Source organism: Diorhabda carinulata, chromosome 3 (assembly GCF_026250575.1).
Source record: "Diorhabda carinulata isolate Delta chromosome 3, icDioCari1.1, whole genome shotgun sequence".
Classification (NCBI taxonomy): domain Eukaryota; kingdom Metazoa; phylum Arthropoda; class Insecta; order Coleoptera; family Chrysomelidae; genus Diorhabda; species Diorhabda carinulata.
Window position 1 is genome coordinate 21,251,337 of NC_079462.1, and position 121,896 is coordinate 21,373,232.

Here is a 121,896-nt window from a genome sequence, read left to right on the forward strand (position 1 = left end):
CTATGCATATGAAGCCGAAACTAAATAACAATCGACTGTATGAGTCTTTAATACGAGCCAAATCAAACAACAGTCTTCGCACACAAAGCACTTCGAAGCAAATGATCGCTTGTTTTTTCAAAATAACTGGACATTCTACCACAGTTCCTTTAGAGCAGCGTTGAATCGTTACTTCTGAATTGTACAGCAGTATTTTTTTTGCCAGAAGTGTGAAAAAGTCAGGAAAACTAATCACAGACGACGAATTATTCTCCAACACGACAATGTGACTACCCACATATTAGTTCAAATAAAAATATTTTTGATCAGTCAAACATCGAATTGATGGATCATTCACCGCACAATCCTTGTTTGGTACCCAATGATTTTTTCTTATTCCCGTAGATCAAAAATAAATTACGAGGTTAACGTTTTTCTACACCTTAAGAAGCGATTTATTAATTCAAATCACATGTTTTGGAGGTACCTCCATCAGAATGGAAAAAATGCGTCGCCAATGATTGGATAAGTGTATTGATCTTAATAAAAAATATTTTCAAAAACAATAAAACCATATCTTTTTATAGATATTCGGTTTTATTTGTCTCAAAATTAAGTAGCAGCCCTTGTATTAAAACACTAACAGGCTGAGGAGTTGAAGTAGAATATCATCGAATTATGGTAGTCAAGATCGTTCACAACAGTTTGCGTCTCTCATTTGTAAAACCATAACCTACAGAGGATAACATTAAATCAATCAGTTTAGTTATTGCAAATAAACTTAATAACTAATAACCTCAGCAGACAAACAACAACAATTTTAAACGGATACATTAGGTAACGACGCAGTTTTTGATTAGTGTTAGCCTATAAACATGACATCCACCAGGAGAATTCCCTGAGTCAAAGAACTGAGGTAAAACTATAAAAAAAACATGTTGGATATTAATCGAACAGATTATTAAGGCCGATTCATAAACTTGACTTTCCATTTGCTATTACAAAATAAAAAACATTGAAATGCACAAGATCATTCCCGTTGTCATTTGCCGATCGATCTGCCGTTGGTGACTTTCAACATAATCAAATTTTCACTTTTTCCGTCGGCCGTTCGTAGCAACTTTCGTAGCAATTAAAAAGAGCCAATCACATCCGTTTGCGTTTGTCACGTGATTTTGACGTATGACATCAGAGCGTGATGATTATTTTTCTTTCTGTTTGTTTGCTTATGGTGGTCTTTGCTTGTTTTCTCTTCGTTATTTTTCCATAATATGGTCCATAAATACTGGATTACAAAGAAAAACAGATAATATCACGAAAACAAAAAGCAGTACACATGTCAAAAAAATAACAAAATTTTTAGGTTAACAATTAGTTTATGAATAGGATGTAGAATTTGCTACGAACGGCAAATGTCACCCACGAACGGTAACGGCAAAAAGAAAGTCAAGTTTATGAATCTACCTTGAGTCTTTTCTCATTTAACGAAAATATTAATGCCTAGAACTCTTTAAATTCTAAGCTTCTTTCTTTGGGAAGTAATGACACAAAGTATAAAATTACTAGAATTCGAAAGTCATGTAATGAAATTATCCTTTAAGTGCTGGCAAAATTTCTTAAGCGCTCGAACTAGGTGGTGGATTACTAGGAAAACTAAGATCAAAAATTTAATATATATATAAAAGTATTTAGGTATTGTTTGTTACGTAAAGTTTTTTTTATTTTATTATTTATTGATGACAGGAATGATTCGGCTCTTTTACTGATGTACTTAAAATATTTTTTCCTCTTTTCCTACAGTGGTAGTTTACTTTGAGAATTATTAAGACATTGATATAGAGTATTATTTTGTAGCTGTTACCTTAAGAATTAAGAAGTTCCCAAAGATTGTGTTGTCATAACTTTCCTATTAAAACGATAAATATGATTTTGGTGAACTTTTTTGAGTGCAATGGAGTAGACAAATCTATACTAACAATTCTCTGTTCCCAGCCACAAAAAATTTATTCTCTCTCTTATTTTCTACCAATAATTCCAAAATCCAAAAAGATAAAGGCGTTTTCAATCATTGAGGAACTGTGAATGAAAAAAGAAGATTTGGATTTGGTACTTATTTTAACTAAAAAAATTCCAGAAAATTAAATACGATTTGTTCTCACAAAATTGATTTTATAAATAGAGTTCTGAGCTTTGCGAAAAGTATCAATGATTAATTAGGATAATAATGGATTAATTAATCAAGGAAGAAACAAGCACGAAGAATCATCGGCTTCCTTACTAAATAAAATCTAATTAACACTTTTTACTTTCTTGTAAAATCGTATGTCGTATATGAAATAGCCATTTCACATTGTGTTAATAAAAACTAAAAACATCCTAATCTTAAGCTATGTTTGCCAGCTCTAGGATTCCGTTTATCTACAGACTTTTCATGAATTATTGAATGTATTTCCATGGGGACAAGATACAATTTCGATGCTCCTCCTTGGGGACATTCCCCCAATAACATAAATTGATGATGTCAAACTTATTCTATATTTATTAGATTTTTCTATGCGTTGGTCACAGATTTCATATATATAATTTCCTTTTGCTAAATAAGAGAGATGTTCTTAGATAATTGTTTTTGTACAGATAATTGGAGAAAAATTTTTAAGGAAATATGTATATATCTTTATCAATAGAATTTCACAATTTCTAGCCTTTTTTATACGGTTTTTCTGAAGATGGTCTTTATTTTACGTATTTTAATGAAAACTGAATTTTTTATAAACAATATTTTTGACGTTATGTTTCTCTACTGCTTTTCCCCAACTCCTTTTGTTCAAGGCTGCATTGCGCCAGTTCACTACCCCTTACTTCTGTAATTATTAACGCCCTCTTCTTCTTATCCTTATGCCTTCTCCATTTGTTAAGTTTTTTCCACCCACCTGTTTTCTTCTATTCATGCCACAACCAAAGCAGTCGTTTTACCCTTACCATATAGCCAATATCTCCCTGTTCATATAACCTTTTGATCTTTGCATTCGTTCTTCTTCTCCATTCATCTTGTTCCACTCGTATCCCTCCATTTTTCTTAGCCTATTTTTCTCCTTCTTATTCATGACCCAGCATTCACTATCATATAACACCGTAGGTTGTATAACTATCCTGTCTTTGGATCCTAATAGGTTTCTTGTTGAATTATTTAATTTCGTCCCCTTTACTTATTACCTTCACTCCCAGACATTCGAACTTTTGTACTCTATTAAACTGGAGCTCTGTTGTTCTGTTGTGATTTTTGATTGTCCCTTAAAAATGACAACAGAGCAAAACAAGGAGCTTCGGTTCGATAATAATTTCCGGCAAAAATCAAAAAATAACCTGACATTGACTGACTAACTTATATAATGATACCAAACAATAGGTCATCCACCACATTAATATCCAAATAATAGTATATTATATTATAAGGATTAAAATAGGCACTTTTAGTCCGTATGATATATACTATTTTTTCTCCAACCAAGTCAAAATTAAAATAAAGTTAATTTTATTCAAAAATCGTTAATAATTTGGTAATAAATTTAAACACCTATTAATTATCACAGCGATAGCAAGTCGGTAGTCATGGATATCTGGTATTGTTGGTAATTATCGATTGTCAAGTAGACGTACTAATTATATAATTTTTGTAGTAGTTTAGTAGTACTTTTAGTCCTAGGATTAAAAGTAGCGTTTTTAATCCTAGGATTAAAAGTGTTTCTAAGCAACGAGCAAATTTTTGTACGGTAAGGGAATTGATGGCTTTTGCACCTGAAAATAGTACAAAAATGTCAACATTTTTTGATGATTGGAGAAAAAATCTATTTTATTACTCACGCAATCCAAATAAATAGGTTACCATAAGTAAAAATTATTTTTTTCTTGTATTTGACTTGGCAATTTTCTTATTATTTAGATGACTTCTTAATTCCTTTTCTAAATAAGATATCTGCCATATGTGAACGCTATCAAAATTAGTAGAACGAATCTTATATATAATATAACTTCTTCTAAATTTTAGTTCAGTGTATATATTTATAATGTATTGTATAATATAATATTATTAAAAAAATAAGTCTTTGTACACATGGTAAGGAAATGCGCTTTGCATTTTTATGTTTAGAATTTGTTTGTTAGTAATTGATTTTATTTGTAAAATAAATGTGATTTAATTTTACTTTTCAAGCTGAAGTAGTTTCTGAATTAATATAAATATAAAAATAGTTTCAGAATCCCATTGGCTACTGGTAGACAGCTTTTTTTATAGTAGTAGACTAATGATAGTAGACAATGAGATTTGAAGTTACTCACAAAATATACATTAAACAGTTTCTGCTACATATAACCTTAACAAGTGCTCAATGCGCCTATGCTCATATCCAAATATTGTTCGGTTCTGGTGTCTTTTTAAATGAGATTTTTCTCTAAAACCAGCAATCCTCTGTTATCCTTCTTCTTCTTCTTCTTCTTGTAGTAGGACGAGGTCCTGTCAGGTCTGTCATCTGCCCTCTTGTGACGCCGATGTCCAGCTATCGTACCAGCGTTTTGGGGGCCTACCGATTGGGCGTCTTGTGTCTGGTTTCTGTGTTTTGGCCCATTTGGCAATCCGTTCTGGAGCCATTCGTTCTACATGGTCTTTCCATTGTCGGCGTCTTGCTCTTACCCATCTAACGACATCTTGTACTCCCAGTTCTCTTAAGGTATCTGTGTTGGGTATTCTATCGTGGAGTGTGGTACCCTTTATTGTTCGTAATATCTTCATCTCTGCTGTTCTCATTTTTCTCTTTGTTTGTGTTGTGTCTGCCCTTGTTTCTGCGGCATAGGTTAGTATGGGTCTGATACAGGTCTTGTAGATTCGCGTCTTACTTTCTATGCTCATATATTTATTTCTCCATATAATGTCCCGTAAATATCCCGATATTCTAGTTGCTTTCTTGATCTGCTTATCTACCTCGTCCGTTATGTTTCTGCTGCTCGTTGTTTCTACGCCCAAGTAGTTGAAATTCATTACTTGCTCTATAATGCGCTCATTTACTACCAACTTGCATCTTATTGGGTCTTTGGATATTACCATGCTTTGTGTTTTCTCGCATGAGATTTGCATGTTAAGTCTCTGTGCCGTCAGGTTAAATTTATGAAGGAGGCGTTGTAGATCGTCTTCATTTTCAGCTATAAGTATAGCGTCATCTGCGTAGCAAAGGATTCTCAGGCGACGGTTATTCATTTCGAATCCTGCATTAACTTCGTTTACGCTCTCAATTATTTGGTCCATTATTACGTTGAAAAGGCATGGGCTGAGGCTATCTCCCTGTCTCTGTTATCCGTGCCTATTAAATGAAAATCTCTCTGGCAATTCCAAGTTACCATTGAATCGATGAGCTTAGTACTAAGAGAGCTGCTTGACGTTATTATTTTGAATTTGATCGGTGCATTCCCTCTTATTGTTTTCCCCCTCACTTAGAATCGTCGAAAATTCTTTTTCGATGCTTAATTTCTCAATTATTTAATCACTGGGAACATTAGCAGATGAGATTCACTTGGTTAGACAAAAATGGATTTTTGATACTTGATTAAGCATATTATGAAAAACCGATGACTTCAACAAAATTTTACAACATTTCTCAACAATCGATAGCATTGCTGCAGGGAACGTTCTAAAGACGCAAATTTTCACGAGGATCTAATTTCAACATCTATCACACTCCCCTGATCGTATACCACCTGATGTCTACCAATGAAGTATGTTGAGGAAGAAAGACTTCAGCGGTACAGATCTTTCCATAACTGTTAATGATTTATGGAAAAAGATCATGTCTTTTTTTGCGAATATGCAGCTACCTGTAGTCTCGAATATCTCGTGACCGTTTTGAACAACCAACAGCATAATGGCGCATATTTTGAACATATATTCTATTGATATAATGTGAACCATAAAGTACAAGTAATAAGTAATATACTCCATTATTTTTATTATTAATTATTATGCTGCATAATAATTTGAACGTACTTACCCTTATCATTGCATACCTTTTGTTATCTAGTGTTAACAATTTGGAAAAATTAATAATTCTTGAACGTAGTTCTTATATTATTAAACATATTTTATGGTTTCTTCAAGTGATATCGTTATATCTCATTGTGTTATATCGACAATCCGTCTCTGCATTATCACTGAGGAATCAAATGCATCGTGAATCGTGAATTGAATTATGCTCAAATATAGCGACGAACATATCCACTTTTATGGTAGGCTTAAGCTAATTTAATAGGTCGAGTATACGACTATCCCTATAAATGCTTCTTTGAATAAAAAGATACTGTTAACCAACGGCAACCACGCCATATTGAAAATAATGAATTAATAGAATTTATCCTTAGTGGAAGTTCGATATACATTTCACTTTATTTTTTTATTCCTTTTCCATTTAATGAAAAAGATTTAGATATATAAATGTCAGTACATATATTTTTGAAATATCTATGAAATGTTATGGGAATATGTCTGTATAATTAGTTATTCTTTAGTACAGATTATTCCTTTACGAATGCTGCTACTAGAGACATACAAAAGAACAAATATTTATGATTAGATATGGCTTTACTATTTTTCAAAATATTCTCCATTAAGATCAATATACTTCAGCATGCGTTTGAACCAATCGTTGAAGCATTTTTTCCATTCCGATTCCAAAAAATGTGTTTGAAGTCATCAACTACTTCTCCAGCTGTAGAAAAACGTTGACGAAATTTATTTTTGATATGTGGGAATAAGAAAGAATCATTGGGTGCCAACCAAGGACTGTATGGCAGATGAACCATCAACTTGATAATTTTACTGTTTGAAAAAGTTTTTATTTGAGCTGATTTGTGAGAGCTTGCATTATCGTGCTGAAGAATAATTGGTACTCTGGAATTGGTTTCCTGATTTTTTCGAGCACTTCTGATAAACAAATGTACCATTTAGGATTGAACGTTCTGTGTTGTCCTAATGGAACGGTGGCGACATGTATAGTTATTCCAAAAAAAAAAAACAGAAGAAAAACCACTAGTACGCGCATTTGGCTCGTCTTGAAAGACCCATACAGTCGATTGTTGTTCAGTATGCATATTATATGCATGTTTCGTCACCTATCATGATTTTATAGATGTCTTTTGAAGTACCGCGATTGAATTTTTTCAAAATTTCTTCGCATCAATCGACACGAACTTTATTTTGAGCGATTTTTTAATTATGCGGTATCCAATGTAAACAAATATTTTTGACAAACATCGATATTTTCTGGCACAACAGCCTAATTTGGTAACCTTTCACGAAATTCATCCTGTAGCGAAATGCAAACACGATTGAATTCGGTAAACAAGCAAAGCATGGTGGTTCGAGATGGTACTTCATCACCAAATCCACGTCTAAATTCATAGAAAATCAACGCAAGAAAATCTCCTCGATTTATTTCATTTTTTTACCAAGATGAATGTTTCAAGTATCTGTAAACAACTTATAATAGCACTCGTATGATATCACGTTCTTAGGTTAGTACGTTCGCCATTAAAATATTCACATTAATGTTGCTATATCTCAAAACTTAAGTAGCAGCTCTCGTCAACTTCACATGAGCAATTTTAAATGTTACACGTAGACGACAATTAAGCGTTTTGTGAAAATTATAAATCATCGGAATATGACTAGAGATTAGAGAGAAACATTACCAATATATTTTGAAGTATAGTCAATGTAGGATAATTTTCACTATCGTGTACTTATTTTCATTGTGACGCTACAGACGATTCTATGAAAATGAGTTTGTTTATTTTCTTTTAGAATTTTTATAAACAACGCCCTAAAGAAGAATGTCTTAAGCTGGTCAGTGAGGCAATTATCATTTTAAAACGATGTTGTTGCGTTATCTGCGCACAGCCTTTGCCGTTATTTTAATGATGTTATAAATAAAATTCAGTCACTAGTCGCTTAATGGTAAAAGGCATTCCTTTCATAGTGGAAATAATAAAATTTAAGTACGTACTTTCTTACGGAATCAATTTACTTCCACGAATCAATTTTTTTCATTGTCACAACGAAATAGATATAGCTAATATATTACAACAAAATATAAAAATATAAATCAACTATTAAGTAAATTTCTATATACTGAGTTTCTCAAGAGTCTTGTTAGTGAAATATGGAATTTTACACCATGAACTTATTAACATCGAATGTTGTCTGAAGGTATCATTTTTGTCAGTCAAAAGAACCTGCCTCAGTTAGACCAAAAATTCCATATCTATAAAACTCAATAATTAAATTTGAGAACGTTGAGAACATTTCTCGAGAATACCATATAGTTTTTGGATGGCTAGAACTGAATACGATACATAAAAAGCTATGATTGAATTATAAATACAATGTAGGGAAAGTAGACATGTGAGGATAACAAGTAGTCATCCACAGTGCTCGTAGTGAAGGGAAAATCCTAATGCTATCTCTACAAGCTGAACAATCCTCCAAGAACTGAAGATGAATAATTTTTATATAAGACTGCAATTAAAAGATGTTTTGTTTTTAGATGAGAACACACTTAATCTTCATGCTAATAGTAAAAATTGGCGCTATTAGTCTAATAAGAATCCTCACTGGATGAGAGAATATCATTCGCAATATCGCGAAAAAGCCAATGTTTGACCAGGAATTGCTGGAAATCATATCATAGGTCCCTATTTCATTGATAGTAACTTGAATGGAGTCTATAATCTAGAACTTCCCCAAAATAATGAGCACCGTCCCAGGAGCAGATCGATAGAATGGCCAGCATGATCTCCTGATCTGGCGCCATATATGGACATATGTTAAAATATTGTATACAAAAGTAACTTACTCAGCTAAAATGATCGACTAGCGGCGTGGTTGTGACGGATATTTTATCGCATAGTGTCTGATGCTACAATTTTGCTACAGCGTCAAGGGCCAAAAACCAATCAGACAAAAACGCCTAGTGTATTCCCGTTCTAGACACAGTTGTAAAAAGAAATTTACATTTCATCATAACTAGCATCACTGAAAAAAGTATCCATATCGTGATCACTGTTACTTCTACTACTTTTTTACTGATATTTACTAATATATATATATATATATATATATATATATATATATATATATATATATATATATATATATATATATTATTTACACGATATTTTGCACCATTGGATATGAAACCTGTGTCTTCGTTCTACGAATACTTGGTACACTTTGATCACTTTTTATATAACAATTTTCTCGCCATATATGTCTAGAATATCTACAAAAACCAGCTTGTTTTGTGGTTGAATGAAAAAAATGTGACCAATAAAATCACTATTAAGAGAGTTTATGGCCGGATCCAGACTCTATAGAAAGGAATGCGAATGCGAGAGTGTGGATGGTGCGCTCTATGTATGTCGCTGCACTACGTGTCGGTTTTTCGAGCTCGAGCTAAAGGACATGAGGATGAAAAATGTATAGCGAGACTGTGGCTAGCTAACATTTCTGCCGGCTCCGTTCACCAAGGCTTATATCACGAGTCCCTAAATATACCTAGCGCTAGTCTGGATCAGTCACAGTCAATAAATGTAAACTGCTGGAATATTAATAAGAATTTCCAAGTATTTTTTCAAATTGAAATGTTTGGTTAACCATAAAAGTTTTTATGTGAACAGCACAATTCAATTCTATAATAACAAATCATTGGCAAGAAATATTCCGAAATAATCAGTAGGTCTGCATTTTTAAGTATGGAACGAAGTTTTTAGATTTCGTGTGTCAGCCATCGTTATTGAAATCTCAAACTTTCACTGAAACGTCTAAGATAAATATTTTAAGCTTGACCCGGCTGTTATCAATCAAACTGTAATTTCTCGTTTGATAGCATCGTTTTCATTTTCTCACCTGTAAGAAATTTCAACTTTCAGTGAAATTTAAAGCATCCATAAACTATATATTAATTGGCATTTTAATCTTATTTATCATTTAAAAACCTTTTGTCGATCCACCAACTTATCAAATAAATTAACAGAGAAACCGATAACACAAAGTGCTGACTCCAAATTTCTTTTTCATAAACTTTTCCTTATTACGTTTTGTCATGATTGAATTTGTACTTATAAGGAGTTATATTCCATAAACAATTTCCACGCAGAAAGATAAAAAATATGGAAATTGGGTTAATAGACAATATAAAATACAGGAAATTGAATGAGTCAGAGATATCACGAAATACATTTTATGAAAGCTAGTAATCAAAACACATTCTGAGGCTGGTGAATTCATTGTTTATTGAGGGCACTAAATTTTTCAATTATCGAACGTGATTCTAAAACGACGTGTTCGTAATATATCATCTGAGGCAACAAGAAATAAAGATTAAAGAATAAATTAAATTTATTTTGTGATTATGTTTCCTGTTAATCTAATAGGCTGTAAAATCGTGTTAATATATGGACAACTGTAAAATTACAAGTTTATTTGTATTGTTTACAAAAAACATAAGCTCGGCTATTAAAAAAATGAAACTTTCTTTAACCGATGTTTTCGCCACTTCATAAGAAAATATAAGAATATGTTCCTCATTATCATCTTCATTTGCTAAACAAACTTTTCTTATACAAATATATAGAATGAGTTATGAATTGAACGCCTCAATTATCTCAAAAACGGCTTGTACGATTTTTATAAATTTCTGTTTACAAGGGTCTTGTGATACCATTGGTATTATGGCGGTACTTACATTTTTGTTAGACCCTTCCTTTAAACATGAATGAAATCAGAGTTCCACTACAAATGCCAATTAATTGGGAATATATTTAGATTGATAACTTAAGTGGCAAAACGAATTTCATTTACAAAAACATCTTGGCTTATGTTCTTATACCAATCGAACAATCATACTGTTACCACTGACATAGACCGTGATGGCAGACCTGTTCGATTGTGCTAATATATGCTAAAGATTGACGTGCGCGCGGGTTACACGGCGGTTAAACCTCTCAATGTATTATTCTTATAACATGTTTACATTATGCTGTGGAAATTTTTATAGAGATTTTTTTATTTTGTCTTTTTATTTGTTCACGACAAATTTCGAGGAAATTTAACTTTCTGCAAAGTGAGATAGTGTATATGAAGTCTCTAGCAGCCGAAGAGTGAACACAAAATGAAAAGTATATTAACGGTATATTTTTATAAATTGGAGTGTAAAGAGTGAATAGTTTAATGATAACTGCTACACAATAATTTTGTTAATAGTTAAATGTATTTAATTTTAATCTATTAATAAATTACGTTAGTAAGATCCACAGTGTGTATAAATTTACCCACCATTCCAAAACTGTTTAAATAAATAAGAAGAGGAATACAAGAAAATTTGTACTGGAACTGCCTAATTTTATTGCCATTATAAATATATCAAAAGCTTATTGACCAATCGAAGTATGAAACAAAGCTTTATATGTTAACAGATCGTATTGAAAGTTGCTCACCCACTCCTTTCACATGTCTTTGATTTATCAGAATATTTCCTTTTCATTATTATCTGTTATTAATCACATCTACAAAATGTGAAATAGATATACTAAAGTGAAAATTTGAAATGAAATCTGAATTAATTTTTTTCTGGCGACTTACTGCCTAGCAATGCACTTATCCTACCGTTAATTCTAAGACTTATTGTATTTTTAAAAGGGTTCTTTTGGAAGGATTTCCATCATCTGCTTTGTCGTGGCGTTTTTTTTAGTAGTAATAGTGTCAAAACATTTCAGTTTAAGTACGTTCGTGCGATGATGCTTTTAGCAGACAGAAAATTCGAGAATCCAAACGAACTTTTGGCACATCATCTTGGTAAAGAAGAATCGATGGTTTTAGTCTCCACACATTGTCTTGCAAACATTCCAGAACCCTCTTGTTGGAATTGGAAAAAAGTTGTTTACGAATTCGCAGTATATCACAATCGACAAAAATAACCATGACTTTGATAAACGAGCTTTTCTATGAGATAAGATTAGTAATTGGTCGTCTATTGAGATCTCTGAATTTTTGTCCCCAGTAACAATTTTTATAATGAAATCTGGATATTTCAACTCCATGCAAATTGGTAAACGATTTTCTTTTTGTTCCGTAGTAAAAAGGTCTCAGTTAGAACGCCTTGTACGCACCCGTCGGGATTTCAAAATCTAACCTATCGAATAGTTAATCTCCTGTTGGTCCACATGTTCAGCATTTTGTTTTGCTTTTGAGGTCAAAGGACATCCCGACTGTTTCTTGTACTTCGCTCTTAATCATAATTTTAGTTACTTTACAGATTTTAATATTTCTTCAGTTTCGTTGGCATTATTTTTTTAACTTAAAACAGAATATTATTGTGTTGTTCAAAATTAGTTTTCGAGAAAGACATCTCGAACATGATCTCTCTAAAGTGGATTCAAACTTGTTTCTTGTCTCAACAGAAAAGGGCTTTAGACATATTAGTTAAAAATGATAGGTATGAGGAATCGTTTTTAGTAAAATTCATTGACCCTACTTTTTGATCATACATCGTAATTGTATATTTTGATAGGTATTTGAAACAGTTCACTAATAATTAATTTGGGACCAATTAATTGAACAAGCGAACCAAGATATTTTGGTAGGAATTCGTAGAGGTCCTTATAGAATTTGGGAAGTGTTTTCACTTAGAATGAAGTTTAATTAAATTTTGAATACATTATGGAAATACGTTTACAATTAGCTTTAATAAAAGGTTAGTGCAGAAATTCAAGACTTCTGCCTTCTGTGTAGTTCTTCGTGAAATGACAGATCTGTCATGTTATTTCATTTATTAATTCATGATTGTCAGTAGTAACTTCTGTTGCACAATCACTGCCAAGACTAAGAAAAAATTAATGTTTTGAATCCCTATTTCATTTTAAGTCAATGTAGGTCGTAAAATTTTCTTTATAGGTTTTCTTCTCTACCACATTTAGGTAATGGTTAGTTAACTTAGGCTGATTACTTCTAAACTACGAATCAACAGCTGAGAGCCACATCAGTTTAGCCTCAGATTTTTGAATTTATGAATATACAGTTATTGTTTTCACAATATAACTGCTTTGTATTTATTTTTCTTTTAGATTCACTTTCATAAAAAATAAACACTGCTGGAACTTTTTCCTTGATTTCATGAATTTAAATTGATTTTGTATATCCTTGGTCTCGAGATATTTTCAACAATTTGAATCAACCAGCTGAATTGAACAGATTACAATATATAAAGAATAATCATTTGAAACTCTTCGATAAACCTGTTTGAAATGATACTTTGTAAATCTCTGGCAAACTTTAACTTAATTTTTTGGAGTGATTATCATAGTGGAAGACGAATTATATATATCTTCTAACTGATCCGGCAAATGTTGTGCCATATAAATTATATCTAGGAAATATTTTTCTAGTTCAAAAATAACTAACTCACTATAAGTGTGGAGGGATATATTTATAATCGAAAGCGTTGTGGAGAATGGAGGTATGCTTTATTTTGGTTAATAAAGCATTGCTTATTAAAGCAATAAATATATTTCAAATTAAAATCATTGATAGCTATCTACAGATCAAAAATAATTATCTATATTTTTACTATCAATTATGCGAGATCATGCCACATATAATTGTCCAATAAACACTTTGGATTGAGCGTAATACACATCAGGCTCAAACCGGAATGCTAGTCGAAGTAATAAATCTAATGTAGATGCTCAAAGAACGTTTTGGCGCTGTTGGTCAATTCCCCTACGTCTGTTGACTATGAATCTGTACGTTGTTGGATTTATTCGCCTGATCTTCGTGCTCTTATATCTTGCTTGACTCTAGATTTGATTGTTCGACTACTCACTCAAATTGGTCCCTTTGCGTCTTTCTGGCATTGCTGACTGTACATATAACCTATAAATAAATCAAGTTAAAATATTTATCTTTCAACGTAATCTCCTTTTAGCTTTATACAGAATCGTCGACCTCCTCAAAATAGCCGTTAAACTCCGACATCATCTTTTTTTTGTTAGAAAATCTTTGACCATTGAGCCATTTTACAAGTCTGGGAAGAGAGAATCTTAAATTAATTAACACTTTGTTCCTAGTCAAATCAAGTTGAAATATATATTGATGAAAAACTTAATATTGTTTTCGGTTGCTTCTTATTTGACTTACGTTTTTACAATTTGTATACAAAACTTTGTAAAATCTGAAAAGCAAACATAACTAAATAAAGATACAAAAGAAATAAAATTTCAATATACAGAAGAAAACCGTAATAAGTAACAAAATTATAGGTAATAGTATTAGCTAAAATTAAAGCAGTATGCAGCATGCCCGGAATTAAATATTATTATCAGAAGTCGTCTACAGAGTAGAAGGCACTTTCCAGTAAATATGTCCTCAAATTATTGCGGAATACGAGAAAATATGCTATCGATTTGATTTCAATTGGCAAGTGATTGTACATTTTTTTGCGTTCAAAAATATTGAGCCCTTAACTAATTCTGAATGTGGAGTAGGTAGGTAAAGGTCATACTCCGCGTTCCGGAGTGTATAGCCGTGCACCGACCTTTCTGAAGTTGATTAGAGGAGCGTGCTTACGAATTAGACAAACGGATTCAAAGATGAATAAGGAAGGAAGAGTCAGAATTTTCAATATTTTAAAAAAGTCCCTGCAGTGATCCCTGATATTTAGTCCGAATGAATATCTAACAACTCTTTTTTTGTAGTTTCAAGATTCGCTGAAAACATGAGACAGCTCAAAATACGTGTTTTTTTACATGAGAGTGAAAATTGTCGTTTCAGTTATTAATAAATTGTGAATAAATAATTATTGCACTGGAAATTGATGATAAATTTATGATAAGGGTAATATTAATATGAGAGCTGCACAGAAAAATCAAAATGATACGTATAATAGTCACTGCTACTATCGATACACAAATAAAACAACTCAACATATTCTTCTCTTAATTGGATACATTTATTACAGTGAACCAGCAACGTCTCTAGACCTTTCAAAAAAAAATGTTTCTCTCTGCTCTGCAAACCAGTTTATTACCTCGTCATTGGAAGAAAATTTACGACTTTTTAAACTTTTTTTCAGTTGAAGAAAGAGATGATAGTCGGACGGAGCCAAATCGTGAATAAGGGGAGTGTTCTAGTAATTCAAACCCTAATCACGAATTTTTTGCATGGCAACTTGAAATTTGTATGCAGAGGCGTTGTCCTGCAAAAACAAAACATCTTTGATAGCTTTCCGCGTCTTTTTTCCCGTAGTGTGGTCAGTAATGTCAAAAAGTAATCTCCAGTTATTTTTCTACCCTTATCCAAAAAATCAATCATGATTACTCCACGGCAATCCCAAAAAACGGAACCAAGAACTTTTCCAGCAGATTTTTGGGCACGAAACTTCTTAGGTCTTGGAGAACCAGAGTGTCACCATTCCATCGATTGTTGCTTTGTTTCTGGATCGTAGAAATGTATCCAAGTCTACTTCATAGTAACAATTCAGTTTAAGAAGTCTACATCGTTTTCAAATCGAGTACAGATCGAACACGATGCTTCTACCCTTGCAAGATTTTGGTAAACATTCAAACATTTGGGGATACATTTTACAGCAATTTTTCTCATATTCAAATTGACGTGAACTAAATGATGAACGCGTTTGTATGAAATATAAACTGGCCTTCTCGATCGGTCATCATCTTCAAAGAAAAATTCACCTCTTTTGAAGCTTGCAGTCCAATTTTTCACGGTCGCATACGAAGAACATTGATCACCAAGGGTAGTAAGGATATTTTTTCTTTTAATTTATTGCGTAACTCTGGTTTACTTTTATGACGTCAAACTTTACACTGACACTTCTAATAAGTTATTGTTCGTTGCTATGGTAACACAATATTTTGTTTATGCATGGAACTGGTCTAGGCTAACTAGATATCACTACATCCTCGTAGGAGACCAGCTTCGTTCTAATCCCTACTCCGTGATGTTTGCTGAATAGAGATGGGAACGCTAGTAGCCTGGCGGGGATCGATTAATAGTTGATCAATTATCAACCGACGAGGGTGAAATATCAAATTAAATTTAGAATAAAACATAATTAAAGGATAAAAATGATCGTACTCCAATTATTATATTCGATTGTCAGCTTGCAACCCTATTGCGGATCTGTGGATAAAATAAAAAAGTGAAAATCACGAAGGAAAAATAGGGGTTTATTGTAGAAGGGTGCAAAATTGAGAGTATTATGAATTTTTTCACGATAAAATAAAATAAAAAAAATATTGCCAAAAAAAGTTTATAATTAACAAACAAAAAAAGGATTGATCGTAGAAAGGTGAAAATCTAGGGTTGCATGTTATTTTTAATGCAAATAATAGAAAAATTAAGAAAAAAAATATGTCCAGAAATTATAAAAAAAAGTTAGGGGTGGACAATCCTTACCGATTAGGAGTATGAAAAATAGATAGTAGCCAATTCCCAGATATAACCCTGCTAATAATTAATTACTCAGTTTTCTGGATTCTACAAAGCTGTACGAGAAATAAATAGTTTAAATATTTCCGAACTAGTTTCCTAGATAACATATTTGTAATATAGCAAGTTCGAACAGAAGATAATGTATGAGGGTGTATGTATGTTTGTTGTTAAGAATATGAAAAAGATGTCAGTTTGAAATGTATTTATCAAGTTTCAAAATATACTACTCATCAAAAGCTCAGTTTACACTAATTTGAGCGTATATACTCGTACAAACGTTATACTAATAAATTACATGAAAGACATCAATCTCGATGTTTATATTCATTGTTATTGTGTTTAATTTTATGAACTTTTCAAATTGATCCAAACTTTGAAGAGCAATGTTATTAACCATAAGCTATTCTCGAGAGTTCCAATTATATAAATTATCATCTTCTCATAATATACACAATAAAAATTGTTAACTCCTAACTACTTGAAACTTCCTGTAAATTATTTTACAGGATGAAATTTCTCCTACTAAATTAAGATGTTCTGAAAACGTTCACTGATAAAGAATGCCTACAAATGACTCCGAATCTACCAAAGGAGGTCATGTGTAACTTAGACAACACAATGATACCAAGACCACCTACATTACCACCTGGACCTTTAGCACCAACATTAGGTATAAAATCTACTAGGAATAAGGATGAAAGTCAAGGAAGTGTTAGAAGTAAAACAAGTCAAACTTCCGAAGGTAAGAAATTATTACATCTGGACCAAAATCCTATATATTTTTTTTATTAAATTAAAAACATTATTTCAACTGTTGAAGCAAACCTCACGGCTCCGTTTCCGTTATATATTTCCCAAATATTCCAAATTTGTTCATCTAAAACTATAACCATGTATGCTATTTTCCATTGCACCATTCTGTAATCATGTCATCAATCTCTAAGAATATGTGGTGCAGCTCTTTATTTAATTTCATCTTTTCATCACCATATGTATTTCGTTGCCGCATTATCACATATATTTTTTACAGTTATATTCTTTCAAGTCAAGTTAAAACTTTGCAATTATCCAAACACACATCCAATGATGAAGTTAGTTGGGTCTATATGAAAAGTATTCTGGTATATTTTTATAAGAATGTCTTCTCATTTAAAATATTCCTAATCAATAATATGTCACCAAAAGGTAGTCGTATAATAATGAATTTAAACATTATGTGGCAGGTTTTAGATTAATGGACTTAAATAGTCAAAATAATGAGGAAACAGGAAGTGTTTACTCCATCTACAAGCAAAAAATAGATTCAATGTTCGAATCAGATTCCAGTAGTACGAAAAACAGTGTGCAAGCTAAAATAGAAAAAATGTTTCATGATGTAGCTAAAGACAACGGTATTCAAATAGATGAAATCGGAGTGCATACTTTCTCTGTAGACTATTTAGGATCAGTGCCACTTAACGACAAAGTTACTAGTTTGTCTGGACTACAAATACCGTTAAGAGATTTATATTTTAGCTACAAGAGAATTGTCAAATCAAAAACCGGGCTAACTGGCAGATTAGAGATATCCAGTAATGGTTTAAAGGTGCAGTATCAAGGAGAAAAAGGTAAGTCATATCTTACTTCCTTGAGAAATGTATAAATTTCATTTCAATATATTTCAGGTGACTTAGAACAACATAATTCTTTTCCAACAATAGCAGTTTGGAGTGCTGTGAAGTTCGTGATACAAGAAGATCGATCTCAACCGATATACGCTTTTCTACCTCTAATCACCGACCCCGATAATATGGACAAACGATCGTTGTTTCGAAAACTTACCGAAGCTGAGAAAAAGTATATTACAACAGAAGCACATTCGCCTTTATTCGCTGTTGTTATGAGAAAAATTGGAGTACAAAAACAATTGGAATGTCACGGGTGAGTAACTTCTCCTCATAAACAACGCAAAAACGCTCGTTGTATAGGTGAAAGCTGATATATGAGTCGTTTATTATTTCTTACAATATGGCTTTGTCTCAAACTTGTAGGTATATGTATCGATCTGTCATTATCTATTACTGTGAATTGAAATTTTATCCGTAAGAATGAGCTGTACATGATTATCATGAAATTCAACATGGAAGTAGTAAATACCTCAAGTTTTGAAAGTCTTATCGTGCTTTGAACCCTTTAATCCCACCTCTTCTCGGCGGGGGATTGATAAACGCAAACTACCTTCAGAAATCTATTAATGACTTGCCGTGCAAGAAATGAACGTTTTTGAACATTTTTTTAATAATAACTAAAAAACTATGCATATTAAGAGAAAAATTACTAAGTACCAAGTTGAAGTATACAAGTTAGTGAAGAGTTTGATTTTTTTATTTCCATAGCTGCAATATTTACCGATTTATGCCTCGTTAAGAAAATTCAAATCACAGTTGAGAGTTTGAAATATATGAAGGTTGAATAATGAGAAAACGGCGTATTTTTTTAAACGAAATGTAGAAGCATTTTAAAAAATCTTCGAATAAGCTACGATAGAAATCTTTAATAATAAATTACAATTAAAATAAAATTATTATCTTCACTTTTATGACGAAAAATTAAACTTAATCGGATTTATTAACTTGTGTAAAAATGTTTTCAAGAAGTTTAACTGGTTTTGGATTTATAATTTTAAAAATACATACCTTTTAATTTTTTTAGAATCCCTTCCTTATTTAGAAATTGAAAACTATAGAATTGAAGCAAGAACATTAAAATAAACAAATATGAAGAAATGAACATGTTGAACCGCGCTGGAAATGTAAAATTTTTTGAAATTGCGGCTTCCACTCTAAAGATATAATCAAGAGGGGGATGATAAGACTCATTCATTGATAAAAAATTATCCGATTTCATGGTCTCCATCTGCCTACCATTAGCAGTGTTCTCGACGATAAGCATATTTTTTCAAATTTTTACATTAATCCATTTTTTACTTTTCCCAGCTTCCATTTCTCGATATTTCTCCAATAATCAGGCAGATTGATGCCTTGGAATGAAGCAAAAGAGGTGATTCGTTGCGTGGAGTAGGTAGATTGATACCCCGGAATCGCTTCTTATTAATGAACGAATACCCACCCAAACTCCCTTTCCTTAATAATGGCTTCAAAGTGGAAGTCGAAATGAAACTTTGAGTTTCCAGTCCATTTCTGCATTTTTCATACATTCAAACAAAAATATGGTAAAAAAGTTTTGAAGTTCGCCACTGCCCTTCTATGCGCACACTTGCTTTTTCTAAACAGATAACTTTTGAATATGTGTCAAGTTCTAGAGGAAACTTCAAATTTTCAAAATCAAACGTGTGGACACGTGATGCTATTTTTTAGATAGAGTCTCCTCAAAAATGAGTGAAATGGATATATAAGAATATTTAAGGTATTCTATTCAATATTTGTTCTATTCTTTTACGAAATATTAAGCCCATAAATGTTTATTTCTTCGTTGTTATAAGGATATCACCCCTAAAGGATAGCATGTACACATTGTGCATATATAATTTTTGATCAAGATAGTAAGAGATACGCTTAATTCTGAATCTTCATACAAATCGATTGTGTCTGAAAGAAATGCGAGGTTAATACTCTATGTAGATATAAGGTTGGTGACTGGACTAGTAGTGCACGAGCTTGATCTATGTTATTTCATCTTGGGAAAAACAAATATTAAAATATTATTCATAAAGATATACAAGGATGGTCCCAGAAGAACCTGGCTTAACAAAGTAAATACGAAAATTTGGGAAAAATATAACTATTTTTCTCCTTTTAGCTCCATACACTTTTCCCAGCGATGTTCAATAAGTTCGATATCCTTCTTATAATAAGAATCGTCGAAGTCTGGGAAGAGGGAATAATCCGAGGGGGCTAAATCTGGCGAATAGAGTGCATGAGGTACTAATCTAAACTTTAACTCATTAATTTTTGTCGTTGCAATAATGGATGTGTGAGCTGGTGCATTGTCTTGTTAAAAAAACACTTTCTTCCTAATCAAATACGGCCATTTTTGCTTGATTTCTTCACTCGAGTTAGCATAATACTGGCCATTGATGATTTTTCCTTTCTCAAGACAGTCAGTGAAAATTATCCCATGCGCATCTCAAAACACCGTCGCCATGATCTTGCCTGCAGAAGGAACTGTATGTGCCGTCTTTGGAGCCAGTTTTCCCTTTTCAATCCATTGTTTTTATTGTCCTTTTGTTTCTGGTGTGCATTTATGGACCCACGTTTCATCCATGCTTACGAAACGGCTCAATAATTCGACTTTTATTTCAGTGAATCATTGCCAAACACTCGATAGAAACATCTCCTGGATGGTGTTTTTGTTCCATTGTGAGCAAACGCAGCACCCATTTTGCGCCCAGCTTTCTCATGTCCAAATTTTCAGTTAATATACGATGGACTGCACTTTTTTAAATGCCTACTATGTATGCTAGCTCGTTTACTTTCAAATCGTCATCTCTTTTGGTTGATCACTGCTAGACTGGTCTTCGCAGGTAGTACGGTCTTGGTTAAACTCTGCTATCCAATATTTTACTGTTGATAACGAAGGACCAGTCTCACCCAAAGTAGAATCAAGCTCAGCTTTTGTATTGGTTGAGGTTATTTCAAATAAAAGTATTGTATCACATAACGATAACTAATTTTTTCCATATTTATAAATTCACTGAAAACGTTCACTATTGATGGCTGCCAAACAAATAATAAACAACGTGGCGTCTTCAAACTTGAAACATATGCTCTATAGATGGTGTAATTTCTAATACAATCAATCAATTCCCGCCATCTCCATGTCAGCCAAGTAACTTTTGGGACCACCTCATCATAGCTAACATTCTGTCGATACCAAATACAGAGCGAACATAAAATCAATAGATTAAAATATATTTCTGTATATGCAAATTTTTCTTTTATCTAATTTGACAACAAATAAATTTCATTCCTAATCTGATTTAAAATCTTCTCATAATAATATCAAATTATTCACAAATAGAACCGTTCATAAATTTATGGATATTCCGGTTTTATAAATCAAAATAATGGTTCTACTGTAATGTAGGATACAAATTAATATAAATGAATAAAACTTTTCATCTGTCTAGACTCGAAATTTCATTTTTTTGTAACATATAACAAGACTAACAAGACATAAAAATTTATGCTATTAATTTCTAAAGAAAAAAAGGAGAAACTTTCCACTATTTTCAAAGTTCCACCTCGTAAGTCTACAAGTTTGACGAAAACTTTTTTATTAAGTTTGTTTGAAGTATGTTTCAGTGCCAAATGTACAAAAAAACATCTGCAGAAACTTCAACACCGCCGTTTTTCCATTCGTAAAAAACACATATTTCTAAATTGTAAATCATGACTAATTAATTTCATTGTTTCCTTTTGGAAGTGATATTGTGTGAGCCCAGAAAAGCTACAATGAAAAATTATGATAAGAACATGAATTTTAGTGGTCATGATTTACGAGCAGGTAGTTCGATTAATTTAGATATTTACAGGGTGCAAAAATGCTCTAAATTATTTCAGAAAAAATTCTAGATCAGATAATGAGAAATAAAAACAAAGTGAAAGGAAACTAATTTTCTCATTTGTAATAAAACGTTATATTATCTTTTATAAACTTCATCCTACAACTATTTGTTGTTATTTCCACAATTTCTCTGTGAAATATAATATATTTGGTGTGATACATTTTTTATCGCTTTCTATTTAGACCAGGATTGATAGTTTAGAAAAAATAGTAGTTGAAACCCATTGGGAAAGGAAAGGGGTATAAAAAAATATATAAAAAATTTATAATTAGCACACGTACTTTAGGGTTTTTCTAAGTGTGGTTTCCCAGGTATTGGGCGTGAATTTAAAAAAATAGGAAAAGTTATTCGTCAGATCCATGATTCTCTAATACTTCTGCTACCTCTTCTTCTTCTACTTGCTCTTTTTCTTCATCCTGGGTACAAATTGCACAAAAGTGATATATCGCATGTCTGCTCATTGATATCAAACAAGTCCTTAACAGTTGGTGATTCAACATTAGAGTACGACCGCCATTGACAATTTGTACATGCTAAGAAACAAAACAGTTCAAGGTTGGAGTAAAGTCCGAACTATTGTAAAATTCATTTAACACAAAGAATCAACATTTGCGATATTCACCTTAAACGGTGATAAAATTTAGGTCCTATACAGTCACATAGTTCGAAAACAATCTTGGAGCAAACAAGATGTACCAACACAAACCACATCGAAAGCTGAAAAACAACAAAAAAGCTAAAAAGCTCATGCTATCAATTTGGTGGAAATACAAAGGTATTGTGTTTTTTGAGCTTCTTCCAAGGAACCAAACGATCAATTCTGATGTTTACTGTCAATAATTAATGAAACTGGATGAAGTAATCCAAGAGAAACAGGAAAGGTTCAGTGTTCCATCATGATAATGCAGGGCCTCATCCATCTTTGGCAACTCGTAGGTAACTATTGGAGCTTGTTTCTGAAGTGATGCCACATCCCTCATACAACCCTAATCTGGCACCATCTGATTACCATTTATTTAGAAGTTTGCAGAAATCTTTGAATGGTGAAACTTTCACAATTGACGATGACCTTCAAACGCACCTGGATCAGTATTTTGCTGAAAAGGACCAGGAACTTTATTAGCGTGGAATCATGAAGCTGAAAAAAGATGACAAAAGGTCATATAGCAAAATGGAAAATATATAATTGATTAAAAACTATTCTTTGTCAATAAAAGTGTAATTTTATGCTACAAAACCGAAATTACTATGTCGTCCACCACTATATTTACTTCTTCATTATCTTCTACTGGGGAGTTTTCTGTATCTTTTACTCTATTGATCTTCCAGTTCCCATTGAATATTGATACATAGTAATATCATGCAGGTTTACAAATTCATTTCTGAGAAATTCTGGATAATAATTATTATTCTTATTATAACAATTATTCTCCACTTCTCAGTTAGGTGTCGCTGAGATTAATTGAATTTTTTGTCTGCTTCAAATGTTGCTAGCTCAGTTATTTTTATCCTTCAATAATTTTCCTCTTCGTGGTTATACTTTTGATGTACCGGTTTGGGTGCAAATGTTAAATTCGACCAGATCTGAAACTGACCATTTTAAATGACTATGTGAGATGTATAATGAAGGTATTAATTGCTTTAATAATGTATGGAGAATTAAATTAATCCATTAGTATTCTGTTTCTGTTTTGATACTACTTTTTTAATATGTTTGATGAAACTACAGTTGTACATTATTACAGCTATTATCATTATATTTGAAAGACAAAAATCAGCAAATTTGATCGCAAAACCACGGAATTCTTAGTTTCAAGTATTCTGATAATAAAAATGCACCAATTGCTAGATTCTGAGAAATAGTTTGTGTTGATAATTAATTCTTCTTTCGATTTAAGATTTGTCTGTCAAACTTCAGAAGATGCCATAGTGATAGCAGCTACATTGTATAAATCTTTAGTATCTCACATGAAAGCAAAAGAAAAACGGCCTAGAAATAGGAATGGTGTTACTACTTGTATGTCCATAACGTCAAGTGTAAACAGAGATAAATCAGGAAATTCAATTCCTGTTAGACCACCTCGAAAGAAACGGAGCAATGCTTCTTCCGTAACAAGCGAAAATGATATTAGTGTGAGTATACCGAACATTCTTTTCTATAGACCTCCTCCAATATTTTCTGATGATTCTACGTAGCGCACTTCATGAAATTTATTTTATAAATAGTCAAGTTGAATTATCATATATTTTAGATACCTGATACCAAGCCTCTACTGAATTCTCATAGACTTCCCAAAAAAAGTACGAAGACAAAAAGAGCACCGACAGTTCCTGAACCTAAAAAAGAAGATTTAAATGCTATTGTACCCTATGAAGAGCCAATCAAACCAGAAACTAATAGAAAAAGTCATGAAACAAAATCCAATAGTAGAAGTCAATCAGTAAGTGACTCTGGTAAAGAAGAGTTTCATGAAATTAAACCAAAAACATTTACGGGTTCGTTAATACTCCATTTATTATACGAAGATACAAAATTGTTAACAGTTGACTTATATACTTTCCAGATAAACTTAATACTTACATGAGTAGAGAGCAGAAACAGCTACATGCAGAAATAAAACAAGTGATGAATGATGGAGGAAAGAATTGTTTGAAGAAGGTGATGAGAAAAAATGAAGATGCCATAAGAAAAGCAGAGAATTCTGGTGATATCTTAACAAAAGTGACCATTCCTAGATCTGGTAGCTTTTTAAACACTGGAGGTTTGACGAAATACAAGAATAAAGGTTCAAGGTAAAAAAATATTTTAGACTATATGTTTATTGAAAAAAATCATTTTAATATCATATCACATAAATATTTCGTCGATATATACAAATAAAAGGAAGTATCAACTTTCTTCCAAAGAGAGCTGTAAAGTTATACAATCATTTGTTTAGTTCGAAAGATACAGAGGCTCTAGTGGAAGAAACGAATTTGTGGTCGGATAGAAATTACTTTTTTTCAAGTTTCCGTTCAATTAAATACTTGATTTAATCTATAATTAACAATTATTAACTATAACATCCTAAAGAATGGTTAATTGATCCGCATTATAATTATAGAAGTAAAACTAACTCTATCTCTACATCGCTCCCTTCAAATTTTTCATTGTTCGAAACGGTTTTTCCATGTCAGTTTGTTCAGGACGCGCGCCGCTTCTTTTTCACTGCTTCAACAGACTCAAATTTTGTTACTTTTATTGGAAATTTGATTCGTCACACGTTATTACTTTTTCTAATAAGTTTTAATCATTGTTGTTCAAATATGAGCATCTTCAACATCTTCTCGGCCGTCTTGAAAACGCTTAAACCTCTCAAAAGCACGGGGCTGCTACAAACATTCATTGTCATATACTTGTTTCAATAAATTATGACTTTCATTTGCAGTTTCCTGTGGTATTTAACAACAATCCGTTGCTCTATTTTCACGGCAAAACAATAAAACAATTCTTACACAAACGAAGGCGACGGCAACACTGGTTTGTTTACAGACACGGTAAACATTGTATTCTACAGAGTAGGTTTCAAGTTAAATAGCTAACCTTTGCCACATGAGTACTTTTCTCTTTAGTAGCACTACTCTTGTTAAATTTCATTACTTAACATCCATAGTTCGTATTTTTGCAATGATTAAAGTAGATCAGAGCCAACTCTTATCGGGCTGCTTTTACCTTAAAAAGTAATTTCCTTTATTAAATTTAATCAAGACCGCCACTTGATGACATATGTCACTTATTTCAAACTACATGTATTCCTTATTCTAATTGTAGTTTTTTCTTGCTTTCAATCCCTATCCTTTAAGCTACCCCAATTAAGTTGCACTAGCTACATATAGAAAATATAGTTGATTGCCATTGTATTTGTACCAATTCCCTTGTAGTACAGAATTTTCAACGAAATTCGCGGTCCGATAGATTATTGAGATGGAATCTAATTAGAAAGACAGTTCATTAGAACTTTTCTTGTTAATGCAGTAATTAACTACATATTATCGATAATACAAACTAACTCGTATTTAATGAACCGTGACAGTTGGGAAGCGTGAATGCTTAAATCGACTTAAACGGTGAAAAAACAATTTAAAAGATACTCCAGTCAAATTAGGATTCAGAATTGAAAAAATTGAGTAAAATTATTGCATTCACCTTCATATTGACGTTTTAAAAGTGGAGGGTGAATTTTTTGTCCTGTTTATCACTACGTGCAATCAGTACCTATATTGGATACATTGGATTCACATATATTTTCATTAGTACTATCAGCAAAATGGTTGTTGGTTATTAAGTATGATTATGTTTGGGACTAATGCCCAGTGAAATTATTATTCCTTGGACAATTTGTGTGGGTCTTTTGAAACTAATATACTTAGTTTATATGAATGTACGTTCAAAAACATAACGGTAAGTCCAATGTTTATATAATCACAAGAGTAGTGATGAACAAATTTCGAATTCTTTCTAGTTATTTTAAGACTACTTCCTTTTTGCAATTCTTGATCACAAGGTTTTGTCGAAAAATTGAAGATTCAGCTTATTCTTTGGGTGCTATTCAATATTTTGCTTTCTGTATGAGCTTCATATTTATAATAATAATCTCAGGATAACCTGCATTGACTCAGAGTGAAGGCACTGTAGTAAAAAAGTACCGTAAAAAAATAGAACTCTTAAATGAAAGATATTTTTCATGAAGAAAAACATCCAACAGAAATATTGGATATTATATTCAAAAGTTTTTTCATTACCTGTTGTCGAAATTTTGTTATGGCAAAATTTTTTATGTCCACCATTTGTCGTGAGCGAAAGAAGTTTCAGTAAATTATCAAGTATTCATATGAAACAGGAAAGGCTTACAGAACTCGTTATCATTTCTATCGAATCCGAAATATATGAAAAAATTGACTTCACCGAAATTATTGACGTGAGCGTAGTATGTTTGAAGGAGTTAAAAATATTGGTGAAATAATATTGATTCGTTTGTGTGGCTTTATCTCCCATCCCATCCAAACAATTTAATAGTTCGGGAAAAGTGTGGATTGATCGGAAGAAAAGAAATACATCTTTCAATTTCAATACTATTCTAACCCACTTGAGTATTTCAGATTCTCTTTAAACTACCCGGTCTAGTATATTTGGGGTAAATATGTAAAAACGCTTTCCTTTCAGACGAAATTTGTTTCAGAAGTAATGACCAAGGTAATGGAGGATCTCCATTGGGTTTTAAAGAAATATTTAACGAGCTTTCCCTTCAAGAAGGTCTCCACTCCTTAGACGACATTCTAAGCGTCATAATCGACCCTGAAGGAATGTCCTTTAATGATCTCAAACCTATTTACAAAGAATTTCTTCTGAAGCTTTCCGTAACACTCACCAAAGATGAACTATATCAAAGAGCAAAATCCATAATGAGAAGACAGAAAAAAAAGTTGTTAAGAAAAGCTCCTCAACAAAAAGATAGAGTTAGCATCGGTGGGAAGTTTAGGAGATTAAAACATATATTCCAAAAGAATTTTAAATTAACTCTTAAAAAGAAGATAAAACAGGTAGATAAAAATAATATTAAGAATATTAATTATTTATAACTTCATTAAAATATTATTCATAGAATCACATAGTCCAGAAGAGCTTGGTTGATATTCCATCACAAATGGACTCAAAACTACCAGAAAGCTCCATATCTACATCTTCCTATGACACAAGGCAATTCCAACCCAAAGAAGAGAATATTCCGAACAGAAAACAACATCAAAAGAAAAAAATTCGGAGGGACCGAGCGAGCACCAGCGAAGAAAGCGATTTCTTTTCATTGAGAAAGAGCAGAAGCAGATCTCAGGGATTTAGCTTACTGCACAATCAAAACAGGAACTCTTCTTCTGGGTACGTGTCTTGCTCCGAATGCTCTTATGATTCTGATACTTGTACCTGTGTATCAGCCGATAAGTGTTATTGCAGCTTAGGGCAGAAGGATACTTCAAGAAGGTCGAGGTAAGATAAGTACAATGCATCTGCACTTTTATATATTTTTTCACTCGGTATATTGTAGGTTTAACTTGATCACCATCATTATCACTATAAACATCATAATTATATGATTTGATGGAGATTTTTACAAAATTATCTTAATATTTCCAGATGCAGTAGTTCGATATGTCGCAAACAAGAAACCTGTAGATGTGGCAGAAAAAATTCAGTAGTTTACTGCGAATGTGATACTGATTCTTGTACGGAAAGTAACAAGTGTTATTGTCCGAATATATGTTATAATCCGGCTACTATAGACCCTATTTGTGAGAGGGGCTTCACTCAAGACTCAGACCATCATCGACATAATAAACTTTGTAAGAAGAAGTCAAATACAAAGAGTACGAAAAGCTTGGAATATTTTTTGAATCCTCCTGAAAAGTACTATGAGAAATTGAAAAGTCGGAATACTCAGTCTTTGGTGTCCTTAGAAGAAAATGGTATCGGAGAAAGAGATTACGATCAATGCAATGGAGGATTGCATAATTATTTGCAGGGTAAAGCTGTACATAGAAATGGAACTGCGCCATGCAGACCAACTGCTGCAAAAAATCACGGTTCTGCCAAAAGTCATCGCTCTAGTAAGTTATATGACTAATAATAAAATTCATTATACTATAGAGATTTCGTGTTTTCACCAGATAATAACGATATAATGTTGAGTATAGTGAAATCTGTTCGTTTGAAAACTCTAATGAGAAAAAACTCAGTAAGCTGATAGGGATGTGCTTTTGATCTTCATGACAAAGGTAACATCAAATTACCACCCATTAAGCAAGCTATCAAGTTACAGTATATTTTTAAACAGAACGTAATCGAAGGGAGCCAGATCATGAGAATACAGCGGACAACTTGGACAGCGAAATATCCAGATGACATAATTTTACTGGCCATAATCTCTTCTTCTAGGTTAACAAAGGAGATTACATCTTCAAAATCTCTAATGAATCTTTTGCTTGATTGGAAGCATGTTCTTCGGATTATGTCCATTGTATTTTTATTTTTGGATTATAATAGTGTACTCGTTTTTCGGAAAACAACCACTTTTATTTCCATACAAAATATTGCATACCCGTTCGGTTGAGATATTTATTCCATCACTTACTTTTATTTGACGATTCCGAAAATTCAGAATCATCTGTATTAATATGGCCAATTCTAAGACAGAACCTCACAAATTATTCATTTGGATGGAGCACTTTCAAGTTAAAATTTACATATCTTTTCCTCGGTACATTCAATTGTCTTTCCATAAAAATAATGAGGTTCAATCCACACCTTAAATTATTTTCTCTCTATATTTACCCATCTTTACAACACAGTTTCCTTTACATGACTATTAAGATTAATCTTTATGTAAGATACACGTGAAATTTGGCAGATGAAAAAGTTTAACTGATCAATATAATATTTAGTATCCTATCAGTTTTATTCAATTGTAAAATCTATTCCATAGAAAGTCATCAAACTACAAAAAAAGAAACAATTTTATAACTTTCCATCCATTAATTGGACATATTGTTACGAATCGAATAGTTTTCAAAATGTGATAGCTTTGTCAATAAAAACGGCTTTGTAGAAGTGTTGCCCCCCTAAGAGTTTTGCTCCATTATGTTGTATAAAAATATATGCTATAAAACGAAATTGCTTACGGAAGAGCCTTGGAAGTTTTCCCACCCACCGATAGCATAAAAACAGAGCTGACCTCGCTCAAAACTGCTGCTTGATTATCTTTTTATCCTCACAATATCACATCTTTTATTAAAATTTCTCTATTTTATCGAAAGATACATGAAGATTTTCACTAAATTGTGTTCGACATGTATCTATACTATGAGTTACAAACGTTTAAATTTTTTATCAAATGTCTAGATTTTTGAAAGCTTGAATTTTGATTGATCGTGTCTCCATATTCAATTACTTAGAATAGTAATAACGAAATTAATAAGCTATATTAACGATACAACAAAAATTCTAATCATTCCTAATACACTGATAAAAGTATAATTTGAAGTAAGGTTGATATTTTCTTATACATACACTGAACTCATTTTAATGATCCACTTCGCTTCAATTGGTATGAAACTATCACTATCGTTACCCAGTCCCAAAATAAATAAAGTCTGTATCCACTAGGAAACCTAATTCACTCATGTGGTTTTCTGGTCTTTATACATGATGTATACTTCTTTTCGTGCTAAGGGGGTAACTTCATCTATTGCAATATGTAGTATGAATGTTGCTACTTACGTTTTAAGATAGACAAAAAAACAAATACTCTCTAGTAAGACCAATACTCTTTTGCAATCATTGGGTGCCAAGTAAGGACTGTACGGTGGATGACTCATCAATTAGATGTTTTGATTGTTCAAAAACGTTTTTGTTTGAAATGATGTGTGAGAGCTCGCATTGTCGTGGTGGAGAATGATTCTTGTACGATTGATTTTTCTTAACTTTTAGAACACTTTTGACAAACAAATGCTAGTATATCATTCTGAATTGAAAGTTCTACGTTGCTCTAATGGAACGGTGGTGACATGTCCAGCTATTCCGAATAAATTGACATTTACTTCGAAGTGCTTCGAGCGCGAACAAATTTTGTTAGTTTTAGATCGTCTTGAAAGACCCATACAGTCGATTGTTGCTTAAAGACGTCTTTTGAAGCACCGTGATTAATTTTTTTCAGCATTCATTTGCACCAATCGACACGAACTTTTTGTTATACGATTGTCAAATTCTGCGGTATCCAACGGGAACAAATCTTTTTGACAGCAAATGTTCATGCCATGTTGATTGCATGCGAGTGGAAGTAATTCCCAAGTATGCCTCAACCTCACAGTGTATCACATGACGATCTTGCAAGATCAGCTTACGCACAGCAAAGGAAGTTTTCTTGTACAACAGCAGATTCTGGACAACCTTTCAGAAATTCATCTTATAAAGAAGTGCGACCACGATCGAATTCGGGAAACCAGTTTCATCACCAAAATTAATAGCGAGTTGATCGCCACATTGCTGTTAGTTTAATCCACGGTGGTTGAATGTCATAGAAAATCATACGAAAATGTAGAACTTTATGTTGGCAATGGCAATGTCAGATTTGATATATTCACATCAGTGGCGCCATATCTCAAAACTGTCGTAAGCTCCACATGAGCAATTTTATATATTATACGTAGAGCGCCATAATGATATGGTGGCAGTCGTACTCTGTCTACTCTGACTGTCTACACTGTCTGACTCCATCGAAATGTACTAATTGTAATTTATTAGTTACCATTAACTCTGCTTTAATTATAGTATCCAATACTCTTTTTCGACTATACGAATTGGGATACGTTCGATTCGGAGACTATGATAAGAAAGGTTAAATCGATATTCAAGATGTTGCCGGACAGGATGGACAAACAACAAATTTTATCGTTAAATCTTAAAAACCTATCGATAGATCTTCAAGAACAACTTTCCGACTGCTCGTGTCATTTTGTCAACTTCTTTAATAGTACTCCGAAAATTTTTTCCATATAAATTTTGTAAATAATAGATTTATCGAATTCTGTCATTTTACGAGCTAAGTTTGTCGTCAAATGATTAATTCCCGTTTTTCTGTTATGTCAAGCTGCTGTTATTATTACTATCTTTGGTATCTTTGAGTTTATGCAATTATTTTTTATTGAAATGAACAATAATTATTCTATATTTTATAGCTAATATTAATATCATCAAATTTAGTAAATTTTAGTTCCTTTTAAATGTTTAATTGTCTCCTCAACATCATCACAATATTCTTTTTGACCTACTTTCATAAACTTTGGAAGTACAACGACTTTGTGATACCACCTATGAAATGATGTTTCTCAAATTTCCATAGATTTCCATTTCAATGTTATCTAACACTGTGGACATTATTTCTTTGAATTATATACTTGTGCGATTTATTCTGAGATACATTCAATAATAGGCAGTCCTGTACTTGCTAATAACTACTGAAAAAACATGTTACAAATAGTATAAGATTTGGAGTTATTCGTTTACGCTATTCATTCTTTATTATATAATCTAATTATCAATACGTTAACTTAACTATCTTCAATTCATCTTATATTAATCAATTCCTGTTAATTAATTAACACTTCATTAGTTCTCGTTTCCGGAAATATAATAAGATATTACTCGTTCGTTTTATTCTCCACTTAGTTCGATTCTGTATGACCTGGATTCGCAATGAGCAGCGACTCTTTGTCTAAAACTTTCTTCCCTTTTCCTAGATTCTCATCCTGAGTTAAATCGGGATGCAACGTCCTTGAAACCAAGTTCGGGTCGGCTTTTGCTGACTTACCTAATATCCGGTTAGATGGAAAGTCCAATTAAAAAGAATATCAAAGATATCATTAAAAGGTTTTGAATGTTTGAGAACGTGCATATTATCTCTAGAAACTAAAAATTCTGTGCTGTTTATGCAAGATTGAAATTTATATTCTACTATATCTGTAGTTTAATCATGAATACGGTAAAGTAATTTTATAAATATTTCTGTGATTCTTTTCTATTTTCAAGAGATTGTAAATTGAAATAAATGACGTGGTCGTAGGCAATTTGAATGATGCCAATTGAAAATAACTGATGCTTCTTTTATGATTATTCTAGAATAAGTCGAAGTTTTACTTCAGCATTGGACAATTTTTATTAAAAGATAGATAAACTGTGAACGTGGTTCGAACGTTTAGAAAATGTTGCAATAAAATGAAATGTGTCAATAAGTGACAAAAGAAATTAAGAATAGAAAATCTCCTTTGATGATATGCATTTCTTTCAGTTAGCCTGAGTCTGTCCCCTCACCGACAGCATGTTCAAAGAAAAGTTTCACGACAATTTGTTCAAACGAACGTACGCCCAACTGCCCCATTTATTCAATAAAATTTCTTGAGCTCATAGGTTGATATTGCTTGATTTTCTTAGTTTCCCAAATTTTTTCCCCGAATTTTCCCCATTTGATGGAACCAAATTTTTCATTTGTATTTGTTTTACAAAATTTTCTCCAACGTAGATACTTTGGCTTTCAATAAATTTGTTTCTCTAAGTTATAAGCTATTTTTGTAAATATTCTAAAATATTTTGCTGCCTAAGTTCTTTATGAACAATTACGTCGATTTTCTGAGCAAAATTTCTGTTCTAAAAATCACATTCCGCACCAAAGATAACATGTTATTCAAAAAATTGAGATTAATCAAATAATTTTATTGATAAATTTCAATGTTTCAATTTTATGATATACAATTCGTAACCACCGTAATACTCAAATCGGTAAAATTGGAGAAAAATGCGAAACTTTTCTTTACATTTTTAACACCAAAATTGGAAATATTATTGTTTTGTTTAGATTGGTTTGAGTATGTTTTCTAATTTAATTACATCAAAGGCATCTTCAAATTTATAAAGTGGTTTCCTTTAAAATGAATCACTATCAATAAAGAATCAAAATTTAACTAAATTATCAATAATTTCAAGAGTTTTAAAACATTTTGTTGAAATAGAACTCATTCAAGAAGGCCATAAGCCCACATAAGAAGGCATAACATCGAATAGATAAGGTATGTTTTGTAGGATAAAAGTAAATTATAAACATTTTACAAAAAAAAATCTTTTTATTAACACTATATGTGGTTAGAAAAGAAGAACAACTTCTTAAATTGAAGTCCGGACATCTCTTTTATCAAAATGAAAATCCCAACAGCCCTGACGGTGGTATAGGATTCTTAATAAACAAACATATAAAAATATAACACTTTCCATAAGTAAAAGGTATGAAATTAAAATTATTCAATTATATGCTCCTACGACAGCCCACACAGATGAGGAAGTTGACATCTTCTATGGTGACATAGAAATAGCACTTAAAGAGAATCGATGCTACTATACTTTTATTATGGGGGACTTTAACGCCAAAATTGGAAAACAAACAGATATGTCGGAGGTGGCAATTGGAAGCTTTGGAATAGATGGTCGAAATGAGAGAGGACAGACATTGATAGATTTCCTGCACAATCAAAAGTTATATGTAATGAACAGCTTCTTTCAAAAGAAATTGCATAGACGATGGACTTGGGTAAACCCAAATGGAAGAACAAAAAATGAAATAGACTTTTTTATCACGAGGCGGAAAAGATTTGTCACAGATGTTACAGTTCTAAATAAATTCAGTATAGGGAGTGATCATAGAGCTGTAAGAGCAACTGTAAGAATAAACGCCAGAAATGAACGACAAAAAATGATAAGAAAGAAAAAACAAATAAAGTGGGAGACCCCAGAAGATATTGATGCGTATAATACTTTCTTAACTGAATCCCTGAACACGAACCAGTCACTAGACATAAACATATTAAATGAAGAAATCACTGGAACAATATTAAAAGCACAACAAAAATACTGTAAAAGAGATGGAGATAAAGAAGAAAAAATAAGCAAAAATACAAAAGATCTAATTAGACAAAGAAGACTTCTAGTAGAACAACAAAAGGAAGATACAAGCGAAATAAGAACACTAAATAAGACTATTTCAAAAGAAATACGGAAAGATTTAAGGAAATATAACACAGAAAAAACCAGACAAGTAATCGAAGAAAATAAAAGTATGAAGGTGCTTAGAAGGAGACTAGCTGATGGGAAAAAGGAAATCGTCAAACTCAAGGATAACAACAAAAAAGAAACAAACAATAGGAGAGAATTGGTAAAAATTGTAGAAGAATTCTACAAGGAACTATATAGGAGCAGAAGAGAAGAATTAAATATCACAGAAAATAAAATGAAAGTCGTAAACCAAGGTTCAGAACTTGTACCCGAAATAACAATTGAAGAGTCAAAAAATGCCCTAACGGAAATGAAAAACAAGAAAGCGGCAGGAGAAGACCAAATTGTGATAGAAGCTGTCAAAGTTGGGGGTGAGAAACTTTTAAAAGAAATAATCTCCCTCTTCAATCTATGTCTACAAAAGGGGGAAATCCCGGAAAAGTGGAGAAATGCGACGATAATTCTCATCCACAAAAAAGGGGATATAACGAACCTTGAAAACTATAGACCTATAAGCTTGCTTTCTCACCTTTATAAATGGTTCACTAAGATCGTAACGAAACGCTGGGAACGAAAGTTAGACTTTTATCAGCCCAGAGAACAGGCGGGGTTCAGAATAGGGTATGGAACAAACGACCATTTGCAAATGATTAAGATACTGATAGAAAAATCCATAGAATATAATAGGCCCCTCGTAATGATATTTGTCGATTTTAGAAAGGCGTTTGACACAGTTGAACTTCCAGCAATTTTATCAGCCCTGCAACAATGTAGGATAGACTACAGTTACGCAAAGCTCATTAAACACATATATGAAAACGCAACTCTAAATGTAAATCTCCACTAACCAACAAATAAGATACATGTAGGACGCGGGATTAGACAAGGAGACACTATCTCTCCTAAGATCTTCACATGTGTGTTGGAATACTCTTTCAAAAAATTAAACTGGGAAGGGAAAGGTATAAATATCGACGGTGAGTATCTAAACCACCTGCGTTTCGCAGACGATATCGTCATAATCACCGACAATATGCAAGTATGCAAGACGCTCGGCAGATGGCCATGGATTTGAAAAGAACCACAATGAATGTTGGCCTAGAAATAAATTTAGACAAAACCAAATTTATGACAAATCTGGTAACAAATGATAACATAATTATCGATGGAGGTGAGATAGCGCAAATATATGACTATAAATATCTAGGCCATGAAGTAAGGATAGGAAGAGATAACCAAACGTGTGAGATAACGCGTCGAATACAGTTAGGATGGATAGCTTTTGGCAAGTTGAGTAATACCTTGAAATCAGACTTACCAATAAGCCCAAAGAGAAAAGTATATGAGCAGTGTGTTATAACGGTGATGTCCTATGGGGCAGAGACCCTTACTCTCACGAGACAAACTGCAGGAAAGATGAGAGTGGCGCAACGGGCAATGGAAAGGGCAATGTTGGGAATTACGAGAAGGGATAGAATTACAAATGAGAACATAAGAAGAAGAACAAACGTTAAGGACATTATTGAAATTATAGCCCAAAAGAAATGGAAATAGGCAGGCCATGTAGCCCGAATGACGGATAATAGATGGACGAAAAGAATATTGGAGTGGAGGCCAAGAATGGATAAGAGAAGTAGAGGCAGGCCGCCAACAAGATGGAGTGACGATGTGAAGAAAATTGTAGGAAATTGGATACATACAGCTCAAGATAGAGATAGATGGTTTAAACTAGAGGAGGCCTATATCCAGCAGTGGATGGAAGATGGCTGATAGATGATGATATGTGGTTAGATGGGGCGACACATTGCAAGAATCGTATAGCAATATTATCAAGAGGGTTGGAGTTACTACCATGTTTTGACTTGTCAGAAGTCTCGGCTTTAAGCAAATAAAACATGTTTGGAATATCGTAAAGAGACGCCTACAATAAATACCTGGCTCACCAAATAAAGTAGATCCCCTGTTTTATCGAATGATCATTAATTCTTAGTATGGGATATCGCCTTCAAGCAAATATAAATGTTAGATGAAGGAAGATATACTATTTTTAAATTTTTTCAAAATTCTATAATTTTCTATTATTTTGTCACTTTCTACCATTAAGTTTTTATTATTTCACTTCCGTATATGCTTAAAATTTGACTGTAAGTTGAAGCATTTCCGATGGTTGGGTTGAGGTGAAATTGAAGCCATAAAAAGCATTCACTTAAGATACTGAAAGCCATCCCAGCCGAGGTAAACAATAAGTGTATCCAAAATTAGATTTAGCGTCGACATGCTTAAAAGGAGGTTTTTATTAAAATACGTAGAATTGTTTGTTTTAGGTCAAATTTGATCACATTTTAAAAAAATGAAATCACCAATGCTAATTGAATGAAATTGCAAAGTGTCCATACATGAATAACCATACCGTTTACTTAATTCTCGAAGTGATTTATCGTTTTATTTCAGATGGCCGAACAGTCCAGTCAACAGCGATTTCTTCCGGTGTTTGTACAGAAGCCCTTTCAGTTAAAAAATCCGCAGAGATAGCAGCTCTCTTCTCGGACATAAAACTGAGCCAAACAACGGATATAGCCCATTTAAATTCTGAAAATATCGACTCTGCATCAATAGTATCATCAAAAAATTCTTGCAACAAAATGTATTCTCATTCAAAATACTCGAAACCAAAATCTCAAATTGGCACCAGCTCGAAATCGCACTATACTCACTTACTTAAGAATCAAAGTAATTTGTATGCTTTAAAAACTACTTCGAGTGCTTCCAGAGGAATGTCTTCTGTCCGAAGTGGATCACATTCCAGTAAAAATGGCAAGCTGAATATGTATAGTGCTAAAAACGGTTTGTATACAATCCAGAGTCAATCTGATGAATCAAGAAGGTCGAGTTCTTGTGAGGGTAAAAAATTGGAAAATAGAGCATATCTTGATTTGAGAAATGAAGTAGAAAGAAATATGAGAAACGTTAGTAGTAATATCGAAAACTCTTTAGGATATTTACCTTAGGATAGAAAATATTCATTCAATTCTAAAGCCTAAGTGCTAGCTGAGCATGTTTTGTAGTTAACAATATTGATTATTTATAATGTGCAATATTTATTTCATTGATAGTTTCAATGTATTTTTTCTCCTTCCTATATTGTAAACAACGCATTTTGACACTATTTTAAATCACGTAAGTAACAATTACCGGTAGCTATTGCCTTCAAGGACAAGTTGTATGGCAACTTACCTCTACTATGCCATATGTATCTTATTCACTCCAAAAACAACCCATATTTGATGAGTTTCTACTACAAACATAGAAAATATCTTAGTTTTCTATATCATCACCAACGTCAATCTAATAAAGATTCACTATTAGGATACGAGGAAATATCTATGAAAAAGGTGGACTTCTGCATGGAATATTCACACCATAAACACAGCTTTTTCGTATATATAAACAGCACAGTTTCTGGAATTGCATAAACAGTTTTGGTTTAGGACCATTTCTTGAAATATTGATACGTTGCTTCAAAACCTGATTTTTCTATATGCTGCAAAAGACAAGTAATTTTGGCTGATTCTTCTGTATCCATTTGGCTGTTATAAAAATTAATAATAATTTCAATTTCTCCCAATTTTTGATAATAATCTGTAGGATTGACATTGTAGATAAAATAAAGCTTATGATGCTATAGAAATCTGTGAAAGCTCTCCTTAATTGCGTGAGGAAAGTATCGAAATAAATTAATGAAAATTTAAGAATAAATCCTGGGGAAAGGGAAAAACTCTTATACTTGTATGCTACACGGGATGTGAATATATTTACCAGTAATCTACTGCTCGTCTATTAAATGTTTCTTACATCCCTTGTAGTATAAATTCATGTATTGTGGTGGAAAAACTTGTAAAACAGACGAAAACAAAGAACTGAAACGAATTAAAATTGCACATAGTCTTGTACCGATTTTATTTGTATGATATGACTTTTTTCTTCAATTTAAACTGATCATTTGATAAATTGATTAGTATTGACCAGAAGAAAAGATTTTTTTATTGTAAGTGAGGGTAGAGGAGAAAAAATAGAGTTCACCTAAATTTCAATTATAGCTTATTCATAGAAAATTTTTTTGTCAGCATCATAAAAAGACAAAGTTTTCGATTTGATGCTAATTTGCAAAGTGACTTTTTCATTTGTCTAGGTTACCACGGCACCATGCGCAAAATATTATGGGAAATAAATATTTTCACGTATGTAAACTATATGAAATGGTTGAGTTTCAATCTTAAACAAGCAAAAATCCTAGAAATCATTAATTTTTGTATCTCCAACAATAATTAACGCTTTCCAATACTTCACATTTTACACAACCTAATTGTATTTTTTACTTACAATGCTACAACCCTGTACACGAACCAATATTCCTTAGATCATTCAAAGTTAGCTCGATACATTGTAGTTTTGGAGGTTGTAATACCATCCAGTTTCGATTTGAGATATAATTCCGTAGAGGTGCTAGAATTAGATCTTGATTTTCCACAATCTTCTACCTATCCTTCGACTACAGTTGAATATTTCCATGTCACTTCAAAACGTAAATATCGCCCTCCGCATTAGCAAGAAATGAAGGACTCCAGAAATAAAGAGAATGTCTTACTTCTAAGTATTCCTTTCACGTTTTTAATCGGTCATTATCTTCAGAAAATCATTCATTGATTTGGACCTTTTATGTAAAAGAATCATTTCTACTTCATCCGCAATGAGACGTTTATTATTCAAACAAATATAAAATTCAAATCATAGTTGAATGATTATGAAAATCTAATGTGAAATTATTGAAATTCAAAATTGAATAACAAGAACTAGCGAGGCGAATAAATAAACATTGAGAATATAGTACAGAGAGAACCTGGTTGAATAAAATAGGTAATAGTTTTCAACATAAATCCATTATTTATGAACTTCTTCAATTTTTGTTGAGTAGATTATTTCTGTTTTTTTAAACTTGTGAAAAGTATTTATCATTAATATAATATGAAAAGTTTGTTGCATAACAATCAACAGACATATTCTCCTTAATTCGAACTCCGTAAAGTTTGTTTCGATTTTCATGAGAATCGACATGAAACTTCAATTGAAATTCATACCTACAAGTTCTGGATGCATTTTTCTTCAGTCTTGTAATAATGAAAATTGCTTATTAATTCTTGTAATATAGATAATTTTATTCCAATATAAACAAAATGCAAAACAAAAAATAATACGCCTATGTTAGCTCATCATGTTTCCAACTCTATATTAATAAATACAAGACAAATAAAGTATATTGTGTGTTTTTTAAAAAAATGACTATGAAGTCTTATTTTTCTCATTTTTTTATTAATAGAAAAGAGAAAACGTACGTTAAAATATATGACATACAAGAGCTATGTGATTTTCTGAAATATTGAATTAAATTTTTATTGTATTAAAGGGAAACTTTGAAATTGATAAAGATATAGAATTTACTAGGTCACTTTAAATATGTTCCAGTGGCCTTGGTAGACGTTGAAAGGAGATTTTCGAATTATGAAAATATTTTGTCAAATATAATGTAAAATTTCCGGATAGATAAACACTTTGTTGTAAATTAGGATAGAAAATTTTTTCGAGTGTTAATAAATCGTATTGTTTCGATTAAAAAGTATATAAGTTTTCATTAATGAATATACAAAATTTCTTCAACGTTTTGCTCATTTTCAACATATTTCATCAAAAAGTTTCGTTTATAAATCTGCTCTAGAAAAAAAAACAGAAAAACTATAATCATTTATTATAAAGTGTTGGTAGTAAGGTGTTTAAGATGAAACATCCATAAATTTCAATCATTATAAATTAAATAAGGAAATAATCTCTACTCAATGTAATTTCGTTCAATTGACTAATGAACACATAAATATTTACATATCCATACAGATAACCTTCTGGGTGTCACAACCATTACATTATGCAGGATTCATCTGTACGACACAAACTTTCAGGCCATCTTAGTCATCCTATATTTTAGTTTGCATTGCATGAGTGGATACAACATAATACACAAATAAAAAGGTTTTTTTGCGCTTAAACACACGACGTCTCAGCCAGACGTCACTTTTTGGACTTATTAGTAGTTTAATTAGTAGTATAATTAAAAATCAAAAGCCTACTTAGATGTTTGGTCGCCATTTTAAGGCACCAACCTAGAAAGAAATAATTTTGACCGTATAATTTTACACGATGGGAATTCGTGTAATATAAAACGCTCATATCCTATACGTTAACGGCAAAAGAGGAAAGAAAAAGGTAGATATTCTTCGTCCGATTCCATAGTACCTCTATTGCGAATTTTTTGGTAAATTTAATAGGACTATCTTCTTCTTCTTCCTTCTTCGTACGGTTGGACTTAGTCCTGTGTTTGCATGCAATGGTTGCCTAGCTGTAGCTGGGATGATGAAGACAAGCTTCCATACCATCTTTTAAGTGGTCGTCCTGGTGGTCGGGATGTATTCGGTTTTTCTTCCTTTGCAATCTTTGCCAACCGGTCATATGACATTCTTTCCACGCCGTCTCTTCATTTCCTTCGCCGATTTCTTGTCCATCTCACTACATCCTAGATGTCACATATATCCCTTATTTCATCATTTCTCTTGTGGTCAAATAATGTGAGTTCTGCTATTGATCTCAGCGTTCGCATTTCAGTAGTTCATAAAACCCGCTTAGTTATGGTGATCTCTGCTCTGGACTCTATCTCGTATGTCATTACTGGTCTATCACAGGTCTTGTATATTCTGATTTTGCTCCTGGTAGTCATATATTTATTCCGCTAAATTACATTTCTCAGGTAACGCCTTTGTTGTTTGAGCTTTCACTTCATTCTTTAAATTTCTATTACTTGTTATGTTCGTTCGTAGAGAACGAATTATGTTCTACATTTTGATCATATTTCGCGAATTTACATCTTCTTGGTTCTCTGGACACTGTAAAACATTTAGTTTTCTTCAGGGATATTAGCATGTTAAAAGCTTTCACTATTTGTTCAAATCTATACAGTAGCCTTTGTAAATTATCTTCGTCTTCTGCGATGATCACTGCGTCATCAGCATAACATACTATTTTTATTTCTTTGTTTCCCATTCGGTATACTCTACCAGCTTGCTTTCTCCTTGTCTGATACCGGTCGTCACAGATATTCTACTGCTCAGATTATTTTCCATTCTGACATATGTGTAATTTTATTATGTTGAGGTGAATCTTCCTTCTCTTCAGTAGAGTTGTAGAACAACTAAATTAATCTGTAATGTTTGCTGTCGTACTATGGCCAATAGTTAATGAACAAAGTTTACCCATTCAGACCAACAACTTTGTGTACATCGTCGCAAATAGACCGAGAAAGTCTTCTATGTACCGCCAAGCTGTAAAGCTGCTATGATGATGCAAAATGGTCTCTCTGTTCAAGCCCTTAAATAATACTTCCACATATAAAAATGTACTAGTAATAACTATGAGCTGCATAGAGTAATAGTTATAAGTATTTTTGAAAAGATCTCACTTACATATCTACAATTACCTGTACCGTTTTAAAAAAATTGGTAGACGGCTATGTTACTTTGTTTCAGTTCTTAATATGGATGCTTTTTATTTATTTCTAAGCTTTTTAGTTGGTGATATTTTGTAACAAACGTGCAATAATTTTTTACCTGCTACATTGTGCAATATGTTATTGTCTACACTATTATAATGTGCAATATTTTATTTTTTAAGAAGCAAATATTAATAAATTTTTTGGTTTTTTGTTTTATTAGGTATATATTTTATTGTAGTTTCGAAATAATAGAAGTTTGAAAATTAGAGAAGGTTTTTATTTATTTTATCATCAGATTCATTTAAGTGGAAATAAAAGTTTTGGTAAGCGAAATTAGGTCAAATTTGATACTTTGTATTCTAGAAAATAGATGAAATGGAGAATTAAGATTTTCGTATTGGTTGATTACTGTCCATCAACTCTAGCCTATCGACAATATGTGAGTGTGAGAAGTACGTGCCTATTAAATATCACTGGAAATAGTTGAACTTTAATCAATAAACATAGGAAAAAAGAGAAACTGAGCCGGTTAAATTGTACCGATCGGAACGGTGTTCAACGTATAAAAAAGTACAAAGGGTAAAACAAACTTTTTCCTTAAACTATTTCTACCTAAAAACTTGGACAAGAATTTAAAATTCCCCACGGGAACGTGCAAAGCATTATCACGAACTCGTGGACGACATAGTTTGTGAAGTCGGTCCCGTTCGATTATGTAAATAGAATTTAAAATTTGGTAGGCTCGCTGAATACCAATTGCCAAGAAATAAGGCAAATATTTGACTTGTTTTCATAACTTATTTAACAGTACAGCCTTTTTAAAAAATCAGTTTCTTGGAAAACTTTTTAGTTTGCTCACATTCTAGAATTAAATTATTGAGAAATTTTGCTTGTATGAATTAGTGAATAGTGGATACTTTATTGAATAGCGAGTAGTTTAGTGCTCAGTGTATTTAAAAAAGTGTTAATGAATTAAGTAATGAGAAATGCCGTGAGTACATAATCTCACCGTTAAAAACAGTTTAAATAAAGAAGAAAAACAGTATATTTTAATGTGATTTGTGAAGAAATACTATTTTTTTGGCTTCTCAGTACAAAAAGATCATATACATACTAATTCATATTTCACTGCAGAATAATGTTTAGCTGAAAACTCTGAAAACATCTAGCCGTAATAAGGCAGATCGAGTAAAATCGAACATCAAGGTTATGTTATGGTTTTCTTCGATTATGCGTTGGAAATTCTGAATTTTACAAAGAAAAAATACATGAAAATAAAACAATGCTGCCTTCTTCAGTACGACAAGTCGATGTGCCACAATTCGTTTTTGATAAGTAAATGTTTGGCCCCTGAACGACTTTTTGTCTTTCTTAATTCGCTTTACTTAACAGATTTAGCACCACGTCTTCTGGCTCTTTTGGAAATAATAAATGAACTTAAATAGAAATGCTTTGACACCAATCCTAATAATAAGGAGACTATAACAGAGCAGATCGTAACTAATCTGAAAAATACCTTTTAGAAATGATGCTTCTCATGTAATCAGTGTTGCATTAACTGAAATTTCACTATTTCAGTTTGTTATAAATAAAATACTTCACTATGTTTTTCTTTGTTAATTGTTTCTACTGAGGCATAATCCACAATTTCATATTTTTGCATAAGAGAATGAACGTACCGCTTGTAACCGTTCGATGTTTGTTCAAAATGGATCATTTAAATTCAAATTTTCAATATTGTTTCTTCCATTTACGGCAACCTTCCAGCTATCCAGCTATTGGTACTCCATCCTTTTAGAACCACATGTCAGGTGTCACTGGACCCAGCATCATGATAATTATTGAGGTGCAGAAGAGATGCTTGACGTTTGTTATTGGATACATGTCTTAACAAGAACGGAACAGAATGACAACTGACCTACGCCGAACAGGGACAAAAGGCTTTCCAGCTCTTACATCGAAGCCACAAAGTGGTATTATGATTCGATACTTGAAATTTGCTTTCATAATGTCCCAAATTTCATATAAATATAAGTAAATAATACGAGCTCAAAATATCATTTCATGTATCCGTTCTTAATATTTTGAAAATGTATAGTAAATATTTGACTGAATAACCCTAAAGTTATGATGTTAGCCTCAATCGATTATAAACTGAGGATCATAAGTGTAGTTAGATCTGAATTCGTTCACCAATATTTTTGAAATTGTAAATTTATGAATACTTCTAGCTCCGCGTCAGGCCAATAACTCTTTATTGGCATAATATAATATGTATAAATGGATCAGATAAATGAATCATTTTTGGGATATGAACAATAAAGCCATAGGTCTAGATGTCGACACCCCTGAAGTTGCTTGATTTTGCCCGTATGCAAAATTTTATTTCAGGTGTTATTGTAATTTATGGAATACATCAAGAAAATTTATGTCAAACGAAAGTTTCTGATGAGTAGAATAGAAATGTCAAGGGTTGACTACCATTAAAATATTTTTTTTAATTTATCTTAAGCCATCGAATACATTTGTTTACGATTTTCTGAAACTAGAACCTCTCAAATGACACGGATCTGGCTCTCGATTACAGAGCTTATGCTTATAGATTTCATCTCTATGTACGATTAATTATTTAATTATCTGCATATCTTTTTCAAATACATAGATAATTTTCTTCCAATCAAATCTTTGACTCTAGCATTATTAAAACAATTGTTTGACACCTTTTGTTTACCCACATCCAACTGTCGACTTAGTTTAAAGAATCAATGATCTCTAACTTATACTTTCCATGTCTATATGTTCAATTATCTGTATATCTTTTCCAAATACATTGATAAAACTTTTTTCAATCAATTCTAGCATTACAACAATTTTTTTGCGATAATTACCGTACATTTTTTCATTATTTACCATATATATAGTGAGTTTTGGTTTTATCAATTGATCCCTGTGTGATAGAACGAAAGAAATTAAAGTCTCAGATAGTGGAGTCAACACATGAACCATAAATTTTACACTATCGTCATTAAAATCTACACAATCTAATTTACATCATTGTTACAATTCGGAATATTACCATCATCGTCATTGTCTGCAATGCTATTTTCATCGTTATTGAAGTCGTCAATATTATCGTTATTAAAAAATTTATTGCTACTATCAGTTAAAATGATTTCTTTTATTTGAAGCGGTGTAGGGCTACTCTTGAAAATATTAGGCGTTCTGGTAATATTATCATGAACATATATCCAACCACAATCTTCGTAATACATTACAAAACAATGTTTATACAAAGAATTTTGCCTCATAACATTAACATAAATTGTTCTAAACATTTTTTGTTTTTACGATTCCCAACGATTCCCGATTGAAGTCGAATCACATCAATTCCCAGTAGTAATGTTAAAATTAATTAAAAAAAAGATTATTAATGTCCGGGAAAATAAAAGATGTCGACGAATTTTTTTCAGTCATTTGAAAGGTTCTAATTTCAGAAAATCGTAAACAAAACCATGTATTCGATGGCTTGACATTTCTATTCTACTCATCAAAAACATTCGTTTGACATAAATTTTCTTGATTTATTTTATAAATTACAATTACACCTAAAATAAAAACCGAAAGTGACGTCATAATTTATTATTCATAGCCCAAAAATGATTCATGTATCTGATCCATAGGACTTTTATACAGCCGACTCTCGGACTATAACTCCAAGTGTTCACCTGTTATTTTTAAAAGATGAAATTAGTTGTTGTTTACGGATAATTTCAGATTTGGCTCCCTGTGACTTTCAATTTAAAAAAAATTGCTTACTCATAACAAATAATTTGTTAAAAAACGCATTGCCTTTCCAGCCGAGGCTTATAACAAGATGTAAAATTAGATTATTCATTGGCATGCTTTTATTGTCTCGAAGGAAGACTCCAATTTTTGTAAAAACACCCCGAACATTTAAATGCCAAAAACACTGAGTATTCTCCATTAAAGCTTGTCAGTAATACTTAAAACCATCAGGACTACCTAATTTGATGTTTGTTTCAGAAAAAATTATTTTAAAGTAGATTTTAAAATAAAAAACTACAGGCAAACTTATATTGGACGTCCATATGTGTGGCAATAACACGTAAGAAGACGCAATATGTACTAATTTTTTTATTTTTCTTATCGTCCACCCCGAAATATTTACACTACATTCCACTGCTACATTCTTTCAACGTCAAGATATTACTTGCTCCAGCACAATACTTCTTCGAACTCTTGTTGAAATTTCTTGTGGGCCTCCTTTTCTTTTCAAAATATACTGAACGAATTTCTTGAATAATTGGATACAACTTTTCGTGATCAATCTATTCTGCTGAAGCTGAAACTTCACCTTTTTCTGATCCAGAAAGATAATTTCTACGTAGCATTTTCAATCTGACTCTAACAAGGCTGTGTTGGTTGATAATTACACAATGAATTTGTTTCCATACTAAATCAACGATTTTTTATCGCCGGTGCTAGAGGTTGAGCTATAGATCTTTGCTCCTCAATATAACAATTGCAATAGAAAGATTTTTAATTTCTTTCGGCACTGACGGAGAGTTTTAAGAAATTAAACCATTACTGGGAAGAAATAAATTAACTGTAGTTTAACGATATTTTATTCCAAAATAATTACAAGCATTTGACAACATTTTACAGTTTTCGTAACTTCAATATACTAAATCTGTTATCAAAATTTATTTTTTGATTACATACCCATCAATTAAATATATATCTAGTTAGTTTATAACATCAAGTTCACTCGTCAATTAGTGTATATACCGTACATTGTGCCAAGGGTTGAAACAAGAAAATTTAAGACGAATATGAAGTCTGCAAACTCTCGTATTATGGAATCCTATTCCAACCCGTATCACAATTTATGTCTATTATATTGGGCGTATCGATTCAATCTAATACATCTTCGGTTAAATTATGCCACTGTTCGTGTCTGTGGTCAGGATATCGAATCATATCCATCCAATGCTTTAACCTCAATCCTGTAACAGAAATTTCATTCCAATAAAGTTTACTTAGATTCCTTTCCCGATTGTTCAAGCAATTAATGAAAATGTATAACTCTCATCATTATTACTAAGAAATAATATGTAGTTTTCACTATTATATAGAGTGATTCATGATAAAGGTTTTGATACACAGTTCGTAGAAATTCTGGTTATAATAATAATTATTGTTAAAAGTCAATACACCTGGGAGCTTTTATTGGAAACGCTGCCTGATCCATTTGAAATATAAAAATGCATCGTGCTATATTCACCTTTTATAGAATAGAAAAATAATATACTTCTTGAACATATAATGCGCCGATTGAGAAGTTACTTTGACAGATACATTAGCAACTTAAACTATAACCTTTCACGTAATACAGATAATGGAAGATACTGGATATTGGTTATAAAACGACATAAGCAAATTTTATCTATAAGTCAACCAACTGAAATTTATCAAGCAAGAATCAACGGCATTACCAAAGAAATAAGGAATGAGTTTTACGATAATCTGGACAAAATTAAAACCAAAAAGTATTTTTCTGCAAGGCGTATCTTAAACATGGTACAGAGTGAAATATGAAAAATCATATCTTGGAAAGGGAAAAAAACCAATCAGAGCAATATCATAATATGAAAAGGGGTCCTTAATAACTATTATGGTATGTATGAGTCCAATAGAAATTCTTGTCCCACCCATGTTGATTTTTTCGTATAGAAATATGTCTGATGTTTTGATGAGTGCAGCTCCAGTTGGTACTATAGATAAAGTGCATGTTGGATTCAAACGAACTTTTTTGCGCAATGATTTCAACACTCTGTTGAATACGTCAAACCATTAAAAGTCTTACCACTGCTCTTGATTCTCAACGGTCATTACAGCTATACGAAAAATATAAAGCTATTCGATCTCGACATATAAAATCATGTAAAAAATTTGACATTGCCGTCCCATTGCCACATAAAACCCAACAACTGGATAGAACCTTTAAGGGTCCTCTCCAAAAACCTACTATAGAGAAGAAGACCGTGTTTTTATGAAACCAACAGAAAAAACAGAATCACATTTTCACGTTGCTGATTTGTTCGGCAAGGCATATTTAAAGTGCCAAACTGGAGAAATTGCAGCATATGATTTCAAAGTTGGTGACATATACCCACTCAATCGTAACGTATTTGCTGAAGCTGTTTACATAGCTGCAACAAGCTAACAAGATTCTCCAGCTAATTGGACACTACTCTCTTCATCCGCCCTACCTGCAGTAACGGCCACTCAATAACTTTAATGAGAATACATCAGGATTTTCTGCACCTGTAAAAGAAAATTATAGAATCCTACAGCCTATAAGAAGAAAATCATCAATCAATAGATAACGTAAGCCAGCAAGTTCTGTAATAACTTAGAGTTCCCTATATAAGTAGAACTTAAAAAGTGCACTGTTGAAAAAGTCTAACGGAGAAAATAGGAAACGCGAAAAGATTGAATGAAAAAGAGTAAAGAGTTCCGTAAAAAGGCAAAAGACATAGCGATGATAAAAAAGATGAAGAATGGGTGCAATGTTTCGTAAGTGAGCCAGGGGTCACTGTGCTGGTGGTCGTTCTGAAAAACAAAGCAAAAAAACAATTACACAGAAAACGGAAAAAACAGAAAATAAAAAAAACAGAAAAAATTTCTTTCATGATCCTAGGTTTTCGAGTCAATCCACAAGAGGACACTCCCCGACACTTTTTATAAGCAAGTGCCGAGTTATAAATCGGGAACAGCTGTAGAAGGCGACGGGCCACTCGGATTAGATCTTTTCTTGCCGAAGAACGTTGGAAAGAGTTTACTCGAGGCAGCGAAAACACACACACATATTAAGACGTCCAGATCAAGAAGACAAGAGTGTATAGTCAACAGACTAACTTTTGACAAAAAGATAAGACTTCCTAGAATCTCCCATAGAACTCAGGAGAGAGGAAGGAGTCTACGCGCGAAACTGAGACGCAAATGAGGATGAGGACCTGTCGAAATGACAAACGGTGATGGAATGTCCTCCTTCGTAGCCATCCGTGGATTTATCTGGAGGTGGATGCTTAGACGGACGGGATATCTCACGCGCACGTGTGTAAGTGTGTGTGTGTGTGTGTGTGTGTGTGTGTGTGTGTGTGTGTGTGTGTGTGTGTGTGTGTGTGAGTGTGTGCGTGTGTGTGTTAACATACCTATGATTGACTGATTAAATTGAGAAAATAATAAAAATATGTTAATTTTATCAACAAATACAAAACTTCAAATGTCGAATATCCTTTTGAATAAATATTATAGCCTATGTTAAACTATATATTCTTTGTTAAAAAAGACTATTGGAGATTTTTACACCAATTAAAATTATAAGGAAGTTGTGCATTTTATGCAATTTTCAATTTGTTAACATATTTCTTCTTTTGTATATTTCCTGAAAACAAACTTGTATTCCAAATATAATGCACTTCCAACTATCGAATAGTTGGGGAATTGTCGCAAAAAATTTATAGAAAATCGTGAAAGGTTTTTTTTTCTAATTTTCTGTTCCATGTTTTGGACCACTATCTGGATCGTGCGTTGAATTATACACTGTGGATATAGAAGGTGTGTGTCTGATTGACGGTAAAGGTAATTTTTTTTAGGAATTATTATGTTTCTAGTGGATTAGCTTCTTTTCTCAGAAATATCCGCCAGTGACAGCACTAGTAGGTGATACATATGTATTGATTATCCTATTAAGATCACTCCAAACCAAGTTTCTTATACAGATCCAAAATAAATATTGAAAAATACATTTTTATGTGTATGATTAACAATTCATTAAGTCCAACAGTAGAAAACCTAAATTCATTATAAACAACTGTGTCAAAGGAAAGTTGATTTCACAGGATTTAGTTCTAGATAAATTATTATAAGGGCAAATTTAATAGAAAAGGGACTTGTGAAAAAACTATTTTTTTATTTAACATAATAATCTTTGAACTGTACATATTTAGTCCAGTAAGTTTCCAATTCTCAAATAAACTACAAATTAATCTCTCTGCATAATACGCGATTCTTTCGGCCATCACTTCTTCATTTATCTGAAATCGCTTTCCAGTTTCCACCAACTCATTGGTTCAAATTTGGAAATAGAAAGTGAAGGAGCATTGCAGATGAATATGGAAGTAACGCATTTCAACGAATGTTTTTCCATAATGATGAACTACATGATAAAACAAAACTTTTCTTCAACAAATCTGATCATTTTTTCAAGTTTGGCATCAAAACGTGTCAGCGAAATAGTATAATATTTTCCCTTTGGCAGGTTTTTAGTTTCTTGTGAGCACGTTCCTTGGATGAAGTCCCTTTTTGCGACTGTATTATTATTTCTAGGGTATATTGGTGTTCTCAATTTCCATCTACAATCCGAATAACCTTCCAATCATTATTAAGCAATTCGGCACCAACCTTGGAGATATACAGAGTGAGTTGTATATATGGAAAGCCTCAATTATCTCGGAAACGGCTTGTACGAATAAATTTTGGTGCGCAAGGGTCTTCTGATACGAACGGTATTAAGATGGTATCTACATTGTTGTCATATTTTTTCTTTTTCCGGAAAAAAAATTTATTATTTCAAGTGGATCACCTTATATAATTTGTGATATTCTCTAAACCTAAATGTCATAATTTCATTTACATTTACAGTACCTCCAAGAAAGTAATAAATATTTTATATTTAGATGGCTACGATTGAATAAACTCGTTTAATTTGAATATTCTTTAATAATTTATGTGCTAATACAAATCTCGTAACAAGGTCTAGTGACAGTAAGTTAGTAAAAAGTTTGAAGAAACTGGTGCAGTAAAATATTTATCCAAATCATAGCGCGGACAACCTGCAACTGAAGTCAAATCTTTAAATGTGTCATGTGAGAAGTAGATCCACATTTGTGAAGTAGAGAAGTGTCGAATTTTAGAAAACATACAGTAAAGTGTTTTTTTAAGTGACCTCACAGGAAATAGTCTAAAGGATTCATGTCGGGTGATCGCGGGGCCATTCGATAAAACCACGTCTTCCAATCCATCTTCTGGGAAACACATTATTTAGATATTGCCTCACCACACACACATAGTGAGGTGGGGCACCATCTTGTTGTAGCCAAATATTTTTATTGTCTGAAAATTTCTAATAATGAAGTTTTTTTTTAAATTAGGTGTCTATATCTACAATTATGCCGATTTACGTTTCCACTAATAGAAAAAGCAGCCTCATCGCAAAACATAACATTACTTAAAAAATTTTGATCGTTTTGATTGTAACATTTTTCCATCATAAAATTTTCATTACGGATGCGAAATATCAAGTTTCCTGGATATTTGTCTAGTACTCAAGTGAAGATCGTCTTCTAACAGGACACAAACATCTAAAGATTGGTTTTCACGCAATGTGACGCAGTTTTTCTGCACCCTAAATTGGATAAATCTTTCACCGAACCTGTTTCGTTAAACTTTTTCACTAATTTACTGATAGTAGATCTTGTTATGGGATTTCGGTTAGGATATAAATTATTCAAGATATTATACATTTCCTGTTGACTTCTACGCCTATCACCATATCCTTATAACATTAAAATATCAATTCGTTCTTTTTCAGATAAACGGTTCATTGTGACTTTCAATAATCAATACTAATTTATTGAAATGTCAAATTTGTTATTGTAGTAGTCGAAGCCACCCAAATGTATTATTTTTACTTCGGCGGAGATAACGCAAATGTAGCTATAACTTCGAAATTATGGCATTTAGGTATAGAGAACATTAGATGAAAAATAATAAATATTTCTAAAGGATTTCGAAAAGCGAAAAATATACATTTGAAATAGCAAAGTTCATTTTTTTCCGGAAAAAGGAAAGATCTGACAACAATATGTATTCCACCATAATACCAGCCGTATCACAAGACCCTTGTACACAAAAATTTATAAAAATCGTAGAAGCCGTTTCTCAGATAATTGAGATATTACATACATAAAACTCACTCTGTATAACCTTTCATGGTCCAGAATCCCATAACTTTAAAAATGAGAGAACCACTTACAAATTATTTTATGGAACAAAACATTCTCATATTAATTTTTACGTAACTTTTTCTCGGTTTATTTCAATGTTTTTCCGTATAAAAATAATGTCTATAGATTGATATTGTTTTTGATCCATATTTACCTAACAACGAAATCATATTTTTATTACAAAAGTATTAAAACCATTATGATTGTCAAATTTCTATAAAACTTTGACAGGAAATATTATAAATAGGTGGTAACTAACAAGATTCTAACAAATATGCAAACATGCTTTTATTATGTTTGTATTAAAAATATCAAATATATTGGTTAAGTTATTAATATCCAGAATAAAAAAGGGGCGAAAAAATATGTTCATTAGATATTTATAGCTCTGACAATAAATAAAACAAACTGTTAAGGATAATTAGTTATACTTTTTTATTACTCCCAAAGAGTTTACTCTTTGGGAGTAATAAATGCAAACTATATGCATCGTTTTGTAAGATTAACTTCGATAATTTAAATAGCAGATTTGCTCCAAGTACATCAAACAAACAATAGTGCAGTCAAACTTTTTTTTGAATCTTTAGAGGACACAAGCTCGATTATTGTTTTGAACCAAATAACTCTTTCTCTTTCTGAAAGAGTTTTGGTGAAATGTTGCTAGCTTCCAAAAAGATAATTTTTATTTTTATATATCAAGTTCAAAAGTGAATAAAAGAGCAGATGTGTTAAAATGGTTAAGAGCTTCTTACCTTTAGATCCAGTACCGCCTAAAATCAAACCACCTAAATAGTCATTACTTTTTCCATAATCTTTATCATAAACAGTGACATACAAACTTTGAGTACTGAGCTCAGTTGGTCTTGTTTCGAAAGCAAATTCTTCGTTGAAAACGGGATTCAAATTTTTCCATTTGATGGAAGTTTTATGTTTCTTATGATTTGGATCAGGTTTCAATTGCCTATAATATATATTTGTGAAAATTATACAACATTATTAAATAAACAATACAACCTACAGTTTTACAAATGGGTCTGATAATCCATTGTTGTCCATCGGTAACAAGTTAATGCATCTGACAACAGTCACTACGAGTGCTCGCTTTTTCGTATTATAGCACAAACCCAATAAAATTTGTCCTCTGGACCAAAGATCGTCGAACCATTCGGTCAATTCTGTTGTTAAAGCTGCTCCTTTTTGTTCAGTACGTAAATTCTCTAAAGGTACTGTTAACTGAAATGGAAATTTCCATAAATTCATCATATTATTGTAAAAAACCCTTTTCTTGACAATAACCATGTGGATGAATAACTGTTGAATCCACTATAATCTAGACACACAAAGGATTTATATTTCTTTTCAATACCCTCATTTATCCATTTTTGAATTTTTATTTTATTATTCATACTGTAATGAATACTGTTGTAAAAGATATTATGCATTGTCCGTCATTCTCCATTAACTCAATAGCAATTCGAATCATTTTTACAAGAAAAGGAAAATGGAAAATTTAAATCCAGATATTCCATTATAAAGCAATATACGCTAGTTATGAAGCGGTCGACTGCTTAGTAGATTTGTAGAATGTTTGGAACAAATTATGTCATTTCTTTTGCTAGAAAATCAAGCTCAAACTTTCTTTAACTAAATAATAAAGAATGGATTGGTAAGTTGATGATCATATCTGATTATAAATCATTTCGGCGTACTAAACCTTAAGTGGCAAATATCGGGTCAAATATTACTAGGTATGATTCCTGGAAGTATTAAAATGATAATAGATGTATTTGGAGAAAAAGAGAGAGAGGACGAGGAATGCTTCATTTTTGAAAAATTGTTCAAAATCTTTAGACAAAAGCTTGTGAAGAACTGAGAAAATAGAATAAAATCTAAATATAAAGTATACTTAAGAAAACTACAATAGATAACAAAATTACCTTTAAAAATGTAATCCAAAAAAATGTAATAATAGGCTGAGGATTAAATATTAGTATTATAATCAAAGTCATTTATAGAGTTGAAGACACTTTCCTGAAAATATTCCTTCAAATTATTGCGAAACAGGGGAAAAGACTTGATAGATTTGATTTCAATTGTGCATTTTTTCGCATTGTAAATTATTGAGCCCTTAACTAATTCTGAACGTCGAGTAGAGTACATAGAGGTCATACTCCACAAAGATGAATAAGGAAGGAAAAGTCAATGTTTTTAATATTTCAAAGAAGTCATGGCAGTGAGCTCTGCTGTTTACTCTGAGTGAATATCTAACAACTCTTTTTTGTAGTTTGAAGTATTTATCGCGATATTACCTAATATATGTAAATAAATACTCTAAGAATCGAATCAAAACATATTCACAAAATATTGAAAATTTCAATATTTCATTTAGGTACCGAGGAAATATTAAACTACATGACTTTATTGAAAGAAGAATTTGCTGAAAGAGATCAAGATGTTGATAAATATGGTCACATGCTCTCCTTATTAATAAAATCAGACTTAATGGATTTCACTAGTATTCCTTTTAATGATTCTCTTTTCACACAAATAGAAATTCAAGATTTTGATCTTGAGCATATTGAATTTAAGAACTCCGAGTTATCAAAGACAAAATTTGTAAAACTAAGTGTTTTAGAAAGTGATCCTCAGGAAAAGTCAAAAGAAATACTGAATTATTGGGCTAGTTGGACAGAGAAAGTTATTTGCCTAATAAAGAGGCATTCCCAATGTTTTGAGCATTCGAATCGACCTAAACTTTTTCTCCTACAATTATTTTGAATACACATGGAAGCAAGCTAACAAAAACAATTCAGAAACGATTGTACTATTGAAATTAATTAGACATGAACAAAAAATAAAATAGCTTCGCAAATTATTATTATTTACGTTATAAAAAAACATATATTTCACATAACAGTAAAGTCTGTGCTATGTTTCCTTTCAATTGAAATTTTCAGAAATATTGTTTATGTAATATTAGTTAATCGTAAAAAATTATACAGTTTTTTATAGTATCACTTTTGATTTCTTCAAAATTCCACATGAGCGCCTCTTTGTTAAAAGATTGCTGACTTCTGTACTATATATTAAATGTGTCCTCGCTTGAATACAGAAGAGTCACTAGCATCAGTATTAATACATTCCTCTTAGAACATCATATAACCTAAGTATATCAATAAAATCTATAGTTTTGATTTGCAGTTAGAGTCTATATACTGATATAACCACACATATGGCGTCATATCTTTTCTGACATAATCTTAAATGTCAAGTTTTTCATATTCAGTAAGTCATCAATCAACAACTATCGCAGCATTTTAATTGTGTTCATTTCAAATCATCAGTAAAATCATTAGAATGACGGAAGTTGTTAGACCATCGACTGTATTAAAAGATAATGTAAAAACTAAAACTATAACCCTTTTTATCAACGGAAAAAATCAGCACTACATGTGTGAAATCAACCCAATGGTAACGAAAACTTGGCCTGAAGTGCTTACTTTCATGGGATCCACTATCAATCCACAATTTGGATCTGTGAAAAAGTTAATTGGTACGTAAGAATTATATTTCTACATATTAGTATTTTTTATAAGAAAGATTTTTCCTCATAAAATTATTTACTTTGAAAAAAGGACAATATTGACCTACTCAAGAACTGCAGTTAAACATTTTGTGGTGTACCAGTTTGTTGTAGATGAACGCTGATCTTCGACTTCCACTGATCGGGTACCACGAATAAAAACTTTGTTTTTCCTCTATTGTTGGTGTTTTGTGTCATCTTGCATCATCATATGACGGATAGGAATATCATAAAGTGATATCATGTTTCATCATCATTACTGAACGTCTCCAAGGTATTCAGCTGAATTCTTGCTCGCTTTGCCTTTTGAAAATCGTATTTAATACTCAACGGTAACATCATTTTCACTAAATCATATTTCTCTTTTAAATTCGATATACCAGCAGATAACAATTTCTCGTAAAGAAATTCCATTACTAATTGCGAGTTGCTATCGTTCAAGACTGTTTTTTATTTAAAATCGTAGTAGATGCACATGACGAATTGAAGAATTTATATTTCCGGTAATTTTTAATCTACTTTAGCCACGATTGAACTGTTATTAGTACTCACTATTTAAGAAGGGCGGTATTTAAAATTACAATGTAACAGTTCTAGCTCCTCTAGTTTCACGGCACTCTTAAAATATACAAAGAGGCCATCGTAAAACCTAGGAAAATAATTAGTTAAGCTCTCAGTATTCAATTCGCTAGTTTGATGAAGAGGGTAATGTGATTGAGTGGAATTATTTTCCTCATTATTTCATTCATTGCCTCGTACTTTCCTGTACCCTACACCATACAAGTACATTTTGTAGCTGTTATGTGAAGTTCTGTATACCTAATAAATATGAAATGTTAAATTCTTACCAATTAGAAGAAAACAAAATCATTTATATGGTATTACTGGAATCATATTTCTACTCCACGTACAACATATTAACATCATTCATAATAGATACAGTTGGCAGTTATGAACCGCTCAAATAGGGCTCCTGATACACTCGTATCTCATTTTAAAGTACCAAAAGCCAATATCTGAAGCTAATAAGGCTTGATGTTACTGGGTAAACTGTAAGGCTCACCCATGTCCTCGAATCTTGAATAACTTGGTCTGCAGCTTCTTCCTATTTGATGCACTCACAGCATTTCAGAGCATTCGTTGTGCCTGTACCATAAAGATGCCATCTAAGATGACCGCATATGCTTAAAACACACACACCATATATACAACAATAATATGAGAAAAATAGCTCAAGACGTAGAAGAGAAACTCAGATAATACCAACAGGAATTTCGAAGTGACAGATCCGCGATAAATGCGATACATAATTTTGCTTAAAATATGGTCATTAACATGATTTATAGTTACACAAATCATTTGTCAATTTTAAGCAAGTTTTCGATCGTATTAAATTCCGAGAAAACTATTCAAATCAATACAGATGATAACAAAAAGATCAAAAGCGAATTCCCAATCATTGAAGATTTGACAGATGAGAAACAAGACATAGTAGAAGAGCAAGACATAAAAAACCTTGAAGAAGCGACACTCAGGATAAGAGAAGGAGCTAGAGAAGACTAGAAACAAACAAAATATGATAAGCACAAAAGAAGGAGTAAAGAGGGCCAATATAAAAATAGGAAAAATCATTTTTGAAAAATTGAAAAGTTTCAAATATTCCTGCGCGATTCCAAATGAAAGAATCGATATATCAAGAGAGCATGCTGTGAATAAAAAAGATAAGGAAATTAAGTAACTAAAACAAGTTAAAAATTCAAAAGCAACAATTTGATCCGTTGTCACATATGTCGCAGAAACCACATGTTTAACGAAGAAAAAACCAGAAATAAAGTAAAATGTTTAGAAGAATATTTAGATCAACAGGAATAAGGAAGGATAAGAATTGAGAATCAAAAAAAGATAATAGGAGAATAAGATATAGTTAAATTCATAAAATCCGAGATGTTGAAGTGATATGGAAAAGAGAAGACCATGTGAGAAAGGAATTATGTTCAAAATCAACAATGGATTAGAAATACTAATAGGCGAAAGCCAAATATTAAAAAATACTATTCAAACAATTGATTCGATTCTGCTTTTAACCATATTGATTTACAACAATACGTTGAAAAGTATTATCGATGGAATCAAATATGTGTAACGAATTTCAGCTTGTGCTGACAACAGAAAGTTGAGTTTCAATAACTAAATTTGACCCAAATACATTAACAAACAGGATATTTTTGATAATACTGTTCAAAAGTTGATTTCACAGCCCCAGAATGACATTATAGCAGGAAATAGCAGTTTTATTACAAGTTGATTCCCGTGTACATCCGACCAACTCTATATAGTGAATTTCATTTTGCATTATTGCACGTAGGCATTGTACTCAGACCGAAACTACATCCTAATTACCTGAACAGTTTCGTTAAAATGAATTAATTGAAATAACCTAACCTAACTAAAATTGGATAAATTATATAGATATTATACAATAATGCTATTATCGATTCCTTCTATTAGATAATCGGTGAAAGTGTATTTCCATTTTCACAATCCCAATATAATATTGACTTTTATTATTTCAGCATTGAGTTCCTTACAACCAGTAAATAGTTTTCACGCATTAAATTCGAAAGAAAAGTACATTGTTCTTGGAGAGGGCGAAAAATTCAAACGTGCTCCCAACGGTTACATAATTCCTTCTAAAGACGATAACACAAAGAAATCAAGAACTTCATCTGTTTTACGGAAACTTGGAGCCGTAACTGATATAAAAACACGTCAGATTAACAAGTAAGCCAAAACATAACTAGAAGCCTGATTATACTATATCTCTATTCCAATTACATAATCGAAAAGGATAATAGACTACAGGAGTGTTGACGTTACACACTGCCATTGTAAGCGCAGGTAGGGGATCACTTTCCAAATAGAGTTTTCACTGCTTTGACGATCCTCTATATATGTTTAGTGTTTGTGATTCTGCCGTATTTTCTTTGATAAATTTTGATCGAATAAAACAGTAAACTAATTCAACACTCATAAAATAACTTTAAAAAACACACACTACCTCACAACTTTATTTGGAAAGTGAACTATAGCAATGTGACAAATGCGTGCATCGAGCGTACGTGAGTCGAGCACACGGTGGTTCGAGCGCACAGATTATATATGAGGATGCATCGAGCGCACACTTGCACATATAAAGGCGGTATCTTCAATACCTGTATTTAGCTTGAAATGCTTATCAAGTAAATAAAAGATTATAAAAGAGTTAACAACAGAGTAACAAAGAAGAGTTAATACTTTCTCATCAAGGCGATTATAGTCATAGTCCTCTAACCTAACCTAACCATTCTTAAATTAAAAGACTACGAAATTTTTTAATTATTTTCACCTAATACTAAAAATGTACTCATTCAAAATTTTATATAATATTGAACATTTGCTCATTTTGGAAGATTTTAGATGTTGCTGATGGTTTTTTGTTTTGTCTTAATGATAATAATTACTCAAAAGTTTGTATGTTTGCCCATTTCTAAGACTCACTTCGACAGATCAAATTTTCTTGTGCGCTCGTCGAACGATCTATCGGATTCTATACAGGTAGTGTGCGCTAGATGCAAGAAATATTTTCTAAATGTGCCTGTGCGCTCGTTGCACGTGCGCTCCTCGGACCCCACCCAATGTGACGGCCATAACATCACGCTCCGGTTGTGTATTGTGACTTTGGGATCATACTGTTTTTTTTTTGGTTCAACGCATAAATCAATAAAAATCCGTTTTTTATAATCCGTTATTTTAAAAATATTCTTATAGAACCAAAATATTCTCGACTTCCTAGTGTATAGAACTGCCTCATATAGGAATTTAGTATATGTTAAAAAATAAAAGTTAATATGACTTTTGTACAAATATTTTAGAGAATCGCAACAAGTGTCAATTCCAAAAAATGGAATTAACACCAATCTCAACGTAAAAGCGGGATATAGTAATAACTCAGAAATTAAAGCAGGACAACAAAAACCTAGCAATGATAAGAAGGCTACAAATAGATATCTTTATAATTCGAATCAACGCAATACAAACCAAAAAGCAGGAACGCAGCAGAACAACAAAATGGTAATTACTTTATTATTTCGATTTATTTAGATCATCGTTATTGTGAGAAATTTTCCACTCCATTAATCCCATACAGTACGGAACACCCAAATGGAATATATTCATTAATAAAAAAATGAGGGAGTGTTAGGGAAAACGCTTGGACACACACACACACACACACACACACGATTTGCATTTTATACAGGATGTTTCATGTGACAGTATCTAATAACTCTTATTTTAAGCTTCTTGTAAATTATTAATATTTTGGATTCTTCAGAAATTTCTAGACATAATTCTTCTACAATATTTATATGCCTATCTTCAACTGTTTTGAATAGATTGAGTGTTTTCATATTTATTATATAAATGAGCAAAAAAAATTATTTTATTTCACAAATATACAAATACATTACATTAAAAACCTAATAAGTAGCACTGATAATTTTTTTATATTGTACAAAAACAAAATAATATTTATATCAATGTAGGAGATGTTCAAAATGCTCGCCGCGAAGTCTTTAGCAACATGATAATCTGGTATATAAATGTCGTCAAAAGTTACTCAACATCTCAGGCGTAACTATACAATACTTTTGACGTATCCCAAAAAAGTCTAATGGCGTTAGATCAGAAGATCGTGCTGACTGTTTTATAGATCCGCGCCTCCCTATCCACCGATGTGGAAAAATGGAAAAACGCTATTATATACAGGGTTTAATGTGACATTCCTTGTGAATTTTTAATTTATTTGGATTCTTCAAAAAATTCTAGACATAATTCTTGTGCAATATTTCTTTGGCTATCTTCAACTGATTAGGAACTATTGAGTCTTACAAATCTTACAAATATTTACATTAAAAACTTAATAAGTAACACTTATAATTTCTTAATAGTGTACAAAAAGTAGAAAAACACTAATATCAATGTAGGAGATATTCAATATGCTCGCCGCGAATGTCTTAGCAACATGATAATCTGGTATAGAAATGTCGTCAAACGTTAATTAACATCTCTGGCGTGACTATACAATACTTTTGACGGCTCCCCACAAAAAAAACGTCAAATCAGAAACTCATGCTAATTGTTATATATAACCGCGCCTCCCTATCTACTCATTTGGAAAACTTTGGTTCATGTACTGCTGAACATTATTTGGTAAGGGAGTGGTGATCCATCTTGAAAAATTCAAAAGAGTTTTTGGGTCTGTTGGATAAGGATATAAGCTTGTCAAAGATTGCTAAACATTATTTTGGAAAAGTTCTAAATAATTATCTTCATTCAAGCTGCCATAAATGAAAAAGGGACCTATAATATGATTTTTCTTGATTTCCTGACCAAACATTAATTTTTTCAGGATATTGCGTATTTTCTTTTCTCATCCAATGATGATTCTCATTAGTCTAATATCGACAATTTTGACGATTAACATGATCGTAAAGTGTAAATTTGCTCTCATTACAATAAGAAACATCTTCCAATTTAACATTGCCATCATTTATTCACAAAAAACGTTCACCTATGAAATGGTCTTCCATGAGCTAATATCATTTTGTAGGAATGCATTTTATTTTTCTTTATTATTCCATATAAATTGATCTGCATTTGTTTTAAGTATAAGATTGTACCTCCTATATCGAAGTTGTGTTTGTAAGTTATCTCATCATTGAATAATTTCATAATTTTATCAGTATAATTTTGTAATGCCACAACAACAGTTTTATTAGATTTGATTTGACTTCTTTAGAAATTTTGGAATGTTTGTTTTGTTTTATAATTTCTTTGTTCCCAGCTATGTTATTATATTTATTATTCCCCCACTGTTTTTTCTCAATTTATTTTGGCAAATTTCAATTTCATCTACCAGTATTTATACCAGTTTTTCACGTCAATAAACGACACTCAATCTTATACAATAAACAAAGCCCAAATAATTAAATCCAAGATTAGATTAAATTTTGTTTTCGTTAATTACTTCGTAATACGCTTGCGATCTCAACACGTTCTTTGAATTGGTAATTAAATATTTTGCGTTTTAACATGATGATGGCGTTCAATTTAATATGAAAATCAAATGCTTAACCTATTTTGTTGTTACTATATTGAATGTTCAACATATGTTTCCAAACTTCTAATTGAGAATATCTGCATTAACGATATATTATTCATACTATTTGAAGGATGCAATTCAAAAGCGATTTACCAAACCGAATAATGTAAACAACCAGTCTGGGAAATACAGTTCCAAGGAATCGACTCCATGTGTCAACAAAGAAAAAACTATTAGTGGAAAACCCATATCTCAACCCCAACGCAAACCTATCAACAAAGGACTTGATGAATCAAATCAATCAAATATCCAAGGTAAGAAAGGTTTAGATTATGAGAACAAAAGATAGTACAATTAGTTAGTAGTAAAAAATTGAAACCAAAGCAAACAAAATCAATAATAGGTTGATCTTTATTTCAATATATCAGCGATATGAGGATGTGTAGTGGAAACTAGGATGTATAACAGTACAGGGTGTAATAGAAAAATGATCTGATTCACCATTTTATTCACAAAAATGTATTTTCAAAATTTTCGTTCTACTATCATTATTCTATGTGACGCTATAACAGAGCAGAAGTAATCATGAGTACTTCACATACCATGAATACCTTTGACGAGTACTCAAAAGTCTCCGAGTACGAAAACTTCTATGAAAAGTACTCGACCAAATGGGACTTTCAAAAATTTTAGAAAAATTCTCGTGAAGAAATGAGTAACGAGTACAAGTAATTACTTTAAATCATTTTAATTAAAAGGATAGGTAAGCAAGAAAAGAAGAAAATATAATAAGTAACTGATACTGATAATTGTAATGTCATCAAAAGAAAGTAAAGTTACCTACATTATATCCATATTCCTCCTGATCCTGACCGATCCGATCTAGTTGTGACCTCACGTTAGAGTTAAGAGAAGTGATTTTGACGACGACCTTTTGTTCTGAGATTTGTTATAAACAACCGTCGTCCTAAAGAGACATAAGAGGAAGTCTTGGGTGCATAATTTTTATTTAGATAGATCTAGATCTAGTTTTCCACAACAAGCCGACATTCGCGGAAGTACTATGATAAATGTAAAGAATATCACCGAATGGTTTGATTATATCATTGGAGATATGAAGGAGGAGTTGAGTAGTCAATCCAACGTGTATCAGTCCCGAAGGACTGTTACGCTACGATAAAATAACGATTCTATTCTATTATAGTGTCAGATACCGGTCTGAAAACAAATATATTTCAACGGTCGTAGAATCTAAAATGATCGGTAGTCATCAGATCAGGTCGGGAGCCAATAAATACTAAAGGTACCTGTGTTAAACTTCTCATGTTTGGTTTTCCTATTACGGTCAGGCGCAATCAGGTTGGTATCGGCAGAAATACGGATCCAATGTATATGTAGTCTAAGTTCTCATGTTAATTTAAATATATAATGACACAGAGACCCACCTCTAAATTTGAGACTAGAAACTTATTTATAAAAACCAAATAACCAACGATAAGGTGAAAGTTTCGATTTATTATATATCTTGTTTCAAATAAGATACAATATTTTTGACTGCACTCTTCAAACAAAATAGGCGGCAGTACAAACCAGTTCACGCAAAAAGCTAAGTATTGCTGAGTATTCTTGTCGCGCCTTGTCTACGAGTATCGGCGTCGCCGTCTTGGTACTCCTACTCGTTTCTCGTCAACTGTAGGAGTACTCACTACTATAAAATAAAAAGTGATAATGAAAGTACTCATGAGTACTCGAGCACTATTTTGAGTAAAATTTAGTCGAGTACTGCCCAGCACTGCGCTATATATTTTGACCTCAAAACTAGTCATCTTTTGAATGTTCTCAAAAAATTGCTGAATTGCTTGTTATCTCATATCATCGTTGTCTTTCACATGTGTATTTCATTACGATAGGTTAGGTTAGGTAACTAGAAATCACACATAACAAAATCAGTTCAATAGGGAGGATTTTAATATTCACGTTCAATTTCAACGTTTTTATGGTTCAACTTTAACCGTAATCATATCGGTATGTTGATCCTCAAACTTAATCACTTTTACTAATACTATAATACGTTACAAAACTACGTATATTGTTTTTTTGCTTTTTCCCTATTGCTGGAGGTGGTGTCAACAATATCGAAAATTATCTAACATTTACAGTCAACTAGGATCAACTTTTTTCACATGAAGATGATTATGTAGAATTGTATTCCAACAGTAACTGAAGAATTCGTGTTTCATCACAAAGCGATATCCGTCATCGTTTAAATTTGCTATATCAGCTTAACTATTACTCGTGAAGGAATTTAATCACCAAAAGCGCGAACATTTCTCTTGAAAAAATCATATTTCAATGGAAAACCGTATGTATCACTATTCTAAGTGATAATTGTTGCTAGAGCTCCCTATTTCGATAGGTATTTAAAAATGTCAATTGTATCTCCATTAGTTTCGTGGCATCTCAAAATATACAGAGTGGTCCTCGTACTAGGTACACTTTATTTACTTGTGAGGTCCTTCCGTTTGTCACATATATTTGGAAGGTTAATAACAGAGTCTATCTGTCTGTAATTTGAAGTAAATTTAATAGTCCAATCATTAATTTTATTGAAAACATACTTGTACTTGTTGATTAGTATTTCTACTTGCAATTTTTTACATAATAATGTCTCACACTGTTATTTCAAAGTTTATTTTTTAGTGTGTGTATTTGTTGTACATAACCGCGAAATTGATTTAAAATTTTTCAATTTTTCAACCATGTGAATGCCCATATTTTTGTCCTCTATTGACTATTTGCAATTGAAATTCATGTCCAATATGTCTATTTCTAAAGACCTAAAATAAAATATACACTCAATAGTAGAATTTACTCATCAAGATTTTCCTTTGTTTGTTTGTTTCTATAAGTATACAATTGTGTCGATTCACCTTCATTCTAGCATAAATTAATAGAATGTTGTAATCTTCTATCGGGATCATCTCCCAGTAACTTCTGAAGATATGGATATCTCCTAATGAGATATTTTAGGTTTATATTGGAGGGATTTTCATATTATTCTTTTGATATCAGCACTAAGGAGAGTTATTCGATGATTTGTTTTTCTTGCCTTTCCAAAATTTTCTTTGTATTTTGTGTACAGTATTTCTTGTATATATCTTGTGCATTTCAATTTCATTGAATTATTTTCTCTAAAAGAACTGACCTTGCTTATAAATGATATTTAAAAACTTTTGTTGATAAATTGAAAATCACAGCAACACACAATCTTTTTCTTACATATTGAGACGTTCTTTTCACAAAATGATAACAATGTTATGAACTCGTCCTCGACATGAAGCCGGCCCTGTCCAGTTATAATAAAATTCTAAGATTTGTCGCGTCCCGTTTGGCGATTTGTTTCTTTTGAACGAATTTCTAGGAAGATCTGTTTATCTATTTGTTTTGTATCTTGATTTTGGAGAAATTTTGAGAATTTTGTTTCGGATATATAGTCAAGTTAGCTAGCGTAATTAGTTAGTTTATAATAAATAGTCATAGTGAACGGAGCAAAATAGAAGAGTAACCTAAGAATTAAAATAAATTGCATAAGTTAGTTAAGTGTTAGTGATAAGTAATTATTAGAAGTTAGTAAAGTGTAATGTAAATTTAGAACGTAAGAGATAGTATTTATAAATACACCCCACGAGTAAAAAGAGTGTAAATAAATAAGAGAAACATCAAAAAAATGTATATATGCTATCCAAGTATAGGATGTGACATTTTTCAATTTGACTTCTCATGTAATTGTTAAAAAATAAAAATTAGCTATTTGGTTGTTATCTACAACTTTACACTGGAAATATTGATCGGTTGGCCCATATATTTATTACTGTAGTTTTCGTTTTGTATTAAAATTGTATATTTTTCAGAATATTCCCATGATGCAGTTAATACTGAGACGATAGAGCTTGTCCATACCTGTGCATCACCTATAAAACCACCTTCTTCAGAAATGATACATTCTACGACCTCTCCATTTCAAAAGTTGAATTACGTCGAAAATACCAGTTCAACTAAGGTATAAATAATTTTAAGTCAAATAAACTCTATATTATCCCATTCTATTATATCTATTCTATTCTTTGAAGGGTGTCTCATGAACAATGTCAATTTCCAATGTTCATTATGTTTATTGAATAATCATGCGAAAAGAAAGTCTTGATATTTGAAGTATAGCCCATCGTATTCTATGGCTTAAGCCCAATGTTTTACCAAGCTCTTTGAGACCTTGGTAAAAGCATTCTTTGAGCTTAAATGCAGAAAATATTTGCACTGCATTTTCGACACCTTCTTTTATTTTAAAAATTTTCTCACGCTAGAATTTCGCCAAGGTTCTGAATTAATAGTATTCTGACTAAATGCTGGATGTGTTGGGAGTTTACTATCACCAAGTTCTTTTTTCATATTTCGCATAACTTTCGCAGTATGTAGTTTAGCATTGTATAGTTTTCGGTTATGTGAACCTGGATGAAATATCATACATTGACATTAGCTCTCTACCATACTTCGAAGTGCACTATAACTTCATAATTCCATCAGAAACATAACTATACTTTTCGCAAGTAATAATGCATCTAGTAGAACGGATCAGCTTTCAGCATGCATGGCAAAGAGCTGTTTACACACCTCTACTCGACGTTTCGTTGGAATTTCGGTTAATTCGTATGCCACTATTCGACAAATTTTATAGATCTCACCTAGTGATTTTTAATGGTAATGTATCGTTATGAGATCCAAGGGAGTAGATAAGCTGCTGGTACTAGGGTGGTTTTCTTCTTTTGTAACTTTAATATTCCACGCAGATGGATCCAATGAGAACGAACGATCTTAGAGCGCCAAATCGCCAATATTAAAGCGATCAAACCAACGCTGTGTCGCTCGCTCATTAAATGTGTCTTTGCCTTCAATATCCATATTTTCCTTGTTGCCACGGCTGCTTCAACGATTTGTTCTTAATATTATCTTATCAATACAGGAATTTCACATTTATTGTATTTCATACTATTTATTTTGAAACCGTACTATGTCGTCAAAAAACAAAGAGATTAATTAAAAGAAAATACAGCAATTGTACTCATTATATAATTAGAGACTACTCTTAACTAATTTAAATTGAGGCGTAGGAATTTTCTTACATGAAAACTGACAGTTCTTATGAAACACCATCGGTTTTTATTTACTAAAAATCCTAGTTGCGAATATAAAATTTAATTTACAGTTCTAAGACTACGCTTCCATATCACATATTAAATAAAATGATAGGGTCCATATCCAAAACACGAAAGATTAATATTCCATAAAAAGAAAACTTGTATTTGCATATGTATTTCATTATATATGTACATAATTAACCTCCCTTGTCCAAGATAGAAGTCTGCCTATTTAAGCATCAAGATTCTCCCTTATTTAATGATGATAAAGTTGACAATTTTAGACTTAATTATGATATATACACCTTATTACCAGGCCCGGGTCGAATAGGTGCAGAGCTAAAACACCAATCAATAAAATGCCTAACGTAATATATGAAATTTATTGTTAACATATTGACAAGAAGTACATTGGTTAGTCGAAGAGGTCACATCACTAGCCTCTCACAAAATAGCAAATTATATTCTGACAGGTCTTCATTAGCGGACACAATATGAATTATGAACCTGCCAAAGTTTTAACAACTGAGAAAAACTACAGAAAACAGCTGTTTTTGTAGAAACCACTTATATTGCCCAAAATGCCCAATGCATTAATAAGAAAACTGATTTAAATAGCCTATGCATATCTTCTAGATTTCGATAAAGCAAATTCTATAGAAGGAACCGTCGATAACCAATTGACCTTACCTTATCTATGAAATTCAATTTCACTCACAACGACCTAACATTTAAAATATAATGTCATTCATAATCGAACCAATAGATATTCATTTTCATTCATAATTTAAAATAGCCGCAAATCAGCATTGTAGGTAAATTTTATTATTCACGATAAATACATAAGTATTCAAAATCTAGGAATATATTGAAGTTGGTACACTTTGGTTTTTAATTTTGCCTCATCGAAAACGCTTATAAAGTAGTTGGAAAAGACTTTGTTCCAATTCAAATGATCCCTCTCCAGAAGCAACGTGTACTGGAATTGTTAAAAATATTCGGAGAGCAATAAACAATGTCGGAAATATCATTGCTCTATCATTAGTCGAAAAAAATTTTAACATTTTAAACATATTTTCAAAAAATTCTGAGAAAAAAATAGATTTCATAGATGCTATTTCTCCAACTAATATTTTCTCGTCTACATCAGCTTCTTCCATCTTCACTTCATAATTTTCTGTTAACTTTGAATCTCTTTTTTTAAATGTTCAAAACCGTTTTTTAGTGATTTTATATAAAACAACATTGAAAAAAGACATCTTGTATCTTCATCTTCATCATCGTCTTCATAATTGAAATTTTTTTCTGCTTTTCCGAAGCTCTTTATTTCAAAATTCTGTTAATATTCACAAAGCAAGAAATTCTTTTTGTTCATTTTGATGGTAACGCAAGGCCCTTTCTAATTCAGGGCCCAATTGGACCCAATCGCTCCAATCGCCCTTTACCCGGCACTGATTATTTATCACAAATAGACAGGTAACGATTAACAGCTCTTCTCGTCGAATAAGCCATACCGAACACCTTATTCTTCTGATACTTTGTATATGGTATAGGTAAACCTGCTCTAAGCTGAGTAGTGCATAAGTCTTCCGGATAATAATAATTACCGCTCAACACCCCTAGTGGGGCTACGAATATATTCAATTCAATCACTAAATTCCTAACGGATGTGAAATATTCCATTTCACGAAATCCCCTTGACCTTTTTTTGTTTCTCCTCTATTGTAGTATCCCGGATATTCCTAAATACATACCCTGAGTTTATTACTACCAACTATAAACGTTTGAAAATATTAAACGCAACGACCGTAAACTGAAGTAACCGAAAGCAAATGTTTGATGTATTATCTGTCTGTAGAATCTGAAATTGGATTTAAATTCTGTCGTCGATAGCAATTTATCTGTTAAACCGCACTTTATTAAAGTGTATTCAATATACAAAATAATGGAAATAATCAAAATTTTGTGTGCTCCATTTGATGATAGTGATGGTTAATGGTGTCGTGGAACAAAAGCTGGAACCCGATTTAACTTTTTTTTATTTTAATTAACGTGTCTCGAAAACTAAGATTATTGACACATGGTACAGTTATGGTACAATTATTAGATATAACTACGACACCTTAACATTAACAAATTGTTTGGATTACATACATTGAGAATTTATAATTTCACCATATAGACATTTATTCAGACTACTTTATTGAACCTCGCGTAATATAGGGATAATTCAATGAGAAATGACTTATGTATTCTATACATTAATTCAATTTGGAAGTGTTATAAAGATTCAGACCTAACCCTTTCTAAAGAAATCAAAAAGAAATTTCCAAAAATGGAGAAATTAGTTTTTAGATATTCACACGGGACCCATTTCTAAAAAAGAATCGCTTTGGTACCTCATTTCATCTTGAAGAATAGCTAAACATATGGTTCCGTAATAAAAATTTTTTTCAACTCTTTGAACCCTTTCCAAGTCGAATTTTGAAAATCGCAGAAATTGGTTTTTAAGTATTTGTACGGAGAATGTTTCAGTGCAAAAACGAAGTCGATATCTCAATTAGCGGCCGAGAAAAACGAAAAATTCGAATTTGCAAACCTACCCCGTTTTACCCCTTTAAAATCGAAATTTGCCCTTTAAAAATCTAAATTTAGCAAAATCCTTAGTTACACACCGATAAAAACATACCTTCAAAATTCCATGTCTCTATCTTTAATAGCCTTGGCTGGGCGTTGATGAGTGAATGAATCAGTCAGTCAGTCAGAACATCCCCTTTTATAGATATAGATGTCTTTCAAAGGATTAGGAGTGGTAACCCTTTCACGTTCTTGTTAGTATGTTGACTGTCAGTGGTATTTTGTAGTGCTGACATTTGGGAGGATCAGAAGCGGCCATTAAATGTACGCGAGTTATTCAAGTATGCCCAATGCGAAATCTGCGTACAACAACTGATTCTCTACGACTCATGAGAGGTAGGTTTCTGAAGTCGATGGATCGTTGCATTTCATATAAGTTAGTGTTGCAGCTTGCGCATCGGTGGCGTATAGAACGTCTTATGTTAACTATGACATCATTGTAGATTTGTATCGAGTCGCTGGGGAGGTTAACCGTCGAAGCTTCTTTTGCAGCTTGTTTTGCAAGTTCATTCCCATGTATGCCAGCGTGAGACGGTACCCAAATCAAAGTAATGGTAACAACAGAGCTTGCAAGGCGGTCAATTGCAGTCATGAATATTCTGAATGATAGGGTGTATTGGATATATTTATCTAATGATTTGACATTTTTAATTGCGTATCTACGAGTGCGATTCAGATAGTATAGAAAGTTTTGGTCTATGAATCTAAGAATATAAAACTATTGAGTAATTATCGGAATAATGGCGATTTTATTCTAGTAATTCTAATAAGGTCGACTTTAAAAACAATGTTATCGGAAGATTGTCGTATTCGACACTTAGCTGGTACTTATCACATCAATTTTTTTTATAAAGTGTTGATAGTTAATTGACATTTTTCATTCACTTGAAAATCAAAAGGAAGTGTACACAAAATGACATTAAAAATTGCAATTACTTATTTAAAATGCCTGTAGCTAGTTTACAAATTTATTAGCAAATAACCTACCAGAATATCTAACAGGCGAGTCTAACATAAACCAAAGTATTTTCGATAAAAGACAACAGTTAATTTGTGTAAAGTAATAAATATTGAAATGAAAAAAATAATGCTCAATGGAACAATAGCTTGAAGTAATCATTTTGGCCGCAGCTGATCACGATGCCATTTGAAAAGTAATGTTGGATAAATCCACTCAATTTAAACCAATTTTCTGAGTGGCCAAATAACCAAACCGGCACCGTGAAAAACTTAACCTAATAAGGCGCTTACAATTCTACATCGAGTAGAAGAAAATATTTTTATTGTATTAGAAGACGATTCAGATTCATTAGAATGGATTACATCAGTAAGATCAAATGTATTCAAATGACATGATTTCTGATGAGACCCCCTCAGCTGAGTTATATTACAATGAGATAACAAAACATAAAGATCAATTCTCAAATGAAGGGCATTATTTCAGGTTCACTTACTTGCTATTAATTTCTGTGTGTTCCGGTTGAATGAATTAATATCTCTATGCATCACGTTAAACTACATTCCTAGTAATTTTTTCACCATTATCAGTCAAAAAGTTTATTTGTTAGTTATAAATTATTATCATGGTGGAATAATATATATATATATATATATATATATATATATATATATATATATTGCCATCTCTTCTTTTTTATAAATATACTTCTTTAGATAAATTACATCCAATTATTTCACAGGATATATACGAAAAGAAAAATATTTTCCATCCTTCACCTACCACAAGTATCAAAAATATAGCCTGGGCAGCTAAAGCGTCCAACAATGAATCGAAATCGGATATGACTACAACTCATCTAGCAGAAATATCTCCAAATAAAGTACCGCAAGTGATACCAATTAAGAAACTTGTAATTCCATACGAATCGATAGCAGAACGAATGGAAGACTTGAAAGTAACTATTTTAGCTTGCAAACATAACATTTCGCAAATAAACAAACGAATTTATGATGAGTGTAAAAAATATGAGAAAACTACGTGTTTCGAAGACTTTTATTCTAAAGAAAAAAATACAAGTAAGCCATTTAGTCTAGACCGTATAGTTCATATTCAGTTTTTGTTGATAAATCGTCTTATAAGTCTCTTCTGATTGAAAATTAGATTTTAAAACATGTAAAAAATTGACGTTTCGACCTATTTCGATCTTTATTAAAGTATAACTAAATTATCAAAAATTCCATTCCATTTTAACTATTTATGTCATTAGATTTGTATATAAAAATAAACGATCTATCAATAAAATCTACAAATACAATTATTTCAGATTCCATAAAACCGATTAATAAAATGTTAAGTCTGTGTTATTCAAAGTAACGAATTTTTGTCATAAATAGTATTAATACTAAAATTTTTAGAAAAATAATTGAACAGAAATAAACTGTAATTTGTGTGGATTCTCGAATTGATTGCTGTCAGTGCCGAAATTTTTCATTGCAGTAAAAATTATACTTTTTAGGACTTCCAAAGCCCAATCCAAGTAAAAAAGCTATTAAGGATACTGCTTCGATAGAAACCGTACAAATGTAAATAATTTGGTTATGCTATATTTCTACAGTTGTTTCTAGTAATAATTAACTAATTTTTAACTAATAATTATTAACGTATACAGCAAAGCAAACCAAAGAATAATCAAGCAAGTAATGATATCCTGATATCATTTAAGTAACTTCCGTCATTTTGTAAAAAAAAATTATCAGTCAGTAGCCGTACACAATTCAACGAGGAAAAAAATATTTTGCATGGATATTGCAGGCGATAATACTGGATTTTCAGTTGCTACACAATTGAAAAATAAAGAATTGTCTTAATTATTATAAATATAATTTGTTAATCAAAATTCTAATTATATATAAATGATAACAAATAAATAAATCATCTATTGACTTTGTGTTAGTGTTTTATTAAGAACTATGTAGAAAAATGAATGCATCACTATGTCTGTGTCCTGTCGACAAAAAAACGACGCCAACGGCTGGGAGGCAACACAGTAGACTGTTTCAAAAAATTAACAAAATTAGAAACATAAACGATGACAGTGTAATAGTAACTGTTTACAAATAGTATGAGCGATTTAAACTTGACATTCCGGGTCTAGTTCAAACCAAGCGATTTATATAAAAGTTGCAATATCTCAGGTCGATTTAGAATCTACAGAATCTCCCGTAACAAGCTATAAATTTTTTCTTTAATTCGGAGATATTCTGGGTCGTTTTCAAATATAAAGAAAATCTGTTTGGGATGTCCTCCTTCAACCTCAAAAACAGAGATTTATTGGTATTATGCTACTAATTTATGAGATTAATAATACTATAACATGCAAAAGAGATGTGCAAAGAAAAAAGAAATTATTTCATCGTAACAACGCGCTGTGCCACAAGTTTCTTTTGATACGTTTTTGGCTGCTAAACGTTTGCTAAATGTTTGCATCCGCCTTTCGCACCAGATATACACCCGTGTAACTTCTGGCACTTACAGGAAATAAAACATATATCAGAAAGAGAACGTTTTCACACTATATCTACCATTGAAAAGGCCATGACAGAGCAGATGAATTTAACGTTGACAGTGTGCAGTGCTATTCAAGAGCAATAATTCAAATTCAATGTTACCTTTCTATATTTTTGTAATAAAACATTAAATCATATTTTGTTTTCATAACTCGTACTATATAAATAGGTTTAAGCAATAAAAAAATGTCAAATAATTTTTCATTTACACATTCTTTTGACAAAAATGTGAGTATCTGTATCGGATTTTCACATTTCAGAAGTTGATATATAATTAAACGTTCTATAAATTTTTGTTTCATCTAATTTTTCCATCTGCTTCCCATTTTCCCTCTTCTGAATAAATTAATTACGTTGCCCTCTTGGCACATAATGAAGCCACTTATATATTTGCCCTTTGTCTTGTCTCATTTAAAACAATAAAATAATGAGAAGGGATTCCAGCAGTCATTATTCAAAGGTATATTGAAGACGTTAATTTGTTGAAATTCTAGTTGCTTCAAAAGGTACAAACGATATTCATCAAATACTTCCAATTTATCAACGCTATTGATTACGTTATGAAAAAAGTCGATACATTTTCAATTCTTCACTTTCATATTTTCACTATGCAGATGATTTCAAGGAAACATTAGGAGAAGATACAGTGAGAAAAATGAAAGAGCTGGAACTAATTACTGAAGACAGTGCAAAGAAAAGATGAAAAACAAAATGGAAAAACCAAATTTATATGTATTTAAAGGGTTTGTATATCAAGGAACAAAGAATATTGCAGATGATCAAGATATTGTCCGTCTCTTACTATGTAATTTTTTTTAAATGTCTTCTAATGCTTGATAACAAAATTTGGATAAAATAGTATCTTCTCCTTTAACTTCTCGACATATGTCAACCAATTTTGTTCGTTTCATAAGTTTAATAGTTTATTTTGCTTCTACATAGATATTTTCCATTAAATCGGTATATCCAGTCGAACCTTACATTCTGCAACGAGCAATATATAGAAAAGTTTGGTGGTGCTCTTTAGTTTGTCAATTGATAATTTCATGGTTAATAAAAGGTGTTGGTCTAAATTTCTTGGAGACGGAGTCATGATTGTGTAATATTGTTTGCTGACAACCAATTACTTCTTTTTTTAGCCGTATGAGACGCGGTGACTTGGCGCAATCTCGTTGAAAAATAGAGTCAATATTATTCAAACGTATATCTTCAAATTGGGGCAGTTATTTTGAGGTGCGTAAAAGTACTTATCAGCATTAATAATACCTTCTCCGACTTGTAGTTTCCCTCTCCACTAGCTGATATAGATCAAATTATAACATAACCTGGAAACTTAACTTTCTTTTTAAGACAATCATTCTGAAACACTTTTGAATGAGCTCACATACGCATACGAGGTCTGGCTATTAAATAACGAGACTGGTTACGGAAAAGGGTTTTAGAATGCTCCCCTTCAATATAGTCCCCTACCCTAACCACACACCTTTCCATACGTTTTTTTCATTGATCGAAGCACTGCTGGAAGTCTTTTTTGGTAAGTGCCTTTAGGAGCTCTGCCGTTTTTTGCTTTGCTTTCAAGGAAATCTGAGCAGACCCGTTGACGCAAGAGCTTTTGGTCAGGAGTCAAATTTTGTAGCGCCAACTTCGCACAGACTTTTGTCATGTGTAATTCTTGTGTAAAATTTTTCTAACCATTTCTTTATCGGCGTTTACAGCCTCGGCAATTATCCGGATGCTCATTCGATAATCTGCGCGCACAATTTGGATGATTTTTGTCACTTTTTCTGGAGCTGAAACAGTCACAGTGCGATCTAGGCGCTGGTCATCTTCAGTGCTCTATCGACCCTCACCAAAGGGCATACACCACTCAAAAACACGCGCATGTGATAGAGAATTGTCCCCAAAAGCCTCTTGCAACAATTTAGGGTAATCAGTCGGAGTTTTTTTCAATTAACGAGAAATTTGAGATTGATACGTTGCTCCTGTTTTTTGTCACACATGATTTTCGACACGAGAAAAAAGCACGTTAGTTTCAAACCGCTACTGCACAAATACTATAATAGTGACCGAAACGTGTTTTGTGACGTGCATAGGCAAGATATCTAGATACCCAACGCACTAGTTTTTTACCACACCCGTCTAGGGCGCTATCTAGGCGCGCAATCTCGTTATTTAATAACCAGACCTCGTACTTTAAATATTAGTTCAGAGACAACAATTTAAGTTGTGCTAGACGATTTTTCATCAGTATAGGTTTCCCGAAATATCAAATCACAAGACTACCAAAAAAATTGAGCGCGCCTTATAAGTTGCTCTTAAAAAGTTTTTTATGCTTGCATTATTCCATAACATTCAATCCGTTTTAATTAGCACATATAAGTATTCAATAATATTTTAGATGATATATCTTGGCTGATTAATGTCAACAATCTGAGAAGCATTGAACTTGAATCGAAGCGAAATCGGCTTATTAGTAACATCAAATGTATTTATTTATTGTACAAAAAACCTCATACTCATATCGAAGAATAAACAAAATTTGTACATTTGTACAAAAAAAAACTATTTAAGAATAGCCTCGTCGCTTTTATTTGTCGCTAAATATTTAATGAAATCAAATTTTAAAATTTCATAACAGGAAATGTTTATTTTTTTTAAATAAATCCATAAATATAATGTTTCGGGTTAGTTAATGAGAAAGATCTCGTTGCATCTAATATTGACTCTTCAATTAATAACTTTCTACTACAATTACTAGTTGCAGTACCTAGTTATCAAAATTTGAACCCCAAAATTTCAAAAGCACAGCTTTGAAACTACAACACATAATTCCATAAAGGATTACGCCTAAATTGAATCGGTATAATTGTAATTCATAAAATTATACATAATTTTTGTATATTTAAGCGAATATAAAATGGAAATTCAACAGAACTTACATAAATAGTACTCTGATATTTCAGCTTAACCAGTTTGATTCTCGTTTCGCCCATATAATCGTGTCCATATTTATCGTCATCTACCACTAGAATATGTAACGATTTCTTCATCAAATCGCTTTCGCTGATATCATAAAACGTCAGGTTTTCGTTGAATTCTGGATTTCTTGTTTTGTGAACGGTTTTCGTCCTAAAATAAATTAAATCTCATCTACTCAAATCACGGGTAGAAAAGGCTCTCACCTGAGTCTGGTAGAAATTTTTGCATTCGGTAAAATATTCAATTTACAAAAAGGATCTGAAAGACCACTCATATCCATCGGTATAAGATTTTTAGCTCTATATACTGCACAATGAAGAGTATTTGCTTCCTGATCGTACGTCAACGAAAGCTCTATTACGCCCATCATTGTATCTCCAGATTTATCCTCATTTCCCATCTAAAAAAAAATAAACTGTGAGCTGTACTTGTATCTGAATACATTTAGGTGATAGTTGACCAGAAAAAAATAACTAAAACTGACACATTGTGGCCCTCTTGTTTTTGGAATCAATGTCTCTTATTATAGGTCAACAGTAATTGAATAACATATTTCCATCCCCAAATCGATGATGACTTTACTCAAAAATATTTAAATACTGATGAAAACACTCCCCCATTCATTACTGATACTTTCTAAATTATCAGGAAAAAATTCAAATGTGAGTGCAAGAAATTAATCTACAACAACATAGCCATTCATGTAATTTTTCATTAAATCTGTCACTAAATCTTAGAATAGAGTGATGAGACTAGATAAATAAAATATTTTTAACAGTGTAGAAAAACTAGATGAGAAAAAATTTTTTGTACTCGCACAATATTCACATAAAGCATGTACTCCGAGTATTATGTACAACAAAAAGAAATACAAAAAAAATTAAATAAATGAACTTATATTAGCAGATGAAACTTTTCAGTTTTGGAAATATGGCAACTTTGTCAATCGACACGAAGCAATTCGTCGCTTTTTTTTTCAGAATACCTGGACATGTCAACATCGCTCCTCTAGAGCAACGTAGAATGATCCATTCTAAATGGTACACCAGCATTTTGTTGCCAGAGTGTTCGACAAAATCAGGGAAACAAATCGCAGAAGACGACTCATTCTCCACTATGACAACGCGAGCTCTCACACATCAGTTCAAACAAAAACGTTTTTGAACAGTTAAACCATTCGCCGTATAGTCCTTGTTTGGGATCCAATGATTATTTCAAATTCCCACTATCAATAATGAATTGCGAGGTCAACGTTTTTCTACACCTAAAGAAGTCGTTGATGTGTTCAAATCACGTGTTTCAGAGGTGCCTAAATTGTTATGGAACAAATTATGCGACAATTGATTCAAACTCATGCAAAAGGGTATTGATCTTGACGGAAAATATTTTGAAAAACAAAGAAACCATATCCAGTTATAAATATTTTTGTATTTGTTTATCTCAAAACTCGAGTAGCAACCCTCGTATTACCTTTCTATCCACTAGTGCATACTAGTATAATAATGAAAAATACAATTCTTAAATCAATTGTTTTTCATTTATTTATCATTAATATTAACTGCAACATTTATAACTAAGTTGGAATTTCTGGAACAGCTAGCATTATTCATAATGAATACACTGTTTACACCACCACTACACCAACACTCACAATTACACTGTCTGACGCGCGTTTCGATAATCAAATTATCATCTTCAGGTTATCGAAAAGCGCGTCAGACATTGTTATCGAGTCTTGATGTAGTACTGGTTTAAACAGTAGCAACATTTATATTAATAGACATTTCGTTATCTTTTTTTATCGAATTTCCAGTCGTTCTTATTAATAACAAGCGTATACTTGTAATCCAATTCAATACGCACTTTCAAGTAATCTCTAGACTCAATGGATACATGCCTCTAATAAGCAACGACTACTATAAGGGAAACATTGTTATATCAACCTTATTAGAAGATATTGCTGAATATAAATCTCTACTACAGAGTATCTTCTCCGCGTACCATGTCAATTAAAGAGATGACATCTGTCGGAACAGCATGTCATATTATAATTTTATTGAAAATTTCTTTTATAGTCTAGTCAACAAGTACTTTTTAGGTCGAAACTTTTTCCCCGGTTTTTGAAAAAATTGTAGATGCGCTCACAAAAATTTGCTTCTATTTCAAAAACTATTTGAGTTATTCTGAAGCTGAAAAAAGATTCAAAAAGTGAAAAAAATTTTATAAAAAAAAGTCCTAGCTCCCGGGATCCTTGGACCAATATTTATAATTTTTATCGAGGGCTGAAAATATGTCCGAAAGCGAGTACTCGGATCAGGGCAAACCACGCCCCCTTCGATATAAAACATAAAATATTATTTGAGCACAATAAATATTAAAATTTTAGTTTGAAATAATTTAGGAGCAACAAATAATAATCCACCGGCAAAAAAAGTTTATCACGATTTTTCAATAAGTTATGCAATGGTTAATTAACAATTTCAAGTAGCTTGTATATCAATATTGTAGGTGAAGTAATTGTTAAACTACAAATTTACAATTTTTATCCATTCGTGAAACCATGAAATTATTTTTTCATTAATAATCACCGATGCAAATTATGATTTTTTAAGAAAAACTCCTTAAAAAAATTTTTTTGTTGGTTAATAAAAGATTTTTTAATTAACAATATTTTTCGACCACTTACATTTGATATTAAGGAACAATTTTTTTTAATCATAATTTATTTTTTTCTTGGATAACTAACAAACATCAGTTTATTTGAAATTTTGATTGTTTTTAAATAAACAATTTGTTATAAACCATAAAAATGTTTGAATATATTTTTTATTCAATAAAAAAAAACAACTACGTTTATCTTTTTCACAAAAAATTATAATTAATTTATATCTTTTAGCGCATTTTCACAATTTATTTCTTCTTTATTTTATCAATCCCACTTATTTATTTATGTTCTAACTATATCTTATAAACAAATTGAGATACAATGGCAAATGCTAAGGCTTATTTGTTCTTTATTTTTACAAAAACTTTCTACATGCGATTACGAATCGAATATTTTTAGAAGCCGGCAAAATAGTTTGGCCTAAAAAGCACTTGTTGACTAGACTATTATTCTGATTCTGTGTAATTATGAATGTAATTGTGTTGCATGCGTGTTTCAGAAACATTTTATTCACTTAAGAAAATTAATTCCGTCAAACAGTCTTACGTGGATAAAAGACTCTACTTACTCAACATATAATTATTTTCATTATTTTGTATTCATGGAAGTTATTATGTCAATTAATTAATTTATTGATGGGTATAATACCTTCAATATACTGCTGTTCACACTAGATGTACTTGGAGATACTCTATCTTCGGTTCTTGTATCGGTCCAATTCCAATCTGATGAGGATCTTATACCCACAGATTCTCTTCGAGAACATTCAGAAATATCTATAATAAAAAAAAATATACATATGTACTAATAATAGAATGAAAGAATTACCAAAATATTCATTATTTTATGAGTTGTGGTATAAAAAATGCAGTTTATAATGTAAGTAAAAGTAAATAGGAAAGATAACATTTGAATTGATCATTTTCAAAATACTACTCTCGGCTAGCTATGCACTTATCCCAACGTAAAAATCATAGATTGCATCATTATGGCTCTCACTTCTTGTATTGCGCCTTCTTAATGTCAATAGTGGTGTCGAATTGTTTCCCTTAGGTACATTTTTTATATTCCGGAAGATACAGAAGTCGTATAGTGCTAAATCTGTTCAGTAATGTGGACAGGGACAGACAAATTTTATCCGCTAATTGTCAGTTGCGGGGTCTTCCGACGCTTCGGCGCCTTAAAGGCGACTTGTCTCTAGCTATTTTGACCATTCTGTCGTTATTCATTCGATCTATCTGTTCGTTCCACTCTCTCTTCCTTCCTAATATCCATTCGTTTACGTTGTCAATCTTACATGTTCTTCTGCAATCCTCGCTTCTCTCCCTGTCAAAAAGGGTTTTTCCAGCGATCTCTTTGTGTTCGATGTATCTGGTTTCCGCTGTGTATATTAATATAGGCCTTGTAGATTCGAGAGGTCTCGATTCCGATATATTTGTTTCGGAAGATTGTATCGTTCAGGTAAGTTGAGGTTCGTGCTACTTTTGCCGCTTGGTTTCTTACCTCCGCTTCGATATCACCGTATCCTGATAACATTCTAATGAGGAATTTTAAGCATACAAGGACATTAAAAGCACTCTCAACTTCTTGTTAATTGAGTCAAGAGCATGGTATCACTGAAGTAGAATGTTTTCAAAATATTTTCATCAAAATTCACCATTGTTAGTAATAAAGTAACAAATAGAGGCAACGACCATCATTACAAACTTAATTAGAAAATAATAAACAGGTGCGAAAAATGTGAATAAATGCATGCTCACCAGCATCTATTCCTCTTCCCTCGGTCCCAGAGTCTTCATAACTTTTTGTCTCATTTAAAGTTATTGAACTAACTTGCGTTTTCAAAGAATCCATTTCTCTAGAGACCTGGGATTCACTGGAACTTGTCTGTCTGCTAAAAATGTTTCAATTATTAGCGTTTTATACATAATTTAACAAATTATTTGGTTGTTGATAATTGTCATGATTTTGAGGTGAAATGATGAAACGCTGGAAAATAACTTATTTCGAACTCACCTGTATATGAAACTCGTTATGTTATTATTATAAACTGGTTGATCTTGATCTAATGCATCTAGAAAAGAAAATAAAATAAATTCACTCGAAATGTTTTTTTTTTACTTAAAATGACCATATGACAAAAGCGATTACTGCACCTCAATAATTAATTAGCAGAATAGATAAAATATTTGCCAATAAAAAATAACAGCCTGATTAATATCTTACATTTTCTCGCCATTAAAAACAATCACACACTTCTTATAAGCTAATTAGCTTACGTAAAACCAACTCGCTGCTGTATATTTAGAGTAACGCATTATATAGAAATGAATTAATGTTAATTCAATCACCTAACAGGATAAACATATTTGTTGACGCGGATGATTATCAACAAGTTCAAATTATTATCATTTCAGATAACGAAGTAATTACAGTTGAATCTGATTCAGAAGCAGAGCTGTTACACGAAAATCATGTTTCTCTTGCTTCTTCATCTTTTACTTTTAGTTCGTCTCCGAATCCTCGGCAATCCCATTTACAAAAAAGTATTTGGTTTTATGGAAATACTGAATAACTTCATCTGTTTCTGGAATAAGATTACAACCAAAAAATTTCTTATTAATAACGTTATATACTCCAAGGTGTTGAAGCGTGAGATGTTATTTATTGCCGTAGTACAAATGGATTTCTTTCAATTTTGAAAGTGGTTATACAAAAGAAGTTAATATAGTGCCGCGATAACTAATTTACGAAACAGGTGAAATATTTGACGAAAAACATTACATGCTGTTACAGAACTCGAAATATGTTGAAGTATGAACTGTTTTTCATGAAAAAAGTGGTAGATTAATTAAAACAAGTACCAAATATTTACTGATTATAATTTTAGGCTGAAAAGCTTTCAGGATACAATATTTCAATCATACAGAATTTAATTTAGTTTTGTATTAGTGTAAGTGCAATTGTAACATGGTGAATTACTAATAAATGATAAAATTGATATTTTGTTCACTTACATACATTTTCATAAATATGATAATAAGTTAAGATTTTATCGAAATAAAAAGTGAATAATGCTACTAGAGTTGAAAACGCCATGTCGATTTCGAGAGATTAGTTCAGATTTTAAGTAGGTTGTGAATGAAAAAATAATTTCACTATGGCTATCTCAGTGAGCGGAAAGTGAATCAAAATTAATCCTTTATATGAAAATTGGATCCCCTCTTCCAATAACAGACAACACCAAGTGATTAAAAAATATACTTATAGTTACTTGAAAAATCATGAAGAAAATCCAATATATTATCTATGTAATGTAACTAAAACAGGATAATAACTATAATAAACTGATAATATTTTTAGAAATTATCAACGTATTCAATTCAGTGTATTAACATACAGTTCCATCACTAATAATCTTATACTTAAAAATAAAAAATATCATTCTCGCACTATTAAAGTCAAGAATTACATCTGTTTCTTCACCTTAACTTGAGAATTTCAAATCCCAATGCTTTCTTTCAGTATAAAAACTTTAAAATCACATGCACGAACTAGCTACCTGTAGTATTTGAACTCTAAATTTCAACTACGTTTACGTGATTATCGACAGTTGTAATATCTTCATTAATAAATGTGAGAACAAGAACACACAACTAATATCATACTGACTCAACTAGTACATATAAAAATTTCGATCAATATTATCCAATCGGCCAAGGAAGAGCTAATTTTTTAATCAAATATTCATAATACTGCATTATACGTTTATAAAAATTTAATGAAAATTCTACCTAAGTTCAAACGAGTTTTCAATTTGTAATAGTTCGATCCACTTGTAACGTTTTTCGTCAATATATTTTTTCTATTTCATCAGTTAATTATTATGGTGCGAAGTTTTCTCAGTATATCAGCTACTTTCAAGTTCTAAAGGAAAATAATTTCTTGTCGATCTCCCACTCTATTCGAAAAGTTTAATAAAAGTTCAGTCTCCCCTTAATCTAGAACGCCTACCAGAGACATAAGTTTAGTAAATTTGTGGTAAAATCATTTCATACTCGCTGGTAATTTTTTGTAAAATCTTTTTAACTTTGTTTATATATGTAATCCTTTTCATATTCTTCAACAATTTTGTTAATTCATTTCTGTAGCAATTCGCATTTTCTATTTAGTTGAGGAACAGAATGAATATAACATAATAATAATAATATGAATTTCGTTTCAATTACTATCATCGGCAATGCTTCGATCGCAATTCCAGGCATTGCGGCATTTTCTCTGACTCAAGCAAACGACGCGTTCTTTGTATCAATTGAAAATGTCACCGCTTGTGAAATCAGATCTGTGTGTCGTTTTCTAAATGCAAAGAAAGTTAAATCATGTAAAATTTATCGACAAATCAACGAGGTTCACGAAAAGAATGCTATGAGTGATACAATAATTAGAATTTGTTCGAGACAATTCGACGAAGAAGTGCACGAAGATGAACGAAGTGGGCGCCCGTCTTTGGTTAATGATTAATTGGTTCACGCACTTAAAAAGATCTCAAGCAAAACGGTAAGTTCATAGTTAGTGCTCTTGCTATGGAATTTCAGCAAATCTCACGATCATTAATAATTAATGGAATTATTAGTGAGTTTTTGAAAACTACGCTCAAATTGCGTACCCAAAATTGTTACAGGTAAACTCAAAAAACAAAGTATGGGCAATCAGTTTTTAATATGCTACAATTAAGAAGATGATGATTTTCTTTCTCTTAGCTTTGGTACCAATAACCAAACAGCAATCAATGGAATGGAGGTACACTTTGTCGCGAACGAAGATTAAGTCCTAGTAAACCTTGAACGAGACAAAATAACTGTTTGGCTGAGATGTGTTTGATCGTACATAGCCCGAACTTCGCGCCCAGTGATTTTTATCTCTCGTTACACCTAAAATATTTTCTTCGTGGTCAACAGTTAAATGATGATGACGAGCTTAAGCAATATGCATCACATGGTACGGGCAGCAACCTTTTAAGAAGAAGGCATACAAAAACTTTTGCCACGCTATGACAAGTGTTCACAAAATTTCGCAAGCTATGTAAAGAATTAGTTTAACAGTTGTAGATTTTTTACAACAAATATTTTTGCTGTATCGGTAATTTTTTATAATCAAATGGAGCTCATTTTATAGATATATCCAGTATTTCTCATTTCATTTTTTCCGTACTTCTAAAGCTACCAGGTTGAAGTACATAAGAAACAGAACTAAGCCATCAAAAGTTACACCATCACAACAACAACTCTACAACTTAGAGGCTGCAATCATCCCGGTTTTATCCTCAAATAAGTCTCTGTTCTTATCTCTAACATATATAAGTCTGAGTTGTTTTCAATTTAAAACTCCTTTGTATTCGTAATGTTCCATCTCGTGACATCGGGGATAGATTTAATTGTGTTGGCAAATTCAATTATTTCGAAATTGTTCCCACCTTTCCTTTATTTTTATTTCGTTTCTTCAAACAGCTGCAAGCATCCAATTTAATTACAAACTGTTCCCTCCATCTGAGTACCAGTTATACTGGGGGAAAATAGTTATTCCCGAGAAAAATCTTCAGCCGAAAACCTTAACGTTATAAATATCAATTTTCTGATAAAAAAATGTTGTAATACAAGAATATGTACCACAAATTATAGATAAACTTCCAACATACTTGGATGTAACCATTGAACATTGATAATCATTGAGGTGTATTATATGTACAAAAATAATAATTCATTGTAAACATAAAGTCAAATCATAACCTAAAAGCTATAGACATTATTTTTGATCATCACGTGATAAAATATAATGTAATGAAGACTAAAACTAATGCTATTGAAATAAGTTTCTTGTAGGATTCAAAAGAGTCAACAAGGAAAGGATCAATAGAAGCCAACATGAATCCGTAGTAAACCTTCCAAGAAGCATCGATTTATATTTGGTGGTAAGGAGAATAGAATCATTTTCATACAATTGTTCTGTAGATTATAGTAAAGTTTCACATCCCTAAGGAATTGAAGTACAAAAGAGATTTGCTCCGAGTCATTCAGGATGTTTTTGTAATTAGGCTTGAGCTGAAACTGTAATCTTTGAAGAGCATAGTTAAATTGGAACTACAGCTGGTACAAATGGATCTGGCAGTAGAAGACACTAGATATCCATGGGTGAGTCTGCAAAGTTACTAGATTAAGAGTGATATATAAAGTGTGAGGAAGAATTAGTAGTTTTGATACCACTTCATTTTGGTTTTTGTTTTGAAATGAGATTTAAAGTAGTTATGGATAGCTATATTGTCAGTGATGGTATGAGCACTTTTTGCCTGTTGGACTGTTAGTTCGTTACCTACGATGCCAATAAGGGAAGGTAACCAGATGATAGTAACTTTTATTATTTGGGATATGAGAGGTTGATAGGAATTATGTATAGGTATATTGAACAATAGGGTGATTGTTTATTTAATATAGTTGATTTTGAAGTCATCATTCATTACACACAACTGTTTGGATTCCAAAACGAATCGATATAAATAGTCTAATCTAATAAGCAAACGGCTTTGACGTAATTGATTTCCTGACAACTCAGTCGAGACAAAAGATCTCCTAGTCTGACTAACATACCTAAGAAGAATGTGTCTTCTTAGTTCCATTCATTTTTCATTTTAAAATTAGTTAATTTATAGCATCTTTACGACTGATATTGAAAAGTATTTAACGTTTCCCTTTAATATTTCCATTTAAAATCCATAAAGCAGTTCGACGACTTAAAATGATATGAAAAATTCATGAAATTTTAGGTTTCAAAAACTGCAAAAAGATTTAACTAATATCTAATTTCTTTCGGTAAAAAATTTTTATTTAATTCTACTAATTGCCAACGTATGGCTTTGCGTCATTATTTCATTTAAATATACTATTTACTTACCAAAAGCACTTTCTGTACTGGAATTCATTCTCTTCCTTCTTCCCCAAATTTTCCTTTCATCATCAGAGCTACTATCATCATCTTTATGTCTTCTGGAAGCTCTAACACTTTTATTTCTCGTCAATCTAGAATTATCTACCGGAAGAATGTATTTAGGTATACTTTTGTAAAACCAAGCACCAGACTTTTTCCACATTTCCCTAGTCTCGGCGCAAATCATACACAACCAGTGCTCTTTGGTGGTGGTACTAGAAACAAGCACTTTTTTTATTTTCAATTTCCCTTTTTTGGTGAAATAGAAAAGGCTGACGAGAAAAGGTGATCTCTTCGGCTGCGTCTGATAAACGTGTCTAGAAAATATGTTATCTCATAATTTAGGCTTTTAAATTTTGATTAGATTCCTTCGGTTAGTCATGAAGCATAAAAAAGGTTAGTAACTATCCATGCAAAAATAAATGATAGCAACTTCCACACATGGTTTAATCTAAGATCGATTGATTTTTCTTTCTTTTTTTGGTGCATGATTTTTTCAAAATGTATCAATAAATAATTAAGATGTAAGCATTGCCTATAGAGGTTGTCTCATAAATAATGTCTATTTTTTTCCATGCAAAAAATTCGCCATGGTACATGAATAAATAGAAATCTATTGGTGCAAGGTTCGGACTAAATGCTAGAAGTAGGAGGAATTTAAATCCACCAAATTGTTCGACCGCTTCCGGACAATTAAACCTGGATATTTCTCTGATAAAACCCCATATATACCTCGGCATTGATAGATCTAGAACGATTTCGATGTACACTGAACTTTTATAATTCCATCAGACACACAACAAAACTTTCGACCTTTGTCTAATCACTGATTTTCCATGTTCAAGTTGTTTAGATAAATCCAAGTAACAATACGTCTAACAAAACGATCATCTTTCTACATGGCAAGCTGATGTTTACTCGAGATTTCGCTTGAATCTCAGTTAATTTCTGTGACACTACTGGACAACTTCTATAGATCTTACCTAATGACCTTAAATGAAGATATATGGTATAATTAGAAGATCCAAGGCAAGTGCTGGTACTCGGTTGGTTTTGTACTGCTTCCCTTGTAACCTCAACATCCGACACAGGTGAAAGACCTGAAAGCGAACGATCTTTAAGCCTCAAATCTCCACTATCAAAACGATTAACGAAACGCTGTTTCGTTCGCTAATTACCTGTGTCTTTTCCTTTCTATTCCACATATTTTCCTTGCTGCCACGGCTGCTTTAAGCTTTTGTTTCCAATAATGTCTCAACCATACACGACATATTTGTCGCACTCCATACTATTTATTATGAAAACGTACTACGTCGTCAATAAACAAAGAGAGAATGATTGTAAAAAAGTAAAGTAATTGTCCTCATAGAACTTCCCGTAACAAACTACGACATCTTTAAATTGAGGCGTAGGAATTTCCACATATAAAAACCGACATCATTTATGAAACTTCCTCTTTATGCTACATATAACTTAGAAGTAGTAAGCGAATATTTCAATTATTTTATAATACTTTGATTGATTGAGTAATAATATTCACAGTATGAATTATAAGTAATAAGTCACATTGACGTACGGGTTCAGTAGGTAAAAATAACATTTTCATTAACAATAATGGATCTAAGTGTGCTTCTCGGTAACATAAAAGATGAAATTATGTTAAACATCGAGCGCACATTTGTAGGTATGAAGACGGTATATCTTCAATGTCTGTATTTAGCTTGAAATTATTATTATCCTAAATAAAAAGACGAAAAATGCGATCATAGTTATAGTCTCTTAACCTAACCTAACCTAATCATTCTTAAACAAAAAGGCTTTTTGTTGAAAATTCAAAATCCGCATTTTTTTAATTATTTTGAACCTACTACCAAAAATGCAATCATTCTTAAAAAAAAATGTGTGCACTAGATGCACGAAATGTTTCGTAAATGTGCCTATGCGCTCGATGCACGTGCGCTCCTCGCACCCCGCCGTAAAACTATTGTATGGAATACTTCAAGAAGTCATGAAATCAATTTTCATTTAAAAGTATTTACTTATGTAATATTGCTATTGGGAAGGTATAACGAGAAAATTTAAAGTGATAAAACAACATAAGCTTCCAATAAAATTTCAATAGTGGTTACGTTGTATATAACATATCTTAGACACACACATTCCATGCTTGATTTATAGAAACAAGTTCAGTAAAACTTTGATGTTTATTTAAGAGTTTATAACATTTAAACTGATATGGGGGTGGGGTCGAGGACCACACGTGCATCGAGCGCACAGGCACATTTAAAAAACATTTCGTGCATCTAGCGTACACTACCTGTGCCGAATCCGAAAAATCGTTCACCGAGCGCACAAGATCTGCCGAAGTGAGTCCTAGAGGTAGGCAAATATACGAACTTTTGAATAATTATTATCATTAAGACAAAACGAAAAACCATCAGCAACATTTAAAATTTTCCAAAATGAGCATATGTTCAATATAAAATATTGCACAAAAATTGATTAAAAATTTTTTTTCTAAGATGAGTGCATTTTTGGTTAGGCTAGGTTAGGTTAGGTATAAAATCCCCGTCATATTTTATTTGACTATGATTATAATCGCATTAATGAGAAAGTATTAACTCTGTTGTTTACTGTTTTATAATTTTTCTTCTTTTTTTTTTACGGTAATAAACATTTCGAGCTAAATACAGGGATTGAAGATACTATCTTTATACCTGCAAATGTGCGCTCGAACCACCGAGCGCTCGACTCACGTGCGCTCGATGCACGCATTCGATAGAGGTAATGGGATATTGATAGATCTCCCAATGCAGTGAAATTTGTGTTTATTTCGAACAATTTATTGTTAATTTAAATGATTGTAGTGCTGGAATGTTGATAAACACATAATAATTTGACATTCGTTGAACTGTTCAGATCAGTTTATTATTAGTTCTACTCATTGAAATGTTGAAACATTGATAAATAGAACATGAGCAATGAAAATTTGATATTCGTTTAACAGCTCGGAACATTTTATTTCTAAGTAAACTGATTGGCTTACTGGAATTTTGATAAACACATATGTAGTACAATTTTGGCGTTTATTGAATATTGACAGACACATTTGCAAAAAAATTGACCTTTATTGAACAATTTAGAATATTTTATTGCTAGGTAAACTTATTGGGGTTTTGGAATGTTGATAGACACGTAAAAATTTTACGTTTATTGAATGGTTTAGTCAATTTTTTTTACTGGATAAACTGTTTAGAAATGTTTATTGAACAATTCAAAGCATTTTTTTCTAGGTTAACTGATTGGAATCTTGGAATGTTGATAGACATGTGAAAATTGGCAGGTAAACATATAACAACATCCATAAATTAACCAAATAAAGATAATATCTATATATTTCATTAAGTAATGATATTTACATAGAATTAAGATGAATTTGAAAAGAATTGATACTATACGAATCACAGAACTATGAAAAAAATTCACTCACATGGAACAATTTCTACAACATCGTCAATTTTTTTATCTAGTTTGAATATTATTACATTATTTGCAAAAATTTTTTCATGGTACTTTGTTCGTGAAAAATTGCATTAACATGCTGGAGTTTAAGCTGATTTTTTGTATTTCAAAAAAGAATTGATTCAGAGCAACAGTAACATAATTTCACAAATTTTTGGATTCAAACGAGCTTTATTGTTGTGATTGTATATTGTTTTATGCGAAATATATCGCAAATCTATTTCAAATACTCATTTGATTTCAGCGAATATTTATCGTTATGAACATCATATTTAATGCAAATGACCAATATTAAATTAATATTTGAATAAAAAGATTAAATGATGCGCGATGCAAAGCTATAGAAGATAGGCAAACAATATTTCATATTTAAAAATACAAACCAATCAAAAAAGCATTGTGACATAATAAAATTACTTGGAATGACATTCATTCATTTATTTACTTTTTCAGAACTAAATAATAATATTTCCAGTCTGTTTTTTATCACTAGTATTGAATAAGATAAATAAGGATGAATAGATTCGAAAAGAATGTACTTTCAAACGGATATAAGTCAGAAGGATTTCAGATCAAGTAACAATAAACAATCGTTAATTATGCCAAGTGTAACTCTTGCAGATAATATATTTCTAGCGCCATATAAAAACCAATTGAAAAAGCAAAGAGAAAAAAGGAAGAAGATAAATCGGGATGAGGTACGGGATCAATATTCTCTATGTCTAAAACATACCTAGAGCTCCAGAGAATTTCCAATTTTGTATTTAGTGGTAGTGATAGAAAATAAAAGTACGTATTAAAAAAAAACTATAAATCGATAATGATACCAACCGTAATATATGTATTCGAGACATGGATATCAAAGAATGCCGATGAACAAATGTCAGACATAAGAAATATACTGAGAGTTATTATTTATCTTATTGAAATAATTTATTGGCTCATCATTGAATGCTTCAAATTATTAATCTACTTATTACGCGTTACATATTTACGTGCTCATTAAAATAATTTGAGAGAGAGAGAGAGAGAGAAATGCTTTATTATCAAAAAATTATTAGGCTGTAAACTGGCGCACCATATAGTGAGTATAAATAATGTAATTTTGACTGTTGATAACATAAGGTAATTGTAACCAATAATTTTAGCTGGAACCCTAGGCCCATATCTCTTTTACAAGATAATGAAGAAATCTGTTCATTGATTCCAATATTTTTTATGTTCTTAGTGGGTTTGATGAAATTAATCAATAAAAAAGAGCTTTAGTACTTCCTGACAATAAAAAATACAATCTACGTTTGTTAAAACATCAGTTTAACACAAAAATAAAACTGCCAATATATAGTTAATGTCTCCCATGTTTCTGATGTAATTTGTCAAAATTAAGCATAAATCTGTCTCATAAATTAGTGACCATAATAAGGGCATGGATGATTCTAGACGTTTGGAACTGTCATTTACTGAAACTGGGATCGTCGAATATAGTAAGTAGGATATCTGACGAAGTAACTAGTACAAACGTGGAAGTTATTAACAAATTACTCAATTACTCGTTTGTTTCTATTCAAAGCCCAGTTATTGAATACTATGGGCCATAATCGTTTTAAAATTTTTAATCATTTTATACCTTTACTTGCTTTTTAACTTGTTTTGTAGTCACAAGAGTTGTTAAAATAATACTTTTTGTACTAAATTCAACAAAGTATTATCTGATAGATCAAATTAAGGTTAGTAAATTTGACATATGCTTCAAATTAAAAAAATGCAGGTGAATACCTTACAAAATACCTTACAAATTGAAGTTATTCATATCTAAATCCCAAATATTGTAGGATTAGAAGCAAGTGCGACTCTACGATAGGTGGCGTGAAAGTTTTTAATATTTTTGTTTTAATTTATTCTCAAGTTTCCATGAAAGGTCTATTTCAAGAATATAAGAAAAAGACTTAACTGTTCTGTTTAACTGATCTCGACATTTGTCAATGAAATGTTTGTGAGCAACCGGATAAATGTGAGGCATTCCTTACTCTAACGCATTTGATCCATGTCTTCATAACTTGGGAGAATCTCGTTAAATATGGCCGCCTTATCCAAAAAATTAAGTTCCTCCTGTTTTGTGCTGAGATCGGTTTCCAAAGAACTGAACTTATTCACCTCCTTAACAGTTTATTATGCCTTTATCGAGTGACATCTCCGATATTTGAGCGAATCTTCAAATTACAAAAGAGGGCTGTTAGTTATTTAATTGGACTAAACATCAGGGCTCACTGCCGGGACTTCTTTAAAAGATTTAAAATTCTGACTCTTCCTTCCTTATTCATCTTTGAATCCGTTTGCCTAATTCGTAAGCCCGCTTCACCAATTTCAGAAAGATCGTTGCTCGGCTATCCACTTAGTAATGCGGATCACGATCTTTACCTACCTACTCCACATTCGGAATTAATTATGAGCTCAATATTTTACAATGCAAAAAATGCACAATCACTTGCCAATTGAAATCAAATCAATATCATCTTTTCCCACAGTTCGCAATAATTTGGTGGCACAGTTACTGGAAGATGCTTTCTGTAAAAGACTTCTAATAATATTTAATTCCGGACATGCTACATACTGGTTTAATTTTGCTATGGACTTATATACTAATTATTACCTATTACTATTAGCTACAATTTGGTTATTAATTTTAGTTTTCTTCTGTATATTGAAATTTTATTTTATTTGTATCTTTGTTTAGTCATTTTTTTGTTTGTTTTTTAATTTTTAAAATCTTCTGTCTACAAATTGTAACAATCTTTTGACAATAAAGCATTTCTCTCTCTCTTTATAATTGAGTTTCATCGATCTTCACAAATATGTCAATAATTATTTCTAATTAAATTTGGTAATGCTATTCAGAATTTACCTACCCACATCGTATTTTCACAAATGATACCATGTTTACATGAAATATACCAAATTTCAGGAAAATACCTCAAAGTAAATAAAGTAAATAGTAAGCGTGCGGCATCTCGAAACTTTTCCGACAAACGTACTTGAACTTTTTGCATTTAAGTGAGAATAAATAAGATGAGAACATGTCAGAGAGCTTTTGTATGCTTAGGTAGGAATCTATCTATACAGGGCGTTCCGATGGAAAGCTCGTTGGATGGCGAAGGCAATTTATTGTCTGAAAATATTTATTTTTAGAGACGAGTTCAAACTCAGTACTTATGAAAAAATAGTTTTCGAAAAGTATGCTCATTCATTACTACAAATCATATAAAAACGTGATTTTCTTCACCTTCTGTTTAATTCGATACGAAGCCGTTAATTCTAAAATATCAAAAGGTGCTGCTGAAATAATGATTAATCATTTATGATATTTAACTAAAACGCTAGCTATAATTTCCTTGTTTGATGATGAAGTAGAAGTTGAAGTGAAAAAAAATGATATTAAATATTAACTGTCGGAAAGGAAAGAATGTTAAGGCAAGGAAATTTGAGGTGAAAAAAGACAATTTAAATGCAATATTAGACAAAGATATGAGTGAATTTGTGTCAATAGATTCTCTATCTATTTTCAAAGATTTTGATCTGTCCCATGAATTCATTGGGAAAGATGTGAGCTCTTGGGCTAGTGATGGAAGATTTAAAGAGTGTGTGCAATAATTGAACATTACAATAAGTGTTTAACTAAAAATGCAGAGCAATTACAATACTTATTACTAGTTATAAGTAAATACAGAAAAAGAGTGTCTAATTGTAATAGAAATTTTTTAGTGTAACGATATAAAACATTCAATTTTTAGGTTGAAAATTTATTTATTCTATATGATAATTAATTTTAAGCATTAAAATGGTTTTTTGCAAATAACTAACGCTCGGTAAAAAAATATCAAAAATTTTTTGAGAAATAAGTTTTTGGATATTATTTATTCTACAAAAAACGTCCTATTGAATTTTATCATAAATATGATGGTTGCGTCGGAACATTGGAAAAATGTAAACATTTTAAATCAATCCAATCTTTAGCATTAAATATTTACTTTTGCAAAAAGTAAATATATCAAAAAATTATAAAAATCTTTTTTTATAGAGCGCTCAGTAGTCTACAAAAATATGTTCTAACTCAACTAGTGCGATGACTTGTTGACTTGTTAAAGAGTTAATGAATTCCAAAGTTGAAAAAAAAATTTCCCACGTTAATCAAATGTTAAATTGAAATTTTCGACGCGGCATCTCTTAATATAAATATTAAGAGCTCCAAATTTTTCAGGATTTTTTTTTCGTCATTTCAAACAATATTCTCAATATTAATACAAAAAAAATAGTCGATTTTTTTGAAACGGTCTAATATATACTGTTATTTTTGCTGAGCTCTCATCCCAGTTGTTAATCGGAAACGACAACAATTCTAATGTTAAAAACAAAATAAAGCTGACATATTATTACTATAGAAACGAAAGAAATATTTAATTCTTAATAACTATGTCAAATTATTCTAGAAATCAAAAAAGTTTGTAACACTCGATAAATATTTTTTTACGCTCAATAATTATTAAGTTATTTTAATGAAAAATAAATTATAACGGTCGATTGCACTACAAAACTACATATACCAGAAATGATTTAATGACGAACTAACTTTGTCTTTCCAATGAATTAGCACTTCCGAAAATGACAGGATTTACTCAGTTCCTGAAGATATTTCAAAGAGCAGCTATTGGTCGGTGAGGACTACTAGACAATTAATAATTGAATAAGCGCCAGCAGGAGTTTAGTACTTTCAAGAATTTAAACTCTTATATAAAGTTCCTATTTCGATTAATATAATATCAATTTGAGGATGAAAATGTATGAATAAATTTATCCAATAGCCGTTGCACCTAAGCTTCTTACTCCAAATTCTACACTACTCACCTTGGTCCTTTACCAGCTAAAGTATCAATAGAGCATTTCGTACATGCCTGTCGTCTACAATCCATACAGTTAATTTTCTGAGCACCCAATAAACCAAATCCATCTCCACACAAAAGACATTGTGACGAATTTTTTCCCAAAGCGTTTCTCCTCATATTCTCTAATTTTTCTACTAACTTCCCAATCTACGATAAATAATGACAAAAAAACAGAAGTTAGCATTGTCTGCTAACACTTGTATTATATAGGCTAAAAGCTGATATAGTGGAATACTACATTTATATGATTCTCGACATTGTCGCTTTTTTCGTCGTTGATCTTCGTGTATCGGCCGGTGTTATATATATCATCTGTTACTGTTTTTAATATTCCTGTTTGGCTTCCCTCAGTTATGGATATATTGGATTTATTATAACACGTGACGGTATTATTCAACACATAATGTGTCGATATTGTCTTCTAATAACAGAAAAAGAACGAAACCCAAAAAAACATTTGTCATTCGCACCAAAAAAAATTACAAGTCATGTAACAATATCTTTAGGTTTAAAGTAAATACCATAAAAAACATTGAAATTGGCAGGCAGATACACTTTTAGTTTGATGTTTTGTGGTTGTGTCGAAAAATATTTGGCGTTTGCTCATAAAAAAATTTTCGTAACTCCTCAATAAGGTAGTACTCTTGGTAAAACCGTTTTCGCAATATTTTGATTTGAAAATTATGAAGTAATAACCGATGCTGGTATAAAGTATTAATAAAATTATTATTTATTATTATTATTTAATAATTAATAAGCATTATTTGAATTAAATACGTTTTATCGCGAAAATGAGATCACATTGATGAAACGGATACATTTAAAAAAATTAGGACTGCGTGTTTCCGTTTCTTGTAACGTTTCACAAAAATCCAGTCTAATCAGCATAGGATCTTATAATTTTTAAATCAAAATATCCCGTAAACGGTTTTACCAAGATTACCTTTTTGGTGTAAAATTAAATATTTAAATTCACTTGAAATTTTGCTTGATAAATCTAATATTGAAAAAGTTATGTTCAATACTACTTGGTACGAACCGTGTAACTAGCGCTCTGTATTAAAGTCAGACAATAAAATAAATTTATCGGATTTATCGGCTTCCGAAACATATTCGTATAAAATTTCAATACATTGTTGCCAGTAGTTGCGGTAAAATCTAAAAAATGTGTAAATTTTTTTTTCAACGCCCTTTATCTTTAATATGGATGGATTTACGAAAACTTCTTACTGAGCAAACCCCTAATATTTTTAATTTTCTATCTATCCTAGAGATGGGAAATCTTACCTTGGTTCATTGTAGAGCAATATTTGGTCAAATAAATACAAATTACGAAAGATTAGGAAAGTGATGAACCAGTAGTTTTTGTTTCAGTTATATCGCAGTAATTGTTGATGTAAAATTTTATAATTATGTTTAAAGGATAATAATTAAAAAAGATTAATAAACCATTTTTTAGTAAGTTAACTTTGTTTCAGTTGTCAACCTTAGGAATATTAGTCATAACGTTTATTTCTAGGCTCATTTTTGTTTGCTTCAGTTGTATGTGGGATCAGTCATGTGTCGGAGAACACTCAGCGTTTCTACTTTAAATTACTGACTTCTAACAAATAGAATTAATCAATAATGATGCCATTTGAATCATTAGTTCACTATGTAGAGTCCATTCCACTAAGCCTTCACGGCACCTTAAATACTTTTTTGGGCTACAACTACGATCGTTGTGGTCGCAACGAGAACATCACTCATCACGTCATGACGACCCTTGTCAAGAAGTAGGTCGAAGTGAGCATTGGAGTGATTAGCGGAATTTTCAAAACTCAAATAACGCAGATCGCAACCATGAGAATCTATCTCATTATTTGATACGGTATGGGATACTATTATGTACCGTTGAAGTATTCTTGTGTGGCACCAACAAATATTTTGATTTTACTTCAATATAAATCAGTTGAGAATTCCACTAAAAAATTCAATAACTTACAAATTATAATATAACCTCTTAAACCCTTCGCTTTATTTTTTCTGTTTTGCTGTTCGTTAATATTCATATCAATGCTCGAAACGCCTCGTAATCTAATCGGTTACAACGCTCTGTACTAAGGCCAATTTCACATTACTCCGACAGTCGTTTAAACGACGACGGGTAGCCGACCGTCGGGAAAAGAGGCGGCCTCTGCACATATACCCGACAGCTAGACGGCATGCCTGAGAAATCACTTAGTTATTTTTTGTAGTTTGTTATGGAGCGTACTAAGTTAATATTATTGACGATCTTGTATAGACGTTTGAAAAGAAAAAGAAAAAATAGAATCCAGTCAGCTCATCCAATTAATATAAAAAGAAACGAGGCGGGTACATCCTTTATTTAATTCACTTGAAACATCAATCCATGCGCTTCTGGTTTGAATTCGGTACTTATAGTGTTCATCTGTTTTGTCCCATAAAATGGGTCGATTCTGTACCAATGTAATTAAACAGTCTATGTCAATTTCCACCATGGCACAAAGGCAAATAATAAATTTTGATAAACAAACTACAGACAGTACCCAATACCCGAGAAAGTATTTAAAATGCAATTGATTAAATGACTGCCGGGATAATGCGAAATTAGCCTAAGTGGAACAGGAAAGATCGTGTTCGTGAACGTGTTTGTCGTGAGTACTTAGTGGAATGCACCCGTAATAAATGTTCTTACTATTATAAAAATTTTTAGATGGGTTAAATATCTGAAAAAATACGCTGAGTTATGCTTATGCACTATATAAAAGACATGCACAAACATGCAAAGAAATTTGTGTTGTTCGTACCGTACGTATTTGTTTAAAACGTTTCCGTGGTGGAAATTGAGTTGTCAGATATATTTTTCGCTCTGGCCGGCTTCTCAGTAAGAAAGCCGAAAAATTGGAAATATCGAGATAGATAGACATATAAACTATCAAAAGATTGCTAATACTTTGAGCATTATCCATCAATCAGTTCGTAATCATTATAAAGGATTGATGCAGAAAAACTAGATGCCACATAAAAACGCAAACTGTTGAGTTCGAAGAATGGTAAATTGACACAAAATACTGCAATACCCAGAATTATAGCCATAAATTGCTGTTTTGTGGATGGTTTTGATACATCCACTGTATAGCGTGAATATTGCACTGTTTAACTATAATTTATTTCAGTCTTTGCAACACATTCTTGATTGAAAAAAATGGAGAACACGGGAAAGGAATTATGTCTTTTTTGCCTCTAAACCGGAAAAGTGTCACAACGATGGATGTATACTTAAATTTTTTATAAAGAAAAATTGTATTCAAAAATTAGGTTATAAAATTGTTTTTAAATGATTCAATAATTGATGAAATCTCACCCTTTGCTGCTCCGAAATATCTAACTGTTCGGCCCTTTGTATAACTTGAACGATAGCCTCCTGTTCTTCTGCTGCTAAAGGAGAAATTGGCGGAGCTTTTTGACTGTATCCAAATGAAGCTGTTTTCACGCTCCAGCCGGTATTTAATCTGAAAAAATGATAAAACTTCTTAGTCATTCGAAAAAGGATGCAAACAACATTATAGTGAAATAAGTAAAAAAAGAAGAATAAAGTTAAGGTTTCCGATAATAAAAAATAAAATTATTCAGGAAGTTTTTAAATTGCTCTCAATAACGACCTTGCATTGGTATAGTAACTGTCAGGATATAGGATATATGGCCTGTCCTTTGTGAAAACGGACAATATATACAGAGGTACCGGGAAACCGCAGTTGAAAATCATTTGATAACAGCAGGTAGTCCGAAGGTCGGGCTTAGAATATTTTTCTTACAATTTTCAGTTAGAACGTTTGATATATTTCACTTTTCATTGACACACAAAATTTGAAATCTTTTTTGTTAAACCTATTGATACAGTGCAGAAACTATTTACACATTCTAAGAATAATGTTGTTTACAAAAACACCCTCATAGGTTACCGTTAAATATATAAATAGCTATTATTTCTCTAGGTTCAATTGCAACGTTCATTTATTAAAATTTTTTTTTCCAAGTATTCAATGTTATGCCTGATCAAGACTGTGTAACGTCGAAGAGAGTGTGGATCGAATGTTGCAGTTGCATCGTCTTGAAAATGAAAATATAATACAATTTATTCATAATTTTATAGGAAAGAAGCTTCCTCAAAAGATTCATGATGTAAGAGTGAATAGAAAATATAACAGTATCAGGAAAAATATATTTTACATTTTTGTAAACCTCTTGGAAGACTTACGTTCAAGATAATCTCCGGTTTTCAATTTTATATTTTTCTGTATTCTACTAGTAAGATCTGTTTCGTTATTTGGAGAACTATCATCATGAAGAAGCAGCTCATTAATAATCAAACTCGAATGTACTCATGTCAACGATGATATTAATGATGTCAATTTTCGCAGGACTATCCATTACCTTTGCGACATATAAACGAGCCCTTTGAGCCGGCTTTTTAATACCTACATCTATCACCACACATGGATCATCTGCATGACATGTGAAGGTGATGCGTCCATCGTTATTGATTTAACAAAGAGACCATATAATAAATTCCTCTACTTTAGCTCCTCGTCACAAAGAGGAACTACTCAGGAAAACTACTTATGAGAGTGATACGTATTTATTGAAAAACAATTAGATTAGAGAGAGAGACAGCTATAAGCTTCATTGTCATGAGAAAATTTAACAATTTTATGAACAAAGCGTCCCAATTTTATATTAGATGATATAAAATAACAATTTGGTTTGATAATGATTATGATACATATAATATCTTACTCCATACTGAATTGAATCATGCCAGTCTATTGAATCTATCGTAAATTATTTAATTCTGCCACAGAATAATCTGGTCAAGCAGAAATGCATTTGTCAATCTCTGGAACTTATTAAATTTATTTGCTTTTTTTAATTTAAGGTAGCTTTTTGAATAATTTTTTAGCACTGAGGATAATGGAATTTTTTACCAGATCAGAAATGGGTATTTGTTAAGTAAATATGTTTGCGAACCAAACAAATGGATTCTAAAATGAAAATAGCGGGGAAAGTTAAAACTTTGTATTTTTTAAGATAGAATTCGCAATGTGCACTTCTTCTAAAACTATAAATTTATCGAATAGCTCTTTTTTAAGAAATCTTAAGCTGTTGATTAATGTTTTTCAGATATTTACCCCCTCATGTCTTTCCTCCAGCACTTTCTGAAACAAAAACTGAGATGTAGATTAAATAGTTGTGGAAAAAGTACGCAGCCTAGGCGAAATGCCTATTGAATTTCGATTTCATTTGTCTCAATGTCTTCAACACGCACTACTGCCATTTGATTGTAATAGACATTTTTTATTAATAGTATATAGCCTGAATCTAAGTTAATAGTTGTTAAATTCTTTATAAGTTTCTCGTGTTGGACTTTATCAAAGGCCTTCTGGAAATCAATGAAACAGACATATACATTTTTGTTGTATTCTCTGCACTTCTGTAATAGTATTGTGATAGCGAATAATGCTCCTCTAGCTCCTAATCCTTCTCTAAAGTCAAAGAGTAGTTCATGGTCGGTATCATGTGTTAACGCTTTTAATACTATTCCTAAACCGACTGTTGATACAAATAAAATCAATTTGGTTCCTCATGATCTTATCTTCATTATTTCGTGGTGATGTCCACGTGTAGAGACGCTGAAGAGGTAGCTCATAGAAAGTATTAAACCAAATCTTTTTCCTGGCAGAACTGTATTAGCCTCTCACCTCTGTCATTCCTATCGCCCAGTCCAAAGTCACCAGAAACATTTTCGATCCGGCCTTTACCAATCTTGGCGTACCATAATAATGTTAAGATCGTGTTTCTTCAATTTCACGGTTAGCAAATCTAAGTATGCATAGAATCTCTCTATACTTTCTTCGTCGCTGTCGGCTGTAGAAGTATATACCTGTACAAAGTTGAAGTTTATAGGCTTTGTCATTAAAAAAAAGTTCGAATAATTCCGCAGGCGTCTTATTCACATACTAAGAGTAAATAGGTTGCCTATTAGCCTAACGTTACCATAAGGTACCGCAAAGGAATATTCTAATCTAACTAAAACATCCAAACGAAAATTAGTTTTCATTTATTAGGAACAAAGTAGATAAAAATCTGTAGCCTCAAAGAATAATAAATAAGTAATTTTATACTTACTCGAAATTAGGTTCCATGTTTTTACACACTTTACCAACGATCACTTTTTAAACCGGCAAAACTCTGCTAAAAAACAGAACAGTTCAGACATGTACTTTAGTCATCTCTCACTTCTAAGCTGGCGCCATCTCTTGCTAGGTGACCAAATAAAATATGTAGATTGCTTTACATAAATTCATGGAAGCGTTACCATATGGTAACGCTGGGCTAATATGGGTTAACTAATAAAATTTCGTTTTTCGTCGACTCGATTACAAATGTATGAAGTTGAGTAACGTATGGTAATTAGTTTGTTGAATGTATTGATTTTTAGATAAAAACATTATTTTATCTCGTATATTTTATTTGCCTAATTCGAGCAATAATGCGGCTCGAAACATTTTTTTGTATTTATGCAAATTTCAATAGCATGAAAATATTTTAATGGATTAAACGATGATAACTACACGTCAAATGTTTTAAACGAATTAACGATATTCCTATGAGTACATCATATTTGAATTAATCTATCTGATGTCCCAGCATAAATCAAATTGAAGATCAACAGCTAATACAAAACGTTAATTTTTTATATTTATTTTTAAAACTCTAATATCAAATCAATAGTGAATAGTTCCATAGATCGAAATTTCCAAATTTAATATTATGCTTTACATGTTTCCCTCAAGTTTCCCTGAAAAAAAAAATATACAAGGCTGTGTAATTGTAAGAAGCGCCAGTCTGCCGCTTGACTATTGATTGTTCATACTGGCAGTTATTTGAAAATTATTATAATATAGAGGCAAAGAAGAGATATACAGATTTTATGTGGAAAAATTCAAGATATTAGTACCGGCAATAAAAGGTACGAAAGGAAAGACGTTTGAGGAACGTTCTAATAAATGAACTGGTAGTTGTTAGTGTATTATTCGAGAAAAGCGAAATAAATTTCGGTCTCTATTCACGCCATGGTAATAGTCCGGTCAAATTATAACAAAAAAGTAATACTCAAATAACAGAAATTCCAACAGATATTTATTTTGGTGGAGACCTTAGGTTTACTATTAAAAATAAGCTCCCAGAAGAAAAAAATTACTCAACATCAATGGTGAAAATTTTGTGTCTCTTGTATTTTATATTATGAATATAAAAAATGGAAAAAAATTGATCTCTCTGATATATCGCGAATCTAAGCCGGAAAATGTCAACACTTATATAAGTTGGAATACGCTGAGAGATTCTCACTAGAATTTCATTCATTTTATGGGCGAGTGTCATTTTTTCAAAAGGAAATGCACCTATGCATATGAAAGTAGTTAGACTATGTGTACGACGATATCATTTGCATCCGTAAAATTTGCAGCAGCTAAATTCAAACGTAATCGTACAGGTTGACTGATGACAAGCGTACACGACGGCCAAAAGCTGCGACTACCAGCGATATCATCGAGAAAGTTCAGCAAAAGTCGTATAAATATTAGGGAGTCACCTTGGATCAAAATCGCATACAAATGAACATCCCCTGGCTTTATTGACGTGATTTAAACCAAATGAGTCGGAATTTATAGCTATAGATAGAGCCTAGATTCACTACCACCCTCTTAAAATAAAATAGTCAAGACGGTGTATTGCAAAAAGCAAATCTGCTCTGATAAAGGCAAAGACGGTTTCATTGACCGGAAAAGTGATGAGATACCTAGTCGCGAAATTGTATTCATCAACTACCTTCAAAAATATAAAATAATAAAAGAAGAATATTACAAAAAAACGACAGGATTTGAAGAAAAAGAAAGTGCTTGACCATCAGTATAAACTACACTCCGGTGATTGTTATGGCTAAAATTACACACCATCCAATGATGGTTGATTGTTCATACTACAAATACAAAACGAGTGTAAGTCGTCCTTTTTGCATAACTGGAATATATTACCAGATTCATTAGGCCCTTCTGATAGTTTTCAACGACGCTTTTTTTCTGAAATGCTCGAATTATATATCTACTACGAACCCAGTTGGTATGACCTCCTAGGTCGCTGTATTTGGGAACCTACCAGGGTCAAAAGAAAATACAGGTCACTCAACCTTATAGTAAAAACAGAGGTATTTAGCGAAATCTACAAGCTAATCCAGGAAAAAAAATTAAACTTAAAGTATCTGCAAGTCGATAAATCCATAAAGCTAGAGAGCAGAGGAGAACTAATTGGCTAAATGCTTAGCATGATGTACACAGACATCCGATTTGAAATAATTATCAATGATCACTAGCCATGGGTTAATAAAGATCTTCCTCAAGTTCGAAATGCATATCTGTGGGATACAGATAAGTCGAATCGAGCAAAAGAAACGGGATTTGAAATTTTTTGACCAAAATGTTAACTGTTCATATCACTAGAAAAAGCACACAACGATCATTATTTTAGACCAGATCCCTACCGTGGTCCCATGAGAAATTACACCAACAATGAACAGAACGGAAAGGATTAGATGAAGCTCTACAATATAAACCTCCCAGGCCAGAAGATTCATAGCCGTATCGGCAAAGAACTCTGAGAACTTCATGAGATGTCTAGAAACGAATTTAAACTAGTGGTCAGTCTTCTCATAGGTAATTGTCACGTCATATATCATCTTAATAATATAATCATGGGAGAACATAACTACAGATTCTGTGAGCAAGCCATAGAGACAGCAAAACATCTATTCTGAGAATAAAATGCCTATTGCAGCAAAAGGCTTAGACACCTCGAATGAGTAGTGCAAACATCTAGAGAAATGGGACATTAAATCTCCAAAAAAATAGGCTCCTTTGGGAACATTCTTTATATTTTAGAAGCAAAGCAATGAAATACAAAAATATCTTCTAGATATAGGTGTAGAGGAGCTTTCGAGCCAAAACGACTACCCAAACAATCTACTACAATTGGGAAGTTGGTTAAAAAACCTCAAAAAATAGCCACTCTTAGGAGGAGTCCACGTATTTTAAAGAAATAATGAGATGTAGTGCCATATATTAAAAATCTTTTCAGGTATAAATATAGAGCAGCTGAAAAGTCGTAACGACTCTAATATGACAAGCCACGGTATCCGAAGGTCTTTTGTTTTTTCTTTTCGGATAGTCTTAGGAGTAAATATAACGGAAAGAAAATGGAGATCTACAACGGTATCTGAGGTTTGCAACGATCATCTATTTGATTTCTACCTATTTTACCTTTTACTTCTACATATTTTCACACCAAAATAATTGTTTCATAACGGATTTTTTCAACTTAGAACATCTTCAAAGCACAAATAAAAAAATGAGTCAGACAAAAAATGAGGAATATAGCAGGTAGACGGGTTACTATATTTGGGTTTTGAGACAATGATAGCAACAATGGGGGTTTATCCTTCTAGGACATGATGTAGAGTACGTTAAACCGGAAATATTCTGCATTTGGTAATCATACAAAAGCGTATATATGTGTCAGATACATGCATGATTAAGGGAGAGTTAAGCTTTGAACTTGAACTTGGTGGTAAGAACATAACCGAAATTTTTAACGCGAATCTCTTATAGTCCAAGAAAATGGGCCCTCAAACGCAAATTTCTGAAGTCAAAAATAATAATTAACATTTTTCACATTTATAACAAGCTCAGATTTTTCGAATTACAAGATAAAAATGGAAGATCAATCATTTATAATCAGAAAAAACTTCCATCGAATTAATATTCTCAATCTGAACACGTAATTTTATTAGTTTATATTGAAATATTTTGCAATTTATCTTGTTTACTCTCTAACTTTGCTAAATGAGGTTTATATAATAAAAACAACCGCAAAAGTATATTTCGGATAACGACAAAGCAAGAAATAATCGCCTTATTTTGTTTTCGATTCTAAATTTGTCATGTTCTCATCTCGTCGCAAATTCAAACAGAATTTTCCTGAAATAAGGATAATAAGGACTAGTCATTATGCTGCCACTTTGTGTTTCTGTATTTCTTATAGAAGTTGAGGAAAGTTTAAGCTCCATTTTGACTTTACATATAACAGGAAGGAAAAGTTACATATATATTATCCTAAACGTATATGAAAATTTATGTATGCATAAGCTATCTACAACGCGATTGTTTGTGATAAAAACTTGCTAAAATTAAAAATGAAAAATTAAACTCAACGCTAATGCCTTTCGGCTTATTATGGTTTTCTTCGAATACTTTGAATATTCCTTTGTATTATGGCACAGTAGTCAGTTCTGATATATTTATTCCGACATTCGAGTTTTTGAAGAAATTAATTTGTTATCGACTTTATCGATAAATTAATTAAACTCGTTGCTTCTAATTACCTTTATCAATTTCCTTTTGTTTCAAGCAAATTTATTATATTAGTTTTTGTTTAAATTCGCATTTTTTATTTATTTGGGGAATAGAACGTATACAAAAGAACAGACTCCTGTTTAGTTATATTTTAAAAAAATATAAATTCAGTCTTTTTGTATGTTAGAGCATAATCTCCTTTTTATTTAAATCTGTTCTACCTACTCGTTCCTTCTTTAATAATGTCCATTTGCGTTATCGTGTTTTTCCTCATTTTTTGTGCAGTTCGACAGTTACCAGGCTGGGAGTCCAGCCACACCCAAAGCACTCAACAAGTGTACCACAAACAAAAAAATTCAACTCAACTCCAACAACTGGGAATTCAGCTGCAACCATCCCGGATTTCCCAGTCTTATTTTTAATATATAGAGATCTAAGTTTTTTTTAATTTATAATTGCTTTTTATTCGTTGTGCTCTTTTGGATGCACAGTTGATGCAAATTTATTATTTTTTTGATAAATTTATTTGTTGCTAATTTTTTTTATTGTTCACAGTGATATATATTATTTTGGAGAATCGTTTGTTTTTATCAATTTAACTCATAAAGGGTATGTCTAGCTTTTCCACCTTTTTTTAATCACTCTAAGCATCGTTCGTTAAAAAGCTGGTGGCATCCAATTCAATATTAATTGTTCAACCCATGTAAATACCAGTTTATATAATTTAACTCAGGCTGAATAATACAAGTACTTCCTGAAGAAGAGTCTCCAGCTGGGCAAGTGAGGTTACAAGTTTGGCTGTCACGTCAAATGTAATTTCAAATATTGCATAAAATTTTACAATAGGACAATTTGTTTAATTTTTAATGTTTAATGTATTAGTACTGAAGTGGTAAAAGTAGCAATTTTAAATCAATTAATTTAGAAACTATAACAAAAAAATAAACCGAAAAATCTGTTTTTCGTATACTACCATTCTTAAAACTTCAAAACATTATAAATTCCATCTTTACAATATAAAGTTCTGTTCACTGAAAAAGCAATTACGTTTTGCCTGCCTGCCCCAGAAAGCGACCATTATTGCCGAATTAGAAGATGGCTGCTCTATTAGAGGACTTGCAAGTCGTCTAGTTCTTAATGCGAGTACCATAGCGAGAGTGAAGAAACGATGGGATGATAAATATGGCAACAAATGTCAAGTAAATTGGCCAGCAAGATCAAATGATTGGTTTTTGTGGATATACGACGTCTGGCTATTAGACAACGAGACTGGTAACGAAAAAGGATTTTCTTATAAAAATTATTCTACATTCGATTGCTCCCCTTTCATCACCACACACCTTTCCTTACGTTTGTTCCATTGATCGAAGCAGTGCTGGAAGTCTTCTTTGGTGAGGTCCTTTAAGAGTTCTGCCGTTTTTTGCTTTACCGCTTCCGTCGACTCAAATCGGGTCAAAGAAGATCTTTTTCCAACCTTTCAAGGAACAATTTATAGCACTCAGTTTTTTTAAATTTAACGAGAAGTTTGAGATTGATACGTTGCTCCTGTTTTTCGTCACACACGGTTTTCGGCACGAGAAAAAAACATGTTCGTTCCAAACCGCTACTTCACAAATACTATCATAGTGACGGAAACGTGTTTTGGGACGTGCATAGACAAGATATCTAGTTCCCCAACTCACTACTCGTTTTTTACCCCACCCGTCTAGGGAGCCCTCTAGGCGTGCAGTCTCGTTATTTAATAGCCAGACCTCGTATTTAATTAGCAAAGTTTATAAAACGTAATCTGCGTCTTGGAAAAAAGTATAAAAAACGAATAGTGACTTGATACCATTTTAAACATATAATTAATAGTACCAATGCATATTTTTCATAACTTCCAATTCAGTTAATTTTCGTTACATCACATTTATTATTCATATTGTTTAACATTAAAAAAAGAAGAAAAAATATTTATAAGAACTTACTTAGCCCTTAATGCTAGCTGTCTATCGTTCGGACAAACGAATCTATTGGCTTGCTGCTCTTGCCCATAGTCGACCATTATAAGAACGACGTAATGAAAAACTCAACAGAATTGGATCCTATTCTCTTGTGTACCTGGAAATCAGAACAAATACTTGAATATCTAGTTGGAAAATATATGAAAATCCACACAATTACTGTTGTATTACGTAAGCTTTAATGCTGACGACACGATTTTAAAAGACAATTTTATTTTTTATGTTTGAGTGAACAGATTCCGTTGACCTCAGCTTCTAGATTAATGAAAAGTGTAGGCAAGAACGGAAAGTAGAGTTTTTTGGACAATTACTGATATCACAGAAAAGAATGTTCTCTAAAAAATGTACTTTCTTACAGTTATGTTTCACCAAAAATGTTTGTGACTGCTCGTGATAGTCAGTTAAATAGCGTGTTCGATAAATTTGGACACTAAAGTGTATAGACCTTTGAAATTATAATTTTTTTTTCTTTGAAGTTGAGTTTTCACTTATTTCATTTCGGAGACGAATCTGTTGAAATATACTACTCTACTTTGTACTAATTATGATCAGCTGCTTGTTGACGCCGATAGGACAAAGATAAAAATTATACGAGGATATATTAAAAAATTCTTAGCCTACTATAGAACCAAACAAAATTTAAATGTCAAAATATCTTATTTCTAATTATATTCTCCTCTTAATTGGATACATTTATTACAGCGAACCTGCAACGTCTCTAGACCTTTAAAAAAAATGTTTCTTCTTGCTCTGCAAACCAGACCTCCACAGCTTTTATTACCTCCTCGTTGGAAGAAAATTCACGACCTTTTTTTTCTTTTTTCAGTTGAGGAAAGAGATGATAGTCGGACGGAACCAAATCTGGTGAATAAGTGGAGTGTTCTAGTAATTCCAACCCTTACTCACAAATTTTTTGCATGACAACTTGAAATTTGTGTGCTTTTATAACTTTCCGAGTCTTTTCTCTTCAATTTGTACCTCTAGAGTGGTCAATATATGAACAGTTATTGTTCTACCCTTATCGAAAAAATCAATCATGATTACTCCATAGCAATCTAAGCAGATTTTTGGACACAAAACTTCTTAGGTCTTTGAGAACCAGAGTATCACCATTCCATCGATTGTTGCTTTGTTTCCAGATCGTGGAAATGTACCAAGTCTCATCCTTAGTAACAATTCGGTTTAAGAAGTCTACATATTCAAATATTTGGGGATCCATTTTGCAGTAATTTTTCTCATGTCCAAATTGACGCGAACTATATGATGAACGCGTTCGTATGAAATATTCAGTGCTTCAGATATCCGTTTTAGCCCAATTCGACGGTCTGATAAAATCGGGGCCTGACACAGATGTATGTATTGCTTGCACTAAATAACTAAATCTACTTTTTTCGAATGCATTTGGATGAATTTTTAGTTTTTCTGTATGTGTTTTTTTATTTCATCTGTGATATACGATAGACTTGCATCCTGATGAATGACATCATTGGTTAATAAACCCTGAGACTCCCATTATCATTCTTAGACTTTTAGACTGAAATCTCTGTAAAATTTCAATATATGAATTTGCAGCTGTTCCCCATAATCCTACTCCATAGGTCCAAACTAATTTTAAGATGGTTCTGTAAATTAATTTTTTTTAATTGATAATTCGGTACATGCTTCTCTACTTATGACCTATTTGTTTTTATGTTTTTACTCCAATTAAATTTTTGTTCTAGTGCATACCCAGATCTTGTGGGATTCCTTTGCCGTTCAGTTTTACTGGCGGACATATTTTCTTACGCGTTGCGAGTGTTTATTATTGGTTTTACTAGGTAGATGAAGATGGGCGGGCCTATTCCAAGCGAGTATAATCCAGTCAAAATAAACATGCAAATCGTAACATCATTCTACCATCTTTGCACATTAAATTTTCTGAATGCGCTATACAAGAATAGTTGTAGTTTACTTATTCGAAATTTTTCAACAGATATTTGAATGTAGATTTATTTCCTGTACTCAAATTTGATTTTTCCCTGAGAAGTATGAGTAATGAACAAAGGGATTGTTTTCATCAAGATTCAATAAGGGTTTCGGGATGAAAATACTGTATCACTGTTAATCATAAATTGAAGAAACTGGAGAATAGAATGTTTCTCTAACTATGACCTATATAACTAATGATAAATTACTTCCAGCTATGGTATAAAAACCGTGTTAACTATTTTTATGTTTTTGACGAGCTTTTATATTGTTTAGTATTGACGTATTCGTTCACGTTTTGTATTTATAAAGATTATATTTCATGAACACATATTGAGGAAAAGAAATTTCATTTCATACTATACCATAATATTGTACATTACTTTTTCAGTCCGGGAAATACATTATAGGCCGATTTATAAACTTGACTTTCACTTTGCGTTTCCCGTTGACGATTGCTATAAAAAAATTTAAAAAATTGCATAATAGCATTCATATTTGCCGTTTGACGTCGCCGTTTACCGTGGGTGTCTTTCAACATAAACGAATTACATCTTTTCTCGTCGGCAGTTCGTAGACAATCATATCCGCTTGCGTTTGTCATGTGATTTTGCCTAATGCTCCCAATAAAAAAACTCCTCGTCAAGTTTATAAATAGGGTCAATAGACGTCACACGGCAAATAGCAACGACAAACAGAAAGTCGAGTTCGTGAATACGGTCAGTAGACGTCAAACGGCAAACGGCACCCGCAAATAGCAACAGCCAACGGAAAGTGAAGTTTATGAATAGGGGCAGTAGACGTCGAACGGTTAACGGCACCCGCAAATGGCAACTGCAAAGGGAAAGTCAAGTTTGTAAATATGGTTAGTAGACGTCGAACGGCAAACGGCACTAACTAATAAAAAATAATGGGAAAAATAACATCAGTTCTAAGCTTTAAAACAGCAGAATATTACCTATTTTCTTATACATTAGTTAATTTCTTTCACTGACTTCAGCGGAAATAATTGTCTGTCGCTGGTAGTAACAACTATACATCATCATGAAATGTTATGTTCTACTGACGTTACCGAAATAGTTATTCATATTTAGAGATGTATGTAAGAACAATAAAGTTCAAGACAAGTAAATATACTTATATCCCGTGAAGTGGGTAAATAATTTTTTTTCTCCTTCACCTTTTCCCAAGTGCCTTAAGAAGGCTATAATTATACCTCTGCATAAAGAAAGAGATAAAAATCAAGCATCGAATTATCGCCCAATTGAACTCCTACCCACGTTATTTAAGATCATAGACAGATTGGACAAAAAGAGACTTTTATCATATCTGTTTATATATAAAATACTTACTTTCCATTAATTTGGGTCTTTGAGTAACAAATGCACAAATGATACTATATTCTTCCTCCTTCATAATGTCTACTATAGCCAAAACCGCCATCACTCCATTGCAACAACTTTTGGTGATTTTTCTAAGGGTTTCGATTGTGTTAATCATAATATTTTAATTAACAAATTGCAGTACTATAGTTCAAGTCATGCCTTACCAACAGAAGTCAGCTTTTAAGGGTTGATAGAACGATGTCTTCTTGGAAGCCAATAGAATGTGGAGTCCCCAAAGCTCAGTACTAGGCCCTATTTTGTTTCTTCTGTGTATAAACGACATCGACTATCTAGACATCAGTGGTAAAATGTGTCTATTTGCAGATGATACTAGTTTCTCTAGGAGCTACACTGATTTCACTTCATAGGACCATATCTAATGACCTAATCACCTTTAAATCATGGTGCAATACTAATCTTCTCTGTCTCAACGTTTCTAAAACCAAAGTTTTATCATATAAAAGTACATTGCTGCCTTTTTTTTAAATAAAAACACCATTGATGTCTGTAAAATTCTTATTGTTTGTTGTAGACAATTCCTTGAAATGGGAGTTATATTTAATTAAGCTCCTCCTGTTTTGCACTGAGATCAGTTTCCAAAGAACTAAACTTATCCATCTCCTTAACAGCCCTTATTGAGTCGCATCTTCGATATAGTCCTTAAGGGAAGAGATCTTTTCTGGGGTACGTGTGGTGCGACTTAATTTGAGCGAATCTTCAAACTACAAAAGAGAGCTGCTAGATGTTTACTCGGACTAAACAACAGGGCTCAATGCAGGAACTTAAGATTAAAAATTCTGACTCTTATTTCCCTATTCATCTTTGAATCTTTTTGTCTAGTTCGTTAGCACGATTCTCCAATTAATTTCAGAAAGGTCGCTGCACGGCTATTCACTTAGAACGACCTTTACCTATTTACTCCACGTTCAGAATTAGTTAAGGGCTCAATATTTTACAATGCAAAAAATGCAAAATCACTTGCCAATTGAAATCAAAGTGCCTTCTACTCAGTAAATGACTTCAATTCTAATAATAATATTTAATTCCGGGCATGCTGCATACTGGCTTAATTCTTGCTATGGACTTATATTCTAATTATTACCTATCTCTATAATTTTGTTATTCATTGTGGTTTTGTTCTGTATATTAAAATTTTATTGGTTTTATCTTTATTTATTTTTTGTTTACAAATTGTAACATTTGTTTGATGATAAAGCATTACTCTCTCTCTACCTAATCTTTAATTTTTATAAATTTAATTTAATACTTGTTGCATAAAGTTGTGAAAGGGTTTGATCGGTTTTTATAGCATCATAAGCATTGTTATTTTAAATGGATATTGAAGAATCAGCAAATATTGCTACCAAAAAAAAAGTAAGAGGTGTGAAGCATCGTATCAATACTTAGAGAAATGGTGCCAAACAAAGACTGCTACTGCAGTTTCACAAACCGTGCTTCTACGGAGCTTTCCCGAAAAAACTGAACTGAACTAAAGTCTCCATCAAGTTTTCATACAAAATGAGAAGAAAACAAGAAAACATTTATCCATATTTACAAATAATGTTCATAAATATTCTGCATTTTGATTCAAATTGTTTGAGGGTTAAAAAATTAACTATAAAACACATCATTTTCTCATTACTTAATTGAAATAAAATCAATGAAGAAAAAAATTTAACAAGACGAATTTGGAAGATTTGATAACAGCAATTGTTTTTATGCGTCGCATCGGCTAGTCTGCTAAGTAATTAAGGGCGCCAATATAATTTATCGTTACAACACAATAAATTGATTCTATCAATCAACTACATACTTATTTTATTTAAGGGAGATGTTTGTTTGGACAATACCAAGCAGTGGAAATACTTTTCATGTAAAATAGAAACACTTAAGTGCTAATCGGATAAGCTTTATTTTTGTTGGTTCCTTTGATTTTTTCAAACTGTGTTATACATAGAGAAAAAAAGACTGTTTCTATGAAAATTTTTGTATTTTTCTCGCAATCGAAAGCGGAAAAGAAGGTATGAATCAACAGATAAACATATACGAGGAGTGAAAATTGAGTAGTGAGACTGATATTGTTAACGCGCTTTTGGTAATCCTGAAAAAGCGAAATTTCTACCATATAATTTGCTCTAAATACATACATATTTTTCCTAGCTACATGTAATCATTAGATCTCTATCAGCTGTGTGATTATATATGTGTATTAGTAGGACTTGTCACAAAGCTTCAGAGGCAGAATCACGCCTCTTGTACAAATTTTGTACAGAAATAGGCGATTCGGCGACTAAAAATAACGGTGAAGTATAGAAGAGTTTGTTACCAATTCTATGAGCTATACACAGGTGTTTCATAGACATGAAAGCAGGGCCATGAAAGCGTCGAAAATGGAAACGATGCTCAACTGCTTCTTTGAGAGCCGCTGGATAGTATATTTATCTCAAACTGTTTCACCATTTTTACAATGGATAATTATAAAGACCTGTAAATTCTATGAATTACCATAAAATTTATCTGCACTAGAATTGCTACAGACTAGAAATTAGAAATCAATTTCACCAACATATATATTATGCAGTTGAGTTATAATAAGTTGTGATGTAATTCAGGATTTGTTTTCTTCTTCGACTCTCAATGGTTTTTTTACATATTGCTTAGTAAGGCCGGTGTGAAGAAAACAAAGATAAGAAATCTGAGAAAGGTAGCCTGGGATAATTAGATCATTGGGGAAAACGTGGATTTCTCCATAAGCTGACCGGCAAGTCACTTTTGGTGAAGCTGTTGTCTGATAAATAGAAAAATAAAATAAAATAAGTTTTCACATAGTACCATTGCAAACATTTGATAACAAGTTGGGTCATAAAAAGCACGTTGAGCTATAAAAATGCTAATTGCGTAAACGTATGGTATCTGGCTCTTAAAAATCCACTGGCTATGGAGTGTTTCTCGGCACTATGTCGCACATTGCACTTCTGGGAGTTTTTTATAAACGGTAATTCAACGCCTGGGGCGCTAAAGAGAGAGCTGACGAACCCCACCAAAGACTACGTCAGGCATCTAAAGACGCGAAAGCAGCAAGACCACGACTAGCGGTGAAGACAAATAGAAGAAAATCCTGCCAATCCGAGGATTGGCAAGAACTAGAGTAGGTACCACTTTAGCAAGAGGATCCACTTTCTAAGGTCGTTTATAATCGTAATAAATCAGCTAATAATTCGATGCTCCTAGAGGCTGCGAAAACACACACCAAAAGCGAACACCTGAACTGAAAAAAAGGAAAAAAGTGCGCCAAGGAAAAGAAGAGAATAGCCGGGAACTTTCACTAAACCCATGGAAAGTTCGATGATTTGTTTTTAGAATCCTGGAATTTTGTATGCTTTGTAACATGCGAGAATCGTCAAATATCCATTTTATAAAATTAATAATTGCTACTTAGTAGTCATTAGGCATTATCGTATGCTCACTTCAAGTAATAATAATTTTTCAATTTCCCTCTTTTGTTTTGTTCGGTTAATGCAATTTCATTTTTAGATTCTACCGCACCGAACCACTGCTGGATCACTAACAACTAGACCATAGCGAAGAGTTGATTCAATATAATGTTTCAAATGTAAATAACGTAAATTCTATGTAAGATATTTCCAGGTGTTCGATCTTTTTTACGTTTTGTACCTTTTGTTCCATTGAAAAATTGATAGCGTCTAATTAAATATTATTTGTTCACTCTATCCCAGTATCACTTATATATACTTCAATAAGGCCTGAATACAATTTACTGGGGAAACATTGTGATTATTGGAATTAAAATTGCAGTCGCTTTGGGCTGCAAAACCAGACACTTATTAGTTGATGTCTTAATAATATACAATAATTTGGGTAGTCCTGTTGCATTTACATAGTAAGAAATGAATATTGCTCTATTCTATTAAAGTAATTACTGAGTAAAGCATAATTTACAACATATTTTCTTGCCATCCTTTTATTAATACTAATATAATAACAACAAGCTTTGTGTCCCAAATAAAATTCTTTTTCAGGGTCTAGAATTCATAAATTTTCTATTTTTATTTGCGCCTGAAACTATGCGTCAACCAAATTCTTATCAAATGATAACAAACAACTAAACAACGGTTGTACGTGAAAATAATTAATATGTTTTATCTATGTATGTACGAAAATTATACAGCAATACAGAAGTAGCTCATAAAAGCACATAATATACGAAAATAATGAAACTTTTTTGTTGAAACAGAAATACCAGCGATACCTGTTATTAATTAAATCATAAACTCTTTTTTGTATGTGGTAAGACCCATGAATAACTGGAATAATTTAAAAAAATATTCCAAATTTTATATGAAACAACGTTATCCCCTACAAAGTACTTTCCCATTGGTGTTTCCACTGTTTGACACAATTTTGTACTCATCTGTTAAAGGTTATTAAGCAGATCCATTTCTTGTTAGCGTCTTCAGAGTCTGAAGGTAAATTGTAGTGGTAGTAGTAGTGTCTGATGCGCGGTAAACTGTAATGTATAAACGGTGTATTCAGGAACCTCGTATAATTGAATTTTTACCATGTTGCCATTTTTGTAAGCAGTTTTGATATCAAATAGTTTAGCAACAAAATTTCACAGCTTCACGTTGTTTACTCAAACTTTGCGTTATAAAAAACGAAACAAGATTGTAGAGTAAGTAAAACAATCACTGCAGGAAAACAAAGCAAAACACTTCGATATCACAGACGGTCCCGCGGAAAAAACGCGTAACATGAGAGATCCTCTCATAACGATGCTATACCGGCTATTATTGGGTTCTTGTAGTATATGGCTGTAACTGAAAATTATTTTTTTTAATACATTACTTTGATAAATATTTTTTCTTATTTCGGGTAAAGAATTAAATAATAAGTCACGTTTCGTCCTAATTATTATTTATATAATCATTAACATTTAACTTGAAGATAATATCATAATTCATTTCATTAGTCATTAATAACAAGTGGTTCTTTCAGAACGCATAATGCCTGTCAAAGTTATTCATACATTTCTACGGAACGAAACGATTAGTAACAGGAAAACCTTGTTGTTATATCAAGCTTATTAGATATAGAAACCTCAATGAAAGTTATTACAGTTGATATAAGCTTATGAGTTTACCAGATTTAAAAATGAAGACTTAACATTTATTGAAACTGCACTGGTGAAGGAATCTTTAACAACTGGTTCATTACAACAGGTTATTAAACAGATACATTTCTTGTTAGCGTATCGTAAAAAATGTTGTCCTTTGATAACTTCTTCGGACTACACGTTTCTACATAATTAGATTGAAAATCCTCCTCCTATAATTATATAATGCAGGTGTTCCAATCTAGTATAGATATGCATCACTTTTTTCATTCATAGCATCGACATCTGACACCTAAATAAATTGTATATTCTTTTTTCAATTTTGAAAAATACAATTGTGAGACTTCCTTATTGACAGTCATCATTATCCATTTTTCTTTCCATTAATTAAATTTTTTCACAACATTCCCTGGCAAGCAGTGCGATTTTCAACAACTTTGATTTTTTTGTAAATGAAGTTGAAAACAAATAATAATCAAAAATTGTATTATCTTAAAAATATGTAAATCATAATAAAATTGAACACTTAAAATTACGTAAATAAAAGTGACACAAATTGGTGGATAATTAAAGGAAAGAATGACCTACACTCTGATTAAGCACTTTGATATACATTTCAAAATTCCTACAAGTAATTTCAAATGATACTATAACGATAATTCTAGAATCTTTTGTTTTTTAATTCTTCTAATCTGCTAATACCTCAAAAATCCTTTGGATCACGGAGCGGAGATGCGCCATGAGGGTATTGGAAAACTTTCTTGTCTACTTTAATCATAGTATACAAAAGAAATCAGTTTCTACTTGATTTCGAACTTATCTGTGGCAAGATGCTCTTTATGCTGTATACCTAGTTTAATTGTGAACATTTTATTAGTTTTATGGTATCTTCCTAATTTATATTTTCCTAACTTAAATATACTTATTAGAGAGTTTCTTTTTGTTTTTCTAATTAGCTCATTTCTGTTGAAGCTGAAGTTTTATTTCGACTACAAAACTTCATAAAATTAAAAGAAAATTCATCGAAAACATCTAAAATTAGATTTCACGTATTATTCTTTCAAAAAAAGTTCTGTGAATTGAAAATTCTTCATCTAATTATGTAAATGAAATTAATTGGAATGCAAAGACTTCCAGAAAAAGAAGTCTGTAATATTCATGACTTTAAAATCTTTAATTGAAGTACGTCTTGTGGTTAGGTTAGACAAAATAATAATATAGTGCCAAAATGTTGAAAAGAATATTTCATACTTTTAGATTAGATATAGATTTAGCAGATTTATAATGATAAAATGATTAAGTGCTATTAACTTAACTCGTATTATAAATATTTTCATAATCAGTTATAAATACAGATCTTCTTTAATTACATTTACTTTGTTTCCAAAATTATAATAAGAAAATGTTGATTATCCTTATTACAATAGATGGATATGGAATCAGATAATCTCCTAAAGGATATTTTTTTCACGCATACAGAAAAGGGTTGAAATAATGCCCACTAAAATCAGATTTAGTATAGTAAAAGCTATTAGGTACTTGCAAACAGATTTGCAATAAAATACTAGAATAATTATTTACGTTATAAGTCCGAGAAGTGATTTAGTACGGTACCAGATAGATGTTTATGAGGCAGGAGCCGAGTAGCTGAGTCAAGAATATCTAATCAAATACCGTAATAATTACTTCACGGACGTATATCGTAATATGTGTTTTTTCATACTGTTTTCGGTTTGAAATAAAGAGTAAAATTATATTGAAATATGAAATGTTACATTTGACAAATTTACTCAAAAATACCTCCTTTGATTATTCTCTTATATATTTAAAAAAATAAAAATGAACAGAAGTCACAAAGCTAACATTGTAAACAAAGGCAGACACTGAATTTTTAGAAATACAAAAAATGTTTTCCAAAAGAATGACTGATAATTCAAATAAAATATGTGGAAGAATCCGTCGAGAGCAAAAAAAATATCTAGAATGATACAAAGGAGTGAAACTTTTGTACAACTGTTAAACCAAAACCACAACATCTTCCAGCATTATTGAAAATAAAAAAGTACATCCAGTAATTCCTATAATAAATTTTTCTGGTAACAGTAGTTGCACCATTACTGTTAACATTCCAAAATTAGATTAAAAGTTTAATTATTGATGTTGATTGATTTTTCATTTTTATGAAAAAAATGGTATTGTTAATTCCATAAATATTCACAAACTATATAAACAAATGTATCCATCTTAGTTACCTTAATAAAGTTTTCGACAGTATATACATTAGATAATGAAAGTGTGTAGTGGATAATGGCATGGAAATTGATCCTTCACACATTAATGTTCCAATAAGACAAGGTGATCCTTGAAGCGATAAAGGACATCGATAAAAAAGGGGAACCAGTCGTTTTTTTATCAATATTATCTCGAGTGTTTCTATAATAATGTTTTCAATAGAATTAAACAAATAGAAAGATCGTCGAAAATAAGGATCAGATTACATGCATATTTCTGCACTTTAGGCATTTTTAGATTTTCTGCGTATTTCATTGCGGCCCATATTTTTCAATTTTGACGATATATTTATAGTTATGTTAGTGTTTTTTTCAAGTTTTTGTATATATTTACTAAAATTTTTGAGTATTTATTATACCTCTTAGAGGACGAATGCAAATTGTTCGTCACTTTACCTGTATTTCAAAAAGGTCGCTACTAATGACAGTTTTCTCAACTACCTACCTGCATCTGTAGGTACAAAACAATATACGTCTTCCTTGAAAAATTAAAAGAATGTCAAATTGAAACGTATGTAAAAATATAAAGTTTGGATTTTAGCCCATAACCTTACTTAACTTAATCTAACTATTTAGTTACTATTATTTAAATGTTCCTTATGAATAATAAGCTTGTCAAAGTGAAATGCACCATTTGTTTTTCTTTTTGGTTCCGATATAGAAACCCATCGACCAATTTTCCTCTAGGGATTAAGTGAACCCTTAAATTCTGTCGAACAATTTACATTCAGAGTAGGTAATCTTTGCCTAAAGTTTACAATATTTTTACAGTTAACATTTATTTTTCAATATGAGTCTTTTCACATCAGCTTCTTAGTATTTCCTATCCTCATCAAATAGCCTGCCCATCAAAATTTCTTTCTTAAGCAGGATGTGACATCTACGCGTTTTGAAGTTGCGAGAGGGAATAAAATATGCTTCTTGTTTTCAATGGTTTTGCAAAACGGTCATCCGTATAAATGGGTATTTTACATGTATATCTTGAAAGAGTTTGAGCGTTGGAGCTCGAAATGTGTTCAAAAATATTTGAGTGGATTCAACCTTTTCCGGAACTTTGCTTGGATGGTGAATCTGTTTTTTGTAATCCCTATGGAAAATTGGTTAGCATTTGTTAACAAAAAATATATCCTTTTATGAAATTTTCATTCAATAAGAATTTGATTGATGTAGGTCCTAGTAACTACCATATATTCAATAGATCTGAAATTATAAATAATACCAAATAGACCAACAGTCTGGAACACCTCTTAATAAAAGGACTTTCGAGAAACGGAAGCTTTATTTCCGTGGTTCGCATCGAATATACTCTTGAAAAAATCAATACCCGATGAGAGCATTTTACGAAAAAAAATAGATATTAAACAGAAACAATTTCAAAAAGTAAAAAAACAAAATAATTTTAGTTCTGTTCTGAATAAAAATTATAAGTTGAGAGATTTCCACCTTTTTCTGTTTTTATCAAAGTATGATTTGACATTGACAATTTGCATAAATATATTAATCAATAGATCATCTGCAACATGAATAACAAAATAAAAATATGTTTCAACCACAAAAAATAAATTTCATCAAGTTGTTAAATTTCAAAAATATGCAGCAGTCTTCAATTAAATCATTCGTAGTTTCATTGAAATTTATAGATTGTAGTTAAAGGTCTTTTTAATCATTTAATTTTCTTGTGTTCGATTCTATTTCAAAAATTTTAAAATTTTTTTGATATTACATGGAATGTTAATGCAGTTTTATTTCCTTTCGTATTGATTTATTTAGAAAAAAGATTTAAAGGACTCTTTTATTACGTGTAATGAGTTGTGCAAAATGTACTCGTCGTTAACTACTTGATGAATGAGGAAGATTGCCTCCAACCACCTTTGGTTATACTTTATTAATAAATGGTTGGTGTCTTTGACATAAATAAATTTTTATATTTTTATAACAGATTTTAAAATGAGCTGATCAATAAATAAATGGGAAAACTTTATCGAACCTAATTATGATAATAATAAATTTTTATACAAATGATTTTTAATATTTTAATAAAATATTTGCCGACAATTCTGTATTCACCGAAAAATATTTACTTACTTTTAACGATACTTGTTTGTAGTTATAAGTGAGAAGTATGAAAACGCGAAGTCCGAAAACTCGACGCAAAGCGTGAGAAAAGTCGCGATAAAAATCTCGATTAGTTTTTTAGACCCACCTGCTACGCTTTTCGCAAACAAACTGACGCCTGTTGCATGTTGATATCTCAGCGTCGCGACGCCTTTTCATCGCCGTGTCGACAGGCCGTCGTTATAAGCAGGTCCGGACTAACAGCAAGGATAAACGGGTATCGCGACCTTGTGATAGGTTCGAGGTTTCAAAAGTTTATTTCCGTTTTGGTGAATAAATTTGCATTTTAGTAGTTTTATTTTTAGTAAACGTTATCATGGAATTTTACATGAAAGGTACGAGTATGAATAATCTCGTGAGTTGTTCTGCTATCGGTACATTTTCTCATATAACATACATACTTCATGTCAATTTTATAAACCTTGATAAAGGGGAAGAGAACTATCTGAAATTCATACCATTTTGTATTTACCTTTTTTTTGTTTACTAACCCGCTTGTATATAAGTATGTAACGATTTTATAGCACTTCAAAACGTCGGATAAATATCAAATTTCTCATTTATGACAATACAATGAGTTTATAAATTCATACCTTTATCGTTGTCAAGATCACCAGAATAACATGGAAAGAAATTTGTGTAATCGATTTTACCCGAATTAAATTCAAAATTTGCTTAGTGATGATAACAATACAATAATTACATAAATTCGTTACATTATTCTTGCCAAAATCACCAAAATAATATATGACGAAATCCTTTTACTCAGTTTCTTTACTTGACTCTGTCACTCAGATGGTGCTGCCATTATCAAATCCATATGACTTTTATGAAGTACCAACTGACAATAGATTATGTGTGAAATATCATGACAATTCGATCAGTCAGAAAAAATAACAGCCACTTAAGTGAATCTATTTTTGTTATTTTCATAGCAATAGATTCAAAACAATTTCATGTGTTAATTTATCAGTAATTCTTGATGAAAAAAAATGTACAAGCTCAGCAATGGCTTCAAAAATTTTTTATTGGTTTGTTAAATTTAAACGTGGTCGTACAGTCACCGATGATAGTGAACGTTCTGATCATACAATTGAGGTGGTTACTTCAGAAAACATCAAAAAAGTCCACAAATTGGTTATATCTGATCATAAATTGAAATTGCGTGACATAGCGGAGGCCGTAAAGATGTCAGAAGGCAGTGTGTTTACAATTATACATGAACATTTGACAATGAGAAAGTTATTTCAAAATGCGTGCCGCGTTTACTCATAGTCGATCAAAAACAATAACGTGTTGATGATTCAGTGCTTAACCATGTTTACACGTAATAAATCAGATTTTTTTGGATTTTTTGTGGCAATGGATAAAACTTGGATGCATCAGTTCACTCCGGAATCAAAACGATCATCATCTGAGTGGACTGTAGCCGGTAAACTACGTCCGAAGCGTCCAATGGCACAACAGTAAGCTGGAAAGGTTATGGCATCAATATTTTGTGATGCGCATGTTTATCGACTATCTACAAAAGGAAGAGACAATCAATAGCGAATACTAAATAGAATTATTGTATCGTTTGAATGCAAAAATCAAAGAAAACGGCCTCATATGTCGATTCACAAGTCTATGGCAACGAAATTCAAATTGGACGAATTGCTTTCCCATCCACCGTATAGCCCAGATCTGATCCCCAGTGGCTATTCCCCGATCTCAAAAAAATGCTCGCTTTAATAAATGCAGCTCAAATGATGAAGTAATTGTTAAAATAAGTGTTGGAATGATTGTATTGCTCTTGAAAGAGATTACATTGATGAATAAAATCGTTTTTTAGAAAAAAAATGTTATTTCTAGTTAGTCCCACAACTTATTGTGTGATATATTATGTGTGTATATCTGTATATGCTTTGGTTTTTGTTATGGTTAAAAATACTGTTATATATCTCAAGGACTTGGTATTTAACATAGTACGT

At 31.9% G+C, this 121,896-nt stretch overlaps 3 protein-coding genes across 8 annotated transcripts; 2 read left to right on the forward strand and 1 right to left on the reverse strand.

The window, feature by feature from the left end:
- The first annotated feature begins 17,143 nt into the window (after window positions 1-17,143).
- Window positions 17,144-37,724, forward strand: LOC130891771 (uncharacterized). The gene is made up of 12 exons (XM_057796734.1): window positions 17,144-17,267; window positions 17,749-18,132; window positions 18,190-18,445; window positions 23,990-24,224; window positions 24,344-24,497; window positions 24,552-24,587; window positions 24,656-24,884; window positions 27,311-27,693; window positions 27,792-28,113; window positions 28,300-28,589; window positions 37,147-37,360; window positions 37,478-37,724. The coding sequence occupies exons 1-12, from the start codon at window positions 17,144-17,146 to the stop codon at window positions 37,722-37,724; spliced, it is 2,874 nt and encodes a 957-aa protein (XP_057652717.1).
- Window positions 37,725-46,935: 9,211 nt separating this feature from the next.
- LOC130891082 (synaptotagmin-7) lies at window positions 46,936-120,049 on the reverse strand. Of its 6 annotated transcripts, none has more exons than XM_057795610.1 (13): window positions 119,897-120,049; window positions 107,001-107,133; window positions 97,932-98,079; window positions 94,527-94,711; window positions 86,073-86,422; window positions 81,144-81,201; window positions 80,888-81,021; window positions 79,776-79,903; window positions 76,666-76,862; window positions 76,423-76,612; window positions 53,420-53,634; window positions 53,154-53,362; window positions 46,936-47,334 (listed from the first exon to the last, which is right to left on the reverse strand). In XM_057795610.1, the coding sequence occupies exons 2-13, from the start codon at window positions 107,075-107,077 to the stop codon at window positions 47,243-47,245; spliced, it is 1,983 nt and encodes a 660-aa protein (XP_057651593.1). In that variant the 5' UTR covers window positions 107,078-107,133; window positions 119,897-120,049; the 3' UTR covers window positions 46,936-47,242. The 6 variants fall into 6 exon arrangements, with proteins under 6 accessions (XP_057651593.1, XP_057651596.1, XP_057651595.1 ...); XM_057795613.1 differs by having other exon boundaries at window positions 80,888-81,018; window positions 86,073-86,320; window positions 119,897-120,039; XM_057795612.1 differs by having other exon boundaries at window positions 86,073-86,320; window positions 119,897-120,039.
- LOC130891640 (putative uncharacterized protein DDB_G0282133) lies at window positions 55,667-72,865 on the forward strand. The gene is made up of 7 exons (XM_057796487.1): window positions 55,667-55,954; window positions 58,558-58,765; window positions 59,896-60,094; window positions 62,257-62,440; window positions 66,038-66,186; window positions 71,656-71,992; window positions 72,433-72,865. The coding sequence occupies exons 1-7, from the start codon at window positions 55,759-55,761 to the stop codon at window positions 72,501-72,503; spliced, it is 1,344 nt and encodes a 447-aa protein (XP_057652470.1). The 5' UTR covers window positions 55,667-55,758; the 3' UTR covers window positions 72,504-72,865.
- Window positions 120,050-121,896: the final 1,847 nt, after the last annotated feature.

What these genes read in the sequence shown, in the direction of transcription:
- LOC130891771 (XM_057796734.1), top strand. Translation starts at nt 17,144, where the DNA reads ATGATACCAAGACCACCTACATTACCACCTGGACCTTTAGCACCAACA. An exon ending in TACAAGAATAAAGGTTCAAG is followed by an intron (nt 24,885 to 27,310) that starts GTAAAAAAATAT and finishes AATTTGTTTCAG; the next exon opens with AAGTAATGACCAAGGTAATG. An exon ending in GGTGTCCTTAGAAGAAAATG is followed by an intron (nt 28,590 to 37,146) that starts GTATCGGAGAAA and finishes TAATTCTCGAAG; the next exon opens with TGATTTATCGTTTTATTTCA.
- LOC130891640 (XM_057796487.1), top strand. Translation starts at nt 55,759, where the DNA reads ATGACGGAAGTTGTTAGACCATCGACTGTATTAAAAGATAATGTAAAA. An exon ending in CGCAGCAGAACAACAAAATG is followed by an intron (nt 60,095 to 62,256) that starts GTAATTACTTTA and finishes TACTATTTGAAG; the next exon opens with GATGCAATTCAAAAGCGATT. An exon ending in TTCTAAAGAAAAAAATACAA is followed by an intron (nt 71,993 to 72,432) that starts GTAAGCCATTTA and finishes TATACTTTTTAG; the next exon opens with GACTTCCAAAGCCCAATCCA.
- LOC130891082 (XM_057795610.1), bottom strand. Translation starts at nt 107,077, where the DNA reads ATGGTCGACTATGGGCAAGAGCAGCAAGCCAATAGATTCGTTTGTCCG. An exon ending in GGGAAGAGGAATAGATGCTG is followed by an intron (nt 79,904 to 80,887) that starts GTGAGCATGCAT and finishes TTTTTATTATAG; the next exon opens with ATATTTCTGAATGTTCTCGA. An exon ending in AAAATTTCTACCAGACTCAG is followed by an intron (nt 76,613 to 76,665) that starts GTGAGAGCCTTT and finishes AATTTATTTTAG; the next exon opens with GACGAAAACCGTTCACAAAA.